The sequence below is a fragment of the Tamandua tetradactyla genome, chromosome 18, assembly GCF_023851605.1.
Source record: "Tamandua tetradactyla isolate mTamTet1 chromosome 18, mTamTet1.pri, whole genome shotgun sequence".
In the NCBI taxonomy this organism is placed as follows: Eukaryota; Metazoa; Chordata; class Mammalia; order Pilosa; family Myrmecophagidae; genus Tamandua; species Tamandua tetradactyla.
In genome coordinates this window covers 61,162,559-61,306,737 of record NC_135344.1, presented here as the reverse complement: position 1 = coordinate 61,306,737, position 144,179 = coordinate 61,162,559, and the positions used below count along the sequence as shown (strand labels likewise).

The 144,179-nt window shown below is 40.7% G+C and overlaps 1 long non-coding RNA gene across 2 annotated transcripts; it reads left to right on the top strand.

Annotated features, from left to right (window-relative positions):
* Nucleotides 1–49,123: 49,123 nt before the first annotated feature.
* On the top strand, nt 49,124–134,035 carry LOC143662674 (uncharacterized). 2 transcript variants are annotated; one of them, XR_013165535.1, is made up of 3 exons: nt 49,124–49,301; nt 127,905–128,464; nt 132,888–134,035. It is a non-coding gene; the product is annotated as an uncharacterized LOC143662674 (long non-coding RNA). The 2 variants fall into 2 exon arrangements; XR_013165534.1 differs by lacking the exon at nt 49,124–49,301 and adding an exon at nt 127,349–127,462.
* Nucleotides 134,036–144,179: the final 10,144 nt, after the last annotated feature.

Here is a 144,179-nt window from a genome sequence, read left to right as displayed (position 1 = left end):
ATCCACTTGATTATTTAAACCTTTCTCTGCTGAAGTCACCCTCTGGTGAGCATTCACATGGGACACAAATATCTTTATGTTCTTTGCACACTCAGAAAGGGTCTACCCACATACTTCTTCCCCAGATGTCTTTGTTGTCAATTTTCCAATCATGCTCCTTCTAGGTCCCTGACCATCCAACCAAACCATTAGCAATAGCCCATGAATCAGTATACAAATGCACCTCTGGCCAGTTCTCATTCTAAGCAAAATGAACAACCAGGTGCACTGCTCGACATTCTGCCCATTAGCTGGATTTCCTCTTACCACTGTCCTTACATCCCAGAAAGGAGTTGTAGTGCTGCAGCTGTCCACTTCCAGGTGGTCCCTACATATCATGCAGTGCCATCTGTAAACCAGGCCTGAGTTTTCTCTTCCTTAGTCAACTTACTGTAAGGAACGTCCCAAGAGGCTATAGCTCTGGTCTGGGAAAAAGAAGGTAATGTGGCAGGAGTGGGGGCCATGTGAATTTGGGCCATTTCCTCATGTAACTTGTGACATGTAACATGTAACATGAAACATGTAATTTGTGTATTCAGAACCTGCTCAAGCCCTATATATTATATACTATTTCCATTTTATGATAGAATGCTGCTATGCACATGCAACTTTGTGGCTTTCTGAGTCAGACAACACTCAGCTTATGATAGGCAACTCAGGTTTCATGGTAACTTGGGGGCCCATGGTTAAACGTTCAGTCTCTACTAAGTCCAGTAGTAGGTTAAAAGTTGTATCTCAAAAGGAGAGTAGTTATCTGCAGCAGATGATAAGGTTTTGTTCCAAAATCCTAAGGGTTTGCATTATGATTCTCCTATAGGAGCCTGCTAAAAGCTCCAGACAGCATTCCTTTTTGCTCCTAACACTTCCAGCAGCATTGGATCTGCTAGATCATATGGTCCAAGTGGCAGAACAGCTTGTACAGCAGCCTGGATATGTTGCAGAGCCTCTTATTGTTCCAGTCCCCATTCAAAACTAGAATCTTATCTGGTCACTCAGTAAATGGACCAAAGTAGCACACCCAAATGAGGATATGTTATCACCCAAAACCAAAGAGGCCAACTGGGCATTGCACCTCTCTTTTGTTTTAGGAGGGGACAGCTGCAGCAGCTTATCCTTCATCTGAGAAGGGATATCTCAGCATGCCTCATACCACTGGACACCTAGAAATTTCACTGAGGTGGAAGGTCCCTGATTCTTAAAAATTTATCTCCCATCCCCTGACACTCAAATGCCTTACCAATAAGTCTACAGTATTTGCTACTTCTTGCTCACTAGGTCCTATCAACATGATATCATCAATATAATGGACCAATGTGATGTCTTGTGGGAGGGAGAAATGATCAAGGTCCCTGCAGACAAGATTGTGACATTGGGCTGAAGAGTTGATATACTCCTGAGGCAAGACAGTGTAAGCATACTGCTAGCCTTGCCAGCTGAATGTAAATTGTTTCTGGTGGTCCTTACTGACAGCTATTGAGAAAAAAGTATTTGCCAGATCAACAGCTGCATACCAGATACGAGGCGATGTGTTGATTTGCTCAAGCACTGATACCACATCTGGAACAGCAGCTGCAATTGGAGTCACCACCTGGTTTGTAATTCAAATTAGATTTCTGTTCACTTGACCTAGAATTCTTCTGCTTATACAGCTCAAACAAGAATTTAGTAGACTACCCATCTATTTTACTTCTAGGTACTCCACGATCTACTAACCAGTGTCACAAGTCTCTGTGAGTCAGATTATTTTGACTGCTGCTTTGAGTCTGCTGTCCATTATGGTGGCCACACCCACCTTGTCTTTGGTGCTTAACTGTCACCACATGGCTTCTGCCAACTTGGGATCTGATCATCCCCATTGAGTTTAAGGATTCCAGCTCAATGATAGCAGTTATCACAGTAATATCTGACCCACAGAGAAGGGCAGCTACAGAGCTTTTCAGGGATGATGGCGTTAGTCTCACGAAATTTATTTTTCAAGGTTCTGGTGAAAGATGTGTCCTCAGACATTCCTGGGGTGTGTGAGCAGGTCTTCCTTGATAAGTCCACTCTAACATTCCAATGTCTCCAAGCCTCTGGATCTCCTCATTCACATTATGTCAGGGCAGTTCTGGCATTCCGACTTCAGGTAATATTGGCCACCTTTTGATCCATGTTTCTGCCAAGCATACAAACAAATTGTTAATGCCCTTTTTAATCCCTTGAGCTACAATATTGAATGCAGAATCTCTGCTTAGTGGGCCCATATCAATAAATTTAGCTTCATCCAATTTTAAGTTCCTTCTACCAATATCTCACTCTCTTAATGTGCATTCCAAAGAATACCTGATAATCCTATCAAAATTATAAGATGATCACCAATTACCACTATTCTATGGCACAGATCTTGTTCATTAACGTTTTATAACAGTTTTGGCTTCATTCCTCGAGAAGCATTGCAAACTCCCCCTAATTTACTGTTTGCTATCACTCCAGAAGTTTGTAGGTGCATGTGTAAGAGGGTGAATACCAACTTCTAATTTCTATTCACTCACTAAATATCTACATTTCTAGTGATATTCCCCATCCCTATACCACTCTACTACTTTCCCAGACAATTTTTAACTTTTTATGTGGAAGTTTTGGGGAGGGTTTCTTTTTTTGATGAATAAAATGAGTTAATTTAGTATCATCTGGAAAATCCATCAGCTTGCAGTTGATAATAGTGATAACTTATGCAGACATATTAGCACTGATGTTTAATTAACATCTCTAACAATGCAATGATACCTTCCCAAAGGTTGATGGAAAAAAAAATAGTTCTTTATACTTAGTCTTCTATTCTGTTTTCTCTCTGCATGACAGGGGTATATCTAAGCCAGTAGGAATAAGTTTTTTTAAGGAAAGAAGTGATTCCTGCTTATGAATCTAATATATTAATGTACTTATAAATATGAAATGTAAGCTTGAGAAAATTATTTGTTTAAAATAACCTTTTAAAAGACTCTGGAGGCAGTCTGGCCTAAGTTTAAATCCCTGCTCTGTCCCTCAGTAGCTGTGTGATCTTGGAAATGTCATGTAACCTCTCCCTCAGCTTCCTTGTCAGTAAAATGGGCTTGTAAATACCACTTTCTGCAGAGTAGTTTCATGAGGTATTTTAGTTTCTTTAGCGTTTTCAGAATGCAATATATTAGAAATGGAAGTTTACAGTTCTAAGGCCAGGAAAATGTCCAAATTAAGGCATCCAGTAAAAGATACCTTGGTTCAAGAAGGCCAATGATGTTTGGGATTTCTCTCTTAGCTGGAAAGACACATGGCAACATCTACTAGCTTTTCTTTCCAGGCTTCTTCAATGGCTTTCCCAGGGCTCTGTTGTTCCATTGGCTTTGCCAGCTCTGGTGGCTGTATAGCTTTTTCCAAAATGGTTCCCCCTTAAAGGGATCCAGTAAGCAACCCTACTTTGAATGGGTGGAGACACATCTCCATGGAAACCATCTAATCAAAAGTTACCACCCATAATTGGGTGGGTCATATATCCATGGAAACAATAAAAAAGATTCCACCCAGCAATATTGAATGAGAATTAAAGAATATGGCTTTGCTGGGGTATGTAGTAGCTTCAAATCGGCACATGAGGTCACCACCTCATTCTGAAAAATGGTAAACAAAAGGAAAAAATCAATATTTATCTTGCTTTTTCTTTGGGGTAGGAAAATGGCTGATGAGGGAAATTATTTTTCATATTACAACTAATAAATATGAAGAATAGAGGCACATTTTAAATGATGCAATGAGGATAGTCAAATATGTAAGTTCTGTAGGAAAGATTGCCCATTTCTTTAGCAAATAAATGGCATTAAAAATAAAGAGGAAGAGGAGAGAACTCCCTTAAGTGATATTGTCAACCATGTACAATATGCAGAATTCTTAGGATCCTTATTCCAACAAATTAGCCATAAAATGACACCTTTGAGCCAACTGGGGAAAATTGAAGACCTATTGGGAATAAGATGATATTAAGGAGTTATTGCTAATTTTGTTAGGTGTGATGATGATATTGAGATAATGGTCTCCTTCTTCTTCCCACACTGCCTGGGAAGTTCAAGAAGGTATCAGACCTTGGATCTGGGAATTTTGAACTGACACTGCAAGGCTGAATAGGAGATGGTTAGAGAGAGCAGCAGGTGAGCGGTATTCCAGGGATGACCATTTTGTCCATATACTTGGCTCAGAATGATTGTCACCCCTTCTTGTGTCTCACCATTGGTTTGCAAAGTCACAGCCTGAAGACAGTTGCCATCCCTTGTGGGTTTAAGCTAGCTTGGTGTGTGTTAGAGGGCATTGCTGGCTTTCGGTTAAGGTCCCTCTCTGCAATGCTGGCAGCTGTTTCCATGTGACAACTGGCCTGCTTCCTCCACAGCCAGTCTTCAGGACTGTGAGGCATCCCTTTCCTTCATACTGTTTCCAAACTGCTCTCACCTTGGCCCTGTCTTCTCTCTCTTCACAGACCTCACCTCCTACTTTGCATGGAGGGGCAAGGCCATCTGCAACTTTTGCTGCTTCCTTTTTCTCCTTCTTAAAGGTCACCTATTTTCTTTGTGTGCATGTCTCTCTTTGTGCTGCACAAGAGGAGCCCTCTTTCCCTGCCAAAGCTGACCACCACCTCCCTCAGCCATCCCCTCCTGATCTTGTGTGTTCAGTCTCTCCTCCTGCAACCCCACTCTCTGCTTACAGACTGGTCATGTCTCCATGCCTCTAAGAAGTGATCCCCTACACCCTGCTATTTTCTTAGGCTCCTTGAAAACACAGGCAAGAATGAATCTACCATCCTAATCACTCTCCACTCTTTCTCACCTCCCAGTCCAAAGTCTGTGCCTCAGTGCCAACTGATAAAGGAGTGAAGCTGCTATATCTCTCATTTTCTCTTTGTCTCTGAACGCTGCTTGCTCATCTTTCCTTCTGGACTCCCTGGACTCAGCCCCCTAGTCCTAATTGCTCTCACTGATGGTGGCACCCCCCTGTGGGCCTCAGGGACTGCTGTGCATACCACAAGTGAACAGAGAATCCTTTCCTTAATTCCCCACACCACACCCAAGACCTGCAGAAACCTTTAAACAATATGAGGCTAAAAAATCTGGGGTGAACAAATTCAAGGAATAACCTTTGTGGTGGTTGGGTTTAGGTGTCAACTTGGCCAGGTGATGTTCCCAGTTGTCTGGTCGGGACCGTTATGCAAGGATATTTTGTGGTTGGTTGATAAACCAGAAGGCTGACTTATTAAATCATCATTTAGTTGATTGCACCTGTGACTGATTACATCTATGACCAATTAAGGGTGTGACTTCCACAAATGAGAGAATCCAATCAGTCGGATTTGTTCCAATCAGTTGAAGAGTTTTAAGGAAGAGGAGAGAATTTTCACTGTTTCTTCAGTCAGCAGCCTTCTCCTGTGGAGAATAGACTCTTTATTAGAGTTGCCAGTTCGCAATCTGCTCTATGGATTGCACCCCCAGGGGTGTGTGAGACACCGTTATCAATCTCATACTTACAGCTATCCCCTGTTGGTTCTGTTTCTCTAGAGAACTCTGACTAATACAACCTGAAACCAGATAATCTGCCCCATGAAGTTGAGCTTTTTCATCTTCAGTTTAGGGATGCCTCCCTGCCTGGAGAGCATCTTTCCTCTCTAAGAGTGTTTTCAAGTCCTTCCTAACCTTTGCTTGAAGTCTAGACTCAAGAAAGTAAGACCCAAAGAGAACTAGGTGTTTCCTCTCCTGCTTGCCTTCTGTGTTCCAATGTGCTCATTGATTATCGAGGCTTGCTGATCCCAGGGCGTCCACAGCATTCGTCGGAGATATGGGTTGGGCCTGACCCGGGCTTAAATAGGCCAAGCCCTTTAGAATATATCACTGTAAACCCAAACTCTGTGAGAGACACATGCATAGTAACCCGGGTGTCATCTTGTTACAGAGTGACTGCTGAAGATTACCGCTGACCTCTCAGTCACTAAATTCACTGGCCTTCTGGTTTAGATCCTGAAGCATCTGACACCACAAATCATCTGCTCCTTCTTAACACTTTCAAGTTCCTGCAATTTTGTTCTCTTCTAGTTTCGCCCTAAACTCTCAGCTTTCACTCTGTTTTTGCTGCCTATACTTTCTCCTTCCAAATATTGTCATTTCCCGAGTTTCTGTTCTTTTCCTTCTTCTCTCCAGTCAGTCTCCTCTGTTGAGTAGGAGTTTGTTCTGAGAACACTCTAAATGATCACTCAGTCTCTTGCTGGTGGGACTCAAACATAGGGTCCTCATTCTGGGGCTCAGAGAAGAGCTGAGAATGGAGATGGAGGGGGAAGCTGACAATGGCCACTTCACGTCTACTGATAGGGTCTTCTGTTACTTGCAGCCCAAAGCATCCAAGCTGATTGATATCCAGATCTAAACTCATCATCTTTTTCTGCACAATAGCTCCTGATATATGGCTCTCATCAGCATCTACCCTTTCTCCCAGTCTAGAAATGGACTCTTTCCCTTCTCTGGGTAGCCATGACTCCTTTCTCCCCAATGCATCCTCCACCTGTGGGAAGCTTTACCCCTCTGACATCTCAAATGCCTCTTTTAAAAAAGCGTTTCCTTTCTCTGTATACGTTTCCCCATCAGATGTGACTTCTTCCTTTGAATCTACAAAACACTTTACACATTTTTTTGAAACAGTTATTATATGGCAGGCACTTGTTGCAAGAACTCATTGTATCTTCACACCACACCCTACCTAGATATTATTTTTACTTTAGAGTAGACACCAGGCTTAAAAGAGGTCCAGGGAACTCCCAGGCTCACACAGTAAGTAAGTGGGGGAACTGGGGCTCTGAATCAAAGATGACTGCTCAGCCTTAATTATGTCTGTCTTGGGGCACCTGTCTTATTCTGCCTTCTGTTATAGTTCCTTTTGTGTTTATTTAATTCCTTTGTCTTCAGACAGTGAGGAATTTTTCTTATTTTTCCTTTCATCTCCTGGCATCAACCTTACAGTTTGTAAGTTTGGAGACAGTCTCCATTTCAAAGATTTTAACCCAGGCCTTTTTTTTTTTTTTTTTTTTTTTCAGATTTGAATGAGAGAGATTGAGAAAGTAAATGATACCAAACTAAATCAATTCCAATATAATCCTTGGTTAAAACAAGGATAAATTTTAAGTGGTCACTAATTACTAACACCTGTGTACATTTTGGAAGAATGCTGCAATTCAGAATAAGAAAGCACAGCTTTCTGCATCATCTCACTTCCAACCTCAGAAGAGGGGGAGAAATCTGACTGTGGTCTAACTTTGTCTGACTGTTCGGAGGCTATTTTTACTTACGATAAAATTATTGCCCCCGTCCAACTTCACCTTTGTTTGTCTCGCCTCTTTAATTTCAAGAAATGCTACTAATTTTTAGAAATCACCCAGCTATGTCCCTTATGGGAAGTGTGCCTTTTTCCAGACATTGCTAGAGATTTAAAATGAGAGGTATGATTTTTTTTTTTCCTCTCAATTGCAACACTCTGATCGCCTTTTCTTTTTGTTCCTTCCCGATAGCATATAGACGCTCCCAATGCTCTCATCAGTGGCATGTTTCCAGATCACCTGCTTGGAGGATGAAGGGTTAATCTCATCAGTGGAACCAGAATTCTTAGTAGCTGGAGACACACCCAGGTGTGCCGGCCTATTTCATTTCCGAATTCAGAGTTCAACTTCTGCTCTTACATTTTCAACACTCGCCAACATGGAGTTGCTTTCTCTGAATGTCTGACTAGAGAAGGTTGCTGCCTTTGAAGGAACCCATCTTTTATTTTTAAGTAGGGGTTTCTTCTTAGACTTCCTCTCTACTTGCCTTTTAAACTTGTGTCATTTTAAATGTCCCCCCTCTGAAAGGAGATCAGACTGGGGGAAAGTTCTCAGATGACCTAACCACTGCAGAAATAGAGAAATTAAATCACACTGCATGCTGTCAGTCAGCAAAGCCGTTTACAGACAGAGCTATTTTGAAGCCATTAAAAAATGCTATTCATCTCGAACTTGCCATCTGCTTTCTGCTTCTGGTCTCGTCCAACCCGTTAGCTGAGAGATTAGTCTCAGTGGCCAACTTCCCTCTGGCTCTCCTGTTGACACTCAGGGAGACTCTTATGGGAAGAAGGTAATTTGTTTTAGCTGAATGACCACATGGCTCGCTATACACGGCAATTATACAAAGCAAATGTATCAACTTCTGCCACGGGAGGCAGGAGTTCCCTTTCTGATCATTAATAATGAACACTCTTCAGTAAGTAGGGAAACATTTACCAAATAAAATGGCCCGTTATGGATGATCCCCCAGGCAGCTGCAAAGCAGCGTGACCGTTGAGGAAGTGCCAAGCCCAGAAGGCGGGTGCTGCCACTCGGCCCTGCTTGGGCTCCGTGATCCTGGAAGCATCTCCAAACCAGCAGAAGATGTGACCTGTTGTTGCCTCTTTGCACAGAAGTGTCTCGTCGGCAAAGAAGTGGCCCGGTCTTTTCTCTATTGAAATTCCATTGCTTCCTTTCCTGGCAGCTGCATAATTGGGAATGCCGCGAAATAAAAACGAGGAGGAAGTAAATTAGAGCCGGGAAGTGTCAAGTTGATCTACTGCAGTGTTTGAGGGCGGGAGTGCCGAGAAAATTCAGATCTCTGCCGGAGCCCCCCTCTCCCCACTTCACCCCACCGTTTAAAATGCTTGCTCCTAGCACTCCTGGAACTCTCCGGAGGCTCCTGTTTGCTCTAGTGCTAAGACAATAACTTGGTCTATAGTCACTTATGCAGAGTGCAATTTTGCAGCCATTTTAATGAGCGAAACCCCTGAAAAGGTGCTGACATTTTAATGATTGATACTTCATATTGAGGCAACAACTTTGTACTGCATTCAAAGCCCCTGGCAATCCCAAGTGCTAGGGAGTCTTAGCCACCTCTGGCACACGTGGGGTGTAATTAGAAGAGACGGGAAACATGTGCGCTCACATGCTGTTCAGATCGAAGGCAGCTGACCATTGCCTAATTAATTTTCAACACCCTGATGAGGTAGGTGTGTATTACTCTTGCTTCCCAGATGGATGACTTCAGGCAGTGGGATGATAAAATCCAAAGCCTCAGGGAAGAGATTGTGCCTTTGGTGAATTCTGCAAAGGGCAGATTGGTGAAATAGGAATGGTAAAATGAAGCCACTAATGATAATGTGATGAAACCTGTGGCTTCTCAGCTGATTTGGCTGATTCAGAATGCAACCGAGCTTATTGTTCTACCAAACTGCATTACAAAGTTGGTTTACTCAATTGTATTTTTGTGAATTGAATGCCTGTATCAACCCTTCTAATAAACCACAAAGGATGCCCTGGCAATCCTGTGTGCACAAGGAGACTTAAGGATGCTCATTGCAGTGTTGCTTCTAAGTGAGAAAATGAGAACGGCCTAAAAGTCCATCCAAAGTTGAATAGTTATTTGCATATATTCATATGCCTAAGTATAGCAGGTAAAAGAAATGATTGAGGCCCATATACCGCAAAACTGAGGTTTCTAAAACAGTGTTGTATAAGAAAGCAAGTTATAAAATAGCACATGGGGGAATAAGACCTTTTCCATGGTAAGATTTCTTTTCTTAAGGTAAATATATATGAACTTAAAGTATCAAAACCAAAGACATAAACCACTTCACACCAAATCTTAACTACGGTCACATCTGGTGAGGAGAAGAGGGGAACATACAAATAATTGTATTCAGCAGGTATCAGTTGGGTCGTTAAAAATTAATAAGACCTTGCGGTTATTTTTTAAAATTAAATTTTATTTTGTTTGTGCAAGTGATTCGTCTTTTAATATGTTGATATTCTTCCTTTTGGCTTTTTTCCTGCACATATTTTAATGTAGTTGTGATAGTATGTGTGATAAATATCTATTTATGCTTACAGATATATGTGTATAATTTTGAATGCAGCAATTTAAAAAATCTTAGCATAAGCATTATTCCAAAGTTTAATTGCTGCAAAGAGATGTAACAATCCCTACCATTTATTGAGCATCTACTATTTGCCAGGTTAGTGTCATATGGATATTACATTTTTCCTAAAGTTGTTATTCCCCTCATTTTACATGGATAAACTGAGGACTATATTGGCTGCACAATTTGCTCAAGGTCACATATTTGGCCAGAGCAGAGAGCTTGGATTTAAACACAGGGCAGGTGCCTTCAAAGCTCATGTGAACATTCCAGAAACATCTTCATCCTGTGTAGAAAGTTTAACACACATTTAAAGCTGGAAAATGTCCACAAAGCAAATTGTGGAAATTCCCATGATTCCCTGCCAATTAGACTGCCCATGGAGATAAACAGCCTGACTGCCTTTCCTCAGAAGGGAAAAGGGGAATGTTAGAGCTAATTTCCCCCGTTTGGGGCCAATGCTTGACAATTATCATTCTTCTCACCTCGGGGGAGGTTTGAAGGAAATAGTGGATTCCTCCTGACCAGAACCACTAACCAAGAGAGAATACGGAATAGCTCCCACTCAGTGATGTTTGATGAAGAGTCTCACCTTACCTCCTAGATCCTTGTCTTAGCCCTGACATCAACAGTGGCGGCTAATACTTACATAGTGCTTATGTGTACCAAGCAGTATGGAAAGCTCTGTTATATATGATTAACTGAGTTTTTAATTCTCCATGACATTGATTTAGAGATAGGACTACTGAAAGCGACAGAAGAAAACAGTAAGATGGTACGTAGTATATGGCATTGCCAAAAGCATGAATTTGACTTCCACATGCTGGCATAATTTTAATAACTGACCACGCTGTCCTGTTAGCACACAGGCTCCTCACAGCCCCACGCAGCTGACAGTTTTCCATAGACTTATAAGGTGGGGGACATGCGGAGAGTGGGAGAAATGTAGAAACCAGTTTCTGTGTAACTGCAGTGACATCATCTTTGCCGGAAAAGGGCTGCACTAAGTGTCAGTCTGTGCAGGCTCTGAAGCTGCCATGATAGTAATATTTATTGCCCCGTCGAACACTGGTAGCCTGGATGGCAATTCTGAACAATCTTTAACTGGGACACAGATAACTCTCTGATCTCGAGGCGGGGGTCAGTCCTTTGGGTACACACAGTGCTTCTACGGGTGCTGTGTTTCACTTCATTAGCGCACCTTTAGCTATTGGGTGGGGGAAAATGGCCAATCTAATACTGCAGGTCTTATCTATTATGTTTATGTTTCATTCCCACACAAGCGCTGACTATTAGCAACATGCTCCTTGCCCTGATGAAGGAATTATGCAGAAGGGAGAGCATGAACTAGCAAAAATACCCTTTTGGTCTCACTCCCTTTGCACAGGAAAGCGTGAATATGACTCCTATCTCTTGGGGTGGGAGGTTGGCAATCTTCTAAGAAACCAAAACTCTATTTCCAAATAGTAGTTGACCTGTGATTAATCCCATATATTCTCTCAGGATAAGTATGTATTTTCCCCACTTAACAAATGAGAAATTCAATGGCTTGCCTTCAGTTACACAATAGAAAAACCAACACTAGGAAGTCTTTGACCGCAGACCAGACCCACTTAACTAAAGTTAAGTGACGTTTGAGCAATGCTCTAGCTTACTTGGGTACTATATGGACAGCCAGTACATGACAACAGAACCAGAATTCCATCAGGACCAGAATTCTATCAGAATTAAAATCTTCAGATATCTCCCCAAGTGCTCTGTAACAGTGAAGCATATCAGAATCTCAGAGAAGGTGAGGAAAGTTTGAAAATGCAGGTCAATTTTAGGATGCAATTTGATATATGAAAAATGAAAAAAAAAAGTGTATCGTTCTCATACATTGAGGCAAATAATCAAAAATCAAAGGGTACTTCTCAGAGAAAATTGAGAAATCCTGGTCTAAAGTCTAAACTCTCAAGTCTAGATTGAGCACTCACAGGGGGGAAACCTCAGGGACTCTGAGTTCAAATCCTGGTGCCTGTGTGACATTGACAACTTGCCTTTGACTTTTTAAGCCTCTATTTCTTCACTTGAAAAGTGAAGCTATAATAACAAGGCCTGCTTTATGAGGGAATTAAAAGGTATAATATATATTAAGTACAAGATATTTCTTGGAGACATAAATAGTGCTTAATAAATGTAACTAATATTATTAAACACCATTCCTTGATTTCCTGTTTCTCCCTTGTGCTAAACCTTTCTAGGAACTTCAAATTCTTGTCACATGTACAATGCTACTCAAAATGTATTTTCTCTAGTTCTAAAGAATATATTAAGATAGCAAAGTTCATCAAATACTGTTCAGGCCATCCAAGCATATCCTTTATGTTTTCCATACATCTATCTATATATGTATAATGAGAATAAACTTTTGAACCAAAAGAATGTCCAGTTCACCTATCATGAGTGGATGCTGTTAGTTGCTTACCCAACATCAATGCTCTAGTCCCTGAATTCTTCCTAATAGAACCCCTCACTCTTCTTTTATAGCCATGGACATTGGAGGAAATAGATCCTTGTCCCAGCTCTTAAGGATGGATTCTGGGTAGTTTAGATCAACCGTGATTACTGGTGTGACAATAGGCATGCAGCATAAAGAGAAATTTTTGAGGATCTTCTACTTTTTTCACTCCTAAGACACAAAGGAAGGGATGTCATTTCTTCTTTCTCATCCTAATCTGTATGTGACACCTGGAAATGCTACAGCCACTGTAAAGCCTGGAGGGTAGCCCATGTGACAGTCGAGCTGACACGCTGAGGGTGGAAAAGTGGAGTGATGTTAAGAATCCAGATCCTTGATGACTGGACAACAGACAGCACCCCTACTTCCAGACTTATTTTTATGTGAAATGATGAATGCTCTATTGTCTTAAGCCAACAAGATAAATAGTTGGGGTTTGCTACTAATTATTGCCAAAAGTGTACCAACTAATACACATCATATCAAATCCACATTAAAATGTCTTACATTAGAAGGAGTTGGGGAAGCATCTTTCCCACGGTCCTAATATCACCTTTCATTTCCCTCAATAAACTCCTCCTTTCACATCAACTCTAAAGTGATCCTGTCAGCTCTACTTCCAAAATATGTCTGAGTCCACACTCACTCCCATCTCTGCAACTGACATGCCAAAACCATCTACCATCACCTCTCTCCTGCACTACCGCAAAAGCCTCAGAGCTGGACCACCTGCATCTAGGCTTGTTCCCCATTCTAGTTTTTATTTTTATTGAGACAAAATCTACATAACATAAATTTCAACATTTAACCATTTTAAAGCATACAGTTCAGTGGTTTTCAGTACATTCCCAATGTTATGCAACCATCGCTGTTATCTAATTCCAGACAATTATCATCACCCTAACGAGAAACTCCATACCATTAGGCAGTCATTCCCCATTGTCCCCTCTCCCCAACCCCTGGCAACCAGTAAAGCAATCTATTCTTAACATAGCAGCTGAGGTGATATTTTTCAAAGATAAACCTCATTTTGCCACTTCTCTGCTTAAAACCCTCCAATGACTTGGAATAATATGCAAACTACTTAGCCTGACCTAGAAGACCATTCATGATTTAGTCTTCATCATTCTCTCCAACTTCACCTTGTGCAAGCCTCTGGCCACACAAGCCTTCTATGTTTTTCCAAACACACCAGCTCATTCTTCCTTGAGGGTCTTTGTGACTTGTTCCCACGCCTCAGTTGCTCTTTCCCTGCTCTGAAGATTGGTACCTTCTCACCATTCACGTCACGCCTCACATATCACTCCTCATTGAGGCTTCCCTGCCCAAGGTAGCCTTTTCTAACCCCAATGCCCTCTACTATCTCTTTGTTTTCCTTATCGCCTTTATCACCATCTGAAACCATCATGCTCACATTCATTTTCTTTAATTAACAAAAGCCCATAGCTTATTCAGATTCTCTTAGTTTTTACTTAATGTTATTACTTACTGTTCTATTCTGGGTTCCATGTAGGAGACCACATTACATTTGATTGTCATGCTTTCTTAGTCTCTTCTTGGCTATAGCAATTTCTCTGACTTGCTTTTGATGACCTTGATAGCTTTGAGGACAACTGCACAGGCATTTTGTAGGACACCTTTTTCCTGGAATGTGGTGTTTTTCTCATGATTAGACTGGGGTTATGGGTTTGGTGAGGAAGACCACAGAAGTAAGCTGCCATTCTAATCACGTTATATCAAAGGTTCACTTTCATTTTATGTGTATTGGTTGATCATCCATCCCTCCCTGTTACAACAATACCATCCAGGAGGGTAGAAACCTCATTTGTTCTGTTCACAGCTTTATTCCCAAAACCTAGAATTGTGCCAGCACATAGTAAGGCTCACTAATTATTAGTTGATTGACTTGATGAATAAACTGGAAAAACTGCAGAGTGTTTTTGCATGTGAAGTGAAATATGGGTCAAGAAGACTCATTGAACATAGGTCAGATGCACTAAAACCCTTTCAACTAATCTGGCATATCTGTGAGATAAATCGAAACCCCTATGCAAATAAATAATTAACCCAAGGTCAATGGCACATTCAAAATCATTAATGAAAATTGATTTTCCTCCTCCATGGGGCTGCTTTTCTGTGCTGCATCACAATACCATTTGCAGAGTCAGCCACGACTTGTACTGTAATTCATTTCCACCTAGCATCTACTGTTTCTTGAATGTTGCTGGCCTCTATGAATTTCTCGTCTTTTAAAAATATTTGGCTTTGTGGGTTTATACCTGAAGAGGGCATGGATGATTCCATGTAGGTATCTTTGGAAGGCAGTGATTCTCCTGAGAAGAGTTAAATCATGATGGAAAGCTTGGCTTCCCTAGGAGAGAGAGCAGGAAAAGGATTACCAAGTGTCTGTGGCTGGAATGGGGTCTCTGCCAACTGACTTCATGGACGAGGGGAGCAGGAGGAGGAGTCTGTGGGCAGCTGGCTAAATGCCTTTCCAGGAACATGGTGGAAACTGATTAAATATATATGCAATCACATGAATGGAAAGAGGGAACCTGGGGGACGTCTCTGGCCATTAGAACACCAAACAGCAGTGGGGGCTCCCAGGTGGTCCTGAAGGCAGTTGGTTTTCTGGCATGAGCTCTCAGCTAGTGAAGCCCCTTCAAGGAAGAACTATTTGTATTCCATTCAGATTTCATTTAACCTTTTGTCTTGGAAGCCCTAGTAAGCAAAGGCACATTTGTCAAGGCTTTAGGATGAATGAGCAAGGCTTTTATGCATTAAACTTGCAGATATTCAGGGCTTACTGGAAAGGCAGCCTGAGCCGGGAGTAGGAAGACATCTTCCTAGTGGCCGGGCTTGGGGGCCTCGGCTCTTATCCCCTTCAATGAACCCGTTTCCTGACTGTGCACAACCCCCTCAATCAATTTATTTAACATGAATTTCCCTAGTAATTAGCTGCCTTGAGTATTTTTCCTAGCATTCTTCAGAGTCTGTGGCATATAGGTCAAGTAGCCTTACCACAAAATTATAGAAGTTTAGCGAACACATTTCATTTAATTAACTAATACCACAATGACCCATTTTGCATCTTCCTAAGTCTAAGAGGCCCTTGAAGGTAGCACTGTGGGTTTAACACACAACAGTGTATGGGTGGGTGGGTGGAGGATGAGAAAATGATCACAATAAATGTAAACATATTTTTTTGAAATGCTAATATGTGGGAAAATCTACAATATGGAAATTTGGCATGTCAAATGCCAAGTGAGCGCTTGTAGACACTGAGAAGGCCCTGCTAGCCCCAAGTCTGCGGATCCTATCTACCAGTCAGGTAGCCCCAATGCTTCCCGGGGTGCTGGTTGCAATGCTGAATGCTCCAGGACCCCTCAGCCTGAGTTGGTCTTAGAGGCTGCCTTGAAAACCCTCTTAGCTCCTTCTGCCCTCCAACCTTCTTTGCTTGCTCAGCTGGACAGTAGCACATTCTGCTGACCCTCTTCACCGCTGCATCCTTCCTGGGCAGAGTCTCCAGAAGCTACGGGATTCACTCCTGCTCCCACTGCTGGCCACTTTTCTGCTTCCCACCTTCCATGCTTCTCATGTTGCCCAGCGTCAGTTCCTGTCCTTCGTGAGTCCTCTATAGTCCCCTCTGCCTCCTCAGTCCTTAATTCCTACCATTTTCTATATCCTATTCAGAACTATACTCTTATACACTTATTTTATTTTTGAGTAAAAATAATGTTATTTTTAGAGCAGTTTTAGGTTTACAGAAAAATTGCACAGAAAATTGCATAGAGCCTTCCCATAATATGCTTAGTTATGGCTCAGCATAGGCAGTCTTCTCTTAAATCCAAAAAGAGTTCAGGTTTTTCTATGTTTGGTGCAGCATTCTAAAACACTGCCATCACCACCCTATCAACAACCAACATATAATGAGCACTCATTATCTGCCAGGCACTGTGCTAAGTGTGTGGATCGCCTTACCAGCTGCTGTAGCACCTCTGAGGCAGGTGCTATCGTGATCATCTCTTCTGAATGAGGAAGCGAAGCTTTGTGCTTAGGTCACTTGCCCACATTGATCCAGCTAGAAAGGTTGTACTTTTTTTGAGGAGTGGGGTGGGGGGTGGTTGTGCATAGACCAAAAATCAAACCTGGGTCTCCCGCATGGCAGCTGAGCATTCAACCACGGAATCACCCATGCACCCTCCAGGTAGAAAAGGAAGAGCCACAACTCACCCGGGCTTGCCTGTCTGTGTGGTACATGCTCTTAAGTATACTCTGCGTTGCCTCTCCTTTGGCTCAAGGCCTGAGGCTGTTGCACAAACTGCTGTGTGTGGGCTCCTTGGCTGAATGTAGGGGTGAAGGGGTGGGAGGACTTGAGAATGATTTCCAGGTTCCAAACTTGGCTGACTGGGTCAATGGCGGTAACTTTCATCTATTTTGGAAATTCAAGAGATGAGGTTTATAAAGACTGCCATCTGTCATATTCACCAGAGTCCTCCTTTACCTGGGCTCCTTTTCAGCCATCCATTGTCAGGGCTCCACTTTCCTCATAACAGTGCCACATATGGACACTGGCATGCCAATGTCTCTCTGTCTGTCTTCTAAGTACCAAGCCTCCAAGTAACTTGCCCCACATGCATTGCTCTGCCTCATCCAGTCTACCAGTCCTTTAACCTCCTTTCTCCTCCCATCTATAACCTCTATCCTGTCTTTACTTCTGTTCTAACCCAGCCTAACCCCACAGTTATGATCCCTGCTCACTTCTGCAAACACCTCTTTTTCCACAACCTTGCCTCTCTTTGCCAACTTGTTCCAGGTGAAACAAACAACTAGATATTTCCCTGACACTAGATGCCACAAACTGAAAAAGCGTAGTGTTTAACAATAGATTTTCAAAAGAAGGAAAACACCATCACATTAGAATGTTTACAGTCATGATAAGAAATCTGTCTAGTTCAGAAATGTCAAAAGTCTGTTTTAGGATGGAGGAGCATGACACTTTCAGTTCTAAGGATTGTACCAGCCTCTGTCGTCCCCAGGACTCTGTCCATGCTGTTCCCTCTGGTTAGAATAGAAACATTTTCTCATTTATCCTTTTAACAACACTAGAAGAAGGCATTGCTATCATTATTTTATGTAAGGGGAACTGAGGTTTAGAAGCTAGAGTTTATTTTCTCTATGAAGGTTGCACAGGTAATGGGAGAGAATCAAATCTTAGATATAGGCTTTCTAACTTCAATTCTTATTTTCCTTTTATTCTGCCATACCACAACCTGATTCATTAATTCCTACTTGTTCACTAAGGCTCAATTAGGGTCCCCATCATGAGAAGGCCACACTGGCTCCAATCCTTTCTACTGGGCTTCCTTAGGATCCCCGACATGCCTCTAACTTGGCTCTTCCACATTGTTTGAAAATGACTAGACATAAAGGTCAAGGCCTTATTCATTTCGCACTCTGGCCGAATTGGGCCTGAGCATAGGAGTCCATTAAACACTATTTGTTCCCTTTCTCCAAAGCTATTTGATGCATCCCATGCCTGACTGGACATTGAAGTGTTCATTTTGTCTGTTTCAGGACCATAAGAACTTCAAGAACCACACAAATGTTATTATTGCCCCTTCAAAATTCCCCAAATCTACGTTCTCAGGAAATCTTAAAACATTCTAATCCATGATACAAATCAAATTTATGCTTTCTTGGCCAAGCTGTGCTACAAATGGAGATTTTTGTACCACACCCTAAAAATCTATTAGCCAGAGAGGAAATGAAGGTCTAAGTTGTTCACTGTTTTGTCCTGACTTTTTAAAAACTTCACCATCACTGGCATGAGCAGTGGGTATCAAACTCAACTTTTTAAAAGGCTTGTTGATAGCAATGTTTCCTGAAATAGAACCAGTGAGTTGGGAGATGGCGTACAAGGACTCTCCCCATTTATTTCTTCCTTAAAAGACTTGACCACGGAACTGGAACTGGTTGCATGACTCACTGATCTCTGCCTTCGGCCCATGCCAGGGTCTGGCCTGCTGGGTTTGCTGAGGTTCTGGTGAAGCATTCAGCACCCCCCGGCAGGAAGCGAGGTCAGGGTTGTTTTGGCCGTTTGGGCAGCATTTATCCCCTTGTAGCAGCTAAAGTTTATCAGTCGGTTTAGCCTTTGCACTTTGAGAAACCAGCTATTATCTTGCCCACAATTGAGAATAATAAAAAGTCCATGGCAGAGAAACGTGCAGTAAATAAAGATAAAGAGGGAATGACAGAGAACCTGGTGTTCCTGCAGACACTGGCTCTCATATCCTCCATCGTACATATGGATTGGAAAGCTATCTTGCCTCCTGCATCCTCCCCCTTTCTTTCTGGTATTAGCTTCAAGTGAAGATAATACTTGGAGGGGGGCTGGGAGCAGAGAAAATATGTTACAGTGTTAGTTAATACTTTAGTTTATGTGCTTCCTGCAGTGATCTGCCATGTGGACAGTTAGGATTAGGGAGACCACATGTTCTTCACCTTGAAGGATATGAGGGGAGCCTGGCAACTGTCTACTAGGGATCCTGCCTAGAGGTCTCCTGCACCAGCTGGGCTCTGAGTCTCCAATTTAGTTCTAAAGTTTGAGATGTCACATTATAGTTACACAGAGAAGCAGCAGTCTCCTGTAATAACTTGGCCGCATTAGAGTTCTCAGACTAAAAACCATAAAAAAATATTTTTTAAAAAAGGCCATTTTAACCCTGCTTGAAATATCCAAAGCATATATTATCATTGAACATCTAAGATTAGTGAAATAGCTGGAAAATGTACACATGGATGAAGCTTTTGAATAACTTGATTCCCAAGGATTCATCGAGAACGTGGGACTTTTTACGCCAATCTAGTGATTCTGGCATGGCTTCTTCCAGTGTTTTCTGTTTTGCTTTATTTTTGTTTAATTTTAAAAATCTGGAATATATCATGGGAATTTAAGTGCATGGTTATAAACCTAAAGGACATATGCATTTATGGCTTTTAGGATCTAAAAACTATAGTGAAAAATGTTTGAATGTATATAATGCTGAAAAACGAGAAAAGAAAAAGCTGCCATAAAATGCATCATCCTGTTATTCGATGCTTTATAAATATGCTCTGAGTGATGGGCTCAAGCTCCACAGCAGGGTCAGGGCACCCCAAAGGGACACTGACTTTTTTCGTTGTGTCTATTCTGCCTGGTCCAGAACTGAGACTCTCTCCTGCTGGGAAGATTCCCTCCAGGTGTGGCCGGTTGATGTTGGCACTTTAAGCAGAACAGAGTTACTTACAGTGGCTGTAGGGATAGTGTATTGTGGTGATTGATTTAGAGCCAGACAAACCAAATTTAAATCTCAGATCTGAGCCTCAAGTTGTGATTTTGGAAGACTTAATTAATCTCTCTAATTCCCAGTTACGTTGTGCAATTTTTGTAAGGATTAAATATATCTATCTATAGATGGTCAAGTCACAAACTCCGTAACTTTCTTATTGTCCGTCAGGCCCCTCTTAGATTGCATTCTTGCTTTACTGGCTTGATTTGTCTGATCCATCTTTACAAATACCCCCCAATCTCCCAAACTCCTTTTTCTATTCTCCCTCCATTATACTGGCCTGGAAAACCCCCAATCAAAAAACAGGCCCATCCATCCATTTCACAAGGTTTAATCCTAATAACTTGGCATGTGGGAGAAGTCACTCACACCGGTAGAATCACACTTCTCCAGCCTCATCTTAATTCATGCTTTCAGCCTTGTTTTCTTCCTACCTCTCTGTCTACTTCCTCCCAGACTCCTTGCTCTGTCTCTGTATTTTGTTGCACCACAGGGACTGTTCTCTGGAATTTGTCTTCTCTTGATTTACCCCCTCTCCCTAGATGGTCTCATCCATTGATAGAGTTTTAAACACCTATATATCATAATGTTACAATTTTGTCTCTGGATCCCCCCACCTTTATGCTCCAGAATTCCATATTCAACACCTCTTCAATGACTCATAGGCATCTAACTGGTCAAAAATTGAAATTGTAACTGAACTTTTCCACGTTCAGTAAAAGGTATTGCTGTCCTCCTAGTTTCTCAAGTCAGAAAGATTGTTTCCCCTGATTCATAACATTACATTTGCTTTTGCTAAACGTAAAATCTATCAGGAGTCCTGTTCTGAGTTCTGTCTTCTTTTCTAGAACTCCATTGCTACCCCCTCTCCCAACTCAGCCAAGCCACTGTTGTCTCTCACTTACACTACTGCCATTGTCTCCTAAATTGTGTCCCTGCCCCACTTTTGCTTTCTACAACCCATTTTCCATATCACAGCCAGAGTGACCTGTAGAAAATGTAAGTAGATTCCTGACACTACTGTGCTACAAAGCTTTAATGGATTCCAATGGCTCTTAGATTAAATCTCACCCCTTCCTGTGTCCTACAGGTTTCCTCCCGACTCCTTCTTTCACCTGTCTTATACTCTTCCACATTTCATTCAGGTCCAGCCACACTGGCCTTTCAGTGCCTTGAATATTCAAACTGTTTTTTCTGTGGAATGCTTTTGTCCACTGTTCTTGTTTGGCTCTTGTCCGTCAACCATAAAACAGAAATATACATATATATATAAATTATTTGATACTCATCTTTCAAAAGGTGGAGCCTAAGTTCCTTCCCCTTGAGTGTGTGCTGGACTTAGTGACTCATTCTTCTCAAATAGAATAAGGCAGAAGAGATGAATGACTTCCAACATGAAGTCATCATAGACATTGTGGGTTCTATTTCCTCCTTGCCTCCCTTCCTCCCTTACTCTCTCTTGGATAACTCTCTCTGAGGACCCAGATGCCATGCTGTAGGGATCCTGAAGCTGCCCTACCTATGGAGAGTTCCTCTGGTGAGAAACCGAGGCCTCCTGTGAACAGCCAATGAGGAATGGAGGTCTTCTGAAAACACCTGTGAGTGAGCCATCTTGGAAGTGGGTGCTCCACTCCTGGTAAAGCCTTCAGATGAATGCAGTCCTGCTTTATATTTGGAGAAGAAACTCAAGAGAGGCCCTGAGACAGAATCACCAAATTGCTCTAAAATTCTTGAACCACAGTACCTGTGAGATAGTAAATATTAGTGGTTTAAAGTTGCCAAGTTTCAAAGTAATTAATTATGCAGCAATAGATAGCTGATGTAAGGTCTTTGTGTGTGTGTGTGTGTGTGTGTATGGGACAGGAATGGAACCTTAGTCTCCCACAAGGCAGGTAAGCATTCTACCACTGAACCAGCTGAAATGTAAAATTTTGCATCTTAAGTAAAATCCTAAAGTGCTTCAAAGAGACTATTAGCAGAAGATTGATGGCCTATGATGGTTTGGAGGCTTTATGGATCCCAGAAAAGTATGTTCTTATAATTAATCCCTTCTTGTGGGATCTTAAATTAAGATGTGACCCATTTCGTTCAGGGTGGGTCTTAATCCTTTTACTGGAATTCTGTATAAGAGAGAGAGAGCCACAGAAGCTGAGAGAGAAAGCCACAGAAGCTGAGCGAGGAAGCCACAGAAGCCAAAGGCTGGAAGTGACGAAACCCAGAAGAGAAGGGAGAGACCAGCAGATACCACCATACGCCTTGTCTTCTGACAGAGGAGTCCAGGGTTGCTGGTAGCCTGTCTTCAGGAAGAAAGTATCACCTTGATGATGCCTAGATTTGGACAGTTCACGGCCTCAGAACTGTAAGCTTGCAAACTAATAAATTCCTATTATTTTCGCATATGGCAGCTCTAGCAAACTAAACATGGCCTTTGAGGAAAATGCCACTGAGGGGTTAAAAGGAAGCAAATAATATGTTATTGGAAATTGGAGGAAAGGGGATTATGTTATGCAGAAGCAGAAAATTTTGCAACATTGTCAATTATGGTAATGTGGAAAGTAGGAAAGGTGGCTAATGAACTGGGGTGATCTAACTAAGGACATTTGCAGGCAGAGTGTTCAAAGTGTCTCCTTACTTCTTCTTACTGCTTATACTAAAATGCAAGAGGAGAGAGATAAGCAAAAAAAAAAAAAAAGGACTATTAGACAAAAAGATCCAGAATTTGCTGGTTTTATTCTTAGCCTCTGTTCTAGTTTGCTAGCTGCTGGAATGCAATATACCAGAAACGGAATGGCTTTTAACAAGGGGAATTTAATCAGTTGCTAGTTTACAGATCTAAGGCTGAGAAAATGTCCCAATTAAAACAAGTCTATAGAAATGTCCAATCAAAGGCATCCGGGGAAAGATACCTTGGTTCAAGAAGGCCGATGAAGTTCAGGGTTTCTCTCTCATCTGGAAAGGCACATGGTGAACACGGTCAGGGCTCCTCTCTCCGCTGGAAGGGCACATGGCAAATACAGCATCATCTGCTAGCTTTCTCTCCTGGCTTCCTATCTCATGAAGCTCCCCGGGAGGCACTTTTCTTCTTCATCTCCAAAGGTTGCTGGCTCGTGGACTCTGCATCGTGGTGCTGCAGCATTCTCTGCTCTCTCTGAGTCTCTCTGAGTCTCTCATTCTCCAAAATGTTTCCTCTTTTATAGGACTTCAGAAACTAATCAAGACCCACTCAGATGGGTGGAGACATGTCATCCCCTAATCCAGTTTAACAACCGTTCTTAACTAAATCTCATCAACCAGGGAGATGATCCCATCACAGTCCCAAATACACAGAATTGAATAGAGACTATTCTACCTTTAAGAAATGGGATCCATATTAAAACATGGCTTTTCTTAGGGGGCATACTTCCCTTCAAACCAGCACAGCCTCTCTTGATGGTAATTAATGCTAAAAACAGGAAATGACTTTCAGGTAAAGATCAAATCCAGTACACTTCCAGGAAAATACGGTCAATAGATGAAGCTGAAGATGTAGGTAGCTGTGGAATTCTTTGCTAAGATCTCAGAAAGAATGAAGGTGGTACCTCAGAGAGCCATTCAGTCAAACCAGCTGGACTTCTAAGAACATTAAAGATGCACCCCCTCTGCAGGGATAGCCGAAGCCCAAAGACCAGAAGGGTTTATCTTGAATAGAAGCCACTAGGTGTAGCTTTTGTCTAGGAATGACAAAATAAGATTCACAGGAGACCTACAGAGGTTTTAGAAGAAAATTATCGGCTGAAATACCACCAGCTTAGACAGAAAGAGATGAAAACAACACAAAAATGAAAAGAGGCTTTGGAACCGTCCCCACCCCACCCCCAAAAAAATCTACTGGCAGGAAGCAGCCTGAGAAAACCATATAACTGCAAGCATGTACTATCTTTTATGGAAAATGAAAGAAGATTCAGACTGTGAAACCATGAGCACAAAAGGTTGAGCCAAGAGCTATGGAGAATAATTCCTGGGGAGGAGTAGGACTGATCCCTAATCAAGGAACTTCCAACATGGAACTGTGTACCAATTACTCCTTTGTACCTCCTATTTTTTTCCTTAATTTAAAAAAAAATCCTAATCTTACCCCCACTATTGTGTGTTGGGTATGTGTGGGCAGATATCATTTGAGTTCACAGATTTTCAGATTGGGAGAAACTGTACTTTAGGAACTACAGCTGAGGAGCTTTATCTATATTGCTTCTGATTTAAGCATCAACATTCCGGATTTTGAGCTAATGGTGTAAAGGAATGAGACTTTTGAGACTTTCAGAGAGTCTTGGGAGGCAATGAGTATATTTTGCATGTGGGACGAATGACAATAATTTGTGGCCAGAGGTTGGGTTGTGGAGGCTTAAAAATTTGTCCACAGATTCTTTAATACTCCTTTCTTTAAAAGTTGGAGCCTAATTCCCTTTCTCTTCAGTGTGGGCCTGGATTTAGTGATTCACTTCTAAAAAATAAAGTGTGGCTGAAGTGACAAGGTGTGACTTCAAGATTTCATCATTAAAAGTACATGACTTCTTCCTTGCTCTCTTTATTTCTCAGGTTACTCACTCTGGGGGCATTTAACTGGCCTCTAGTGAGGTCACACAAGTAGCTCTATAGAACAGTCCATGAGGCAAGAAATTAAAGCCTCCTATTGTTAACAACCAACAAGGAACTGAACAACCTTCTGACAACAGTCATGGGCACGAGCCATCTTGACTTCTTATCTACACCCCCATGAGTGTGCCTATGGCAGAACTAACCTAGCTAAGTCACTCCCAAATTTCTGACCCATGGAAACCGTGAGAAAAAAAATTTGTTTTTTCAGATGTTAAGTTTTGGGATCATTTGTTACACAGCAATAGATAGCTAATATACCTCCTTCCATCAGTCTCATCTGCATTAAATTCCACTGTTTCAAGACCTATGACCACCTCACCTAAGTAGCGCTTTCCCGTTTAACTCTGCTATAGCACCTTGTAGACTTCCTTTGCAATAATTTTCACTATTGGTAATTATTTATTTAATGTTTTGTTTACTTACTTATTGTCTCTTTCTCCTACATGACGATAAGTTCCAGGTACAATAGAGCAAGAAGTGTCAATTTTGGTCACCATTATTTATCCAGAGCCTTATGCTCAAAATATTCATTGCAATGAAGAAAATGTTGGGAAGGTATTTCAAAAAACATTTCTCACTAGGCCATCATATTATTGAAATTCTATCTAAGAAATCCATTCATGTAAGTTAGTTTAAGTACAAATATCCCTGGGAGGGCTGATACAGTAAATGGCACAAGCATTTAACTATAACTTAGTTTGAATTAGTTAAATCACTTTGCTTTCTTTTGCTCATGTATCTTAGCACTGATTAAATAAAATTTTTAAGTATGGGTGAGAATAAAGAGAGACATTGATATGACATGTGGCAAGGGGCAAGCCTATGTGAGGCTCCGTATTAGGAAGTTTTGGTAACAACAAGAAGGTAGATAGGTTGGAAGCCCTGAAACTTCAGGTGAGAAGAGGAAGAGGATCCTAGGATCTAGGAAAGGGAACTATTAAGAAAACCTGGGCGGGGCACCAGAAAAGGACACCGAATATCCATTTCCTCTGATGCATGATTTTTCTCAGTGCTAGCCTGCCAAGTGAGTATAATACTGGACTTTAGTCTTACTTAAACATTAACATTCCGGAGAAGTAAATGGCATATAAGTTCAGCAAAGAGCCTATTTTAACACACCCAGAGTGCTCACAATCTTCTGTTGGGTGTAGCATCAGACAAATTAGCAGATCTAGTCCCGTCAATCCAAGAAGTGTTTTCTTTGTAGGCACCCTTTTCATATTTTATCTGCTTGTTTATGAGGTTGGAAACAGAATTTCGAGCCAGAATGAGATTTAAAAATGCATACTTCTAGAACTATGTATTTAATATTTGTCTTTGTTGAGCTTATGACCTAATAGAGAGACAGTGGTGAAAAAGAATTGTGTGTGCAAAGAAATCCATGAGCCATGATGTGGTTGTACCCTGAAGATCCTTAACTCCCACTAGCCTGTGAATACAAATAAAATCATATGAACATTATACCCAGTTTGTCTTGGGTCCATAGTTCCTGTCGGTATAACAGCAAAATTCAGCCCTTCTCAAAATCTCTCTCCTTGTTTTGGGGACTTCTTGGGTAGGTCTCATATATGCTCAAGGACAAGACCACCCTTGCTTTTAGGCTCTAGGCTTTCCAGTGATGTCTTTTGCTCCTGAAAGTCACAATCCCATCTTGGCCTCCTAAAGAAAGAACTTCCACCAGTCCTCCCACCATGCAGGGGCTTGGGTTTTCCTCTGTTTTCTCCGCATTCCGATCTCACACTGGAGGAGTGGCTCATCTGATTGGAGATATTAGTGAGTTCTTGGCATTCACTTGCTTTCTTCATTGGGTAGGATGAAAGTGCTAAATGCCTCTGCTCTCATGTTGCTCAACATCTTGCATCTTGCATGCTCCTGGATCGCTGTGCTTCTGGTCTCCCCTGGCAAGGCTTCACAATCTGGAGGAGGCCAGCCTGGGTGGATGGGTTGCCCAGGGTGCCATGCCCCTGAGTCTTGGCTGTCTTTCATTTAACATGGGAAGGTGGCAGACTCCGTTCTCTAAAATAAGCACCAACAGAGGATGCTGAACAAACTAGATGCTCGAATCCCTATTTGACCTTGGGGAGCATGTCCTTTCTGCCAGAACTCTGGAGGCAATGAAGAGTAAATGCACCTATACAGGTTTGAAACTGTTGTATACCCCAGAAAAGCCATGTTCTTTAATCCTGATTCAATATTGTAGAGTGGGACCATTTTGATTAAGTTGTTTCCATGGAGATGTGAGGACTTTTGATTAGGTGGTTTCCATGGAGGTGTGTCTTCACCCATTCAAAGTGGTCTTAATTTGCCTACTGGAGTCCTTTATGAGGGAACCATTTTGGAAAAAAACCTTTATAGCCAACAGAGCTGACACAGAGAGCCAACATGAGACTCAGATGTGTGGAGATGTAGAAAGAAAATGCCCCCGGGGGAAGCTGGTTGAAACCAGAAACCAAAGAGCCTGTCAGTCACCATGTCTTCCTAGCTGACAGAGGTGTTTGGATGCCATTGGCCCTTCTACATTCAAGGTATCTTTCTCTGGATGCCTTAGTTTGGACATTTTTACAGCCTTAGAACTGTGAACTTCTAACGTAATGAATTCCCCTTTATAAAAGCTGCTCCATTTCTGGTGTATTGCATTCCAGAAGCTGTAGCAAACCAAAGCAGTACCCAAAGCTTGAATCTAAAGAGTCTCACAATCACCTGTACTTGGGGATTCCCTGGAAGTGCTGTTTCTCTGGCTATGGTGATGTCCCTTTGTCTCCAAAGGCTGGAAAGTATTGAAGTGCTAGGAGGTGTTGTATTTTCTCCATTTTTTGCTGCTCCATGGAGCTACTCTGTGTTCCTTCCAGAAAAGCTTTTACACTTCTAGGGGCCAAACCTCTTTCCTGGAAGCTGTCTCAGGAAACAGGTTTTGTCCTTCCTTTATCTCCTTTCTCTCCTAATCTCTCTTTGATATGTACTCAGAACAATTTTCTTCACCCTCTTCCAAACAAGCTATAATCCTCATGCATCTTAATTCATCTAAGGAGGAGAGCATTACTGATTCTGCTTGATGGCTATCTGTTCATCTTAGCTGGGAGTGACCAGCTACATGGGTGATGTGATGTGAGTGCATGGTACAGATGTATTCAGAAAGAACCCCCAAAGTAATCTGAGCCTCTTTGTAAGTTCACACATGCATATAGGCCAGTGCTTGAAAGAAACCAGAGCAAAGCTTCAGAATTCCTTGAGGAATTGAAACATAGGTCCAATCCACGCTTCCTGTTCTTTTATCATGATTCATACTACAAATTTATCAATTAAATGCTTCATCCTTAAGTTTCTAGGGTGAAAAAAATGCTAGTAATGATTTTGAGGCCCTAGGTATACAGCTTTCACAGTGAACTTTAAGACCGGGCCCTTAAGTTTTTTGATTCATTTGCATAGAACCCTCTCATCCTGTCTTGAAGCTGAAGACCTATAAATTGTCACTACAAATTCTAGAGCCTTAGGACTATGGTCCCTGAGGACCTAAAGAAGCTCAGGGCAGGAGAGGTCAGCAGTCTGTAACTCCTGTGCCCGCTGGAGTTGCCCATCAGCTGACTCCTCTTCATTAGGACGAGAGTTGAGGAAAGAGATGGACTGATTCCACCAATGAATTACAGCCCTTAAAAGAGAGATTTATAAATATCTATTTGGTTTTTTTTTCCAGTGAGGTCTGAGTGGGTGGGGGTTGGGCTGGGAATGTCCAGTCTCCAGGGTGTTGACTGACAAGTAGCAGACGTGATTCATAGGCCGCGCCTTTCCCCAAGAGAAGCTCACTGGGACACTGCTAGCAACTGGCCTTTCAAAAATGCATCTCCTGTCTGTCTGCAAATGACTGTATTCATTGGGACAGTTGCTTTTTTCTCTGCCTCTTTCACAGCTATTTTAACGTTGAGCTCTAGGAAAGGGTAAGGGGGAGTCCATGTCTTTGTCAGTTGCCCTGAAGGAAAATGAACCAGTCCTCAAAGCTGAGTTACTCACAGTGTGAATTCATGGGGGTTAAAAAAGACCAAATGATACTAGGAAGAGTTACTCATATACTGCAATGAACACTCACTGCCTCTGGCCCGCCTGGTCTTCCCTTCATGCCCACATTACTCCTTGGTCTAAATGAGGTTAATGGAAGAGAGACGTCCTCAGAGACGTGAGCTAAATCCCAGTACAGTGACCCTCTCTAGGTAGACAAGGGTGCTTGGGAGAGCACTGAGTAATGGCTGAAAGATAAATTACATATAAGCTAGTCGATAGCTTGCCAATTATGTCCGTTATATTCCTGAAGATGACATTTCTGAGAAAAATGCCAGCATTTAAGCAGTTCTAAATAGACGTATTTTATTGTGCTATTTCCTGGGTCAATTTCTTTCCACAATTGACTTTCATACAAATACATGGTAGAAATTTTTGTTTTAAAACTTACAAATAAAATGCTTCAGAATTACATCTGCAGGAATAACAGCTACCGAATAGAAAAATCTGCCATCCCACAAGCCAATGCATGAGAAAGAAGGTTCCCAAAACGCGTATTATACTCAGCCAAGCTATGCATTTCTGTCCCACTCAATCAGAAGCAGAGCAGCTGAGCAGATCTTCTTGCATCCTTTCTCCCTTATGCATATCTGTGCTATCTCTAGTCCACGCCATTAATTATTTATATAATGCCCATATTGTGATATATAGATCATGCATTATGAGCCCCAGACAGTGCTTCTCTATGGGTTATATCACAGTACTCTATCAACCCACTGTATAAACAGCCTCTCTCATACATGGGACAGCATGATTATCCTGATGAATTGATCTTATTCAGACCCTGTGTACATATTAGAGCAATGTTTTATCACTATGTAGATGTATACACACACTCAATATTCACTGGTGTTAGAATAAATATTGTGACTTTGTGGAGAGAATGGCCTCACAGAATAACAGGCAGCATCAGATGGTCCTTATCAGCCAGCCAGATAGGAGCACGCTGGCTTGTAGCTTGGTTGTCTTGTTGTTTGGGGTGCTTCCTCTTCTCATCTAACCCAAGAAAGGGTTCTGTTCTTCATCAGATCAAACTCCTGTGGAATGATCTGAGTCTGTGTGTACAGGAGAAATCTTAAAACATCCTGCCTATCGAGTTGGTTATCCAGTTTGGCTGAAGCTTTTACCCAGCTCATTAGCATTTATTGACCATTCAGCAGCCTATCTTGAGCAGTATGGAAAATATAAAAGACACGACGATCCTTTACAAATGTAAACGTGAATGGCCTAAGGTATAATTTTTTTAGCAGCTGTATTGAGTTATAATTCACATATCATACAATTCACGCATTTAAAGTGTACACTTCGATGGTTTTTTTATGTATTCAGAGTTGTGCCACCATTACCACAATCAATTATAGAACATTTTATCACTCACATTCATTAGCAATCACTCCCTACTTAACCCCAAATCCCCCAGGCAACTACAAGTCTACTTTCTGTCTCTACAGATTTACCTATTCTAGACATTTCATATAAATGGAATCATACAATATATGCCCTTTATGACTGGCTTCTTTCATTGGCATAATGTTTTCAAGGTTCATCCACATTGAAGCATGTATCAGTACTTGATTTCTTTATATTGCCAGCTAATATCCTATTGTATGGATATACCACATTTTTTTTGTCCCTCCATCAGTTAATGGACATTTGGGTTGTTTCCATTCTTTGGCTACTATGAATACATACTACTATGAACATTCATATGCAAGTTTTCATTTCTCTTGGGTATATGCCTAGATGTGGAACTGCCAGGTCTGGGTTTAAGCGTTGGAGGGAGAGCCAGACTGTTTTACAAATGGCTACACCATTTTCAGTTCTCACCAGCAGTACATTAGGGTTCCAATTCTCCATATTCTTGTCAACACTTGCTATTATCTGTCTTTTTTTTTATAGCCATTCTAGTAGGTATGAAGTATTATCTCTTTGTGTTCTTTTCTTTTTTACATAGGCAGGCACCAGGAATCAAACCTGGGTCTACAGCATGGCAGGCAAGAACTCTGTAAGTGAGCCACCGTGGCTGTCCTCATTGTGGTTTTGATTCACATTTCTCTTAATGGCTAATGATGTTGAACATCTCTTCACATGCTTATTGGTCATTTGTATATCTTCTTTTGAAGGAATCCATGGCCCATTTTTAAATTGGGTCCTTTTCCTGTTCATTGTTGAGCTGTAACAGTTTCCTATATATTTTAGATACAAGTCCCTTGTCAAATATGTGATTCACAAGTATTTCTCCCATTCTGTGGTCTCCATTGAAGAACACAGGTTTTAAATTTTGATGATGCCCAATTTATCTACTGTCCTTTTGTTATTCATACTTTTGGTGTCCTTTGTAAGGAGGTTTTGCCTAACCTCAAGTCATGAAGATTTACTCCTATATCAAAGTCTTCTATTTCCCTAGTGATCTTTTATCTGTTTGTTTTATCCATTATTGAGAGTGGGGTATAGAAGTCTCAATCTGTTATTGTTGAATTCTTTTTTTCTGTAAATTCTGTCAATTTTTGCTTCATGTGTTTTGGGGCTCTGTTGTTATATGCGCATAATTATTTAATCTTCTTGATGATTACAAACTGTCCTTTGTTCTTTTTTTCTGACTCTAGTAGATTATTTTTGCCTTGAAGTCTATTTTATATGATATTAGTACAGCCACTGCAGCTTTGTTATGGTTGCTGTTTGCATGATATGTCTTTTCCCATCCTTTTACTTTCTATCTATTTATATCTTTGAATCTAAAGTCTTTCTCCTGTAGAGAGCATACAAGTGGGTCGTGTTCTTTTATCTAGTCTGATAATCCCTGACTCTTAAATGGTTGGTTTAATCTATTCAACTGTAATGATATTACTGATATGATTGAACTTAACACCTGCCATTTTACTTTTAGTTTTTTATATGTCTCTCTTTCTCTCTTTTTTCATTACTCTGTTCCTCTTTTATTGCTTTCTTTTACATTAGGTTAATATTTTCTACTGTAATATTTTAATTACTTTAATGATGTGTTCTAGTTTGCTAGCTGCTGGAATGCAACACACCAGAGACGGATTGGCTTTTAATAAAAGGGGATTTATTTTGTTGATTCTTCAGAGGAAAGGCAGCTAACTTTCCACTGAGGTTCTTTCTTATGTGGAAGGCACAGGATGGTCTCCGCTGGTCTTCTCTCCAGGCCCCTGGGTTCCAACAACTTTCCCCGGGGTGATTTCTTTCTCCATCTCCAAGAGCCCGGGCTGAGATGAGGAATGCCAAGCTGCTAGGCTGTGCTACGTTGCGATCTGTCATTTAAGCACCAGCCAATTAAGTCAAACGTCACTCATTGCAGCAGACATGCCTCCTAGCCTACTGCAGATGTAATTAGCAACAGATGAGGTTCAGGTACCATTGGCTTATGTCTGCAGCAACAAGACTAGGTATGCTCACCTGGCCAAGTTGACAACTGAATCTAACTAACACATGATGTTTTCACTATTTTTTTTTTTGGCTATTTTTCTTAGTGGTAAATTTAAGGCTTACCATATACATTTTAATTTATTATAATCTGCTTAAGATTTATACTTAATTCTAGTAATGCATAGAAACATCTTCCTTTATAGCTGTATTCTCTCTACCCCTTTTGTGATGCTATTGCAAATGTATTATATCTATATATGTTACAAACCCATAATACAATATTATGATTATCACTTTATATCTTTTAAAGAAACATAGAAGATACAAAGTATACATTTATAAAATTTTGTTATATTAGCCTTCTTATTTATCCTTTCTGATTCTCTTCATTTGTTCCTATGGATTTCAGTTGTCATTTGGCATCATTTCCTTACTCAAAGAGAGCTTCAAATTTCTACCTACCTTCTTTGTATTGTTATTGTCAAATATACTGTATTTCTATATATTTTATCTCCAGCAATACAAGTGCAAACATTTTTTAATACAAATTGTTTTTAATCAGTTAAGAGAAGAAAGGAAAAGAAAAATCTGCCATCCCAGAAGCATTTTCTTCTATATGCATTCATAATACCTTTTAAAATTACACAGTTACTTTTACAGGCAGGAGGCTTCAAATTAAGGGGTCATTTGCTTTCAACCTGGAGAACTTTACTATTTCTTGTAAGGTACGTCTGCAATCAATGAGTTCTCTCAGTTGTTGTTTATTTAGGAATGTCTTTACCTTCAGTTTTGAGATCAGTTTTGCAGGATTTAAAAGTTTTGACTGACCTTTTTATTTTTTACTTCCAGCACTTTGCATATGTCCTTTTACTGTCTTCTGACCTCCATTATTTCTGATAAGAAGACAGCTGTTAATCATACTGGGGTTCCCTTATATGCAAAGGCTCAATTTTCTCTAGCTTCCTTCAAGATTTTCTCTGTCTTTGTCTTTCAGCATTTTTATTATGATGTGTCTGTATGTAGATCTCTTTGTATTTATTTCACGTGGAGTTTGTTGTATGTGTAAATTTATGTTTTTCATCAAATTTGGGTTACATTTTCAGCCAATATTTCTTTGAATATATATTATATATATATATTATATATAAATGCTCCTTCTCCTCTGTTCTCTTTCTGATGCGTCTTCCCATTATACATATGTTGATGTACTCGGTGTTGCTCCACATTTTTCTGAGACTCTGTTCATTTTTCTTCATTTCTATTTCTCTGTTCTTTGGATTGCGTAATTTCTAGCAATCTGTCTTCAAGTTTGCTCTTTCCTGTGCTAATTCATATCTACTGTTGAGCCCAGCTAATGAACTTTTCATTTCAATTATTATTGTTTTGAAATCCTGAATTTTATTTTATTTTTTTATTCTTTCTATTTCTTTTATAGAGATTCTATTCTACTGCTATCACAATATTCTTTTCTTCTTAAAGCATAGTTACCTTTAGCTCTTGGAACATATTTCTAATAGCTGCTTTGGAGTTTTTGCCAACTGAGTCTGACATCTGAGCTCTCTCAAGGGCATTTTTTGTTACCTGCTTTATTTTCATGCATATAGGTCACACATCTCTGTTTTTTTTTTTTTTTAATCATTATATTTTTTGTTGTTGAAAACTGGGCACTTTAGATAACATATTCCAGGGGCTGTCAGTATTGATCCCCTGCTGAAGCTTATCGTTTGTTTGCTTGTTTGACTACTGATGAGGCCAAAGAATTTTAGTGAAGTCTATTTCCCCCAGAGTGTGCAGCCATGCTGCCTCTGGGTGGTAGCTTCTGATCTTCTTGGCTTGTGTCTCCCAGTATGGAAACTCTCCTAGAGTGACCTGGGTTGAGGGTAACTGGAGTCCCAGTATTCACAGTCTGTCACACTGGGGATAGTTTCCACCTTACCAGTGGGGGCTGAGTGAGGAAAGTTATCCACAAATCTATGAGCTATACTTGCCTGGAATAGAGTTTCTGCCACATGGAGCTGAGGAGGATGAGAAATGCTGATGACCCACCCCTCTCAGGGAGATAGATTAGCCCTTGACTGGATAGCCTGGGGTCGTGGTCGCACCCATCCAGAGTGAACATTCTGTCACTCGTAGAAGGTGGGGGAGGTCAAAGAGGAGGTGATTATGTTTCAGGGGCATAGGCTTTTGCTGTCCTTACTGAGATTTAGTAGATTTTCTTGAATAGACGTTTCTTCATTTGCTGTATGCCCTTAGGGCATGTTCCAGAGACTTTAAATGGTTGTTTTAAAAACAATTTCTACCAGTTATGGTTGTTTTACCAGAAAAAAGGTACATGGGACTCTCACACTGTCATTGCAGAAGTCTTCACTAATTAAACTCTATCAGAACAAAGCCTGTATAGGGAAACCTAATTTATAGCAAAGATAACTCAGCAATGCAGCCAAAAAATGATGGCCTTTTTCAACAAATGGTGTTAGGACAATTGAAAATCCATATATAAAATGTGTATCTTTACTCTTTATAATATAAACAAAGTAAATTCCAGATAGATTACAGATCTAAATGTGAAAAGTGAAAGTAAACAGCTCATATGCATTCCCTATGACCTAGCAATTCTACTGCTAAGTATGTATGCAACAGAAATGTGTACATATATTCAGAAAACAACTTTCACTAGAAAGCAGTATTTATAATAGCCTCAAACTGAAATTAGTCCAAATGCCTATTAGCAGCAGACTGAAAAAATAAAATTTTGATATATTCATACAAGGGCATATGTATCCATGATAATGAACTATATACAACTATATGCAATAATGTCTGAATCTTACAAACATAATATTGGATTAAAGAAGGCCAACACAAAAGAGTACATGTGTATGACTCCTTTCACATAAAGTATAGCAGACAAAATTAGTCCATGCTGTAAAAAGTCAAGATAGTGATTTCCCTTGGGTGAATATTTAGTAGAAGGAACAATAAGAGGAGATTTCAAGGTACTGATGGTGGTATTTCTTGATTTGGGTGCTGGTTCTTCAGATTAAATGGGTATGTGTACTCTATAGCATATTATACTTCAATAAAAAGTTTTTTTAAAAGAAATATGTGTGACCTGAATAAAAGTTAGAGTGCTTTGCATTTGACAAAAGTACCAAACAAAATTTTGACCAAGTCTATTTATGAACTTCGGTACTCTATAGTACATTATACTTCAATAAAGTTTTTTGAAGAAAGATATGGCTAGAAAAAAAGTTAGAATGCTTTACACCTGACAAAATTACCACACAAGTTTTTTGACGAAGCTCACTTATGAATACAGATACAAGATCCTTTAAAAAAACACTAGCAAATATAATATAGCATTATATTAAAGAATAATGCTCTAGGAAACCATGAAGTCAATATTATGGTATCTCAAAATATCATTATTACATCAATAGGTTGTTTTGGTTTGAAACTGCTGTGTACCCCAGTAAAGCCATGTCCTTTAATCCTTATTCAATATTGCTGGGTGGGATCTTTTTTATTGTTTCCATGGAGATATGACCCACCCGATTATGGGTGGTAACTTTTGATTAGATAGTTTCCATGGAGATGTGTCTCCACCCATTCAAAATGGGGTTGATTATTGGAGCCCTTTAAGAGGGAATTATTTTGGAAAAAGCTGGAGAACCAACAGAGCCCACACAGCCAGAGACCTTTGGAGATGCAGAAGGAAGAATGCCCCTAGGGAAGCCTTATATAATGAAGAGAGAAAGCTAGCAGCTGTCACCTTGTGCCTTTCCAGCTGACAGAGGTGTTTTGGACCATTGGCTTTTCTTGAATCAAGCTATCTTTCCATAGACACCTTAGTTTGGACATTTTCATGGCCTTAGAATTGTAAACTTGCAACTTAAATTCCTCCTTTTAGAAGCCATTCCGTTTCTGGTATATTGTACCTGGCAGCTTTTACAAATCAAAACATAGGTCAAAAGAGAAAACTTCATGTTCATCTTGATAATGTTAAAAAGGCACTTTTTTTTTTTTTCGCATGGGCAGGCACAGGGAATCGAACCTGGGTCTCTGGCATGGCAGACAAGAACTCTGCCTGCTGAGTCACTGTGGCCCACCCTCAAAAAGGCATTTAACAAATTTCAATATCCACTTCTGAAAAAAATTAAATAAATTAGATATGGAATACTCCTTCAACATTAAAAAGTTTAAGATTAAAAAATTATCTCAAACTGGTAGCTTACATCATGCTTAAGAGCAGTAGCCAATAGAGTAGTATTTTCTAAATGTATTTTGTCAAGGAATATGATTTAAATTGTACTGTATTGAAGAACTATCAGTAGGACCCCATGATATATATATATAAACCATATTAAGATGGGACTTTTTCTGTTGACTCAGAGTTTCAGTTGAGGTCCCCAAATCTGAGAAAAATAGTCATTGAATACTGCCACATCTTGGAACTCAAGAGGTGCTTGTCTGTCAATGTAAGATGGATTAAGAAATTGTGCAACTCTCTGCCAGCAATAATCCTTCACTCCCCTCTAGACTATAAAAGAGAAGAGAATTCATTATGGTTGTAGAGGTCTGTGTTGACTATTGTTTTGGGAATGACTAGTAAGCCATATATTTTCCCCATGGAGATGATATATGGCTCCCTGGGGAGGAGGGTGCTTTGAGTCAAGACGTAAGGCTTCAAGAGCATCATTCAAAAAGCTTGACCTGGGTTCCCTGATTGGATGTATGCAGGAACTGGAATCTGACTCAACCCTTAAAAGTTTAATGGCAGGAAGCTGTGAGTGGCCAAGACTTCAATGTTAGCAAAGCCAGGGGAGAAAGGGCATTAAAAACTTCTCCAGTTGAGCAGGGCAGTGTATTTGTGAGTTCCCCATGGGCCAAATATGGGCCATTGGAATAAGGCTGGATCATGTCATCTGGAGAGGGACTCTGGCCAAGATGACTCTAAAAGAGAGATAAATCTTCGGAAATCATGGAGCTGGTCATTGGCAGCCAGAGGAAAGAGCATCACCTACGTAAAAGGAACTGTTGGTGAAAGATCTTAGCAATAGCCATGGTGGGTTGCAGAGGATGGAGCCCTGAACTCATAGGGGCACACCAAGAAAAATGGATCATCTTTAGGATACTGCTGCACACAGAGGACATCTGCTCTAGGTTATAACTGTAGTAGTCCAGTAAGACATTTATGTCTCTTGGCTGGTTTCTTTCCTCTTCCCCTTCCCCCAACCCCCAGCCCATGCTCTCCCTTTGAGGGGTTAGAACAGCAGCTGGTTAGTCAATGAAGTGGTGGAGTCAGACACTGGAGAAGAAGTCAGTCATAACCTCCACCCCCTCTGCAGACTTTCAAGCCACCGGAGAAAGGGGGAAGTTTTTAATTAGATCAGAGATTAGAGATATGTAATTATTATTCTAGACTGAACTTGTATTATCTGAAAATGACCAGATAAACAATGGACATGCTTGAGATTTAATCCAGGGGTGGGGAAGAACAAGTCGAAAGAATGAATTTGAAGGACCTGTGGAGAGAAAGAAAAAAGTTGCCTTTTCTTTGCACCCTCTGCATCCTAACTCATACATATACATAAACATATTTATACACAGGTAAATACATATTTTTACATGAAATTGCCAAAAAGCTTATTTATATGCAGAACTGAAATCAGCAAAACAATGAAAGAAAACATATTTTAGTTGTAAATTAAGAAAAAAATCAAAATAAAAGAAGACATCTTTCCTTTTACATTGTGTACTATCAAATATGACTCAACTGATTAAGATAAAAGTGCCTTGCTTTTGTGTATTTTTCGCTCACATTCAGTTAGTATTAAGACTATTGTTGCATCAATTCTACTCCTACATTTTGCTTTCATTACAGGGTTACATAAAAATCCCATTTTTACAGGTGCCATTAGGAGCACAAGGAAAAAGACCACTAACAGCAGGATCATTCACCAAAGTCCTCTGAAACTTAGCGGGGTCTAAAGGAGATGTTAGAAAATGTTCTTTCACATATCACACACCCAACTTTCCGAGTATCTCTATTTAGAGTGGACGGAAATCCAGAGGAAAAACAACTTTCCTGGTCACTTCTTGCTACTACCTGATGTTTATTTGTTCAAGTTGGGCATTATTTCTTTTTGGACAGTTTTTATCTGTGCTTTTAGAAACTGAACGTGAGCTAGATAACCTTGTCTTTGAAGTATTCTGACTTTGGGCCCGTTTAATTGAGGTGTTTTGAGACCCAGTTGACTGTTTTCCTTTTATAGCTGCCTTCCTTCTTTGATTCCTGTTGCCCTACATTGTATAAAAAGAATTATAGCTGCTATGTATTAAGCACTAAGTGCCAAACACAGGGCTAAATGCTTTACAAACATAATTTAATGCTTATGGTTACACTTTTTGGCTCATTGTTATTATTGTGATTGGATGAGGAGACAGAGAAGCAGAGAAAGCAATTTGTCCTACCAAATCTTTCTAAATCTAGAAACCAAGCCCCGTCATTACCTTATAAGGTCACTACAAAAAAAAAGTATTTAATGAACAATAGAAGTTAATAATACAGCAGGCAGAGTTCTCGCCTGCCACGCCAGGGAGCCAGGTTCGATTCCCGGTGCCTGCCCATGCCAAAAAAAAAGTTAATAAAAGTTAAGTTAATAATAAAAAAACAATTAATAATAATAAAATGAAATATTTATCATACATCTCAGCAATTGTTAAAAAGACAACAAAGTGATGGGAAAAAGGGCCTATATCATGAAATGTAAAGATTACAGATTTTTGTTTGGGTTATTATTATTTTTTGCATTTGATGACCTCACATGCAAGTTCCTAATGTTCTCAAATATTCAGTTCATTGAAGCAGATCATTACATAATAATAAAAGAACATATTGTGTTTGTATATTTTAATATATATTACTATATAAAAATGTATTTAATATACACTAATACATTAACATGTTTATTATATATTTACATGAAAACACATTTTGGAAGAGAAAATATTGGAAGTATCTATTATTACTTCCCTCCAAAAAGCAATGTTTTTCAGAGAATATGTTTTTGAAATTTAATGTTTAGCAGAGCAAGTTTGGGAAATGATACATTAGAAGCATTAAAGAACGCTTTCAACGTGTTATCAGTCCCTCAGAGAAACCTTCCTAGATCTTCCTGGGGCAAATCTTAGAGTACTTTACACCTCTCCTTTATAGCTCATATCACAGTTCACATTTTAATTCTGTGATATTTGATTACTGTACATACCCTCCACTCAACTGAGGGCAGATATCAAGTCTGCTTTCTTCCCGCGGTATCACCAGATTCTAAGAGAGGGCCTGGCACATAGCAGATTCTTATTAAATATTTGGATAGTGAATGTATATGGCAACCAAAATAAACAAAATACCTGAGAAAACAAAGAAATATGTCCACATAAGGAGAACTACAAAACTTAACAGAAAGCTTAAAGAAATATATAATATTACTGCATAGAGAAATATATATTTGTTTAACTTAATGCCAATAAAATTAGATTGAAATTTCATGAAGTTGGAGCATGGACTTGAAATAGTAATTTTAAAATTGATCTGGAAGAACAAATGTTTAATAATGCTGAATGTTAAAAATAATTAGAAAGCACATTGGTAAAAGAACAGTACAGAGTAGAGTTTAAAAGCATATACACATACATGTATATTTCACTTATAATAAAGATGGCTTTCATAAGTCACTGGGGAAAAATAGTTTATTCAATACATTGTGTTGGGATATGTGGATAACCATTTGGCAAGAAATAAGTTTCATTTCTTCCTCAAATCAAATCAAATAAATTCCAGATGAGCTAGCATTTAAATGTAAAAAAGTGAACCACAAAAAATTCTAGAAGAAAATATAAATGAATGGGGATGTATCAAAGAGAGAAGCTATACTTTTAAAACATACAACACAAAAATGAAAACACCATTAACAAAAACTAAAACCTAAAAACTCAGGGATAACTGCAAGCTTCATAGTAGGGAAAGGGTCAGTATCTTCACTTTATACGAAGAACTTGTATAACTATTACAGTAGACAAACATCTCGATAGTGAATTGTGCAAAGGACAAGAACAAGCATATCACAGAGGAAACATTACAAGTGGCAATGAAAATATTCAATTCCACTAGTAGTTAAACAAATGCAAACGAAAACAACATTAATATGCTTTTTTCCTTTCAATTGTAATTGCCAAGGATTTTCTTTATTTTTAAATCCAGCTTTGTGATGGTGATAGGTGTCCTCATAAACTGCTCTTACGAGCTTAAATGGTACTCTCTTTCCATTAAACAATTTGATTATATGCATTAAAATCCTAAAAATATGTATACCCAGTATTTTCAGTCATTTCCTTTTTAGAAATCTAACACAAAGAAATCATCATGGTTTTATCCAAAGATCAAAGATTTATCCCCTAGAACATTTGTTTTATTTATCCTCATACATGCAGAGCATTGAAAATAACCTAAATATCCCAGGGATTGGCTAAATAAATTATTATAGTAATTATTATTATAATCCTCTATAGAGTAGGATACTATGTAGTTATTAATTAAAAGGACATAGTTAATGACAGGGAATTCATGTATCTTGCACACTGTTCTCAGATGAATCTTCCTAGAAAAACCACGCTGCCTCTGGAAATAGCCCTTGACTATGAGTCAGCTTGTGTACCATCCTTGACAAACTGATGACTAAGGGCAAGCCAGGTACCTCTGCAATTTAAGGTTTTGGAATGAGACTTTTCTTTGTGATCTCCTCCAGGCTTGATATCTATGAGTTCAAGGACATCATAAGGATAGTGCTCCAAAGGTATTTCCAGGCAAACCTGTGGAGAAGGGAAGATCATGCAGCTACTGAAAGTAGGCAGTCACTCCACGGGAGGACGGTGATTATATCGACTGACGTTAAAAGCATACCAAGTACACCAGTTTGAATCTGTGGTGGACCCCAGAAAAGCCATGTCCTTAATAACCCTCATTCAATATTGCTGGGTGGGAGCTTTTTGATTGTTTCCATGGGGATATGACCCACCCAAATTATAGATGGTAACTTTTGATTAGGTGGTTTCCATGGAGGTACGTTTCCACCCATTCAAGTTGGAATTGCTTACTGGAGCCCTTTGAGCAGGAACCATTTTGGAAAAAGCTTTAGAGCCAATGAGAACCACGAGAGCCCACTTAGTCAGAGACCTTTGGAGATGAAGAAAGACAACAGCCCCAGGGGAGCTTCATGAAAGGAGTCTGGAGAGAAGGCTAGCAGACATCATCATGTTTGTCATGTGCCTTTCCAGGTGAGATAGAAACAAACCCTGAACTTCATTGGTCTTTCTTGAGTGAAGGTAACTTCTTGATGGTGCCTAAGTTTGGACATTTTTATAGACTTGCTTTAATTGGGACATTTTCTTGGCCTTAGAACTGTAAACTTGAAACTGAATAAACTCCCCCTTTTAAAAGCCATTCTGTTTCTGGTACATCACATTCCAGCAGCTAGCAAACTAAAATACCAGGTTTAGTCTATTCATATGATTTGTCTTCTTCCCTATCCCTCTATAGAAGCAGTATAGTGAAATGGTTAAGTGCATGGGTCCTGGTTACCTGATTCCATAATCCCAGCTGTATACCTCTGAGCTGTGTGGCTTTACAGAAGCAAGTCAAATACTCTTGGCCTTGAGTTCTTCATTTATAAAATGGACTTAAAAATTGCTGACCTTGTTGTATGGTCGTGAGTCTTAAATGAATTAATATATGAGTATTTAGAAGAGAATTGACCATTAAGAATTAACCATTGCCATCATCCTCACCATTATTAAGGCTAAGGCTATGTGCTACCCTTTTACATATATGTTTTTGAGCTGCTCTTTTTCACCTATTTTCTTCATCAAGGTCACTTTGATATTATTCAAATTAGATATGAATTCTATTTAATTTTTAAAATGTTTATTTTATGGCCATGGGAGACCAAAAAAAGAAAAGGCTTCTCCCCTTGAGGGGGAGCTCATGATGTAGTGGGGGAAATAAACTTGTCTGAAAGGTAATCCTTAGTGGAATGTGCTAGGTGCTAAAAAAAAAAAAAAAAGGAGGTACAGAGAGCTAAAACCAAATGAGCAGAAGAAGGATGGTCTCCCAACCTCGGAGATGAGGAAATGGTAGTTCAGCTAGGACCTGGGGGATAGAAAAATCAACAGGTTGGAGACAGAGGTGGAGACTGCCTTGCAGGCAGCAGAAGCTGCATGAGCAAAGGCAAACATGGTTTGATTGGGACATAACACGTGGCATGAAGAAGCCGAATGTTTGGGTGGTAGAAGATTCTAGAAAGATATGGAGGAAGTTTTCAATGGCGGGTTTTATTACTTTCTTAAGATGACCTAATAGTTTCCAGGGCTTGGCCAAGAGAAAAACAAAAACCAACATACCACAGTATATTGAAAATAACACAGCAGTAAAAAATATGTACCAATATAAAATAGGCAGTATCCCAGGGAATTCCCATCATGGGAAAGGTTTTTTCAATCTTTTTTTTTTTTTTGACTTTGTAAACTTACTACTAAAACATGAAAAATCCCACTAGCTTGAAAGAATGGGTTTGGGCTGAAAGTCAGCAGGTAAATTCTACAACCCCCAAGTTTTATTGGTTCTAACACTGGCATCCCTCATGCCGGGAGGCCTGAATGATTGTTCTCATAGGGGAAGTTCCACAGCTTTCAGTGGATCTGTTCATTTTATGGTAGTGCTGGGAAGCTATCACAGAGCTCAAAAGAATAAATGCCATTCATGAAAGATACTATGCACAAAGTCCTTTCTTTAACAGTTCCTTTTCAAGTAATTATTTCAGAAGACACTTTTATTTTTGCAGTGATCTATAAGAAAACCAGCAATTTCTAAAACTTTTTTTTGAAGGTGAGAAGTATGCAGAGAAGAGAGAGCATATGAGAATGAAGGAAATGAATGAGAATAACTGCAGAGATGTCAGTCCTGAGAAATCTCTCTGCCAGACGCATCATAAGACTCTGCCTAGGCTCTCTGGGTAGATAAACCCTCAAGCTTGATAACCTAGGGTCTGAGATGCAGTCAGTTCTCAAGTCAGGTCTCTGGGTGTGGCCACTGACAATCCTGTGTAGAAATGACCCTAACCAGTTTCCTTTCTAGTAGCAGATCTTTGCTGCTTTTCTGTAAGATGCTTTATAGTAACTTCGGTTAATTTACCTCTAAGGTTTCCATGTCACTACAAGATGCATCTCATCCAACCCTCCTAAAAGGACTATTCTAAACTGTCTTCAAATTGGGATGGGCCTCATTACTTAATAGCAGTTATTCATGTTCACACTTTTGTTCTCATCTTGGAAATTAAATTCAACCTTGCAGAGAGACATTCTCTCTTTTTGGTAAGGATTCATGTTATATGAACACCGACTTATTTTTATTGATAGTTCAAAGGCAAATTGGTCCTAAATTTAGAAATGAGTTCTGGCCTAACAAGTTATTAAGGATGTGTGAATGACATTAAGCTACTTACCTGACCTCTATTTCCAAGGTTTATAATGGAATCCCAACAAGGGCCCTGCCTCTGCAGATACCACATGCAATTTTGAAAGATTGCTAGAAGAGCAATTTCCAAAGGATATATATTAATTTTTTTATACAGAATTCCCATATACCACCCCATTATTAGCACTTTGCATTGGTGTGGTACGTTTGTTACAATTGATGAGAGCACATTTTTATAACTTTACTATTAACTATAGTCTATGGTTTAACTTAGGATTTACTGCTTGTACTGTATAGTTCTATGGATTTAAAAAAATTTATTCTAGTACATACATACAACCTAACATTTCCCCTTCTAACCACATTCAAATATATAATACAGCACTGATAATTACATTCACAATGCTGTGCTACCATCACCACCATCCATTAAAAAAACATTTCCATTATCCTAAATAGAAGCTCTATACATTTTAAGCCTTAACTCCTTATTCCCTATCCCTACTTCATTCCCTGGTAACCTATATTCTAGGTTCTGACTTTATGAGTTTGCTTATTCTAATTATTTCATGTCAGTGAGATCATATAATATTTGTCCGTTCATGTCTGGCTTATTTCACTTAACATCCATTTTAGCCTTCAAGGTTCATCTATGGTGTTATATGGATCAAAGCTTCATCACTTTTTATGGTTGAATAATATTCTGTTGTATGAATGTATCACATTTGCTTTATTCATTCCTCAGTTGATGGACATTTGGGTTGCTTCTATATTTTGGCAATTGTGAATAATGCTGCTATGAAGATAGGTGTTCAAATACGTATTTGTCCTTACTTTCAATTTGTTTGAGTCTATACCTAGAAGTGGGACTGCTAGGTCATATGGTAATTCTATGCTTAACTTTCTGAGGAACTGCCTAACTGTCTTCCACAGTGGCTGCACTATTTTACATTCTATCAGCAATAAATGTTGTGTTCCTATTTCTCCACATCCTCTCCAATGCTTATCATTTTCCTTTTTTAAGAATAATAACCATTCAAGTGGGTTTGCCAAAGGACATCCTTGCAGAAGTATTATTTTCCCTTCTGTAACATCTTGAAGATTAAAAACAAATCTTGCTCCTCTGTGGTTTATCATCACTTGGTAAGAAATTTGGGGGGGGGGGGTTCTCATTTATTTCCTAATCAGAAAATGCTCCAAGTACAGGGGTGTTCTTTCCCTGGAAAGTTCTCAAGCCCTCAGACCATGCTTGATGAATTGGTTGAACATTTTTTGCAACTTTGGCAATCTGGTATCAATTTACCTTCATCTCAAACCCTGCCAAATTATTTTTATGAATATCACAAAGCAACACATATTCCGAAGAAGACCTGGCAGGCAGTCCTTTCAACCAGAAGACTGTGGTGCCCCCCTCTGTTTCTCCCAGAGGGACAACATATATCAGGTTTTCTTGCAGGGATACATCAGGGTCAAAGGAATGATGTTCGTGCGCTTTACTTGTGTTCCTTTAAAAAAAATTTCTGATACTCAAAGTTACCCCTGACCCTGTAGACTAGGCCTGGGAGTCTGTGGTCTTTCACTATTGCTAGTTTGTGATGGGTAAATGGCAAGGGTTTACCCTAACGTCTTGTGCAACACCTGGTTGATTGGATCACTCATGGCAACAAGGTGAGAACAAATGTCAAGACTGGGCTGTAAGGTGAAATCGAGACACAGAGGATTGTGAAGCTGTGAGTGATTTTCAGGGCAAACAGATTTATGATGAGTTCCATCATGGTAACTGTTGACAAAATGAAGGTGGCCTCCAAATACTAGGCAGGAGGGAGAACCAAGGATGATGATTATGCAAGACATTCTTTTTTGAGACTCCCATTGAAGACATCCACAAACTCATTCTGCTGACGCTTGTTTCAGGAAGAAGAAATAAGATCACCAGCAGTTCCTAATGGTGCTGGTGACATCAAGAGGAGTAGTGAAGAAGGCATTCTTTTGGTTGACGACCGCAGAAGGGCTCTGGGACTGGAAGACTTCAGATGAAAAATGTGTCTTAAGGTGAAGGCAAGAGGGCAAAAGGTGTGCTGTAGAAAAGGCTTTGAATTTAGGATCAGGAGATCTTGGTTGCATGTCCCAGTGTGCCCCTAATTTCACATCCTTAGCGCCAGGCACAAGCTGGAGGACTGATGTCAAGGTGTCCTTCAGGAATGGTAATGCTATGATGTCATTAGAAATGGACAGAAGCTCTTAGTGCAAGGTCATGGCATTGACGGAGCTACTAAAGAGGTTCTGATTGCTTGTCGAGTCTGCAAGGGTGTTGTCGTCTTCAGCTGTAGAAATTGAAGTATTGTTCTTGCGCCTGTTAAGTCAGTGACCCTTAATCTCTTTGGGGTTGCTAACCCTTAGAGATGTTGCTGAAAATCATAGACTCTTTCTCCAGAAAAATGTCCATCACAGAAATCTGTGGGCTCCTTAAAGTTAAAACACTTTAAATACTCCCAATTAAGAAAAACCATTTCGAACCTAATTAAGCCATTGTGGTCTCTTGAAACCAAATGGATATTGCTTATCTTTTTCCAAAATACTATATTTCTAGTTTATATATTCAAATACCTTAAAATTTCTTCCTAAACGCTGGTGAATATGTAAGCTAATTTTTAGCAGCTATCAGTCTTATAACCTTTTGCCTTGACTGACAGAGCATTTCCACCTTAATTCACCTATTATGAAGGTTTACTTTGCTCCTTCTTTGCTGTGTTCTCCTCTTCTTACTGACCTTCTCTTAATCTATACTTTAGAACACAATTTCATTCATTTTCATAAATGTAAACACAATCTAAACATGTAGATACTCCCCAATCCTTATCTCAACTCCAGATTTCCGTTTTGAGCTCCAGATCCAAATATCCAACAAACTTATTTGTGACCTCCCAAAGTTATGTCAAAGTTAGCATGTTAGAAAATGCAACCTGAACCTCCACTTCAACCTCCACCTCATATCTGGCTTTTCTGTTCTCACCATCTCAGTAAATGGGACCACAATTCAAACAGTTGCTCAAGTCAAATACTTTGGAAATATCTTTGGTACCTCCCTTTCTCTCATCATGATTCTCAGTCATATATTGAACACCCTAGACAAAGCTGCCATTATCTCGGTCTTGACTCTTATAACAGCCTCCCAGTTGATCTCCCAGATTTCCAGTCTTTCCCTCAATCAAGAAAGTTATCTTCTGAAAATGCAAATCTGAGAAACATTTCAAATGTCCATCAAGAGGAGAATGGATATACAAATCATGGCTTATTCATACAACAGAGTGCTACAAAAAAAAAAACAAAAATAAACAAAAAAGAACAACAAAAAGAAGTGATCTACTGCTATATGTAACAATAGGAATAAATCTCAAAAAAACATTAAAATGAGAAAAAGAAGCTTGACACTGTTAGACATCGTATGAGTCCATTTATATGAATTTAAAGAGCAGAAAAAGTAATCTATAGTGGAAGAGAGTACCTGGAAAGATGCACAAGAGAACTTTCTGGAAATTTCCTGGAAATGTTCCATGTCTTGTTTCAGGTGGTAATTATATAAGTACATATAATTGTCAGGACTCATCCAAATGAACACATAAGATATGTGCATTGTTTCATGAGTAAATTATATCTCAAAAATGAAAATTTGATGTGGTCATTCTTCTACTCAAACCCATTAATTGAGTCCTATTGCTCTCAGGGTAAAGTTTGAGATTCTCAGTTTGGTTTGATTTCCTGTACAATCTGAACACTGTTTATCTCACCAGATTCAACTCTTGCCTCTATCTATTACTGCCCAGATCCTCCAGGCGTATCAACCTTTCAGTATATAAACACTTGACTTTCTTTCCACAATATATGCCAAACTCTTTCCCCCAGTGGGGCTTTACCTGGAATGCTGTCTCCCCACATCTGAGACTGTTCACTTATCATTCATATCATGGCTTAAATGTCCTTCTTCAGATTAGGTTACGCGCCCCACTGAACGTTCCCAGAGTACCCAGCACTCTGCTTCATAGCATTTACCACAATTATAATTTTATCCTTATTTGTGTAATTATTTAAAATTCTCTTTCCCACTAGACTAGAGCTCCCATAAGGACAGCAGCCATTTTCTGTCTTATTCAACACAATTCACTCAACCAATACCTGGGACAATCCTATATTAAGAGTGCAATACACATTTGCTATAAGTTGAACAAGTAGGAGAAATATAGTTGCCGTATCTGCCTATAGATATAAATCTAAGGTTTATTTGTCCTTTTCCAAAAGAAACAACCACTGTGGTAAGATATTTGGATTATTAACAGCATTAAGTGCTTAAGTTTGCATAGCAGTTCCATTCCATGGTGTATTCTGCAACAATAGCTCCTAGTTATGTTTTCTAGAAGACCAATATTTTTTTAAGTTAGGGGATTAAGTCTGATGGACTATAAACTACTCCCCATATTTAGTTAGAAGTTTGTGAAATTCCTTTATTAACAGCATTGAAGCCATTCACAGAATGCTGCTCCCTTGGGACAGCCAGCAATAGATTACTCTTTTGATGTGGAGTAATCTAATGAGAAATTACAGGGACAGTAAGCATAAAAAAGCACAACTATTGGAAATGTTTGTTTTATGAGTTTTTAGGCTATAGTGTTTTAAAATATTGCCTATATGCAGATTTGGCATTTGTGGGTTGTTATTTTCCCTCCATTAATAAACAGCTGGGAAGACAGCAAATGTAATCTTTTGATTAATAAAGCAACTTGTCTCAAAAATGCCCAAGGCTTAGGGTGACCAACTGCCAGGTTTGCCCAGAACTGAGCAGTTTTCCAGAAAGCTGGTCTTTTTTGCTAAAACCATGAGAGACTGGGTCAAACCAGAATGGATGGTCACAGAGTGCTGACAGGTAGTGCCCTCGCTTGGGTTCTAGTTCCAGCCCAGCCTGGGCTAGTTAGTCCCTGGTACTTTATGAAATCTTTCTTTATCCTCAAAATGATGGCTAGTGCTCACTTTGGCTCTGCTATGTGTGGCATTCGATATTCCGTAAAATAAAGAGAACAACTGAGCAGCAGTGATGGTGGGCAAACGGGGAGATGACAATTCCAGCACTAATACTGTAAACCTTGGTGGAATTAGGGTTCACATTAGAGCACGAAGGAGTGAAGAGACAGAAGTAACTCTGTCTCTGCGCACAGCCGGCTGACCTTGACCAGGCAGGGCGCGGAGTGGTCCGGGTGCATCCGCTCATTTAATGCATTTAAATCCTCAGAGCCACACCCTGGATTAGGTAGTATTTTCCTAACTCCCATTTTATCGATGAGGAAATGAAGCAAAAAGAGGGTAAGTAAAAAACTTGCTTGGGAGGTCGCCAGCTGGTGAGCAGGGAGCCGGTGGTCAGGCCTGGGTCTGCCAGCTCTCCGCCCGCCTTGAGGAGGCTGAAGCCAAAAGCCAGGCCCGCCTCGGGGCAGGCTCCGGAGAGCAGAAGCCAAATCGGCTGCAGGCCCCCTTAGTGTTGGTTAATCCTGGTCGCAGACCCTACAAGGCAGCCGGGAGCTGCCAAGGGAGGAGCCGTCCCGCACCAGGCACCGCGTGGGAAGGGCCCCCGGGCCAGCCCCCGCCCGCTCAGGGTGTGCTCAGCGCTGCGCCCTGCGTAAAAGAATTAAAAACAAAACAAAACAAAAACGACCCGCTCCTTCCCACAGAGAAGGGACCCTTGGGATGCGGATGAGACTTCACCCTGGCCGCTGCCCGGCCCTCCCTGGCCGGGAGGCCAGGGCACCCAGCAATCTCAGGGCGGAAAAGCCCGCCCGAGGGAGACGCAGAGTGGGAGAGGGAAGCAGAATCAAGGGATCGCGCAAAGGTTAGTCCCGCTGGCACCGAGACGATAAAGGTGGGGGTGGAGTAGGGGAAAGGTAATGTCAGCCAAAGGCAATAAACAGGCCTCCACAAGTGCCCAGGAGAAACACAGGGGAGTAGAAAGAAATAGGCCCATTAATAAACGAGAAGGAAAGGAAATGACTGCTTCAAGAATGTCTGGGGCCCCAGACTATTTTAAAAATATCTTTAGCAAGAAAAGGAGAGAGGCCCCACAGAAGTAACAGGGATCAGTGTCAACCTGCTGGCGCTAAAAGAGCTCAAGCTAAGTGAGGAAAGCTTGGGAAGCCAGAGTAGCCAGGAGTCTGCTCAGCCCACAGAGGAGACCCCAAGGTGCCCCCTTCAGAACAGCTCCATCAGGCTGGGTGCTTTCCCCAGGGCGCAGCATCCGGACCCGTCTGAATCCTTTTTACTAGCTCTGTGAGCTCTAGCAATTTTCCTCAACTTTCCATACCAAAGTTTCTTCGTTTGCTGAAGGAAGCTTAGGACAGAACCTTCCTGGAGGCTTCTTATTGGGATTGAACAAGAGGCCGGGAAGTGCTCACCAAAGGGCGGCTATTTGCATTTACAGTCTCTTATCTGTCAATTCTAAAAGCCAAAAACCTCTGTAAACCAAAAGGTTTTGGGTAACTCATTTGGCAACACAGACTGCTTCTATCTAAGGCAGGAGCTGAGCTGAACTGCTGCCAGGCTATTTATCTCTTATACTTAGGCCACTTAGAAGGACCATTCATTTACTTAGCTGCAGAAATATCCATGTGTCTGATGAGGGGGTACTGCTCCAGAGCCACTGGGGGGATGTTATGCCATATTCAGTATTTGGGCATTTCTTCTCTAAAATCTAAAACATTCCAGAACACTTTGGTTCCCAGATCCAGAGAAGAAGCTGTGAACCTATATCATGGAGAATCTCAGGCCCTTTACTGGGAGTAGCACAGCCTTCAAATGGAATTTTGACCTTACAGCCCAAGAAGAGGCTTAACCTCAGAAATAAGTTCTGTCAAAATTCTGTGGGCCTTGGATCCACCAGCTCTGCTCAGGAAGATGGCAAGGGGGCGCCTAGTTTATTAACTGCTAATGTGATTGTGCAACAATCACATTAGCAAAATCGCAGTTGGAAGAGGTGAAACTGTAGTGATCACAATTACTAGAAGTGTCAAAGTTCAGAAAATATATAAGATTGATGGAAAGATGTTTCCAGAAGTCAGAATGACACTAGAGTTCATGAAGTTTTCTTTCAAAGGGGGTGCTGCTTTTATACAGTGCTAAGTTCTTTTTTTCTATTGTCGTTTAAGTCCTGTCTTAAGCAAAGATATTTGCTACGGATGCAACACTGAGGTTTTGAACATCTAGGTATCATAATTAAATAGCAAACTTCTGTGTCAGCAGCTTTCACAGGACAAGGAGAAGTGGAAAGTTCTGGAAATCTAGATGTACGGGTACTAAGAATAGGCTCTAACTGGGTAGCCAGGATTGGGGGGGGGAGGGGCTGTGAGGCAGGTGGGTTGGCAAGGGGGAAGGTAACAACGTGTTAACCATGGAATTAGACAGCGGTTAAAATTGTTAAGAAGGGAAAAAGATGAATGTAAAGAGAAGAAGGAGCATTGCTTCCAGCTTACCTGGGACTTCTCCTGGCCAGGTGAGTGAATTTGTGTGGACAAGTGTCTGGGTGTGCCACACACACTCGTTATTGGGCCACCTTCCATTTCTTGATGGAATGTCTCTCTCTGTCTCCCAGGGAATTGCCCATATTCCCAGCCACCATGGCCATGTTAAAGCAGGAAAGACACTCTCACAACTCTGATGCATCTTGGCCTAGGGCCTGAGGAGCCATTATCCAAGCTCACTGGCCAGTGCCGAGTCCTGTTTCAGAGTTGCCGAGGTCACAGCCTGCAGGAGGGAGGACAGCACAGTGGTTGAGAGCGTGGCCTCCTGGGGTTCTGGTGCTGGATGGAGTATGAACGCGAATTAACTATGACCTTGGTCAAGTTAGTTAATATCCTCAGATTCTGTTTCCACATCTGTAAAATGGTGGATGATGAGAAGCATACCTTACTCATGGGATTTTTTATGAGGATTAATGTCCTTTAAAGGTGAGCAGGGACAGGGTCCCTGGCCCAACTCGGTCTTTAAACCTGTTCTCCAAAGACTGGTCAGAGACACAGCTAGGGAATTACTTAGCATGGCCTTTGTCCCCCCCTGGGGAACATGGGACACTGATTCCCAATTTTGAAAACAGAACTGAAATTCCTTCAGTAAAATAAACCTTAAGGATAAGAGAAAATAAGATCTAAGAATTAAGAGCCATGAGTGAGACATAGCATATATTAACCAAAAATCTGAGAGTTCTTCACTTTGACCCTTACTAGAATGCCATCTAGGCTAATTACATTTGTTAAGTACCACCTTGTGCCAGTCACAGCAGGAAGCATTTTATGACATCATTGCTATTATGAATCCTAAAGGTAGATATTACGGGTATTATGACCTGCCTCGTACGGAAAACAGACTGAGAGAAGTTAAGCAGGTCAGGAAATGGCAAAGCCGGGATTCCAATCTAAGTACGTATGACTCTAAAGCCAGTAACTTGCTACGTGCTTTTCTCAGTCATTGTACTTTTTTTTAGGCTTATCTTAGTCATAACACAACATCAGTTGTGAATGTGGAAATATAACCAGATTTTCTTTCTTCTTTTAAAATTATACCATGTCCTGTTTGCTGATGTTTCCCTTTTGCAATTCTTATTCATTTATTCACGTATCCATTCACTCACTTGCTCCCTCATTTGGTGCTCCTGGCTGTCTCTCTTTTTATGCACACACTCACAAGAATAACTAATATAGTTGCTGTCCTTGAGGAATTTACAGTGGAATCTGTTTCAAGTTTGCTAGGGTGAAATTTGCCACAAAGTGTAGACTGATGCATTTTCTCGGAAGATAAAAACAAAAAGAAATATGGAAGCAAAAAAAGGAAGAGAAGACAACTTCCTAGAGTAAAAGCTCGTTGAATGAAAGACTATTTGATGATTGTCACTTGAGATTGTCCTGCTGTTGGTGAATTTCCCCATGTACAGGATAGAGGCGAGGTAACTTTCCATTTCTGATAACAAGGGAGTCAGTCTGGCCAGTGCCAGCAAAGACTTTTTTAAACAGCATCAATACCATTAATGCACATTTTCTGAGAGGGCAAGACTGGGTTACCCGGCTGCCTGACCGAGGGCTGTGAAAACTGTCTACAAATATTTAAAGGGTGTAAGTGAAGACTGGATTGCTTTAAAACATCTTGGTGCTATGTTGGTTTATTAAAGATGCAGCAGGGTCTGCGAAGGCATGTCAGAGCCTCATACTCCCAGAAGCTTTTTATTTGGGGTCTGGGAGCATGTGGCATAAACCAGCCAGTGAGTGGGAAGTAAATACTGAGCGGAAAGGACTTCTAAGGACAGCATCAGAGAGGAGGAGATGAAGGCCTGAAGACGCTGGTCTAAGTGGATGGCCTCCACAAGACTGCCTGATGGACGATCACAATTTAATGGCATTCCAGAGCAGCAGGAAGTATTCAGTAGCACTACAGTGCGGAGAGAGGAGAAACAGAAAACTTCAAGTATTAGCAAGAACATGGAGGGAAGTGACTCAAACTCAGTGAAGTGAAGGAGTGATTATCTGGCTTGTAGATAACCAGAGACCTCATTGCATTTGGGTGTCCTGGGAGATCACCTTTACTTCATGTTCTCTGGAACCTCCTGGAAAGGGTGGAGTGAGAAAAGAGCATGGACTTTCAAAGTAAAGTTGTTTTGCTTTTTGGCAACTCCAGTGAAAAGGTCTCAATTATTATGAAGTTATTAAGGTTAAAGTTTCTTGGAACACTTATGGATATTTATTTATCCAGGGAGTAGTTAATATGGATAATTGGATTTTGGAGATGCATACTCTAATTTGGGGACGAGTGGGAGTTGTTGTGTAACAAAATGGAAACACGTGGAAAGAAATTGTGCTAAACGTGATCATCCAAGATGAAGGGCTGACAGACTAGAACTTAGATTTTTAACGATCCGTAAATACCCTCAGAGAGATAGTGAATTGATGAGGCCATCAAAAAGGGATAAATCGTGGAAGTAACTAGGAGATTATTTGTAACAGACCCCACCAACAATGGGGCAATCAGAGCAGACCAAAAAATCCCTCTGCAGCAGATGGCATGGAGATGAAGAGAACTTCTCTGTGCCTTATGTAAAAGAGGTGACTGATGACTTCTTTACAAATACTGTAGAGTGTAAGCCTTAAGCAATAGGCAAAGTGCCTTAGTTAGGTCCAATTGCTATAAATGAATTTAAACGGGAACATACGTTATTTTACATTTCTATAGGACTGTACATTTGCCAAAAGATTTATAATCACTTGTTACTTAATATTCATAGCATCCCTCTAAAGCAGAATTTCCCATACTGGGACTGCAAAGCCCTGGGGGTGCTGGAAGAATTCCAAGCAGGTCATGGGGATTGGAGTTATAGTATTTCAAGCAGCTGTCTGATGGCGATGGAAAATTGAGGGCTAAAGGAGTGAGGCATGGAGCCCCGGTGCCCTGTGTTCCCTGGGCAAGTCTGGGGCCCTTTCTCAGGACCAGTTATGCTTTACAGGAGTCCTAGGGTTCTGCCCATGTCACTGTCTTTGCAGTAGCTGGGCACAGGCTCTGGAGACCTGTCTCTGAATTCTGGCTTTGGTCCTGGTTAGCTGCATGACCTCGGCAAGTTCCTTAGCTTTCTTAGCCTTATCTACAAAAAAGATCAGTAATCATATTTGCTGTGCAGAGCAGTTAGAAGGAGTGGATGAGATATACTCAATCGTAGGCCCTGAATGATCAGTGATATGTTCCCATTGTTTCTCCAGGTGCTTTGATGCTTCAGAAAACAAGTACAAGGATACTTACACTTGGAAAATCTCTGTGATGAAAACAAATAGGGGATACTTGTATGCATATTTGTAAATATATATATATATAATTTCATAAATATTTAAATATGTACGGGTGCTTGCAGATCACTGCGGTCTTTTGTTTTTTGAGCATCACTATTCTTAAGGGAAGTGTTTTGTGATCACAGTTGAAGACAACTGAGAGGTATGATGACTCAGCTATTCAGTAGTGATTAAAAAGTTCATTGGTTAGTCTGTTGGCAAAGGAAGGAGAGGAGAGAGATGGCCTTGTGTGCGGCCCTGTAGCTGCCAATCTCTGTCAGTTAAGGAGAAGAAAAGCTGAAGGTTTTCCCTCACCTGTATAATCCAAAGTTTAAGGAGATCCACACAGATTTCTTGCAAATAGCTGATCCAGAAAGCTCTCACCTAATTTAAAGATCAATAATCAGAAAGGAGCACCGCAGTCTCTATACCTGAAAAAAAGGATGAAAGAATCAAGAAAAACAAATTAGAAAAATATTTCCACAAGACAGATGAAATTTATGACCCAATTTACTGCTATGAATTAAAAATGAAAAACAACTGAATGAAACAGTCACCTCTGAAAAAACAAGAGCTCAAAAAACAGATATACAATAGTTCAGAAACTCTTTAGCAAGACAGCAGGAGGTGAAACAGAAACTGGCAGAACTTAGCAAACAAGATCACTTAGAAATGAAGACCATACTGGAAGCAACAGAAAGAAAATGGAATTTGTTGGAAAGAAGCCAAGTGCTCAAAGGATGGGAAAGAGAAAAATGGGTGAAATGAAAAGGAAATAAACAGAGTTCTATGAAGGTGAGAGGTAAGATGATAGATATTAAGGGCAGATAAGGGCATAAATTATACCAGTGTTTTTGTAGTCTTGAAAAAGAAAACTAACCAACAATATGAAGAGCAATGATAGATCCATAAATAAATGTGTAAAACTTTCCATAAATAAAAGACTTAATATGCAATTGAAAGAGTGACCCTGTTGCAGGAAAAAATAACACAGAATTATCACTGTTGAGATATACCTTGAAAGGTTCTTGGCTTTAAAAACTTCTGAATTTCTGGCAAGACGACTTTGAAAAATATCAGACTGGCTTTAAACTTCACCACAGCAACACTTAGCACTAGAAGAGATTTGAGCAACGTCCACAAAATATGAGCAAACACTTTATACCCAGTCAAACCATTATCAAGTAAAAAAGTAGAAGATAAACATTTTGGACCATACAAAACCAGAGGAAACTTTAAGATGCATGTATGAGACTTTAATTCCTGTTTGTTTTGCAAATGAATATAAAATGATGTAATTAATGAGGTCAATTGAATTGATTTTTATAAAAATCTATGTCTTGGAAACAGAATACATTTTTCCAGCTACCCTTGAAACAGTCATAAAAATTGACCATATACAGGGTCACGAAGAAAAATTTAATAAATTCCAAAAATTAAAATGAGTACAGAAAAGTTTCTCTGATCAGAAAGCAATTAATCTAGAAACTAATCATAAAACTAGTGAAGAAATTAAAAATCTACCATCTGGAAATGCTAAAATACTCTTTCTTGAGCAGCTTTACCATCAGGGATTTATTTGAATAATAACTGGAAAGTGAAAATAATTAAATAATATCAGAACTTATGGGACAGTGCCAAAGCAAAGTTCTGAATAAAATTTAAAAGTTTAATATTAATTAAATAGAAAGCAGTAAAACACCTAAGTATAAATTTGATTAAAAAGTGAAAATTTAGCGAACATGTAAGTGATGTAGAAGATGGCGACTTTGAACTGCAATTGAAAAACTAAAAAAGATTTGAAGTAATGGAAAGGTATACCTTATTCTTGAACAGGAAGACTTAAAGCAAAAAAAAGAAAAAAAAATCAAATTATCCCTAAAGAAATCTATTACTAATGTAAAGCCAATAAAGATACAAGATTTTTTTTTAAAAACTGGGTAAGCCATTTCTGAAGTTTAAAAGAAAAAATCAGCAGGCATTATTCCATTTCTGATAAGAATGGACTAGATTATGTAGAACCAACTTTCTACTGAAAACTAAAATTTGGATAAAATATTAAGAAAGATTATTCTTAAAAGCACTTAAAAAATTGACAAGATTATAAGGAACTAATACAAGATTCATTTTTGCCGTGAACACATTTATTTTTTTATTTTTTTATTTTTTATTTTTTTATTAACGGAAAGAAAAAAAAAGAAATTAACACAACATTTAGAAATCATACCATTCTACATATGCACTCAGTAATTCTTAACATCATCACATAGATGCATGATCATTGTTTCTTAGTACATTTGCATCGGTTTAGAGGAACTAGCAACACAACAGAAAAAGATATAAAATGTTAATATAAAGAAAAGAAATAAAAGTAGTAGTAATAGTAAAAAACAACAACAACAAACAAACCAACAAGCAAACAAAAACAAAAAAAACCCTATAGCTCAGATGCAGCTTCATTCAGTATTTTAACATGATTACTTTACAATTAGGTATTATTGTGCTGTCCATTTTTGAGTTTTTGTATCTAGTCCTGTTGCACAGTCTGTATCCCTTCAGCTTCAATTACCCATTGTCTTACCCTGTTTCTAACTCCTGCTGAACTCTGTTACCAATGACATATTTCAAGTTTATTCTCGAATGTCCGTTCACATCAGTGGGACCATACAGTATTTGTCCTTTAGTTTTTGGCTAGTTTCACTCAGCATAATATTCTCTAGGTCCATCCATGTTATTACATGGTTCATAAGTTTATCTTGTCTTAAAGCTGCATAATATTCCATCGTATGTATATACCACAGTTTGTTTAGCCACTCTTCTGTTGATGGAGATTTTGGCTGTTTCCATCTCTTTGCAATTGTAAATAACGCTGCTATAAACATTGGTGTGCAAATGTCCGTTTGTGTCTTTGCCCTTAAGTCCTTTGAGTAGATACCTAGCAATGGTATTGCTGGGTCGTATGGCAATTCTATATTCAGCTTTTTGAGGAACCGCCAAACTGCCTTCCACAGTGGTTGCACCCTTTGACATTCCCACCAACAGTGGATAAGTGTGCCTCTTTCTCCGCATCCTCTCCAGCACTTGTCATTTTCTGTTTTGTTGATAATGGCCATTCTGGTGGGTGTGAGATGATATCTCATTGTGGTTTTGATTTGCATTTCTCTAATGGCCAGGGACATTGAGCATCTCTTCATGTGCCTCTTGGCCATCCGTATTTCTTCTTCTGGTAGGTGTCTGTTTAAGTCTTTTTCCCATTTTGTAATTGGGTTGGCTGTCTTTTTGTTGTTGAGTTGAATAATCTCTTTATAAATTCTGGATACTAGACCTTTATCTGATATGTCGTTTCCAAATATTGTCTCCCATTGTATAGGCTGTCTTTCTACTTTCTTGATGAAGTTCTCTGATGCACAAAAGTGTTTAATTTTGAGGAGCTCCCATTTATTTATTTCCTTCTTCAGTGTTTTTGCTTTAGGTTTAAGGTCCATAAAACCGCCTCCAGTTGTAAGATCCATAAGATATCTACCAACATTTTCCTCTAACTGTTTTATGGTCTTAGACCTAATGTTTAGATCTTTGATCCATTTTGAGTTAACTTTTGTATAGGGTGTGAGAGATGGGTCTTCTTTCATTCTTTTGCATATGGATATCCAGTTCTCTAGGCACCATTTATTGAAGAGACTGTTCTGTCCCAGGAGAGTTGGCTTGACTGCCTTATCAAAGATCAAATGTCCATAGATGAGAGGGTCTATATCTGAGCACTCTATTCGATTCCATTGGTCGATATATCTATCTTTATGCCAATACCATGCTGTTTTGACCACTGTGGCTTCATAATATGCCTTAAAGTCAGGCAGCGCGAGACCTCCAGCTTCGTTTTTTTTCCTCAAGATGTTTTTAGCAATTCGGGGTACCCTGCCCTTCCAGATAAATTTGCTTATTGGTTTTTCTATTTCTGAAAAATAAGTTGTTGGGATTTTGATTGGTATTGCATTGAATCTGTAAATCAATTTAGGTAGGATTGACATCTTAACTATATTTAGTCTTCCAATCCATGAACACAGTATGCCCTTCCATCTATTTAGGTCTTCTGTGATTTCTTTTAACAGTTTTTTGTAGTTTTCTTTATATAGGTTTTTTGTCTCTTTGGTTAAATTTATTCCTAGGTATTTTATTCTTTTAGTTGAGATTGTAAATGGGATTCGTTTCTTGATTTCCGCCTCAGCTTGTTCATTACTAGTGTATGGAAAAGCTACAGATTTTTGAATGTTGATCTTGTAGCCTGCTACTTTGCTGTACTCATTTATTAGCTCTAGTAATTTTGTTGTGGATTTTTCTGGGTTTTCTACATATAGTATCATATCGTCTGCAAACAGTGATAGTTTTACTTCTTCCTTTCCAATTTTGATGCCTTGTATTTCTTTTTCTTGCCTAATTGCTCTGGCTAGAACTTCCAACACAATGTTGAATAATAGTGGTGATAGTGGACATCCTTGTCTTGTTCCTGATCTTAGGGGGAAAGTTTTCAATTTTTCCCCATTGAGGATGATATTAGCTGTGGGTTTTTCATACGTGAACACATTTATTGATCTAGGGAAAACTGAGCTGTAAAACCAAGCTATGGTTTTGATAGAATTGCAGGATGAAGTAGACAGACATTAGAGGCCAGGGCTCACCCTAGGTAGGGGGGGCTGTCACAGAAGACCCTCCCTCAACATTAAGCTGTGATTCCCAGGGCCCTCAGGGTAAGGGTGAACCAGAGGTAAATCTGCTCACCTTCTCCTTATACCAGGGAAAGGTGGGGAGAATTACCTTGATTGTAAGCAAAGCAGGGGGAAGAAAGGAAAACTTGTCCCAAATAGAATGTTGCCATTGAGCCATTGGACAGTATTTGCACATATTTGCAGCCCAAGTGCATGTCATTGGGATGGGTCAAGAAACTTCAAGTATGAGTTTAGTTTAAAATGGTACCAATGCAGTGTTTCCAAGAACCTGGTACAAATGATTCTCAAGGGAAGAAAGCAGAAAGCAGTGTAGTTAAAGACCACCAATCACTTTTTAATCAGTAGTGATTAGAAAGTTCATTAGTTAGTCTGTTGGCAAGTTAGTCATTAGTTAGTCTGTTTGCTTAGGAAAGCAAGGCACCATTGCCTAGTGCCAGCAAAAATTGTTAGCAGAGGAGATTCACACAACTTTAAGTATTTGATTTGTCATACTCAGACCATGAACAGCTATGCTCACTTGGTATAAATGAAGATAAGCTTTAATGATCTGTAAGGCATAGGAAGGGATTAAAAGTGAGATGGCAGGTTTGAAAAAGACCTTATAGAACATCTAGAAATGAAGAATATAGTGTCTTAGTTTGCCAGACTGCTATCACGAATGCCACACAATGGATTGGCTTCAACAGCAAGCATTTATTGCCTCTTGGTTTTGAAGGCTAAGAAGTTGAAAATCAAGGCAATAATAGGGCATATTTCATCCTCAAAGTCAGTAGTGTTTTGCTGCTGGCTTGTCACAGTCCTTGGGGTGCCTTGACTTGCATTTCTGTCTCCTGGCACATGGCGATCTCTTTGTGTCTGCTTTTTTGGTTTTCTGCTGACTTCCAACATCTGGCTTCCCCTTGTGACTTTCTATGACTTCTGGTTTCCAGTTTCGTCTCTTTATAAGGTCTCTGGTAATAAGGATTAAGACCCATCCTGATTCAATGACCACAGCTTAACTAGAACTAACATCTTCAAAAGTTTCTAGTTACAAATAAACTCACAACCACAAGGATGTGGATTAATATTAAGAACATGTCTTTTGAGGAAGGTACATAATTCAGTCTACCATATACAGAAATGAAACATTTGATGGATGGATTTGGCAGTAGATTAGACACAGTGGAAGAAAGAATTAGAAGACTGAAGACAGTGCAAATAAATCATGCAGAATTGCAGTACATAGGCAAAGAAATAGAAAATATGAGAGTGGTTAAGAGATATGGAGGATAGAGAGATAAGGTCTACCAAAAGTGTAGATGATATTTCAGAGGGAGAGAAGAGAATAGGATGGGGCAATGGATTGATTATTTTATGTATTTAAGATAATAATATATCTTAAAGCCAGATAAATGAATGCAAATTCACAAGACATTGTAAGGAAAATGCAGAATGTTACAAAGATAAACAGCCACAGTTGGAGTGGGAGATGATTAATGAGTAAGGGCAATCCTACCAGATATCTAATACACTGTAAAGGAAAAGCAACTAATTACTTCATGGTATTGGTACATGAATAAATAGATCTATGTATCAGGATACAAACTCCAGAAATAAATCAAAGATATATGGAAATTTAGTATATGACAAAAGCAGACAGCTCAAATCACTAAAGAAAAGATGGCTTATTCAATAAATGATATGGAAATATATAGATGTCTGAGAAATATTGTATATGTGGATTCCAACCTCACACATTATTTCAATTAAATTGAAATATATAGAAAGGGAAAAACCATGGAAAAGTCCTGGAAGATATAATAGATTATATTTTTGAAAATGAACTCAAAGTAGCAAAGATATTTCAATAGACAACAAAAAACTGAGAACCCATAAAATAATATATTGGTAACGTTTTCTCCCTTAAAAAAATGTAAAAAGTGTGTATTGCACAATAATATCAACAGTGGATAAAAAAATGAACCAGAACAAGCATATGTAGCTCACATCACTGATGAGAAACAAATTTCTGTAAGGTGTGAAGAACTTGTACAAATCAATGTGAAGATGATATTCAGATATAACATGGGTAAAAGCTCTAAAACACTTCGCCCCCCCAAATTAAATTAAAATAAAAATGGCTTTCGTATTAGGCTCTCAGGAGAACCAGAACCAACAGAATATATAATATGTACATATGTCCTATATATATATATGTATATATAAAGAGATTTGTTATAGGAATTGGCTCACATGACCATGAGGATTGGCAAATCTGAATTCCATAGGGCAGGCTGCAAGCTAGCAACTCTGATGAAATTGAAGTTACATTTCCTAGGAAAAGTTGGTTGAAGTAAAGGCAGAAATGTTTCTGACTTCTGAAATCTCCAGTTCTCGCTTTAAGATCTCCAAATGATTGGATCAAGAGACTCTCCCCATGCTGAGGGTGATCTCCTAGTTAATTGTAAATGCAATAGGTGTAGATGCAATCAACTGACTAGTTGTATAAATCCATCTATGAAATACCCTCACAGTAACAGTCCAGTGCTTGCTTGACCAAATACTAGTCACCATGACCTAGCCAAACTGACATGTGAAATTAACCATCATAACTTTTAAGCATCTGAAAAGATGATTAACTCCATTCATAAAATAAAAAACACAAATTTAAACTAAAATGTAATATTACTTTTCAACTATCAGATTGGCGATGATAAAAACAGTTGACAGTACCTTGTGTTAGCAAGTATATAAGGAAACAGGTTCTCTCGTACATGGCTGGTACATGGTATACAGCATATCATGATATAATCTTCTAGAAGAGTATTTGGTTCTATGCATTAAATATTTAAATCACAGCCTCTTTGTTTTGGTTTGGTAAAGCTGCTGGAATACAATATACCAAAAATGGATTGGCTTTTACAAAGGGGATTTATTAGGTTACAAATTTACAATTCTAAAGCCATGAAAATGTCCAAATTAAGGCATCAACAAGAGGAAACCTTCACTCAAGAAAGGCGGATCAAATCTGGGGTTTCTCTCTTGCACAGGAAGACACATGGCGACGTCTGCTGTCCTTCTCTCTGGGCTTCTGATTTCAGACAGCTCTCTCAGCATTTCCAAGGTCCATGTCTGATTTTCATCTCTTCACTCTCTGTATCAGCTCTGAGTTCTCTCTCATAAAGGGCTCCAGGAGAGAATTAAGATCCACCTTGAATAGGGTCACATCTCCATGGAAACAGCCTAACCAAAAGGCCCCTCCCACAATTGGGTAGGTCACATTTCCATGGAAACAACCTAATGAAGAGACCCCACCCAACAATAGGTCTGCCTCCACAAGATTGGATTTTAAAAACATGGCTTCTCTGGGGTACATAATAGCTTCAAATCAGCACACCCTTTGATCTAGAAACTTTGCTTCTATGAACATATCTTGCAGATATACTTGCAAATACATGAAATTGAGTACTCAAGGTTATTCACTACCACATTATAAAGGCAAAACCTTGGAAATAACCAAATTTTTATGTATGGGGACTTATTAAATACATTGTTATATTTTTGCAATAGACTACTTTGAAGCTGTTAAAACAGTGAGGCAGATCTAACAGCATGGAGTAAGCACCAAGATTTATTTCTGGTTGATTAAATCAAGGTGCATAAAGGTGTGAATACTCCACTACCATTTGTGGGTAACATATTTCTTATATTTGCATAGAACTATTTGTGGAAGCATAAAACAAAAATTTGATATACAGTAGGTACCCCTGGCCTCAGGATATGTGTGGGAGAATTACTTTTACTCCATACCCACACGTACTTTTGGAACATTTTAGCATGCACTGTATCAACTCTTCCATCACAGAATGTTGGCTGTGGCCCATTATCTATTCACCCACTCATACCTCCAACGTTCACTTAAAAAAAAATTTTTTTTTAAACATAGCAACATACAAACATTCTTGCCGTATGACTATTCCATTCTTGGTATATAATCAGTAACTTACAATATAATCTCATAGTTGTATATTCATCACCATGATCATTTCTTAGAACATTTGCATCAATTCAGAAAAAGAAAAAAAAAGAGAAAAGGATAAACCTCATACATACTAAACCCTTTACCCCTCCTTCTCATTGACTGCTAATATTTCCATCTACCCAATATATTTTAGCCTTTGTTTTCCCTATTTTTTCTATACCCCTTACCACTCCCTTTCATTGATCACTAGCATTTCAATCTACTGAATTTATTTTAACATTTGTCCCCCCTATTATTTATTTATTTTTAATCCATATGTTTTACTCATCTGTCCATACCATAGATAAAAGGAGCATCAGACACAGGCTTTTCACAATCACACAGTCACATTGTGAAAGCTGTATCATTATACAATCATCTTTAAGAAACGTGGCTACTGGAACATAGTTTTACATTTTCAGGCACTTCCCTCCAGCCTCTTCAATATACCTTAACTAAAAAGCTGATATCTATATGATGCGTAAGAGTAACCTCCAAGATAACCTCTCGACTCTGTTTGACATCTCTTAGCCATTGATACTTTATTTTTTTTCATTTCTCTCTTCCCCCTTTTGGTCTAGAAAGTTTTCTCAATACCTTGATGCTGAGACCCAGCTCATTCTAAGATTTCAGTCTCATGTTGCCAGGAAGGTTTACACCCCTGGGAGTCATGTCCTACGTAGAGAGGGAAAGGGCAGTGAGTTTGCTTGTCATGTTGGCTGAAAGAGAGATGCCCCATCTGAGCAACAAAAGAGGTTCTCTGGGGGTGACTCTGAGACTTAATTTTAAGGAGGTTTAGCCTATCCTTTGTGGGGATAAGTTTCATATGAACAAACCCCAAGATTGAGGGCTCGGTGTATTGCTTCCAACCTTCACTTTTACTAAAAACTAAAATCAAAGGCAGAAATACGTGTTGCTGAAGATGGAAGATGAGAAGTGAGGCGGGGACAGACACATGAATGTAGTCTCTCTAAAATCAAAACCCAATAATAACCCATCTGGAAAAAGGCTCTGAAAAAGCTAAACTTTCTTGAGAGTTATCACAGAGCAGGATTTTGATCTAATTTCTACAGTAATCCCACACCTTTAGAAAATGTAGCTATGATGTATGGGGAAAAGGCTTCAAAGTGCCAGAAGAGACTTCTTGATTTGCTTTAGGACTCCCTGAACTAGAATTTGCTCCATTCTGTAAAGAGAGTTACTCACCAACTGTCTCCGTGGACAGCAGGGGTTTCAACGCAATTGTTATTTGTGGCTACACAGCACTAGTATGCATATTTAACAATCCCAGAAATGTTTTATTTGCTTGTTTTAACTTCAGACATAAAGGTAACAAAATTTGATAATTGAGAAAATTCGAACTTATAAGTGGATTATTTATTGACAAGTTAATTTAAGAATCTGCCTACATAAATTATATTGTGGAAAAATATTTATCTGTGTTTCTATTTGTTACTGCAGGGATCTTTGCAAATGCTTGCTTTTCAGGAAGTGTGACTTCCCCTAAGTGGTGGCAAAAGTCCTACTGCATCTATCTGTTGGAAAAGTTCTTCTCATATTTGAAGGGGAAAGATCAGTTTCCAATTTTGACACTGCCTGAGAAGAATCAAAGTTATTTGACTTGCTTTGTTTTTGTTTATAATCTTAGCTTCTTTTGAAACATGGCTTTTCTGGAGTACGTAACATCTTCAAACCAGCACAGTCATATAGGACCTTCCATTTGCAAATTTACACCTTTACAGCTCTTCTCTCTTAAGTGCTTGCCTATACCAGCACTGCCTTCTCTCATACAGCTCTCTCCTTAGTTTTTGGAGCCTCCACCTCTTGGGTTCCTTACCCTTAGGATGTTCTTTCTTTGTTTTGCTGAGAAGGCATTCTGGGGGCCACCAGGGCTCTGCCCTTGGTTTTCATTCTTCCTCCTTTGGGCTTCCTCCTGGCACTTTCACCTGTGGCCTCACTTGACATTTGTAATGCTCCCAAATCTATAAACCCAGATCAAACTTCTCCCTCTAAGCCATGCATCTCAAAGGGGAAGATATTGTTCCCAAGGGAGAAAGCTGGTTCTTCTATATACAGTCCATAGCAGAGACACAGTATATCTGTGGTATTAAAATTTCATGGGGGCGGGGGGCTGTGATTAGGGAAAAACGTCAAAGCCAAAGAGGCCTCTTAGATGGTGGTAATGAGGAAAAGTTGAGAAACGCCACTTGTTCTAGTTTGCTAGCTGCTGGAATGCAATATACCAGAAACAGAATGGCTTTTAAAAAGGGAAATTTAGTAAGTTGCTAGTTTACAGTTCTAAGGCCGAAGAAATGTCCCAGTTAAAGCAAGTCTATAGAAATGTCCAATCAAAGGCATCCATCCAGGGAAAGATACCTTGGTTCAAGAAGGCCGATGAAGTTCAGGGTTTCTCTCTCAAGTGAGAAGGCACACGGCGAACACAGTCAGGACTTCTCTCTCAGATGGAAGGGCACGTGGTGAACATGGTGTCATCCGCTAGCTTTTCTCTTCTGGCTTCTAGTTTCATGAAGCTCCCTGGGAGGCGTTTTCCTTCTTCATCTCCAAAGCGCTGGCTGGTGGACTCTCTGCTTCGCGGTGCTGTGGCATTCTCTGCTCTCTCTTAATCTCCTTTCTCCAAAATGTTTCTTCTTTTATAGAACTCCAGAAACTTATCAAGACCCACCCAAATGGGTGGAGACATGTCGTCACCTAATCCAGTTTAACAACCACTCTTGACTAAATCACATCATCCAGGGAGATGATCTGATTACAATTTCAAACATACAGTATTGAATGGGGATTATTCTGCCTTTATGAAATGGGATTTTGATTAAAACATGCTTTTCTAGGGTCCATACATCCTTTGAAACCAGCACACCACTCTTGACATTTCCACCACAATGAGAAAGAGGCTCTCTTCCCACTTCTTGCTCCTGATTCCCGTATTTCCTTCTCCCCTGATCGTTGTCACAGTTGATGTCACTGTCAGCTACCCAGCCCCCATGCTGGAAACCTCAGCCATACGTGGCACATTCCTCGCCCTCTCTCCCATTTCTACTCGAACACCATTCCCCCTGATTCACTCCCACCGTCTCGCTGTGGCTGTCCCTTTCCTCCCTGCCAGCAGCTCTGCCTGAGTGAAGGGCCTTCTTGTTGCTTGCCTGCACTGCTGAAATAGCCTCTTAAATAGTCTACATACCCTCCCCCCTTCAATCTCTCTTACCCGCTGTCACCAGAGAGAACTTTCTAAAACACAAGACTGATTAATTTTCACGTATTCAACATTTGACTACTTTTTGCTTAACATATAAAGTACCCAGAAGAATATGCAAGCTCTCCACCATCTTCCAGACTCATTTCCTACATTACCCTACACTCCTGTTCTATTCTAACACAGCTGATCATGTGCTTTCCCCTGAACTAGTTCTGTACTTTGATACATCTCTGTCTTTTATATATTCATATATATATATTTGTATATGAATTTCTTTCTTCCATCTTTTCACCTGAACTTCTATTCAGACCTCAAGGACCAGCTCAATTGTTACCATTTCTGTTGAGTCTTCCCTCATGTCATCTCATGGCAGCATAATCTGTTCTTGTTTTCTTTTTGTCTTTGTCTGTAATGTTGTTTATTTCAGCTGGCGCCCTTACTATATTGCAAAATTTGAGGGCAGGGATGCTTATCAAATCAACACAGTTATTGAGAAAAATATTCTTATGAGCAGCAGCAGTGAATGAACTTGAACTTGCCTCCATGAAGTTGAAAACTTGGTGGGGAAGGCAGATATTCAGCAAATCAATTGAATGAATAATTATTTAAATGCAGGTGTGATATGAACTTCCAAGGAAAAATACAGCCTGCTGTGAGAGTAAGAGCAGGGGAATCTACCTGCTCCTGAAGGGATCGAGATAACTTCCCTGGAGAAAAGACCTTTACACCAAGAAGTAAGGATCAGTCTGGTGAAGAATGTGGGGCAAAGGGGAGGACGATGTAACAGAGGGAATATCACACCAGGAAGCCCTGTGGTAAGAAAGAGCTCTGCAGAGTTGGAGACTAGAAATAACAAAAACAAATCAACCAACATACAAACAAAGCAGTGTGTCTTGATCATGGTGGGGCGAGAGGAGATTGGTGTGAAGTGATGCCCCAAATACCCAATAAGTGGCAGTTGAGTGGCTTTATGAATGAAGGATTTACTTGCTTAGCATGGAGGGACTCTCCCTATCATATCTCTGTGTACTTTTAAGTGTCCCACCAGTGGAGCTGACCTGCATCTGTACGGCAGAACTTTTGTCCTTGTCATATTGCCTGAAATAGAGACAGAGGAATTTTTTCTATCACCAAAAAAAAAAAAAAATTCTCATAGAAATAAATTATTCATGCACAACACTTTCTAGAAAGATTCCAATTTCATTATGTGTGATTTTGAGAGTTCAGCAACTTGTTCAAATGACTAACAGCCCTGCAAGGTGTGATTTTTTAGGACATGACCTCAATGAATGGTGCCTGGATGAAACAGCCCCAAACTGAGTAAGAGCATTTTACTATACCTGAAACTCTGGGATCAAGTGTCACTCTTCTGGATGTGAGATGGAGCAAAGGAAATATTGAAACAATATGCTCAGCTCTAGTCTGGGTAACTCATTCACTCACTGACAGTTTTTAGATGGGCTTCTTGGGGGTGGTTTTCATTTTGTATCGCATGAGTTTGAAGAGACTTTTGCAGAAGGCCCATAGCTTTATCTGCACTAGAGTTTTTTGAGAGTTGCAAGTAGAAATGGAATCAAGTGAGTTGGTTCGTTCAGACAAGCCAGGCCCATGTTCAAGAAGCCACGTGCCCATGGTGCTGTTGACAAAAATGAGTCACTGAGGAGGTATGTGGATGGAGGTGAACAGAGAGAGGAGAAGCCTAAAAATAACAGTTCCACTGAAGGGTGGAGCCAGAGATGGAGGTTGTGTCACATTTGGCTGCTGTTTCTGAAAATTCCCCAGTTAAAGTGGAAACTAGAATGGTCACTGCCAATACCTGGTTTTGTGTGAAAGGTGCAAACCTAGAGCTGGGTTTGGCTGGGTTCAGCGTTCAGGACAGGTGAAGTAGGGTGTTCACCTAGGTAGGTGGGGATTTCCAAATCCAGGAAGGGTTTCTGAGCCCTTATTCCCTATATAGGCTACACCTGAAATTCCATGCTTAGCGCCCACTCCTTTAGCTAAAGACTTTGATCCTCAATAAATCAGGACAACACATTCAGCTATTATTACAATTCAAAGGTCCTTGGAGCTCCAAGGGTGTTTAGACTTTGTTTTCTTTTTTCTCTCTTTTATCTCCCACTGTTCTACAAGTTCCACAGGAGCAGGGACTTTGTTTGTCCTGTTTTCTGTTCCATCCTTAAGTGTCTAGCACCGTGTAGGGACTAAATAAATATTCGTTTGAGGAAAAATGGAAGGAATGTCTCTAACCCAGCCCTCTTAATTTGCAGACAAGGAAACTGAGCAGGGAGCAGAAACTTGCCCAAGGTCTTAGAACCAGTAAGCAGAAATGGGATTGAAATAAGATTTCCCAATTCTTCACCCAGTACTCTCTTCTCTCCAATAAGCTACTAATGTGACTCAGTAGGACTAGAAGGGAAAACCCATTTTGATGAGGGGCACGGAGACCAATCATGAGGACACGGCCACTAGACTGGGAGTGCTATAGGGGGACGGCCTTTGGGGAACAAATGACAGTGAACATAGATGAGGAGGAAGAGGTGAATACCACATTTGCCTTCTTCCCAGGCCCCCCGAGGGCTGCCAAACAAACCCTTCAGAGCACAGAGGTGTGTCTTTTTTAGTTTGCTTGTGTTTGCCTAAATTTGCTTTGAATAAAGCCTTGGAGAAAAGCCCTTTCCTGGAGCTGCACAGGACCTCAGTGACTGCTTGGGACCACAGAACTTCACAACATGCAGACAGTTCCCTGGTTGTTAACACAGATGGCATATGTGCGCTTAGGTGTTTTGTTTTGCTTTATTCTTATAATAATCAGACAATAGTTTACATCTGCACGTTGGCAAGGAGCCAAAGATGAGCATCCAAACAGAGGAAAAAAGCCAGACTGGAATAGTGGGCTGGCTGGAAAAGAAAATCCAGATACTTTGCCTTCAGTCCCTATGGATGAAAGGATTTAAAGTTCACTGTGGGGGAAGGAGAGGGGAGGGGCCTTTAATCAATCATCTGTGGATACAAAATGAAGAAACGAACATTTTCAAAGCAGTGTGCATTTTGTCTCACATTTTGTTATCTCAAAAATCTCTGAAGTGAAGGGTGCCTGAGAGATGGGGGCAGCAGAGGGAAGGCTTGGGGCTGAGGGATGGAGTGGACGATGAGGCACTGAGGGCAGCACATCCGGGCCTCCCAGCCCACACTCCGTGAAGGACTGGAGAGGGAGCCGAGCTGTACGTACCTGGCTTGCTGTCAGAGACCCAGAATGGATGGATTATATTTCTGTTCCCAGCCAAAGGGAGGGCAGGTTTTGGAGTTTGAGTCATTCGAGTCTATCCCCAAATGAAGACACGAGCTCAGCAGTCTGATGCAGGACTGGACTTACGGAAGCTGGGTTTACACATTCGGGGTGGGAACAGCACCAGAGGTTTACCTACAGATTCACATTGAGTCAGTAAGCACAGAGTGTGTACTTGGCCTTAGAACTAACTGCTATTTGAAACCGTCTGCTTCTTTGAGCAAGTTGCTATACGGAAAACCAGCTCAAAGTGATCGATTTACCTACTTATGACAGCCAGAGCAGGTTTTGGAAACTGGTGTTCAAGTGGCTTCTAGTGTTTCACCTGAAATATCATGAAGCTTCATCAGGGTTGAGGCTGCTTAAGGAATGTAATTAAAATGGAAGCACTTTGGATTGCTACTGCGTTTTTACAAATTCACATTTAAGACATACTTTTAAAAAATTAATTTCATTACTTTAATTGATGTTGAGGACAATACTGGAAGGAGTTTGTGAGGCATATTTATTTTGAATCCTAGTTGTAAAGCACAGACATTCAAACCAACAGAATCATACAAGCTTCTGGGATGCAGAGTTAAAAGGAAAAAAAAAAACAGCTCAAAACAAGAACATGTTCTAAACATATAATGATTAAGGCCATACTTGAAAGCACTGGTAATGATAAATGATGATGATGACGGAGAAAGTAAAAAATAAAGGAAGCAGAAAAAAATAAAGACAATACTGATGGCAAAATTAGTCAGTCTTCTTATCAGACATTTATACGTTAAAACTGCTTGACATAACCCAGCAGGAAATTGAACAAGTGATTCTATGTCCAGACTTGGAAACAAAAATAACTGTTCAGAGCCTACACACATTAGTTTGTTCAAACTTAACGCTGATAAAAGTCTCTTTGGCTAGAGCATTTATAAGACCAGAGGGTGAGGCTGAAGGATGATTGACACTAAAACAACTGCAAATGTAGAATACAGGAAAACGTGTTTGTGGAAGTTTTAGCTGCTACATGGTAGCCATGGAAATGATGCCTAGTAGGAGATACTGCTAAGATCTCTTTTAGCATCTTTCATGTTAAAGCAAAAAGAAAACTAGCTCCACAACCTCTGCAAAACAAGCCTCTTAATTAGACTACTACCATTCTAAACACAACACACACACACACACACACAAACACTCTCTCTCTCATGTTCACATACAGATACTTCAAATTCTTTTTTTTTCCTCTTCAAATGCATTTTATTGGCACAACAATCCAAAAAGTGTTTTTTTCTCACTTTGCAATTGAGGAAACTATGGCTCAGAGAGGTTAAGTAACTTGCCTAAACTTGCATAGCTAGTATATCAGTTAGATTCTTCTGATGCAAGATACTTCAAATTCTTGCTTTTACATTTCTACCCATTCCAGGGTTTCTTAGTGTTTCCCGAAGAATGAGAACGGATTTGATGTTTCTGACTTGAGCCTCAAGGAAAAGCAGATCAGACTCTCTGCCTGTTGAACCCCCAAGCCAAGATCCCATCCCTCCAAGCAGCCTCAGACGCCTTTCAAAACAGTGCTTCTCTGGTCTCCAAGAGTTCCCTTGCATACCGCACGCACATTCTATTTCTCTTTGTCTCATATTCTATGTCTCTTTGTCCTGGACAAGATTTGGCCCCATTGTGTGGGAGCAACACCAGAAAAGAAAAACAAAATCCATCCACTGAGAGAAAATGGATATTGTGAGAGTTTGGCGAAATTTACATACTTCACTCTTTCCATTTTCTGGTGATGTTAGAATCAAAGAATATGCCTTTCAAAAATCACACGCACATTAAAAAAAAAAATGCTTGAGCTCATCAGCTCTGTCCATCAAGTGGGCTGTCAGTAAAAGGAGAAATGTAAACACTTCCTTGCCTGTCCCTCTGCCCCTTCCATTTCCCTCATCAGCCCCCTAAAGAACCTAACAAATTAGTCCAGACTCCATTTGGATGGAATTAAGGGCCTGTCTGAAAAAGGGCGAGGGGTATTAATGGAGATGGGGCAGGGGGAGGGCATCGAAGGGGAGCTGGGAATGCCGCGCTTGAGTCTGGGAGCCTGGCTCCAGCGTTTTATGGAGGCAGGGAGAAGGGGCGGCTGACACTTTACAGATTGGGTGTAACTTCAGGGAATTTGGCATTTCTGCCACAGGGTTCCCCCTGCCCTGTTAAGCACTTTCTTTCCCCCTGCTGGTAAAAGTGCAGGAGAAAAGGGTTAAATAAATGTTTGTGATATGATAAGGTGCTTGTTTATTCAAGGAATGACAGATTATTGGCTCCGAAGGCAGCCCTGAAAAATAGTACAAAGGAACTCGCGGATGATGTGATTTCCTCCTAAGATTCGAACCCCTTGCTAGGAACAGTCTGCTCTGGGAATCGAGAAGGACGCTTCCCTTGCAGTCCCGGACGGAAAGCATAGGCGCGGAGGGTCAGAGCCAGGAAACACCGGGAACTGGAACAACTTGTGTTGGTTCTCCCCTTACCCTCGTGCCGGCCCCAGGCCGAACATCCCAGCAGCACTGCTCAGGTCCCAGGTCCCGGGGAGGCTGCGGGGCAGGCGGCCTCCCGCAGCCTCTCGAGCTTGGGAAAAGGATTTTCTCGCTCAGGAGAGGGGAGCATTCTTCCCCAGGAAATCCCATGTGGCAGATTTCCTCCAGGCACAGAGCACCGTGTCCATCCCATAGACATTCTCACCGCCCTCGAACGCGCGTCCGCAGGGTCACACGCACACATCTGCAGGTTTATATTCAAACACGCACTCAACCCCACGAGCCCCCTCCTGTCGGCCCTTCTGGGCTGGGGGAAGTTGGGCTCCAGCTGCCCCAGCAGCGCGGCAGTGACCCAGAGCCTGTGCGCTTGTGCTGGGAGAGGAAGCGCCAGTGAGCGCCAACCCTCCAAATCACCCCGAGGCTTCCCGGGTGGGCCTGGAGTCAGACAGGGAAGCCGTGGAGCTGGGCAAAGCTCCCGCCTGCGGCGAAAGGGGTCGGGCCTCGCGTGCTTTCCCCGAGAACCGGCCCTTCCCCTTTTCCTCACCCCTTCTCCTGGCATGCCACAGAAGGATTGTTCGCATACTTGCCGAGTAGAAGTGTTCATACAAGATGTTTGGCATAGTTTTCATCTGAAAAGAGCTCAGTGCCAAGAGCAAACATCAAGGAAAAAAAAATTGGGATTTCACTGCCGTTTTTTTCCAGGATCCTGGGAACTACTGTGTGACTTTCCCACTGCCCTGCCGCCTTATCAGCTAATGTGCTCATCTGCAAGACAGAAAGCGCCAGCCTGTGAACCCAGTAACCTTCAGACATGACGAGGAAGGTTTGAGTTAACAACGGGGACATTATCAAATATCCACGTTTGGACTATTTTTATTATTGCGTTCAGTACTAATAGGGCTTGTTTGAATATACACAGTCATGTGCTCATTCTTGAACTGCATGAGATAAGATTCCCCGTCCCTAGGAGTTTACTGCCTGACTTTTGCAAAAACCAGATGGCAGAAAATGGTTTCCCTCTGCCCATCAGCATTGATTGAGGGGAGGGAGATGAGAAGGGGTGCAGTCAATTCATAACTCTCCCAGGGTGGACCCTCTGCTTTGGCATTTACCCTATGGGACATTTTAATCGTGGGCTGTCTTTTCCCCATCATCTTTTGCTCCGTAAGCTGCATATCTAGGGCGCTCTGAGAATTCAAACTAACTTAAATATCAGCTTAATTAAAGCACCATTAGGTATATAAATATGCTTCCTGCCACACATTATGCTCATTCACATACATAAAGATATCATGGATTCCCAAACTGGTAGTGAATGGTTTGGGGACTGTCAGTGGGGACAGCAGGGGCTGTAGATTTGCCCCATCATTGATGGTCATATCTGAATTATATACAGTGATTGTGGATTAGGAAGGACAGTGGGACAATCTGTCACTGTCTGACACTCTGTCAGACACATGTCTGCCTCGATTTGCTCCCTGCTGTGAAATATCCAGCAAAGGAGGGGGAACAGGCCATCTGGACCCCCACAGCCACACCTCGATCCCCAGAAAAACTTCCCTGCAGGTATGCATGACAGCGACCTTGAGTATCAAGAGATTCCTCTAACTCTTCAAGCCATTGGACGACCATTTTACCAAAGACAGGCAGACGGATTAAACTCCAGGTATGAGTTAGAGTGAAGTGAAGTGGGAGCTTCACTCCACAGGTGCTTGTCTTCACTGGGTTCCCTCAAAGCCCACCCTGAGACTGGGATTGGTGGGATAGGAGTTTATTTGGGAGGTGATCCCAGGAAGCACCAGCTGAGGGGTGGGGAAGGAAGTCAGTGCAGGGTATAATAATGAGGGGCTTACTATTATGGGCAGCTGGGGCTCAGTCCCATTGGGTCCACCTGGAAGATGGTATAGGACACATCAGAGCCCTCTCTGTCAAAGGGCAAGGAAGCTGGTATATTGATCCTCAAAGTCCTCTTTGCCAGTGGCTCAGGGTTGTACCAAGGGCATCAACTCCTAGGTACCTCCAGCTTTGCCCTGTGTGCAGGCCCAGCATACTCCCTTAGCCAGAAAAGGCATCAAGGCAGAGAGTTGCAGGTACTTGCACTAAGGGTCACCAGTGTGCAAGGGGACTATGAGAGCCAATTAATGCATAGGTAAGACCCACAATGTCTGCCATTGGTTCCTTCCTTCCTTCCTTCCTTCCTTCCTTCCTTCCTTCCTTCCTTCCTTCCTTCCTCCCTCCCTCCCTCCCTCCCTCCTTCTTCCTTCCTTCCTTCCTATAGAGTCCATTTAAGGAAGTTCGAGGTCTGTACAGATTTGCCTAAGGAGGAGGACCAATATTGAGAAGTCCAAAAGAAAATAAAAATAAGAAGAGGCAAGAGAAACAAAGAGTCCAGTCTGACTCCACCTTCATTTCCCCCAGGAAGTCTCCCAACCCCTCCTCCCATTCCCTGCCCCTGGGTCTGAGTGAAGTGGTCATTCTGTGCTTCCAGTACACAGTGGGGGAAATGAAGGTGGAGTCATCCCATCCTAGCACTCATCACCTGAATTGTGATTGTCTATTCATTTGTCACCCTCCCAAACTAAGAAATTTTTTCATTTGTTTGTTTTAATTTCCGCATTCCCTTGCTTGAAGTTACTAAGTTGCTGCAACTTAGTAACTTCAAGTTCTATTTCCTAGAACTTAATTCATGTTTAGGAAATTAATGAAAGGGACCTTTGGATTATTCCGCACTTCTCTCTACCAAAGTTTTAAAAGCTCTTAACCAGAAAATAGCAACAAACAAACAAATAAATAGATAAAAAGCTCCCCACCAAGTTCCCTTGGATCTTTGTTGATTGACGTTCAGAAATCTTTGTGTCCCTGCCCTAAACTAGATGCTACCTCCTGCAGTGATTTTCTAACATTAGGATTCTTCCTATGTAGGAAAAAAGACTCATCCTGTAGAGGATGGGCCCAAATGAAGTGAAAAGCTCGGATAGTCAGTCTTGAAAACTCAATCCCTGAAGGTCAGAGTACCTAGCATAACATAGTAGTTCATTAAGCATTAGTTCCTCTTTTGCAAAAAGAAAAACAGAGAACTTCATTATTCCTCAAAAAAGGATAAAATTAAAGGACAAAACCTCACTACCACCTCCCCCAAGGCATTCATCTCCCAGTAGCCATGACTTCAGGCCCAGGGATCCTTTTCTCTACACCCAGGTCTCTTCTCTGGTGCAGAGGACTTGATGATACTATGGTGACTTTTCATCCACCTGTCCTTCAGGGGACTCCACTTTTCTGGTACCCAGAACCCACCCTTTCCTAGGATGGTACCCATCCTGGGTTTCCTACTGGGTGGCCATAGGTTGTAGTTGTACAAGGCTGTGCCTCCCTGGGCTGGGACATGTTCAGAACACCCTGGAGACCCTTCTGAGAGGCTTTTTTTTTTTTTTAAATTTTTTTATTAATCAAAAAAAAGGAAAGAAATTAACACAACATTTAGAAATCATTCCATTCTACACATGCACTCAGTAATTCTTAGTATCATCACAGATGTATGATCATCATTTCTTAGTACATTTGCATCGATTTAGGAAAAGAACTAGCAAAACAGCAGAAAAAGATATAGAATGTTAATATAGAGAAGAGAATTAAAATAATAATACTAATAATATATATATATATAAAAAGGAAAAAGAAAAAAAACAAAAACAAAAGATACAAACACACAAACAAACAAACAAAAAACCATATTTCAGGTGCAGCTTCATTCAGTGTTCCAACCTAGTTACATTACACTTAGGTATTATTGTGCTGTCCATTTTTGAGTTTTGTATCTAGTCCTGTTGCACAGTCTGTATCCCTTCAGCTCCAATTACCCATTATCTTACCCTGTTTCTAACTCCTGCTGGTCTCTGTTACCAATGATATATTCCAAGCTGATTCTCGAATGTCGGTTCACATCAGTGGGACCATACAGTATTTGTCCTTTAGTTTTGGGCTAGACTCACTCAGCATAATGTTCTCTAGGTCCATCCATGTTATTACATGCTTCATAAGTTTAGTCTGTCTTAAAGCTGCATAATAATCCATCGTAGGTATACGCCACAGTTTGTTTAGCCACTCTTCTGTTGATGGACATTTTGGCTGTTTCCATCTCTTTGCAGTTGTAGATAATGCTGCTATAAACACTGGTGTGCAAATGTCCGTCTGTGTCTTTGCCCTTAAGTCCTTCGAGTAGATACCTAGCAGTGGTATTGCTGGGTCATAATCCATTCTGCCATTCTATGTCTTTTGATTGGGAAATTCAGTCCATTAACTTTTAGTGTTATTACTGTTTGGATAATATTTTCCTCTACCATTTTGGCTTTTGTATTATATATATCATATCTGATTTTCCTTCTTTCTACACTTTACTCCATACCTCTCTCTTCTGTCTTTTCGTATCTGACTCTAGTGCTCCCTTTAGTATTTCTTGCAGAACTGGTCTCTTGGTCACAAATTCTCTCAGTGACTTTTTGTCTATAAATGTTTTAATTTCTCCTTCATTTTTGAAGGACAATTTTGCTGGATATAGGAGTCTTGGTTGGCAGTTTTTCTCTTTTAGTAATTTAGATATATCATCCCACTGTCTTCTAGCTTCCATGGTTTCTGCTGAGAAATCTACACATAGTCTTATTGGGTTTCCCTTGTATGTGACAGATTGTTTTTCTCTTGCTGCTTTCAAGATCCTCTCTTTCTCTTTGACCTCTGACATTCTAACTAGTAAATGTCTTGGAGAACGCCTATTTGGGTCTATTTTCTTTGGGGTGCGCTGCACTTCTTGGATCTGTATATTTAGGCCTTTCATAAGAGTTGGGAAATTTTCAGTGATAATTTCTTCCATTAGTTTTTCTCCTCCTTTTCCCTTCTCTTCTCCTTCTGGGACACCCACAACACGTATATTTGTGCACTTCATATTGTCATTCAGTTCCCTGATCCCCTGCTCAAGTTTTTCCATTTCTTTTCCCTATAGTTTCTGTTTCTTTTTGGAATTCAGATGTTCCATCCTCCAGTTCACTAATTGTAGCTTCTGTCTCTTTAGATCTACCATTGTAGGTATCCATTGTTTTTTCCATTTTTTCTTCTTTGTCCTTCACTCCCATAAGTTCTGTGATTTGTTTTTTCAGATTTTCTATTTCTTCTTTTTGTTCAGCCCATGTCTTCTTCATGTCCTCCCTCAATTTATTGATTTGGTTTTTGAAGAGTTTTTCCATTTCTGTTCATATATTCAGCATTAGTTGTCTCAGCTCCTGTATCTCATTTGAACTATTGGTTTGTTCCTTTGACTGGGCCATATCTTCAATTTTCCGAGCATCATCCATTATTTTCTGCTGGTGTCTGGGCATTTGATCAGATTTCCCTGGGTGTGGGACCCAGCTGGTTGAAAGGTTTTTCTGTGGAATCTCTGGGCTCTGTTTTTCTTTTCCTGCCCAGTAGGTGGCGCTTGTGGCGGTCGTCTGTTGGCCCGGGAAACCGCGCGTGGAGGCGGGGGTCGCTGGCTGCCGCGGCTTGGGGGAGTGCCGGTCCAAATTGCCCAGCTGGCCTTAGACGCCAAGCGTGACGGGAGGGCCCCGCTATCCAACGTTCCCAGTCAGACCGGGGAGCCACGTGCGTGGAGGGGACCCCAGTCGCCAGCCGCCCCGGCCGGGAAAACGTGCGCCCCTTGGGTATCTCACCGCAGCGGATTCTCCCTGCCCGTTCAGCCGTTCCAGAATGGGGTACGCTGTCTTTTTGGTCTCTGTCGTGACTCCGGGAGCTGTTTCGTATTGTTTCTGTTTCTTTAGTTGCTTTTCTGGAGGAGGAACTAAGACCCGCGCGTCTTACTAAGCCGCCATCTCCTCCGGAAGTGCTTCTGAGAGGCTTTTAAAGTCTTCCCTGTCATGGGCAAAGAAGAGAACTCATCCCTCTAGACAGGGTTTGTCAGTATGTGCACTAGTGACATTTTGGACCAGAAAATTCTTTGTTGAGGAGGGCTGTTAATACCTTCACCACCACTATATGTACTGAGTACTTGTTATATGTCAGGCACTGTTTTATCCATTTGAGATAGAGCTATCATGTGGAGTAAATTGTCCCCTTCATCATTTGAAGAAATTGGGACTCAGAAAGTTACCCATCCAGTTCTCCAATACCCCATGCCTAGTAAATGGTGGCACTGAGATTCAAACGTAGGTCTTTTTTACTCCAAATCCTATTCTCTTTCTATTATCCCTCTCACCTTCCCTGCTCTCAGTATACACAGACTATTTCACTCTGAGGCTCTGGCTGAATAGTTCAGTGGATCCCTTAAGCTTTCGGAAACAGTCTTCTTTGTAACCCCTGAACTTCTGGGGTACATGTAAAATAGTTTCTGGAACATACACATTTGTGTTTCATTCACCAAAATTCCTCAAGAGCATTTTCTCTCCAGTTCTGTGTTATGGCCCTGGGGAAACAGAGATGAGCCCAAATCATTACACTCTAGGAGCTCACAGACCAATGGAGAAGGCAGATCTAAGAAGCTTCACTTAGAATACATTATGAAAGTGCTCTACTTAGAAGGGGCCTAGAATGGCATTGTAGTATGAATTTGTTTGTTCTCATAGAAAAAAGATGGGCAAATCATGACCCATGGGCCAAATCTGGCCTGCGGCCTATTTTTGTAAGGCTTATGAACTAAGAATTGTTTTTACATTTGTAAAGGGTTGTTAAATAAAACCAACATAACAGAGAAGAATATGCCACAGCGTCTGTATGTGGTTTACAAAGCCTAAAATATTTATTACCTTGCCCTTAAAAAACATTTGTGAACTCCAGTCCTAGAATGAAAACAAGCATCTCTGAAGCCAAGAGTGTGTGTATGTCTAGCAAATAAGTTTTTCTTCTAGATTCAGACAATAAAAGTATCAGTGAAGAGGTTTTACCAATCTTTTTCACTTGAAGGAACTGACCCAACATAAGGATCACTTTACAAAAGAGATCAAATTAAACTATGCGTACTATGTGTCCTTTACTGCCCAGAGCCTGGAAAATGTGTGGCCTATTGTAAAAGTTAAGGTAACACTAAGTGCTGTTAACAAATCTTAAATTCTTGAGGCTTAACACAAGAAAAGTTTATTTCTTGCCCAGACACAATTGGCTATAGGAGTAGGACTGATTCACTCCATTCAGTCCTTCAGGGACCCAGGCTGATGGGAGCTGTATTGTGTTTAATATGTCATCCTGGATGTTGACAGATGGCTGGAAGATGGAGGAAGAGAAATTACAGTGAGTCATCCATGGAAGGAGGTGATGCTCCTCACTTCTCCCCCCATTCCATTGGCCTTAAGAACTCGGTCACATGGCCATGACTAAATGCAAGACAGCCTGGGAAATGTAGGCTAACTGTGGGCCTATGAAGAAGAATGGATGGGTCCTAGAGAGCACAAAGCAGAGGAGAACTTGAATAAAACTGGAAATTAGTCCCTCAGTGGGAACAATGAGACTTGGTGCTGTTAAGAGGAGAGCTGATTTTTAAAAATATATATTTTTAATTTTTAAAAAAAATTGTGAAATATAATATATACAAAAAAAGCAGTGAATTCCCAAGAACATTTTAACAAGTACTTATAGAACAGATTTTAAAGTTTGGTATGGGTTACAGTTCCACAATTTCTCATTTTTTCTTCTAGATGCTCCAAGACACTGGAGACCAATACAAATGTCAATATAGTGATTCAGCAAGTCAAACTCACTTGTTAAATCCTATCTTTTCTTTGAACAACATAAATACACAAAAGCAATAAGTTTTAAAGTACCTCATAACAATTAGTTGTAGAACAGATTCCAGAGTTTGGTATGGGTTAAACTTCCACAATTTTAGGTTTTTATTTCTAGCTGCTTTAAGGAACTAGAAGTTAAAAGAAGTATTAGTATAATGATTCAGCACTCATACTTGTTAAATCCAATCTTCTCTGTATAACTCCACCATCATCTTTGATCTTTCTCTCACTCTTTAGGGATATTTGGGCTATGCCAATTGTAACTTTTTCATGTTGGAAGGTGTTGTTGATAATATAAGGAATAGGGGGATGGAACTAGTTGATGTTCTTGGAACGGCTGGCGAACCCCTGCATTTCAGGACTTATCCAGTCCAGGGACCCATCTGGAGGTTGTAGGTTTTGGAAAGTTACTCAGTGCACGGAAGCTTTGTAGAATCTTATATAATGCCCTAAGTATTCTTTAGGATTGGCAGGAATGGTTTTGGTTGGGGTTTATCAAGTTATGCTAGGTAGCAATGTCTTACTGAAGCATGTGTAATAGCCTCTCAAGTCTATTTGAACTCTCTCAGCCACTGATACCTTACTTGTTATGCTTCTTTTCCTCCTTTTGGTCAGGATGGATGATTGTTGATCCCACAGTGCCAGGGCCAGTTTCATCCCTGGGAGTCATCTCCCTTGCCACCAGGGAGACATTCATCCCTGGATGTCATGTCCCACGTGGTGGGGAGGGCAATGGTTTCACTTGAAGAATTGGGCTTTGAGAGAGAGGGGCCACATCTGAGCAACAAAAGAGGTCCTTCAGAAGTAACTCTTAGGTATGCCTATAGAGAGGCTAAGCTTCTCCACTATGTATATTTAAGCTTCACAAGAGCAAGCCTCGCCATCAAGGGCTTGGCCTATTGATTTGGGTGTCCCTAATGTTTGGCACAGTATCCAGGGTTTCCCTGGTGGTAAAGTTTAATAATGTCATAATTTTTCTCCCATCCCTCAAGGGACTTTGCCAATACGTTTTGATTATCTTCTTAATATACTCTGGGATGTATCCAGGCATTATATTAAGCTATACAGGATTCAAGACTCTCATTCTTATTCTGGGCCACCTATGTTTGGATTGTTTAAATGATCTATCCAGATGGGTTGAGTCAGATTATGTGTTACAGAAAATTTAGGTTCTGGGTATAATAAAACTTTCTTCCTTTGATATCAAAGAGTAGGTGAAGTTCTAAAATACAGGTAATGTCTTCTTTACCCCTGTATTCTGAATTACCTTAATCCCGACATGATTGGCTTCATTCTTTTCTCTAAATACCAGGTTATACGTATATAAAACAGCCCCTTAAAATCCAGAAATAACAATTGCCACTCCAGACTAAATATGATTGCTAGAAGAGCTTACAATCTATGCCCCAGTTTTTTTACAAGTATTTTCTAAATATTTTCATGCAATATTTGCTCTTTTATTTCTGGCCTATTTTTTTTTAAGTCATTAATAACTACTGAAAGTTTGGAAAAAAATCACCTCTATCTTATTTATTTTGATGGAATTTATTTTCACAAATGTTTTTCCACTTTTTCCAGAGTGTGCCTGTTTTTTATACTTGGAATCATATTGGTCCTCAATTTTATAGCATGCTTTTACTCTTGATTATATGTTGGAATTTGTCAAGTCTTGATGGATATCTTTTTAAAGTGGATTTTTTTTTTTTGCATGGGCAGGCACTGGTAATCAAACCGTCTTGGGCACGGCAGGCAAGAATTCTGCCACTGAGCCACCATCGCACCGCCCGATGGATATCTTTTTAATTGAGTAAATGTTTCCTAAATTAATTAGCCAGATCCCAGTCAGAGAGTAGTTTGGTTGCGTTCCGTTTTCTCTCGCTTATAAACAATCCTTCAATGGCTGTTGTAATAACATAGGATATATTCCTCTTTGGTAGTATTTCCTTAGGATACATTTTAAGAAATTGGAATAAAATGACAACTTGAATATTTTTGTAGTGTCTGATACTGAATTGTGGCCCAACTTTCCTATTTTTATTTAATATTTTCACCAAATATTAATTATATTTGCAAATATTATATTTGCTTTACCAAATGTCCCACAGGTTCATTCACATCATTGCATGCCTCTCAACTTCATATCTTTCTGTAGCAGCACCATGTTTGATCATATGTTTACACCGTCGTTCACCAATCTACTACTCAGTCAGTGCATCTTTTTCAGCCACCTCCATCTACTGGGCCTCATATATAATATCCAAAGTCAACAGTCCATCAACACTCTCAATTTTAGATAATTTCATTGTTCCCAAGTTAAAGAAAGCCTATAAACACACCCTCACCAAATAGAAAATCCAAAACTCCCCCTGACGTTGTACCTCACCCCATTATGTACCCCTGGTACTGCTATGTACTGTTGATGTTTTCCTGTTAAACAGAGCCCATAATATGCAATAACATTTTTTCTCCTACACCCCCAAATTATACACTGTTTGTATAAGATCCATACCTTTGCAGTAGTTCATGCAAGAACTTATTTATATTTGTAGTATTAACTGGTGGGACACATGAGTCTATACAATCCCTTTCAATCATGTTCACCTTCAATATGTGTAATATTACTTATAGACCTACCAACGAACCACCTTCATTTCTATCTATTCCCTTACAATTAAATTCAACCTCATTAGCAAATTGTTCACTCATCTCAAGCTTCTGTGTATCTCTAGGTCCCCTATATACTGTATGATAAACTTCTGATTTTACCCTTACCATGGTCATAAAAGTGGAATCACATGATATCTATCCTTTTATGTCTGGATTATTTCACTCACATTATGACCTCAAGGCTCATCCATCTTGTCTTATGGTTCAGAACTTCATTTCATCTTATTGCTGCATAATATTCCATCATATGTATATACCACATTTTGTTAATCCACTCATCTGTTGATGGGCACTTGGATTGTTTCCATCTTTTGGTGATTATGAATAATGCTGTACGAACATCAGTATGCAAATCTCTTTTTGTGTCACTGCTTTCAGCTCTTCTGGGTATAAACTGAGTAGTGAACTTGTTGGGTCATAGGGCAACTCGATATTTAGTTTTCTGAGGAAATGCCAGACTGACTTCCATAGTGACTGTACCATTATACATTCCCATCAGCAGTGCACAAGTGTCCCAATTTCTCCACATCCTCTTCAACATTTGTAGTTTCCTGTTTGTTTAATAGCAGCCATTCTTATAGGTATGAGGTGGTATCTCATTGTAGTCTTCATCAGCATTTCCCTAATGAGAATGAGCATCTCTTATGCTTTTTAGCCACCTGTGTTTGCTCCTCAGAAAAGGTGTCTGTTCATATCTTTAGTCCACTTTATAATTGGGTTGCTTGTTCTTTTGTTGTTGAGTTGTATGGTTTCCTTATGTACACAGAATATCAAACCTTTATGCAATGTGTGATTTCCAAATATTTTCTCCCATTGAGTTGACTGCCTCTTCACCTTTTTAACAAAGTCTTTTGAGGCACGAATGCATTGGATTTGAGGAGGTCCCATTTATCTATTTTTTGTTTTGTTGCTTGCACTTTGAGTATAAAGTTTATGAAGATATTTCCTATTACAAGGTCTTGAAAATATTTCCCTACATTTTCTTCTAGGAGCTTTATGGTACTGGTTCTTATATTTAGGTGCTTGATCCAATTTGAGCTATTTTTTGTATAAGGTGTAAGGTAACAGTTCTCTTTCATTCTTTTGTCTATTGATATCCAGTTTTCCCATGCCCACTCATTGAAAAGACTATTTTGTCCCACTTCAGTGAATTTGGGGACCTTATTGAAGATCGGTTTACCATAAATCTGGTGGTCAATTTCTGCATTCTCAATTTGATTCCAGTGGTTGATACTTCTATCTTTGAGCCAGTACCAAGCTGTTTTGACCACTGTGGCTTTATGATAAGTTTTAACATTGGAATGTTACTCCTCCCACTTCATTCTTCGTTTTCAATGCTTTTAGCTATTCAGGGTCTCTTTCCCTTCTAGATGAATTTGTTAACTAGCTTTTCCAAGTCTTCAAAGTAGGTTGATGGAATTTTAATTAGTACTGTGTTGAATCTGTAGATCAGTTTGGGTAGAATTGACATCTTAACCACATTTACCCTTCCTATCCATGAGCATGGAACGTCTTTCTACATATTTAAATTTCCTTTGATTTCTTTTAATAATGTTATGTAGTATTCTGTGTACAGGTCCTTTACACCCCTAGTTCATTCCTAGGTACTTGATTCTTTAGTTGCTATTTTGAATGGATTTTTTTTCCCTTAATTGGCTCCTTGGTTAGATCATTGTGTGTAGAAACATTACTGATTTTTGCACACTAATTTTATAACCTGCCACCTTGTTCAAGTTGTGTATTAGCTCAAGTAGCTTTGTTGTAGATTTCTCAGAATTTTCCAAGTATTATATCATGTCATCTGCAAATAATGAAAGTTTTACTTCTTCCTTTCCAATTTGGATGCCTTTTATTTATTTTTTACTGTGTGAGTACTGTCGCTAGAACTTCCAGCCCAATGTTCAATAATAGTGGTGACAGTGGACATCCTTGTCTTGTCCTGATCTTAGGGGGAAAGCTTTCAGTCTCTCACCATTGAGTATGATGCTGGTTATGAGTTTTTTCATATATGTATTTTATCATGTTGAGGAAGTTACCTTTGATTCTTACCTTTTGAAGTGTTTTTCTTTTTTATCAGTAAAGGATGTTGAATTTTGTCAAATGCTTTTTCAGCATCAATCGAGATGATCATATGATTTTTCCTTTCTGATTTGTTAATGTGTTGTATTACATTAACTGATTTTCTCATATTGAACCATCCTTGCATTCCTGGTATAAACCCAAATTGGTAGTGGTGTATAATTCTTTTAATGTGTTGTTGGATTCGATTTGCTAATATTTTGTTGAGAATTTTTATATCAGTGTTCATTTGGGAGATTGGTCTGTAGTTTTCCTTTCTTATAGCATCTTTACCTGGTTTTGGTATTAAAATGATGTTAGCTTCATAAAATGAATTAGGTAGTGTTCGTTTTTCATCAATATTTTTGAAAAGTTTGAGAAGGACTGGTGTTAGTTCTTTTTAGAATGTTTGATAAAATTCCTCTGTGAAGCCATCTGTTCTTGAGATTTTCTTTGTAGGAAGATTTTCGATGACTGAATCTCTTATGGTTGGTTTGTTGAGATCTTCTATTTCTTCTTGAGTTAGTGTAGCTTGTTTGTGTGTTTCCAGGAATTTGTCAATTTCGTCTAAGTTGTCTAGTTTGTTGGTGTATCGTTGTTCATAGTATCCTCTTATGATTTTTTTATTTCTTCAGGGTCTGTGGTAATGACCCCCTCTCATTTCTGATTTTGTTTATTTGCATCCTCTCTCTTTTTTCCTTTGTCAGCCTTGTTAGTGGGCCATTGATTTTATTGATTTTCTCAAAAAATCAACTTTTGGTTTTATTGATTCTTTCTATTGTTCTCACATTCACTTAACTCTGCTTTAATCTTTGCTATTTCTCTTCTTCTATTTGTTTGGGGGTGAGTTTGCTGTTCTTTCTCAAGTTCCTCTAGGTGAGCAGTTAAGTCTTCAATTTTTGCTCTATCTTCTTTTTTAATATAGGCATTTATGGGAATAAATTTCCATCTCAGCAAGCCTTTGCCACATCCCATAAGTTCTGATATGCTGTATTCTCATTTTCATTCATCTCTGGATAGCTACTGATTTCTATAGCAATTTCTTCTTTGACCTACTCATTGTTTAAGAGTATGTTATTTAATCTCCATATATTTGTGAAAATTCTTGTTCTTTGGTGCTTATTAATTTCCAGTTTCACTTCATTGCTATCAGAGATAGTGTTTTGAATAATGTCAATATTTTAAAATTTATGAAGATCTATTTTGTACCCCATTATATGAACTATCCTGGAGAATGTTCCATGAGCACTAGAGAAGAATACATGTCCTGATATTTTGGGGTATAATGACTGTCATGGTTAGGGACAGGTGTCAACTTGGCCAAGTTGTGGTACCTGTTCATCTGATTGGGCAAGCGCTGGCCTGTCTGTTGCAATGAGGACATTTCATAGGATTAGGTCATGATCACGTCAGCTACATCCACAGCTGATTCCATTTGTAATCAGCCAAAGGGGAGTGTCTTCTGCAATTAGTGATGCTAAATCCAATCATGGGAAGCCTTTTAAGGAGGACTCAGAGGAGACAGGTTGCATTCCTGCTTTGGCTGGTGAGCCTCTCCTGTGGAGTTCATCCAGGCCATCCATTGGAGTCATCGGCTTCGCAGCCTGCCCTGTGGATTTTGGACTCTGCATTCCTATGGTCACGTGAGATACTTTCATAAATTTTACATTTGGAAGTGTTCCCTGTTGATTCTGTTTCTCTAGAGAACCCTAACTAATACATCTTGGTACCAGGAGTGGTTCTTAAGGAACAGAATCTTAAAAATGGGTTTTTATGAATGGTTTTCTACTCTGACTGGGCTCAGAGACACTAAGGACTCTGATTCCCATAATCAGAATGACACTCCCAATCCATGGACTGAGTTGGCAAAGGAGATCGTCAAAATATCATCATTCGATTCTCCTAATGCTTCACTTGTACGAAGCCAGACTCTGGGGGATAATGTTTTTGACACCTTTACAGAGTTTTGTAGAAATAAGAGTTATAGAGATGTTGGTTGGCTGTTGTTAGATACACTGTCTACATTAAAGGGTGAAAGGGATGGGCTTAAGGCTTCAAACAAGAAGCTTAAGTGCCGTCTGAAAGATGTAGAGGTTTCTATGAGTATCCTGAAGGAAAATTTTATTTCCTGTAGCCGTAGACTTGAGATCTCTGAAAATCAGACTCAGAATCTTATTGTTAGAGTAGCAACTTTACAACGTAAACTGAAATCTCAGTCTTGCATGGTGTCTGCCGTTAAAGTGAGGGCATTGATTGGAAAGGAGTGGGACCCTGAAAAATGGGATGGTGACATATGGATTGATAATGATGTTGGGGGTGAGGTTGAAACCCTAGACCATGCTGAGCCTTCTTTAGATAACCCTGTAATAGTCTGCCCTGAGGACATAGCCGCCCCACCTCCAGCCTGCCTTGAGGAATTGGCCACCCAACCTCCTCCTGAAGGGATTAGCCCTAGAGTTATTAATCCTGTTTCACCAGATGAAACTGCAAATGAAAGCCCTGAAGCAAATGGCTTGGAAGATATTTCTAATTCTTTTCATGGCCCACCCCCACCACCCCTCATTTCTTCTAGACCTATAACTAGACTAAAGTCCCAACAGGCCCCTAAAGGTGAGGTACAAAGTATCACACATGAGGAGGTACGTTATACTCCAAAAGAACTGTGTGAGTTTTCCAATTTATATAGACAGAAATCAGGGGAATATGTGTGGCAATGGATTTTAAGAGTGTGGGATAATGGTGGGAGGAATATAAGGCTGGATCAGGCTGAATTTATTGATATGGGCCCACTAAGCAGAGATTCTGCATTCAATGTTATAGCTAGAGCAGTTAGAAAAGGTGTTAACAGCTTGTTTGGGTGGTTGGTTGAAACATGGATCAAAAGGTGGCCAACATTACCTGAGGTTGAAATGCCAGAACTGCCCTGGTATAATGTAGATGAGGGGATCCAGAGGCTTAGAGAGATTGGGATGTTAGAGTGGATTTATCATGCAAAGCCTACTCTTACACCCCAGGAATGTCCAGAGGATGCACCTTTTACCAGAACAGTGAGAAATAAATTTGTGAGACTAGCACCATCATCCCTCAAGAGCTCTGTGGTTGCACTTCTCTGTAGGTCAGATATTACTGTAGGAACTGCTGTCACTGAGCTGGAATCCTTAAACACAATGGGGATGACAGGATCCCGAGTTGGCAGAAACCAGGTGGCAGCACTTAATCACCAAAGACAGGGTAGACGTGGGTATTATAATAGACAACAAACTCAAAGGAGGCATCAAAATTGTATGATACGCAGAGATTTGTGGCATTGGCTAGTAAATCATGGGGTGCCTAGAAATACAATAGAAGGGCAGTCTACTAAATTCTTGTTGGAGCTGTATAAACAAAAGAGTTCTAGGTCAAGTGAACGGAAGTCTAACCTGAATTACAAAAACACAGAGTCACGGCCCCTTAACCAATTTCCAGACTTGAAACAGTTTACAGACCCTGAGCCCCTTGAATGAAGGGGAGGCCAGGTCCCTATGGGGGAGAAACCTGTTACACTGCCACAAATTTATACTGTTAACCTTCCTCTAAGTCTTCCCCAAGGAGACCGGCAGCCTTTTACCAGGGTAACTGTGCATTGGGGAAAAGGAAATGATCAGATATTTTGGGGATTATTAGACACTGGTTCAGAAGTGACATTAATTCCAGGGGACCCAAAACATCACTCTGGACCACCAGTTAGAGTGGGGGCTTATGGAGGCCAGGTGATCAATGGAGTTTCAGCTCAGGTCCATCTCACAGTGGGTCCAGTGGGCCCCCGGACCCATCCTGTAGTTATTTCCCCAGTTCCGGAATGTATAATTGGCATAGACATACTGAGCAACTGGCAGAATCCCCACGTTGGTTCTCTAACTCGTGCAGTGAGGGCTATTATGGTGGGAAAGGCCAAGTGGAAGCCACTAGAACTGCCCCTACCAAGCAAAATAGTAAATCAAAAGCAATACCGTATTCCTGGAGGGATTGCAGAGATTACTGCCACTCTTAAGGACTTGAAAGATGCAGGGGTGGTGATTCCCACCACATCCCCGTTCAACTCTCCTATTTGGCCTGTGCAGAAAACAGATGGGTCTTGGAGAATGACAGTGGATTATCATAAACTCAACCAGGTGGTAACTCTAATTGCAGCTGCTGTTCCAGATGTAGTATCATTGCTTGAGCAAATCAATACATCCTCTGGTACCTGTTATGCAGCTATTGATCTGGCAAATGCTTTTTTCTCAATAGCTATTAGTAAGGACCACCAGAAACAGTTTGCTTTCAGCTGGCAAGGTCAGCAATATACTTTCACTGTCCTACCTCAGGGGTATATCAACTCTCCAGCCCTATGTCATAATCTTGTTCGCAGAGACCTTGATCGTTTCTCCCTCCCACAAGACATCACACTGGTCCATTATATTGATGATATCATGTTGATTGGACCTAGTGAGCAAGAAGTAGCAACTACTCTAGATTTACTGGTAAGGCATTTGCGTGTCAGAGGATGGGAGATAAATCCAACAAAAATACAGGGGCCTTCCACCTCAGTAAAATTTTTAGGTGTCCAGTGGTGTGGAGCATGTCGAGATATCCCTTCTAAGGTGAAGGATAAATTGCTGCATCTGGCCCCTCCCACATCCAAAAAAGAGGCACAACGCCTAGTTGGTCTTTTTGGATTTTGGCGACAACATATTCCTCATTTGGGTGTGCTACTCCGGCCAATTTATTGAGTGACCAGAAAAGCTGCTAATTTTGAGTGGGGACCTGAACAAGAGGAGGCTCTGCGACAGGTCCAGGCTGCTGTGCAAGCTGCTCTGCCACTTGGGCCATATGATCCAGCAGATCCAATGGTGCTGGAAGTGTCAGTGGCAAATAGAGATGCTGTCTGGAGCCTTTGGCAGGCCCCTATAGGAGAATCACAATGCAGACCCTTAGGATTTTGGAGCAAAGCCTTACCATCTGCTGCAGATAACTACTCTCCTTTTGAGAAACAGCTTTTGGCCTGCTACTGGGCCTTAGTAGAAACTGAACGCTTAACCATGGGCCACCAAGTTGCCATGAGACCTGAGTTGCCTATCATGAGTTGGGTGTTGTCTGACCCCCCAAGCCATAAAGTTGGGCGTGCACAGCAGCACTCTATTGTAAAGTGGAAATGGTATATACAAGATAGAGCCAGAGCAGGTCCTGAAGGCACAAGTAAGTTACATGAAGAAGTGGCCCAAATGCCCAAGGTTTCCACTCCTGCTGCCACATTACCTTCTCTTTCCCAGACCAGAGCTATGGCCTCTTGGGGTGTTCCTTACAGTGAATTGACTGAGGAAGAGAAAACTCGGGCCTGGTTTACAGATGGTTCAGCATGATATGCAGGTACCACCCGAAAGTGGACAGCTGCAACATTACAACCCCTTTCTGGGGTGTCCTTGAAGGACAGTGGTGAGGGGAAATCCTCCCAGTGGGCAGAACTTCGAGCAGTGCACCTGGTTGTTCATTTTGCTTGGAAGGAAAACTGGCCAGAGGTGCGTTTGTATACTGACTCATGGGCTGTTGCTAATGGCTTGGCTGGATGGTCAGGGACTTGGAAAGACCATAATTGGAAAATTGGTGACAAAGAGGTCTGGGGAAGAAGTATGTGGATAGACCTTTCTGAGTGGGCTAAAAACATGAAGATATTTGTGTCCCATGTGAATGCACACCAGAGGGTGACTTCAGCAGAGGAAGATTTTAATAATCAAGTGGATAAGATGACCTGTTCTATGGATACCAGTCAGCCTGTTTCCCCAGCAACTCCTGTTATTGCCCAATGGGCTCATGAACAAAGTGGTCATGGTGGTAGGGATGGAGGTTATGCATGGGCTCAGCAACATGGACTTCCACTCACCAAGGCTGACCTGGCTACAGTCACTGCTGAGTGCCCAATCTGCCAGCAGCAGAGACCCACACTCAGCCCCCGATATGGCACCATTCCCCAAGGTGACCAGCCAGCTACATGGTGGCAGGTTGATTACATTGGACCACTCCCTTCATGGAAGGGGCAGCGATTTGTTCTAACTGGAATAGACACATACTCTGGATATGGGTTTGCTTTCCCTGCATGCAATGCTTCTGCCAAAACTACTATCCGTGGGCTTACAGAATGCCTTATCCATCATCATGGTATTCCACATAGCATTGCTTCGGATCAAGGAACACACTTCACAGCAAATGAAGTCCGGGAATGGGCACATGCTCATGGAATTCTCTGGTCTTACCATGTTCCCCATCATCCAGAAGCTGCTGGATTGATAAAACGGTGGAATGGCCTTTTGAAAACGCAATTACAGTGCCAACTAGGTGGCAAAAACTTGAAAGGCTGGGGTAATGTTCTCCAGGAAGCTGTGTATGCTCTGAATCAGCGTCCACTGTATGGTGCTGTTTCTCCCATAGCCAGGATCCATGGGTCCAGGAACCAAGGGGTGGAAATGGGTGTGGTGCCACTCACTATTACTCCTAGTGATCCACTAGGAAAATTTTTGCTTCCTGTCCCTGCTACCCTGAGTTGTGCTGGTCTACAGGTTTTAGTTCCAAAACGGGGTGTGCTTTCTCCAGGAGAAACAACAGTGATACCACTGAACTGGAAGTTAAGATTGCCACCTGGCCACTTTGGGCTACTTATGCCTCTGGATCAACACACCAAGAAGGGGATTACATTATTGTCTGGGGTAATTGACCCTGACTATCAGAAGGAAGTAGGACTGCAACTACATAATGGAGGTAAAGAAGAGTTTTCTTGGAATATAGGAGATCCCCTGGGGCGTCTATTAGTACTACCATGCCCTGTGATTAAAATCAATGGAAAACTGCAACAACACAATCCAGGCAGGACCACTAATGGCTCTGAGACTTCAGGAATGAAGGTTTGGGTCACCCCACCAGGCAAAGAACCACGGCCAGCTGAAGTGCTTGCTGAGGGGAAAGGGAACATGGAATGGGTAGTGGAAGAAGGTAGTGATAAATATGAACTTCGACCACGTGATCAGTTACAGAAACGAGGACTGTAATGCTGTTTTGTTTGTGTTATACTATTTAAGTTATAAGATATCAAGTTTGAGAATGAATGTTGCCCAAGGATTTGCATGCTATTCTGGAGAGATTTAATGTGTTTCCAGTTATATGCAGGACAGTTGAGTATTGTCAGGTAAAAGAAAAAATGTGTGCTTATTTGTTTTCATTTGGAAATTAAGTATGGTCTAAGGTGATATATATATATATGTGCCAAGTTGACAAGGGGTGGACTGTCATGGTTAGGGACAGGTGTCAACTTGGCCAAGTTGTGGTGCCTGTTCATCTGATTGGGCAAGCGCTGGCCTGTCTGTTGCAATGAGGACATTTCATAGGATTAGGTCATGATCACGTCAGCTACATCCACAGCTGATTCCATTTGTAATCAGCCAAAGGGGAGTGTCTTCTGCAATTAGTGCTGCTAAATCCAATCATGGGAAGCCTTTTAAGGAGGACTCAGAGGAGACAGGTTGCATTCCTGCTTTGGCTGGTGAGCCTCTCCTGTGAAGTTCATCCAGGCCATCCATTGGAGTCATCGGCTTCGCAGCCTGCCCTGTGGATTTTGGACTCTGCATTCCTACGGTCACGTGAGATACTTTCATAAATTTTACATTTGCAAGTGTTCCCTGTTGATTCTGTTTCTCTAGAGAACCCTAACTAATACAATGACTTATATATGTCTGTTAGGTTGAAAAAAATTATTAAATTGTTTAAGTTGTCTACTTCTTTGTTGATCCACTGTCTGGTTGTTTTGTTTAGAGGAGAGTGGTGTATTGAAGTCTCCTACTATTATTGTTGAAATGTTTATTGCTCCCTTCAGTTTTGCCAATGTCTGTCTCATGTACTTTGGAGCTCTTTGATTTGAAACATAGACATTTATGATTGTTGTTTCTTCTTGGTTAATTGTTCCTTTTTCTAATATACAGTGCCCTTCTTTGTCTTTTATGATATCTTTACATTTAAAGTCTATTTTGCCTGATATTAGTATAGCTGTTCATGATTTCTTTTGGTTACAACTTGTGTGGAAGAACTTTTTCCATTCTTTTACTTTCAATCTATTTGTATCCTTGTGTCTAAGATGAGTCTCTTGTAAGCAGCATTAGCTGGATTATGTTTCTTAATCCATTCTGCCAATCTGTATTTTAATTAGTAAGTTTAGTCGGTTAACATTCAAAGTTATTACTGAAAAGGCAGTTCTTGAATCCACCATCTTATCCTTTGGATTTTATTTTCCAGATCTCTATGTTCTTTCCCTTATTTTTCTTTTTATCCTTTAGGTTATCCTTACTGGTACTCTTCAATTCTGTGCTCTCTCCTCCAGACCTCTCTCTCCTGTCTTTTTTTTTTTTTCAGCTGGTATAACTTCCTTTAGTATTTCTTATAGAGCTGGTCTCTTGTTGACACATTCTCTCAGCCTTTGTTTGTCTTTGAAAATTTTAATGTCTCCCTTAGTTTTCAATGACAATTTGGCTGGGTACAGAATTCTTGGCTAGAAGTCTTTCTCTTTCAGGATCTTAAATATATCATACCACTACCATCTCACCTCCATAGTGCCAGTTGAGTAGTCTGAACTCTGTCTTATGTCGTTTCTCTTGTGTATAGTAGATTGTTTTTCTCTTGCTGCTTTCAGGATTTTCTGCTTCTCTTCAACATTTGACAGACTGATTAGTATGTGTCTTGGGGTAGGCCTATTTGGATTTATTCTATTTGGTATTCTATTTGGGCTTCTTTGATTTGCATATTTGTGTCTTTTATAAAGGTTGGGAAGGTTCCCCCCATTATATCCTTCACTAACCTTTCTAGCCCTTTACTCTTCTCTTGTCCTTCTCAAGTCAACATGATTCTTATATTTGTGTGCTTTGTTTTGTCCATTATTCCCTTGAGATCAAATTCAAAAATTTCCATCTTTTTTGTGTTCAAAATCAATTGTTCTGTCCTTTAGTTTACTTATTCTTTCTTTTATGTCTTCAAATCTACTATTGTTTGCTCTAGTATATTTTTATTTGGTCTATAGCATCTTTAATCTCTGTTATATCTGCTATTTTTCTATTTATTCTTTCAAATTCCTCTTTATGCTCTGCTAGTGTCTTCTTAATCTCCTTTATGTCATTATCCATCCCATTGATTTTATTTAGTAAAGTTGTTTAATTGTTCCAAAGTCTGTATCTCCTCCACTGTTTTAATTTGGTTATTAGACTGGGCTGTATCTGTCTGCATCTTCATATGGTTAATGATCTTCTCTTGTCTTCACAGCATGTAAATATCTTGATAGGGTTTCTTTGGATGTTGATTTCCTTCAGTAGTCTAAAATTTTGTATTTGTGGGACAAGTGTAGAGCAGGATGCAGGGCATGGGGAGGGGCAAAACAGCGAGGTGGTGGGTTGCAGTGCAGGTATATGCAGGGGTCGGAGACTCTACACTTGTGCTTGTGAATGTGGAGTGCAGGTCATGGTGTTCTGGTCATGCAGTACAGGGCCTTGGTGCAAAGTGCAGCTCAGGCAGCCTTGGAGCTCAGGAGCAGGGTGCAGCAGGGGAGACATAGGGAGGGTGTGGCTGGAGGTGGATGGGTGGATCGGATACATGGGGGCTAATATGTGGGCAGGATGTGGGTGGGAGCATGAAATGTGTGTATTATGAGTGTCAGGGTGTGGGGTACAGGGCACAGAAATTGGGGCACAGGGAGGTTGGGACATGGGTTTGTCCTTGCCCAGGGTGAGGGAACCAGGGGGGCCAGGGTGCAGATGCATGAGCATGGAGGGACAGGGCACAGGTCACAGAGGTTGCAGAACTTGTGATAGGTGAGTGATGATGGGTGGGTGGGGCCCTGGTAAGCGTCGACAAGTACAGAGGTGGGGGGGAGGAGTGCCCCCAGTGCAGGGCAGAAGCTATGTGGTAAAAATGTACCCAAGAGCACCTGCCAGGTGTGGGAGAAGGGCACTTGTGTGATGGGGTGGGCAAGGGTGTGCACATGTGTGGGGCAGAGGCGATGGGGTGCAGGGGTCAAGAGGTCCATGAATGGAAACATAAATGCTCAGCAGGGAGGTTGTGGCTGTGCGGGTGTGTGGATCTGGTGGGCAGGGCCCTGGTGTGCACGTGCACAGAGCTCAGGGGCAGTGGAGTAGGATTGTGTCTGCATGCACTGGGGGCTGGTGGGGCTTGGATGCCCAAGTCAGCACTTGCTCAAAGCTGAGGGAGCGTGGCATGAGCGGGTGCGTGCACGGGTCTGGGGGGCCAGATGCTGATGTGTGCATGCACTGAGCTCAGAAGGGGCTGGGTGGGGTTGAGCAACTGTATGGGCTGGGTGCAGGTGTGGCCTGGGTATGAAAGTGAGCACCTGAAGCCTGAATGTGCAGTGACTGCAGGGATCAGGGAAGGGGAGGTGCTGGTAGAGGGGACATACTGGTACTCGTGTCTCAGGAGGGGCAGGGCAAGACTATGTGCTGGCACGGGAGAGGTGGGTCAGACTGGGGCAGGCTTGTGCACATGCGGTGGGAGGGGGGCAGGGTGCAGAGTGAGGATGCATGGGTGGGGAGTCAGGGCAGGGGGGCTTGGAGCATGGGGGTGGGTGGGGTTCAGGTGTGTGGGATGTGGGAGGAGTCTCAGTCCCTGGGCAAGGGCAGTGCACTGGCAGTGCATGGGTGAGGATAGCGCATTCAGGGAACAATGCCTTGTTCCCATGTTTTAAAATATGAATTACCATATATATTCAACACCCTGCAATATTGACATTCCTTTGTTCTTCCTTATACAAAAACATTTTTTAATTTGTATATTTAGTCACTGTCATTATACACTCTGAGATTATACCATCTCAGTCTTTATTGTCTATCTTTCCTTCTGATTTCATGTGTACCCACAAGCTTCCTCTCTATTTTAAACAGGTGAGATTACAAGGTATATGGTACTGCTTAATAAACAGCGCAACTTCCAGCAAGCATTCAAGTGCACAAAATAGTATAAAGTATTTCCTGAAGCATTTGCCATGCATACAATCCTCCAAATAATCTAGAGCTCCCCACCCCACCCCAGTCAAGAGAGCATTGGAGGGTGCAGAAATGGTCTGTGTTTCTTCTTGTGTTTTGTAATGTATTTTTGTTTTATGTTCTCAGCTTGCATTAGAAGGTACCGTTTTTATATGAAATTTGCTGTAAGGACATCTCCTTTAAGAGGCTTCAAAGAAACATTCTTCTTATCTTGTTCTAAGAAATGTTTTGGGGCATGATTTTTTTTTTTTAATCTATGGACAATGCAAACTAGGTGACAGTGAATTTTCTTCTTTTTCTTGGCCACTAAGATCTTAGAACTGAGGTCACAGATTTCTTTTAACCACCATGTATGACTTTATAGTACACATATTTGCGTTCTAAATTTTTATCTGGTCTGTGTTTATCCTTAGTCCTACGCACACACACATATACACACATATTATCTATTTTTCTACAGTTATCTGCCTCTTATGGCATAGTAATTTTTAATAACATTTTGAAATGAGTACATTTTAAGAATATTTTTGAAATGAGAAGAATAACAGTTTTGGAATGAGAAACATTGCTGTGGAGATGATTTGGGCAAGGCCAGTCTGGAGACCAGTTAGAGAACTGTGGCAACAGTGACAGGTGTTACCAGTTTGAACTGGGGTCATGGAAAAGACCATGGAAAGAAGATAGAACGGAGGAATATTTCTAAGGCAGAAACATCTCAACTCAATGACTGATTGGTTGGGTTGGAAAAAGGATTGACCTCTATGTTTCTGGCTTTTTAAAAAATCATATTGCCAATTGGGGTAGACAATAGTTTGGGAGTAAATGAGAAACATTCATTTTTGGGCATGTGGTTTGGAGGAAACTGTCTAGGGCAGCCAAATGGAGACATCCAAGCTTTGTCTACCACTGTGTTACTTTATCTTCATTTGCTCCCATTATTTTCTCTTCTTGGAATACAGCTACCTTAGCTTCTAATATTGACTACATTTGGACCATCTTTCTGAACCCAGTTTAGTTCCTACACTTCCAATATACCTTTTGCCCACTTATTCATTTTGACTCCCAATAGCACTTTTTGTCAACATAATATTCACAGCAGAGACTTGATATACTTTACATTGAATTCACTTGTTTTATCTCACAGTTGAAATCATCCATTTATTCCTTCAGTGAAGATTTAGTGTGAACCATGCGAAGATGCTCTGCTAGCTGATGGGCACAAGATGACTCTGACATGGTCCAGGCCCTCAGAGTTGACTGTCCCTTGAAAAGGAGCCCATACAACAGGAATAAGTTTCTTTATGCCCCTTGAAGTCATCCAAAGTCTATTCTTTTTTTTTTTTTTTTTTTTTAATTTTTTTCTCATATGGTGGCTTGCTCAAGCTACACAAAAGGCCAGGTCAAAAGAAATGCAAATCAATGGGCAGATTGTTGATTCAAGCTTGCAGAAGAGAAGTTCCGTAGCAAATCTTGGTAGGTAAAATTTGATCTTTCTTCTGAAAGTGAGTTTGTGCAATGTGAGTTGATAGTAAATAATGTAGGCTCTGTCCCTAGAATGTGGCTTTCATCTGCTTAGGCCTGATCCTACTATGCTCACACTGTCCCCCAAAATACAAAATCTTATCTGAAACTCTGATTCAGTGGTGGCAATTTGCTCTTTAAGTGTGGGCTTGATTTTTTTTTTTTTTTTTTTTTTTGACATGGGCAGTCACTGCCAATGAACCTGGGTCTCCAGCATGGCAGGCAAGAATTCTGCCACTGAGCCACCGTGGCCCGGCCTGGGCTTGACTTTTGATAAGCCAGAAAGAATTCAGGTTGTGTTGGGTAAAGATCCCTTTCACTCAGGTCCAGGAGGCATGAGAGGTAACTTGGTAGCGTGGCAGAAAGGACTGCACTGTGAGTAGGAGGGTTATCATAAGGTTTTGGATCTGACCTTTACTAACTGCTTGAACTTGGGTAAGCCAGCCAGCAAACTGCTCCCTGCCTCAGTGCCCTAATCTGTAAAAGAAGGTGATGAGAAAGGCAGTGTGTCAGAATACTTTGTATTCTTCTCTTTCTGTTTTCTTTCATATGACTTTCTTTTTAAGTGTCTTTAGTTCAAGGTTTCCAGAATGATGGTTACTCAGAGTGAGTCCTCTCTGCTCCAAGTATGTCAATGAGATGTAAAAAAAAAAGACCAGCTTTAGAAGTTAGGCGACGTTTGGGCATGATATTGAAGGGAGTTGTCTTATATAAACAGTTCCTGCTGCATGAGAATGATTTATTAAGAAAAGCCTGATGTACCTGGGTTGACGTTCTGTCCTGAAGTCATGACACATGCACGTCTGAGCCCTGGAACACGAGGGCATGGAGTTGAGTCAGACAATATGCAGAGTGGAGAAGACACTATCAGGGTGTAGAAGGCATTACCCCAAGTCCTGATTCCATGCTTACTACAGATTCGGCTTGGGGCAACTTTCGTTACCTAAGTTTCTTTACTTAGAAAATAAACATTTGAGACCAAACTGTCTTAAATTTCCCATCTATCTGTAGCATTCTATGACCTCTTGTAAATCAGATTATGCTGGCAAGTTTTTGTATATGGGTGATTCACAGGGAATGCTTTGCTTACAACTGCAAGCTCTTTTAGCTTTTACAATAATGAAAATTCCTAACATTCTCTTGGCTTGTTTAGTGCACCATGAAGTTGTGAAAAGCACAAAGGCTTGGGGAGCAGGATTGGGTCCAAGTTCCACCCTGGCCACGTTTTAACTGTTTTCATCAAGTCACTTTTAATTTCCAAACTTCATTTCCCCCATCTTGAAATTGGGAATTCTTCTGTCTCTGATTTTTGGGTTTTGTTGAGATAAGTGACTGGCACACGAGTTGGCACATGGTACATGCTTAGTAAATGGTAGTGACTGTATTATTGTATCTGCAGGATGAATAAAAACATTTGAGTGTACTAACAGGTGAACATTGCTATTAGTTTTGGGGTCTTCATGTGGGAGAAAAAACCAAAAGCACAAACTCTGTGATATTCCATTTCTTCATATATTAAATGACAGAGTGGGCCACCAGATGGTTTTTTAAGTCTCTTTATGACTTTGCAATTTTTTTTGTCTGGCTCATCAATTGGATCTGGGTATAATTCCAAAGTAATTCAGAGGAAAATACCAAGCTGGGGTTTTAAGTAACAGCAGCATCATTGCAAGAAATTTTTTAAGTGACTACTTTTGAGGACAATAATATTTGGAAGTATAGCTCAAGTCAGGTTAGTCTCATAATACAAATTGAATGCCTACTTTGCTACATTCCAGTGTGTTTGTTAAATTTTGTTGCCACACCTTAGACATGTGGGAAGAGCAGGAAATGCGGAGAGAGTAGAGATGGAAGGTCAGGATAAAACCAAGGTGATCAGGCAAGGTCAGTTTTGTCTTCTCCCAGGCCTGACAAAAACTTTCTTGTTTAAGTGCACTTTATTTTAAGCAGTGAATATATCCCTGAATACAGCTTAGAAATATTTGTAAACTGAATCCTATTTTAAATATAACATGGGTGTGATCCATCTAAAATACATGGATGGTAAAACTGTAAAAGGAGAGGCTATTCTCTAATTCTAAATCTATATTGGATTTGCTTTTTTTAAAAAAAATGCACTTCTAGTTCTTTTCCTGGAGAGGAAAAGTGATGCCAAACCTCCCTGATAAGGGAAATGACTCTTCTGGTTTGTAGGCTCTCTGGGGAAAGTCGACAGAGATGAGGAATAGCCTTCTATTCCAAAATTGGACTTTGAATGGAACTTTGGCCAAACTTGGCCCATTTTCTCAACTGAGAAAAAGTATTGGCTGGAGCTGAACACTAATTCAAAGCCAACTCGCTGAGGACATTTTGTCTTTGCCAGGTGAGCTCAGTGCCCTCTTGCTCAGACACTTGTCGGGCCAGAGGAAGAAAATTCTGGGAGAGGAAGCTTTGCTCTATCCCCCTTCTACTGCATAGATCCAGCTTTTATATGGGTCTCACAATTGGGGATGTGGTGCCGGTGGTGGGGAAAGGGGAGGAGAAGGCTGGCAAGGGGGAGAGACAATGGGGCCACCCATGAAGATACAGAGCTTAGGGAAAGCCAGGAAAGGCCCAGAGGGAGTCATCAGGGAAGAAGGAAACAATCTGAATAAACTGGGGGACTAAGGGAAAGAAAAGGAAAGGGTTCAGGGAGGCCTGATGAGCAGGGTGGAGAAGAAAGAGGAAGAAGAACATTCCTGGGTGAGAAGTGAGCTGGAAAGAGACATACTGGAGTTTGGACCAGGCTGAGAGCTTCTGGTGCTGCCCCAGATCCCAAATCCAAGCCTGCTTGATTTAGAAAATTATGCTATAATGAACTCTTCTGTGTGAAACCCAATGTGTAGGGATTTCCTTTAACTGTTTCTTCTTTATGCATTCCTGGAATCACAAGAAATTGGGACATGATAGCTCACTTTCCAGAAAGGTTCATGAAAAAATTTCCTACTTTGCAGAGACAGCATTTGCAGGAGTGGTTTTAACAAACATGAATATCATGCCAAAATGCTATGGGGAAGAAGAGAGTGTTGGAGAGGGGGAGGTGCTAATATCCAAACAAGTTTTGTTCAATTTTTTTTAATGGTCATAGCAAATTTATTCATAATAGCCCAAATCTGTAAACAACCCAAATATCCAGCAAGAGGACAATGGGAATAGACAGTGGTGGTATGTTCATTCAATGGAATATTACACAGCAATGGAAAAGATTAAATGGCTAACACACCACAACACGGATGAATTTCACAGACAATATCGAGTGAAAGAAGTTGGCTCAAAAGAGCATGTGCTTGATCACCAACTTATGAATGGATCAACAAAATGTGGCAGATCGATGGGATGGGATGGGATGCTAATGAGTGATAAAAAGGAATGAAGTACTGATACCTGCTGTGACATGAATGAACCCTGAAAGCATTACGCTTTGTGAAAGAAGCCAGACACAAAAGGCTGCACATTCTATGATTCCATTTATATGAAGGGCCCAGAGGAGGAAAATTGTTTACAAAGACAGAGGGTAGATCAGTGGTTTCCTAGGGCTGAGGGAAAGAGTGAGATGGGATGGTGATGGCTAAGGAGTGTGGGTTTCTTTTTGGGGTGATGAAAATATTCCAAATTTGATTGTGGCAATGGTTGCCACATGGTTTAGTATATTCTGAGAATATACTAAAGTCCATCAAATTGAACAGATAAAATGGGTGAATTGTTTGGTATGTGAATTATTTCTCAACCAAGCTGTTTTAAAAAAGGGAACATTCTGCCTGATTTCACTGAGCTGAAGCTCAAGAATGAGCTAAACTAATCTTGGGGGGATAGAATCCAGAAGGATGGGCACCCTTGGTGAGGGTATTAGGTCGGGGGGGGTCTCTGGGGGCTGGCCATGGGTGATGAATATTGGATTAGGCAGGGTTCTGCAGGAAAACAACCGAAGGGAAATACATACCTATACATATATATGTAAATATTATGATGTTAATTGTAGGAATTGGCTCGTGCGACTATGGGGATTGGCAAATCTGAATTCCATAGGGCAGGCCACAAGTGGGGAACTCTAAAGAAGGTTTGGATGAATCCCCAGGAGAGGCTGGCTGGCTCAGGTAGAAATGGAAATTCGCTCTTCTGACTGCTGAAATCATTGTTCTTCCTTTAAGGCCTTCATCTGATTGGATGTGACTTCTTTCACTGCTGAAGGTCATCTCCTTTGTTGAGTGTAGATGCAGTCAGCCATGAATGGAATCAATTGGCTAATGATTTAAACCCAGGAAAAACCCTCACAGTAACAATCAGGTCAGTGCTTGCTTGACCAAACAACTGGACACCATATCCTAGTCAAGCTGACACATAAACTTGGTCATCGTATGCATGTTAAATGTTATTGCACTGTACACTTAAGAGGGTGCTCTTTACTGTATTTAAGCTATACCTCAATTTAAAAAAAAATTATTTTATTTATTTTTCGCATGGGCAGGCACCGGTAAATGAACCTGGGTCTCTGGCATGACAGGTGAGAACTTTGTCTGCTGAGCCATCGTGGCCCACTCTATACCTCAATTTTTTTTTTATTAATTAAAAAAAATTAACTAACACAACATTTAAGTTTTGTTCAATTTTAAAGTCACTTATTTTGTTTCAGTATAAACCTGGAACTATGTGACATCAGGATTCTAATATCCAGCACTCCCTGTCCTGGTGTTTTAGTTTTCTGGGATTCTCAAGCAGATACCATGAAATGGGTCAGATTAAGCATAGGAATTTATTTGCTCATGGTTTTGGAGATTAGGGGAAAAGTCCAAATCAAGGTATTATAAAGCAATGCTTTCTCCCCGAAGGCTGTGGCATTCTGGGACTGGCTGTTGGCGATTCTTGAGGCTTATCTTGTCACATGGCAAGACATACGATGGTGTCTCTTGATCTTTCCCTTCTCTTCTGGGTTCTGTTGATGTTCAGCTCTGGCTACTGTTTCTAGCTTTCTCTCCCTATGTCTGAATTTCATTCTGCTTATAAAGGACTCCAGTAATAGGATTAAGACCCATCCTGACTGAGCTGAACTTACACCTTAACCGAAGTAACCTCATCAAAAGGTCCTACTTACAATGGATTCTCACCCACAGGAATGGATTAGGTTTAAGAACTTGTTTTTCTGGGACACATAGAATTTCAAATCACCATACCTGGGGGAGCACGTGGAACTCAAAGATGATTCAAATGTCCACTTCACACTACTCTTTCTGTCAAAGGATTTATATAAAAGAGGAAGGTGGTCTATAAGAATTTTAGTTATTTTGTAGTACCTGCTTCCCTGGAAAAGCAGAGACCATCAGGCAGAAGAAACAGAAGACTCAAGTAGCTTACGTAATCCACACATTTTGTGAACAATCTTTGGTAGATAACCAAGGGTAAAATTCAACATATTTAACTAAGTCACAGGATTGACCAATCAGAGTGAACGCTGAGTGAGTATGAACAGCCCCTATCAGGAAGATAATGCTCCTGTAGCAGCTGATTCTTCTTAGAAGTTTGCTCTCTTGCAATTATGTTCTTAATCATGTAATAGCGTTTGTTCAATATCTTTCTTTCCCTCCCGATTGTAAGGCTATGGAAGAGTTTCCTTAGCATATTGTAGGAACGCAAAAAATCTGACTGCGAATACCATGCCTGTGAACAATATAGAAAATACCTCATCCCAATGTGTTATGACTGATTTAAAAGAAGTACCACAAAGAAATGGAAAAGAAATTGATATTAGGACAACAGTTCAGTTGATGTCCCAGCTCTGTTATTGACTTTCTACATAGCCTTGGACAAGTTGTGTCCCCTTTCATTACCTCTAACCCCTTTGGTGTGAAATGCCAGGTTTGGATTCAGTAATCTCTGAGACCAATTCCAGCTCTGATGGTTTGTGATTCAGTATGCCTATAAAGTAGACAGGGAAGGTTTATTTGCGACCAGAACAAATCATCAGGAACTTCTGAAAATTGCCAAGTACTGCTTAGAGGAAAAGTGGGAACAAGATTTTGTATTAAATGATGCAATGGAAATGTTTCTTTCATGGGAGAGGAAGGCCATAAGTAAGATGACATCATCTGCCACTGAGCCTCCTGGGCAGCTCTGGCCAACTGAAGATACCTATCACTTTTGCTCAAGGTCCATTTCCTACTGATTTGTCATACAGTTGGATTATTGTTGAGTTAAGTCCAAAAGGAGACATATTTTGCTGTCTAGATTTGGACCCCGGAGCTATACAATCATGATGAGCACTGCACATTTTCTCAGAAATGTCCACTGCACCAGGGCCATCTGGGAAGCCCTAATATTTCTGTGCATATTTTGTAAGCTTATGTTTCCAGTGTGCTGCCATGGGCATGTTTCTAAATGAAAGCTTGAACCCGCGTTTCATTTTGCTTCTTCTTTCATCACATATGAAATGACCTTCAAACAAGACTTCATTTCAATAGCTCAGCTTAAAAAACATTTTTGGAGGAACATTGTATTTGTCTTCACAAAAGAGTAATCTGTGAACTCAGCCAGAGGATGCTATGCCCATAGTTTCCTGAATCTTAACACAGATGCTGTTTTTACTGTTGTGAACTTTTATGCTTTTTTTTTTAACATGGATAAGCACCGGGAAACGAACCCGGGTCTCTGATGTGATAGGTGAGAACTCTGCCACTGAGCCACCATTGCCCGCCCTGTTGTTGTTAACTTTTAATAAGCATTCACTGTCCTCAGAGAATTTATGGTAATGATGATAAAAGAAATTACAACATGATGTGTTCAAAAGGTCTTTGAGCAAGTATTGAAAACCCCCAGCGTTTCTATCTGTTGGGTGTATGATTCTGTGCAAGCTACTGCCATCTGAGCCTCAGTTTACATCCCCATAAAATATTCACCTGGATCCCAAGAAACTTTGGGTTCTGGTGGAGCTCGTAAAGTCAAAATGGGAGACAGGTGAGAAGATGAGGAGGGCAGAGAAACAAAGGGGGCTCTGGTTTCCCATAGCCAAACTCTGGTTTTGTCTCTTATATGTGCTGAGTCTACATAAAATTTCATTGAAGAAAGGATTCTGCTGCTTATAAAAAGTGTGGAAACCACAGGACTAGATGACTACTAAGACACTCTCAGTTCTAAAGAAAAAGTCTTGGAGCTCATGTTCACAAATCTGTGAGCTTAGGTACACACACACACACACACACACACACACACACACTGCAAGAGTTAAGAAAGCAAAACTGGTTAATGTCTCATGGATCATGTTGATTGAAAAAGAATCCTGGCATCATTCTGCAGCTATTTTCACCATCTCCAAAATGCACTTCCCAGCGCTGCAGGAAGTTGACGAAGCCCTGCATTTGATTGCGCCTTCAGCAGAAACCCAAATAAGTTAGAGCTGAAGGGAAGTTTACAGTGCATCTACCTAGCCCTTTAGCTTTATACATGAGGAATCTAAGGCCTAGAAAGGTAAGTAAACTACCTGAGGTCCCAGAGCTGGGTTGGTGGCAGAGCCACCATTAGAGGCCAGATTGCCTAAATCTCAGCTCAGTGCCCTTTCCACCACACCATGCTCTTGGCAAATGATCAAACTACAAAAGTGACGTCTGCATGTTCTGTATTGATCAATCCAAATATTTAAAAAATTTTCATCTATCTCTGTAGTGTAGATTGATCAAGACACCACCCTCCCACCCCTTGCCAAAAAATAGTGCATGCATACACACACACAAGCCACATACAGGCAATTTGCCAAAGGAATAAGGGTAATGAAAAAACCTTGGCAAGTGGATGCTTCAAAGCTTTAGAGGGTTTATCTGAAGGAGATTTTGAATAGAGTGCAGTGTTTTATGGGTTCTCCTAAGCCCCAGCAAATGTGCCTTGCTGAATAAGCAGAAATATTTTTAAGGACTACTAATGAGTCATAGACACAGATCTATGATGGTGCATTGAAGCTGAGCTTTCCAGGACCTTCAGTTTCCTGTATTTCAAACCTGGAGGTAGACTCTGTGTCAATGCCATCAGTTAGGTGCTAATGAACTGGGGGAGCCCAAGGTTCTTTTCTCTGAAGATCGGTAGCTAGTTACTCTTTTACTCGGTCTTGGCAACAGTTACTTCTAGCACCATTAACTCTTCCAACTCTATTTTCACCACGAAGAAGTTCTTGTTAGCTCATTTTAGCTTTACAATATCCTTGTAAAATGTAGACATGAGTCAAGAATCCTTTTTCCAAGTGAGTGGTGGATGGTGGGCCATCAGCTGAGATCGGTTCAGTATAGTTTGCTAAGTTCAAACAAGAGGTAGAGCCCATGTCTGTGGAAGTTTAGGGGAACCATGTCATGGTGTGGAAGACTAGAAATCTAGAGAAGACAAAGGATGCAAGTTCCCGGGGGTTCAGGAGACTGAGACCAAGAGAAACCCCAGAAAGCAAGACCTTTAAGAGATTTAAGAGCAACCAATACTGGAAGCTTGATGTTGCCTCAGCAGTGACCAGAGCCCCAGTGGGAGAATGTCCCAGCAGGAAGATTTCCCAGCCTTGCTCCATTGCTATCCTGCCTTTTCTGCTTCTGGCGCCTTTGAGGAGTTCCATTTCAGGTAGAAGCTTGGAATTTTATGAATTTGTCCCATAATGTGGAGCTTACACTTCTAAGTGGAATGAGAAAAATGATGCATTTTCAAGGCATGGCAAGTCTTCGGTTTCTAGGTTGCAAACTTGAGAGCTGTGGATTTGGGGGGTATCTATCACATTGGGTCCCATAAACTAATCCTCTCATTTGCAGCAGCTCCATGTGGAGTACATGTCATGTCCCCAGTCTCATCCTTCTTTTGATAATTAAAACTCCTTTTCAGGAAACAGGAGATTCATTGTTAATTGACCACCCTGGAGATGTGCCTGAGCACACCAAGGCAAGTCTGGCATAGTTTAACAAAACCTAACTAGAGAAAGGTGCAAAAAAGATACCAAACATAGAGAGTCAGGTAAAGTGAAACTGAATTGCTGTTCCCCTTACCTTCTCCATTTAAGGAAACAAAGCAGGAATTGGGAAGGCCCAAGCTTAGGGTCAAGCACTCTCATGGCTGAACCTGTAGAAAAGATCTAGATGGTGGAATTAAAATTCAGGAAGGAGAGAGCCACATTTTTATAAAAACATAATATATTCTGAAAGCTACTCCAGCAACATAATTGACCTTTTAACGTGGAAATTTTAAAAATAAGCCAGAAAACTGCCAACAGTCTTTTACCTGGAGTTAAAATGACTTGTGCCTTTCAGACTTCTTCCTTCCTCAAGACTTGAAGATCTTTAGCTAATTTTAGCTTCAAAATATCCTAAAATGGGGTGGGAGAAAAATGGCTGAGACTCATATTCTTTACTGAAAGATTGAAGGTTTCCAAGTCAAGAAGAGGCTGAATGAAAGGGAGAGAATGACTTTGATAGGGAGAGGAGAGACTGGGACTATTGTGGGGAAGAGAGAAGAGAGGGTCTTGTGAAGAAGAGCAGGGGAGCTACATATAACACTTTATCAACCAAGGAGCATTCACATGAAGACTCCCTTTAAAGCAGTGAGGCCCCACACTTGCATACAGTGCAAGAGGAATAATGAGTGAGACTGAGAGACTATTTCCAACTTCCCATCCTTCACTCACAACTCTCTAAAATTTAACATTGAGAACTTCCTGGAAGTTCTGTGCATGTGTTCCTTTGGCCCAACCACCTATATTCTGATGACTAGGTCAAACCTAAGATATTCACTTGTGTATCTCAGGGAGGCCCTAGAAAAGGTAGCCCTTTGGTTAACAGAGTTTTGGCAGAAGTGCTGTCGTGAAGCAAGTCCATTGAGCATCTGCTCCAAGGTTACTTACTTGTTCTGCAGTCATGTCATTCTATTTTGAGTTTGGAAGGTCAAAACACTGGTATCATGTCAACTTATTACATGCATGTTGCTTTGTAACTAATTACTCCAAAACTTAGAAGTCTAAAACAACAGGTATTGATTATATTACTGTTTCTGTGGATCAGGAATCCAAGTGCAGCTTAGCTGGAAGGTTCTGGCTTGGGGTCTTTCATGTAATTGCAGTCAGGATGTCAGCAGGAGCTGCATCAACTGAAAACTTGCTGTTTCCAAGATGGCTCATTCATACGGCTATTGACAGGAGGCCTTGGTTCTCTGTGACAGGAGCCTCTCCACAAACCCGGAGATGTCATTACAATATGGCAGCTAACATTCCCCAGAGCAAGCAATCGAAGAGAGAGTAAGCATGGGAAAAAATGGCTTTTTATGACCTGGTCTTGGAAGTAGCATGCCATTGCTTCGCCTTATTCTGTTCATAAGAAGCAAGTGATTAAGTCTAGCACAAATTCAAGAGGAGGGGAATAAACTCCACTGCTTGAATGGAAGAGTATGAAAGAATTTGTGGACACATTTTAAAACCATCAGACTTGTGCAAAGTTGGAGACATATGCAGCCAGGCTTGAGAAACACTCATTTAAAGTATATGGCCTTTGGCTCTATCAATTTTTAAAGCATGTGATAAGAAGTATCCACACACATCTCAGTTTATATATCGTTTTGTCTCTGACACACGATATAATTTTCCATGAATGCATAAATGGGGGGGTATGTTGCATATATCCATAAATTAATTTATTCAATTTGCATTGTTTATTAGGTATCAGGGCCAGTGATAGATGCTTGGTTACAAAAATAACTCGGACACAATCTTTAACCACAATTAAACAGGGCATCAGAATTATAAGTGGGGTAAAAGTTGCATGAATATATGAGATAAGGGGGAACCCAAAGAAAGAGTCTGCTTGGTGGAGGTGCCAGAAACAGGAGTCAAAAAAGGCCTCAGAAAGGAAGGAGGGATTACATTTGATTCAATTCTTGAAAGATCAGGTGTGATCTAGTTGTCCTGAGACAACTGGAGGGAACACACACTGCTGTGCACGTATCCTAAGTAGTCCTTCCTACCTTGGAAGCACTTTTCAGAGATTCTGTGCCTGTTGACCTCCATCTGGATCAAGCTCCCAAAGCTGGTAAGGTCAGGACAGAATTTCCGGTAAATGGACATTCAAGTTATTTGTCAAAATCATGACTGTTCCACACAGAGTTTTAACTCTTATCCTCTGATTTCCCATTTTTCTAATTTAGAAGCTTCCATCGAGTCTGTCAGTCAGGTTGATTGGTATATGTGTTCCAGTGTTTCTTCCTTTTTGTTTTTAGAGAGTAGGGGTTTATTACGTAACTAGTCCATCTGCAAAGAAGTGCAAACATCCAAAGGGGGCTTTGCGTTGGGAAGACATTCCATAGATGAACTGATTTCAGGACATTGGCTCATTTGATGGGAGTAAACTGTACAAACAGCGAATTTTGTACAAATAGTATCTGTAGAAAGAAAAAGATGATATCAATGGGTACTCATTCATTCCCCAGGGCAAAAAAAAAAAAAAAAAAAGACAAAACCAAAAATCCTACATTTTTTACCCATAGACTCACACAAATAAGGACATATATTTTACAAGGATCCTTTTCCCCATACTGTGTCTAAGGAGAAAGGGGGCCCATGGTTCACCTCGGCAGACACAGTCACTCTTGTGAAGCACACTCATGCTGTGTTTACACATCACAGCTTTCCCGGCTACTTCACCAAACGCCTCCTGGCCTTTGCTCCCTGAGCCAATCAGGCTCCCAGAAAACCCTTCATTCTTCCCCAACCGCGTCTCCTAGGACAAATGGTCTCCATCAGGAGCACCACTCGCCTTGAGAACTTGGCTAGCAACATCTCCCGAGCGGTCTAGCTTTTAGGAGATGTATCGTTGTGGAGTTTTGTGCTACAATCTCCCCACAAAAGCAGAAGACAGGCTCTGAGGAGAGGGGTTTTAGGTGGACCATCCCCTTCCCTCAGGCTGAGCAGCCAGCATACAGCTGGGCCTGGGAAAATGTTTCCTGCCCCAGGCATCTCCAGGAGTGGATTCCACAGCACCTTGGGTAACCATCTCATTCCCAACCCCCTCTGCTTGGAGGAAATTCTTCTTCTTAGGGAAGGGCTTCTGTGTAAACCAAGGTCCTCTTTGCCATGTGCAGGGTTGCTTCCAGTCCAGGCCTCACCATCTCTGTGCAGAGAGCAGCGTTTCCTGCATCCACAGGGACCTTCTTGTGAATTTGGCCATTTGGAAGATATGGAAGGAAAGTTCTCAGTCTGGGGAAGGAGTATAAATGGCAGTCACAGATTTTCCATGATGGGGCAGGCCTTGGGGGCCACAGGGTGGTCACTAAACACACATGATCTTGGGGCCCAGGTAGAGCAGAAGCAAGTCAGAGAGGAGTGGAGGCGGAACTGGCTTGGGGCAGGCAGGGTGACATTGTCTGGCACACAGTACTTATTTGTTGACTAGAACAGCAATCAAATGGTGGCAGAAAGGCATGGTTAATAGATAGAGAGGGCCTAGATAGACCACCAAATCTGTTTAAAATGAATGTTGTGATGCTTTGGGTCATTTAGTACAAGGAAAAATATTCTAAATTGCAAATGGTCAACTGTGCTAGAAGCTTTACAACTCAGTTGATCCTGCCAGGTATCCTGTGAAGGATGAGTAACATTGCATTACAGACACAAATGGATGTTCTGAGAAGTGAGGTGGTTTGCCCAAGGTCCTTCAGCTAGTGAGATGCAAGGCTCTCATTCTAAGTCAGGTCTGTCTCGGAGGCCTGCACACTCACATCATATTTTACTGTCGTTTCGGAATCTACTTCCTAGCTGTGACTTCAGACAGTCTAATTCTCTCCACTGGCTTGATTCGGCCCCCATCCTGTCCCTCCCATGGTGTTGGCCAGACACCCTACTGGCTTCTCTGTATCTATTCTCTGCCAACCATTCCATGCATCATTTTTCAGCACCTGTGTAATCTGTATAACAATTAATGTAGATTTCCAGGCGGTGCCCAATGGAGTGACCAACGGCTCGCAGAGCAAATTGCCCAAGCTTTATTGTGACTACTGCGATACATACCTCACCCATGACTCTCCATTTGTGAGAAAGACACACTGCAGTGGTAGGAAACACAAAGAGAATGTGAAAGACCCCTATCAGAAATGGATGGAAGAGCAGGTTCAGAGCCTGATGGACAACATGACAGCTGCATCTCAGTAAGGAAAGATACCTCTTAGTGCATTTTCTGCTCCTTCTCCTGCAGGGGTGACAATCCCACTGCCCCTCAATCTCTTGGGCTCTCCTTGCCTTGGCATGATGCCAGCACCCCACTGGGGGATCCCCCATGATGCCAATGATGGGCCTTCCTCCTGGGATGATGCCAGTGGGACCTCCTGGAATGAGGTCACCCCTGGGAGCTACATGCCAATGATACCTGGACCCCCAGTGACGAGGCCTCCTGCCCACTCAGCCAGGAATGACCCAACCATACAGATAAAGATAGAGGGGGGCCTCTTTGAATCAGTTTTATATTACTTGTTCTACTTCACCAGGAGATAGGGCGCTGTGACTGTGGGTGTTTTCTAACAGCATGATAGGGAAGACTTGTTCCCCCTTCCTATAAAAGAGAGCATAGTTTTGGATGGGAGTAGTGGGACAAAAAAAAAGTATTTTTCATTTATATTATAAAATGTGAACACAAAGTTGTCAACTCTTACAATTTAAAATTAAAAAAAATCAATGTAGATCATGCCATGACCCTTGTCAGAAATCTCAACGTCCTTTCTTTAGCATGGCACCCAGGGCCCATCCCCATCTGGCCCCAGCTTGACTTTCCAGACTCGTTTCTGCTACTTTCCACCCTACTGCTCGCGCCCTCACCCGTTCAACATCCTCTATGTGTGCTCTGTGCTGTGAATCCTGCTATTCCAAGGTGGTGAAGCTCTTCCTCCTCCCCTCAACCTGAGAAATGCCACCCCCCACCCCGACCCCCCAGCAGGCTGCCCCCATCCACCACCACCAAGGCCCAGTTCAAATGTCACCCTCCTGGTCTCATGAAGAGTAATCTCTTCATGAGACCACAGTGCTTAGCACGCTTTCAGACATATTTACTCAAGTTTTCCACAGCGCTTAGCATGCTTATCAGACATATTTACTCAAGTTGGATAGGTATATGTTTTTCCTTACTAAAGATTAAATTTTTATACATTAGGGATTTTGTTTTATTTATCCCCAATTCCTAGCATAGGGCCAAATGCATAGTGGGCAATTATGACCAATAATTGTCAATGACCAATAGATAATAAAAAATAATCAATGTTCATAAGCTGAGTAATCAGGTTAAACTGTGCTTAGAAATTCTGCTCGAGAAAGCAAAGCAGAGTCCTTTATTTATTTTCAAATGATTTATGCTCACTAACATTTATATTTTAAAAAGTGTTTGTGCTTACAGGGGAAACTTCAATCGCATGGAAATATATTCCTATGGAACACTTCAGTCCCTTTCAGTGGCAGTTCACTGAAGATATAATTTTAAACAATAATGTTTGTTGAAGTTTTATGCCATGCCATCGTCCGCAGCGTCAGTTCACAGGTAATCTCTTAATAACCAGAAATCTACAGTAACAAAATTAAATATATACAATCTATATGTAAACACACACACATATCAAGTGACACAGCACTACCTACCCCATGTGTGGCGTATCTGCGGACTGGTCCTTCCCACAAGGACCCTGGATTAATCAGGATGTCAGGGTGGCCACGACCGAGTCAGGCTGGCCAAGGGACATGCATGACAGTGTGTCACCAGGCATTGCGGCTTAGGGCTCAATTCCCTTGAGCTGTGAAAAGGACACAGCATTATTTGTCAAAGGGGATGGTTTTAAAAAAAAAAGTAATGGACCCCCATTATATTTGAATATGGACAGGATCTAGGGTGAAATTCACCTTTGTAGACTTCATTAAAGAAAGGGTTTAGGAAGCAAAGACCAACATAAACTAGATTGCTGGAGAAGAGGAGGTGTGTGTGTGTGTGTGTGTGTGTGTGTGTGTGTAAGTGTAAAAGTATCTAAACAAATGAACAGTTTTGAAACTGCCTCAAATGTTAGAAAGCATTTGTTAGCACATAGATGAATGATAGGACTGTCTCTGCCTCGAACAATTTCCTACTTTCTCCTTTTTCTTAACTAACTTTTACTTATCCTTTAAGTCATGCTTTAATTGCTAGTCCCTATGGGAAGCCTGCAATGACCCCGAGACTAAGTGACTCATTCCTATGATATACTTTATACTACTCCCTATCTCTTCCATTATTTTAATTATTTGTTTATTATCTGTCTTCCTTGCCAGGCAGCAAATTCCATAGGAACAATAGTGCTGATGTTCACAGCACTTAGCAAGCCCCTGGAGCATTGCTGAAAACCATTTGAACAGTGAATGGATGAATGAATGGATGAAATGCTTATTACAAATCACAGGTTCCTCTAAGAAACCTTTTCCAAACCAGTAACTAATAGGATTGAACAGTCCTCCCTTTAACCCTCCCTCTCTCTCTCTCTTCTTTCTTTCATCTAACAACTATTTATTAAATGCTAACTTTGTGCCAGTCTCTGGGTTAGACAAATTTCTCTGTCTAAGCAACCCACTGCATCCTAGTGATATATCTACAGAATCCTATAATGCTTGGTGGCACTCATCTATTTTCCTCTTTGTCTCCCCAACTAGGTCATAAGCTCCTTGAACTCAGGGTCAAGGTCTTGTTCATCTTATATCACCAGACCTGCCCCAGTGAATTGCACAGGGTAAGCACTTCATAAATGTACATGGAGTGGTGAATAAAATTATTTAATTCATACAACTCTTTGGAAATCAACTAGGCAAAATGAATGAAGTACCTTTAGAGTACTCGGTGCCCCTTGACCCAGTAATCCCAATATTGCATAATAAATCATTTAAAATTTCAACAAAAATACCTGTGTAGAGATATTCATTGCATCATTATCTTATTATAGCCAAAACTGGGAACCAGCTAACTGTCCATCTGTCGAGTGAAGAGTTGAGTAATCTATGGTACACATATCTATATTTTGGGATATTGTCTGTGTTTTATAAATGCTGCTAAGAGCACAGGAAAATGCTTGTGAAACAATGTTACATAAAAAGATATTAAAATTGCATTTGAATTAAATTTGTTTTAAAAACTAAAGCAAGCTAAACATAGGAAACTCAATAGCTGGGAGAAATATACCAAAATTTAATGTCTGACAAATGAGCAGTGGATATTTTGATTTGCTTCCTTATGCTTAAGTAATTTCCACTTTTTTAAGTAAGGATTTTCTCATTTTATAGTAAAAATAATATCACTAAGGACTACCACTTCCAGACATTATGCAATAACAGGAACCAAATTTACTCTCTCATCTTAAACACCTAGAAAACTGGATGAAATATAAGAGTGAAAGTTTTAGATAGGGAACAACAGATAGCAAGGAGAAATGATCCCTGAGCAAAGGGAAACAAATGAGGTGTGCCCTACAACTGCCCAGCTCACTGCCTGAAGAGAATTTCAAGGTGACGTCATGGGGGTAGGGGATCCCAAACAGAGCCTGGAGTTCTCCCTGAGTTTAGACAGAGTTCAGAAGGCTACAATATTTAGGGCACTGCTCCAAAGAGGGGGTGCTGCATAGAGAGAAAGAGTCTTAGAGAAGAGCAGAGGATTTACCTTGGGTTTTCCACTGAGTATTGATCTATGCACTTGTGTGAGGAAACTACTAAGATTGAGGAAAGAGCCGCTGGAAAGGAACAGATGGAAAACCTGCCAAAGTTCATACAAGACCTGGAATAGTTTTCCCCTCAGTTGGAGAGGAAAGAGTCGTTAAGTGGAAAGATATATTAAGTAGAGTCCTCAGAAGTGTCTTGCCTCAGGAGTGGGACCAAATGATTCCTAGACTAAAAAGCTGTTCTGGAGATATGCATAGGCAAACTTTAAAGCAAGACTTGAAGGGTTCAAACTGGTCTCAAGATAATTAGCTGCATTCCAAAACAAAGAGCAACAAATTTTAAAGGCTGAAGGAGAAAATCTGGCAACCATGATATGAAGTTTACAAGGTGTGGCTTCCAATAAAAAATATTTCTGCAAATAAGCAGAAGAATACTACCCATAACCAGGAAGAAAATCAATAGGAACAGCCCCAGAAGTGACACAAATGATTGAATTGATACATAAAGAAGTTAGAACAGCTTTATACTCAGTAGAAACTTCCTCTAAAAAATTAGGAGTAATAAGCATGATGAGGAAAGAAGTGAAAGGTGTAAGAAAGACACAGATCAAGCTTCTAGATATAAAAATTTAAATATATAAGCTGAAAAATATATTTGATGGGATGAAGACATGGTTGGACACTGCAGAAGGTACCATCAGGGCCCTCAGAGTCAGCAGTAGAATCTATTCGAAATGAAATTTGGAAGAAAAACAACTGAAGGAAACAAGCAAGTAAACAAACTGTGCCCCTTCTGTGAGCTGTGGAAGACATAGAGCAGCCTAATATACATATAATTTCCAGTCAGAGAACGTGAGGGGAGCACAGAAAAACAATACTGCTAAAATTATTCCCCAAATTCATCACCTCTTTGAGTCTTATGGAAAGCAGGATCAGCAAAAACCCTTATCATGACATATGTCTGGACAATCATTAAGACCATAAGGAATACAGAAGCCTTCTCCTTGTGGAATTTCATTTCCTCCCTCTCCCTCCTACATGTTTAAAAAACATTTTCAAACTTATAGAAAAATTGCAAGAAAAATACAATTAACATGCATTTACCTTACACCCAGATCACCCATTATTATCATTTTACCATGGTTGCTTTTGATAGCTAGAAAGAGAGAGAAAGAGAGAGAGGGATAAAGATGCTGAACTGTTTAAGAGTAGTGAATTATGGACACCATAACCCTTCATCCCTGGATACAGCCACCTGTATCTCTTAAGAATAAATTCTTTTGTGTATATAACCAGTCAAGAAATATAATATTGATATAATATTATTATTTAATAGACATTCAAATTTTCCAGTTATTCCAATAATGTCCTTGGTAGCTTCCAAGCAAGAAATACACATTGCACCTAATTGTCCTGTTTCTTTAGTCTTCTTTAATCCACAACAGTTTCTCAGCCTTTCTTTACCTTTCATGACTGATATTTTTGAAGAGTCCAGAATAGTTGTTTTGTAGAATGTCCTTCTCCTTGGATTTGTCTGTTTGCTTCTTCATGATAGATTCAGGTTAAATATTTTTGGCCACAGTAGGGCATCATATCATGAGGCACATATGTAAGTCTGTCCCATTGTTGGTGATTCCAATTACTTTAATATGGTGACGTTTGCCAAATTTCTCCTCTAAGACAAAAATTCCCTTTGTAGTTAGTAAATAATCTATATCATGATGCTTTGAGATTGTGTGGATCTCTTGTTCTCCAATGTGTCAGAGATCACAGACCCACTCCCAGTATTGATGATTTGCTAGAAGGACTCAGCAAAAATATACAAGGCATAGTAAACAAAGAGAAAAGGCATATGTGACAAAGTCCAGGGGAAAACATGCACAAGTTTCCAAGAGTCCTCTAGCAATGGAATCATATAGGACATGCTTAATTCCTCCAGCAGTAAGTTTTGGCAACACATGGGTTATATTGTCCACCAGGGAAGTTCATTGGAGATTCAGTGCCCAAGGTTTTTACTGGGGGTTAATCATATGAGCACCCTCTGGCTCGTATGTACCAAAGTCCCAGGCTCCAAGAAAGAGAGTAGGTGCTCAGCAAACACCAGATTGTTTTTACAGCTTAGGCATGGTAAGCCACTCCTATCAGTTCTGGGAACATTCTTGGAATCCAAGTTCCCAGTTGTCAGTCAAAGGCTGACTTTACAAACAGAACTTTCAACGAATGACAATCTCAGTATTGCTATGTTAACTTTTTCTGCACACCCAACAAATTTTAAACCACTGGCTCTAGCTTTCATTGATGATTCTTGTCTAAATTAATTATTACAATAGTAGTTGCAAAATGATGATTTCCTAATTGTCATTTCTTCTACATTTATTAACTAGTATTCTTATATAAAGAAAAGCTTTTTCCTCACCAAATAATTCTTTTATTTTATCTTTGAATTCATGCATATAACAATAATCTATCGCTGTACCATTCTTTCTTTTTTTCTTTAAGTTTTAGGAATTTTAAATTCTAATTATATGAATAAAATTTTACCTATACCAATATAGCCAATAAAAAGATGGAAAATCTCTTTTAATTATTGTAATATTTTTAAATACTCTTTTTTTTTTGCACCATTCTTTCGTGATGCTCAAATTGTCACTTGATCAGTGGGAACTCCTGCAAGTTGGCTCCTATATCCCTTTTGACATATCTCAATGAGTCTATGATTTCTTTCTAACTTTCTGGAACTATAAGATGCTGCATGTGAGCACAGAAACTTTCATATTTTTAATAACATAACATATAATACATATAACTATTAAGATATAATCAACATACCATAAAATTCACTATTTAAAATTATACAATTCAGTAGGCTTTATTTTTTCAGAATTGTGCAATTGTCTTAGTTTGCCAGTGCTGCTATAACAAATACCACAAACTGATTGGCTTGAGTAACAGGCATTCATTGTCTCAAAGTTTTAGAGGCTAGAAGTCTAAAATCAAGTGGTCATCAGGATCATGCTTTCTCTGAAGTCTAGCATTTTGATGATAGATTATCAACAATCCATAACTTAATCTTTCCCCCATCACAGGACAATCTATCTCCTTCTGCTTCTTACTCCTGACTGTGTCCAAAGTTCCTCTTATAAAGACTCTAGTCATATTGAATTAAGGTCCATCCTGCTTCACTTTGACTTCGTCTTAGCCAATAACATCTCCAAAGATCCTGTTTACAAGTAGGCTCATATCCACAGGATCAGAAATTAGAGCTTGAACTTGTTTTTCTGGGGGACATGCTTCAGTCCATAGCAGTGACCCTCACCTAACTAATTTAAAACATTTTCAACATCCCCCAAAGAAATCCATACTTATTTGCAGTCACTCCTCATTGCCTCCCTACCCCCAGCCCTTGGAATCCACTAATAAACCTTCTGTCTCTATGGATTACCTATGCTGTACATTTCACAGAAATGAAATCATACAACATATGGTTTTCTGTGATGTACTTCTTTCTTTTCGATCTGGATAACTTTATTTCTTTTTCTTGCCTAATTGCCTTGGCGATTATACCATGTTGTGTAGAAGTGATGAGTGCAGATATGGAGAGAAAGCAGGCAGTCATCACCATTATGTACGATATTAGTATAGAGCTCAACGTCATCCAGAAATGAGCACTTGGGCCTCCTCAGATCTTTCCTGGGCATGTGCACAACCTTGCACATGTGCTCGGCTTTCTCCAGAGACATTTCTGTAAGGAATATGTCAGTTTTTCAAAACCCTCTTTGGGCATCTCATTTCCCAGGTCTTGCCCTTACGTTTTTATTGGCAGCCTCTTTTTTTTTTTTTCATTGCCTCAACTGGTATCTGCTCAGGTAGGTGCACTGTTTAACAATTGCCACTGATTATTTTCAACCTATGCCCTGGGGATAGAACTCTTTAGACTGCCCAAGCTCTGAGACAGGTGGAACAATTAAAAAAAAAAAAAAAGAAAGAAAAAGCCTGTGAATAGGACTTCCCCAGAAAGCCTCCATAAAGGTCAAATACTGACGTTTCTCTAAGGTTAGTGCTTTGGAGGCGCTCCAAGCCGACTCTGTCCCCTCCAGTGGCTACTAGTCTGCTGGTTATAAAGTTGCTGATTTTCACAGCTGATGGAGAGCTAAGGAGAGGTTCAGGGGAAATAGGGCAGCCTAACATGCCACAAATCTTACTGTTCTTACCAAGATTTAGCCATTTTTTTTTTAAATAAACAGATTGTTGCAAGTCTTTGGCTAATTTCCAGAGTTCTTAAAAAGTTAATTTTAACAATTTTTCCAGCATTCTTTTGCTTTTATGAAGGAATGATTTTCAGAGGTCCTTTCTCTGCTAGTTCCTGAAGCCCTGCCCCTTATATATTCTCATTCCCCCTTCTTTCTCACCCAAAAAGGTGGCATAACATGAATACTATTTTTGGTAACTTGATATTTTAAAAATTTACCAATATATGTCCAATTTACAAATATATTTCTTTCTTTCTTTTGGCATGGGCAGGCTCCAGGAATTGAACTCGAGTCTGTGGCATGGCAAGCAAGAATTCTGCCACTGAGCACCACCCACAAATATGTTTCATTTAAATTCATAGTACACAGTATTCTGCTGTGTGAATGTACCATTATTCAAGCTGTCTTCTATCTATGGTCTTTTAGGTTGCTTTATTTCTTCAAAGTATTTATACACGCTTTGTGCTAGATGTGGTAAGTAATTTTCATGTATCATGTAATTTTATTCTCAAATAATAATCATTGAATGATCATTTGAAGCAGGTATAGGTATTATCCTATTTTATGGATGAAGCCTATTGAGATGAAGAACATTGCCCAAGGTCACACATCCAAAAGGTGATGAAGCCAGATAAGATCTCTAACATCAAAGATTTTGCTGTTAACTACTGTCATATATTGTAGGGAGTCCCTGATATCCAAAGCAGCCAATGTCCAAAGCCCCAGTTTGGCACTGGAACAATGCAAGTTGACTAGCTTCAGAGAAAAATAATCCAGCCAGAAGGGCATGACAGAGGCATCTTCATGGGGTCTCCCAAGTTTCAGAATATTTGCCAGCAGACATAGCCTCAAGAAGCAGAAACCAAAACAGGAGAAATTAGAGGATGCCACACAGTAGCTAAGACAGCTGTATTTGCATGCACATGGGATATATTTGCGGTCCTCCCATGGAAGATTTTAAGGAGAGATTAAAGATTTTGCAATAACTGGTGAGAGGAGAACCAGAAAACAATTATTTACTGCTACTGTAGGTTTGACAGATGTAGCAAATAAAAACACATGATGCCCAGTTCAGAATTTCAGATAAATAACGAATTATTTTTAGCATAACTTTGTCTCAAATATTGCATGTAAATTCAAATTTAACTGCGTTTTATCTGGCAATCTTAACTAATACATCTCCATTTCACCTCCCTGAAATGGCATCATCATCGGAATGCCATTCCAGCGTCTTGCAGCATACATCCAATACTATGTGACCTTGAGGGTGTTTTCTCTCAATTCTTGAGTTTCTCATATTACAAAATAAATTCTCACTGGAGATAAGGAGAGCCAGTAGTATACATAAGGTCCCTTTACATAATATCATGAGCTCACTGATTCTCAAAATAAATTACACTGTGTTTGAAGGGTTTCTATACACTTCCTTGACAGATTTAGAGTCAAACCTGTCCTTTCTTCTCTATTCCATTTTGTCTTATTTAAGGATAGGAAATTAAAAGATGAGCAGCAGTCTTGGAGAACTGAAATGCAATCCGGATATATTCCATAATTGATACATTCAGTGTTCAAGAGGAAAATCTCTCCTTGTTCTTCAAACATGGTTGAAATTTCTCAACAAGTTGACCAATATTTTCCTTCCTCCCCTAAAAGAGGTCATAATACCCATCATCCTCCACATAGACCCACATCTATACCTCTTAACTCTCATCTGGATTAATTAACTAAATACAGCCTGTGAACCACATAACATAGGCTAACAGGTAGACCAGGAAGCCACATTGAAGCAAATTGTTCTGGATGTTAAATTCTATGAAAAAATGTCAGTTCTGTGTGAAAATTGATCTCCACAGGTTAAAACCAGAAAAGGCCCTGTGTCTATTTTGTAAAATCCATTGATTTATTTGTTAGCACCATTAAACATCCATGAATGCTCTACAACCCTTTCCATTAAACGCACATATTCACGGATTCATAAATATCTGTACCAAATTCTGTTTGATCCTTTTGGCGAGCAAAACTTAAGTGCTACAGAAGTGAGGAATTTCTGATTTTCTTATAGAATCTTTAAATGACAGCAGGTCTGAATATCCTCCATTTTAATAAACTATTTCTTTTTAAATCTCAAGAACTTCAGAGCTGACTCTTTTGTCCAGAAAAGGTCTGGAAGTGTATTTTCTCAGCACTTTCTAAAATCCTTTCTTCAAAGCCCTTACCATGGAAAAACTTCCAAGGAAAAGTAATTCCTGAATAGATTTTTATTTGAACCATTCATGTAGCATCTAAATATAATGGTGAGATATTTGCAGGATCTTAGACCACCTTGAAAAAATCCTGGTAACGATTTTAATAAAAGCTCAGTCAATTTTAATAAAAGGAGCCAAAGCAAAAAGTTATCATATGAACTTAGAATTCATAAAGTTGAGATTTTATAGATGAACATCTAGTCATATAAAAAATAAGCCTTTTGTTTCATTTAATTACTTCAAAAGCTTTGTCAAGTTGGTCAGACTTTTTACACTACTTTAGAGTCTTATATTTTTCAAAGGAAAAATTTTCTTAATTTCTTCTGATTATAAACCATAATTTAAAATATGAGTAAAGTGCAAATTTCCCAAATAATTAACTCTAGCTTAAAATTTGAAATTGTTTGGAATTTTAATTGCCATAGCACCTGCTGGAGACATTTCATGAAGCATAATGTACACTCTTTCATAAAAATTGTTTCCTACTATACATATGTTAGCTGTAGAATCATTAAAATAAAAAGATATTATTCTTTTCATTTTACAATGAAATGCTGAAGGATTAAGTGTCATTCCCAAGGACATATGGATAACATTTTAACCAAGGTCTTCTCCTTCTGATACAACCACATACTACATTTAAATGAAACATTATTTGTAACTAATATTGGTTTAATGAGATTAGATGGTTTAAAATAATGTCAGCAAGATGAACAATTTTGCATTGCTATCTTTGGTTAATTTTAACATTAAATAAGGAGAATGCTGATTTTGAAGGAACTCTGAGACTTTGGACAGCAGTAAAAGCTTTGGCATGCACTGAGGTCTCCATTCCCAAGAACACAATTACAAGAGGCATGGCAGTTGGTTTCACATCCCCAGGGGTGCCTGAATGAAGGTCCATTTCTCAGCCTTGGAAGGCTGTGACACCACTGATTGTGGTTCTCTCTGCCGGGATGTTATAGCCTTTAGGGTCAGGAGTCCAGCTGGAAGTAGTTCCTCAATTACCTGTTTACATGAGGCTTTCAGTGCGGCACCTTAACATGTCCAGATCTCTCATTACCTTCCCTTTGATCTATAACAGTATTTGTGCTTTCTCAAAACATAGGGAGTCACTGGGGGATCTCTTCAAGCTATGATAAAAAGTCAAGCTAATTAGTCATTCACCGCTTCATAAAAATCACCCTTGATGGTAATTTGGTCTTCATTTAGCTGAATAAAATTAAGAGGAATTCTGGTATGACTAGGAATCCACATTGAACAACTAAATTAAGTACTTACCATCCATTTGTCTCTTTACTCCTACTTTGAAAATATGCTTTAGAGGTTGGGTGTTTTTCAGATCATTGTGTACAAAAGAACCATTAGCTATTCTTCACTATAGATTCTGCCCCCTGTGAGACCAAAGTTGTGTGGTAGAATCCAGAGAAGCAATAGGTTCCTCATGTAGGTTTTGCCTAGACAATTCCACCTACACCTTCAGGATTCTGGTCCAAGTTTTACCTCATCACTTAGTCACTCTGGGTTTCATTTTCTTTCCCTGTGAAAATGAAGGAATTAAATGAAGCAATAGAACTCCAGATCACTTCCCACTTCAAAATTCTGTGACTTTCAAATGATTGCTGGCAAAATAGCTTCCCACTTTTACTGACAGTCTCCTTTTGTGGAGGTTGTGTTTGAAGATTGAGGGAAGGGGCCAGGAAGATGAGTATAAACCTCAAGGTCAATCAAAGCCCAAGCTGGGACTTCCTGTCTGTCGTGAAAATGGGGCTTTCCCAATCTTCAGAGCTGGTCAAAGTCTTACTTTTTGTTACTTCACTACAAATAACAATAAAAATAATTAATAATGGTGTGCACTATACAATTAAAAAAAATTATTCGAAAAAGAACTGTGGGCTCCCTTTAGTCTGTGGTTAGGTACAGATGAAAAATAAAAATTTCAAATAAAATTATCCTGAAACGCTCCAATATTTTAGAAAAAAGGAAAAGTGAAAATAGCTACAGACAATACAATGCATTTGAAGACTTTAACTAATAGCTATTAGTGTTTTCAGGATGTTTACTGACCTCTGCAAGATGGTTGTTTATAGAACTTCCTCATTCCAGAAAGTTCTGTGACCACCTAAGCAGTTTGATTGTCTTAGGTGGTCATAGTACTTTCTGCAAAAAAAAAAAAAAAAAAAAATTGTTTTTTGAGTACACAAAGGAGAAGGGCCAACAATGTTTCCCATGAGGTACTGTGTAGGAGGCAAACTCAGTCTTCGCCAAATCGATGTCCCACAGTGAAGAGCCTCACATGACCTGGTGAAGGATGAGTCAAGTCACATCAAATCCATGGGAACAGCTTGTATTTGTAGCTGAAGTCAGAGGATTGAGAAGACATGAACTGGATCAGGAGCCAGGGTAGTGTTTATTAATGCTGAATGCCTACTATGCGCCAGGAGTATCCTAGGCCTCAGGGAATCCATGGAGGAACAAGGCCAGCAGGGTCTTAACCCTTAACAGAGTTTAGGATTTAGCAAAGGATTAGGCTAGTGTTTTTATTTCCTGGCTTTGTTGGCATGAGAATTTCCCAAGCTACATAGCCAAGTGGTCTTAGAATTGTGAGAGATGGCATGAAGGAAAAATGCAAGGTACAGAGGAAGACAGGTTAATCAGTTTTCAGTGGCATGAGACTGTGGTACAACATCCATCCCCAGAACCTCGGAGGAATTAATAAGAGCCTTCAGGGTTAATAATAGAAATGGGTGTTGCAGTTTTCTGGGTCTCAGTAATATACCAGTGACCAGGTACTTCCCATATATTATCTTATTGAAAAACAGGGGACTAACACTTGACACCCCACCCCCACCCCCTTTGTAAAGTTGGTGACCCATAATTTAGAATATGAGGGAGAAACCTCTCTACTTAAGGTTTGGATACTGACAAGCTCTCATTTGCAAGAAAAGATTCAGGCATAGGACTTCCAGTTTGCTAACACCTTATTAAATTGTGATGATATGCTATCATTCATATGCAAAGATGTGGTGACTGATCAGGCCTCAGTACCATATGGTTGAGGAGTTGTTTGACCAATAATGAGAATATGTTTGGGCCCTTACAGCGTCTGCTATCAAGGGATGGCTGGGAGTCAAGACAAAGCATGGTGTCCTGGAGCACAGCCATGAATTGGGGGTCCTCATGCCCTATCCCACTGCCACCACCACCCACCCACCTGCAAGTGTAATTGATTTGCCTTAATATGTAGTTCAGGAATTTGGACTCATTCTCACTGCTCTCTCCCAATAGAGTTTCTCAGGTCAGGCTAGACATTGTACCACTGGGGTTTGAGTCTGAGATCTCTGTGTGATTCTACTAATGTCAAGAGAGTTTTATAATCTACTGTGTAAAATGTTAAGCACAAGTATTAAAATCCCTATTATATATGGACTTTTCTGGTTAACTAACAAAGTAGCTCAATAGACTAAGCAAAGATTTAGTTTTAAGACTCTGAAAACAGGGGACTAAATGCCACTGGGAACTTTGTCCAGTAATAACAATGATTAAAACAAACAAAAGAGAAATTCATTTGAGATGTATTCATCAGTATACATGCAGTGCTATTCACCAGCAAAATATCCAAGTTTCTCATTTTTCTTTCTTCAAAATATTTTAATTATCAGTAAAATATAAATTAAAAAACATATGAAAATATTTCTGGCACATCCACATTCAACATTAATTTCCTCCCCAAATTTGACCATAACAAAAGAGAATTGTGAAACCATGTGAATATTCCAACGGTATGAATGGGTAAGGCAGAATGTGAGTGGCAGATAGAAAAAGTGTATGATTTTTGAAAAAAAGTGTATGATTCATGTTGTTGAGGAAAATAGTTGCCTTTTAAACCAAAAGTTTTCAATAATGCCTAAAATAAGTCATTCTCTAGCAACTTTAACACAAATCTTTCCTATGTCTCTTAAATTGCCATGATTAGTTTGGACATGTTTTGGAGTGGATTGTTAAAAATAATGATTTAAAAAGGTTTCATTGAATTTCCTTCCATACAGCACTTATGTTTTTGACATGTGGTCATTTAAGGGTATTTTGGATCTTCCTAAATATTGGCAATGGAGGGGTGAGTAGAAGGAAGAATAAAGAGGTGGGGAGTGGTTTTCATATATTCGGCCCCTTAAATCTATAGGCAGGTCCCAGTGAGTGCCTGAGAATGCTGAGGCCCAGTCTGTGGACCTGTTTTCTCCACTCTCCTTTCCATCCTGGCACTCCTTCAATCAGTGGGCTTCTCCTCCCACTTAAAGGAAATGGGGGAGAGAACACTAATATTTCATGAGTGCTGAACTAGGTCGTGTTTATGTAGATAGAAGCAGAGGAAGGAGGAGAGTACATTTCAGGGGGGAAATAAGGTAAGAAACTACGGGGATGGCGGGCCACAGTGGCTCAGCAGGCAGAGTTCTCACCTGCCATGCCAGAGACCTGAGTTCGATTCCCGGTGCCTGACCATGCAAAAAAAAAAAAAGAGAGAGAGAGAAAGAAACTATGGGGATGGGAGTCATGAAGAAAAAGCAGACATGACAGTAGCCCAGATCAGCTAGTACAAAGAATATGAGAAGGAAGAAAAGGTTGGTCAATGCAAATTGCTATGACTGCTACCCATTTAAATGATGTGACCTCAGGTAAGTTTATAGGAATCAGCTGATTCATCTAAAAAATAAAAAAAAAAACATGTGAAGCTGGAATCCATCTCCATTCCTTTTTTTCCAATTCTTAAGTTTTCAAACGCCACACTCTGGCAAGTGGATACTGTTGCAGTGAAAAACCTTAAATCTTGAGATAGAGATTCAAGAGTAATTTACACAGAGGCGATAATTAAAGCAGTGGTTTATGACTTTACCAAAGGATAATGTGTAGAGAGAGAAGACAGGAGAACCACGTGTAAACTTTAGAATAGCAGCCACAGTCAAAAGGAGTGAAGAGGAGGAAGCATCAAGGAAAGGGAAGCCTTGTAAGGAGAGGAAGGAGAGCTGGAATAGGGTCATCCCAATAGGGGATGAAGGAAGATGAAAAAGAAAATTGGAATTGGCACTTATAGTATCAGTAACAATCTTTAAGAGAGCACAATTAGTGATAAGCATGCATCTGGAAAACCAGTGCCCAGATTTGGGTCCCACGGAGAAAGCTGAGGTAAGCTGTACACTTGGCACCCCTGGCTATCAGGGATAGCATTCCAGGTGGTATGCCTGAGGTCTTGTGGTAGGTAAGCTTGGCTAGCTAGAGAAGTCCACGAAATGCCACTGAACCAGGGCTCCTCTGAAGAGCTGAATCAGCCCGTTCACTGTGTGGACTCACTTTGTGCCACTAGAGTTGGCTGGCTCAAGGCGGACTTAGACCACACCCATCCCTGCTCCAGGTCTTGTCTCCGGAGAAGAACAGAGTTCACAGTGGTGACACTTGATTTGAGGAGAAGCTTGGATGTGCTTCCCCGGCCTCCCTGGTCTAGACTTTTCTTCAAAAGTGGGAAAACAGAAAAATAAATTAAGAAGAAATGGAGGTGCCAGGTAGTGCAGGAGCTTTCCCTAGCTCCTGCCTGGGGTCTTCCTCGCAGCGAGACGGGGGAACTCGGTAGCCGACCGGTCCCGGGGGCTCGAAGGTCTGGAGGGCGCACGAGACGAAAGAACGACTCGCGGGAACTGATGGGGCTGGCAAGGCGTCGCGCACCAGAACGTTTATTACAGGAAGTACAGAGCTTTATATAGTGGCGAGGCGGAAATAGGGAGGGGCCAGGGGAGGCGCGCTGCGTGATTGGTGAGGAGGCTAAGGGGTGGCAGCGAGGGATTGGGTGAGCTGAGAGCAGAAAGGTCCAATTGAATAGCTTGAATATGTTGCTAGGCAGAGAGCTAGAGGAACGGGGCTGAAATTACATCCGGCAATTCCTCTCTTTTGTTTAATAGGAGAGGAAGAGGGAGTAGAAAAGAAAAAGGGGAGAGGCGAGGCCGGCTGCAGGTGCAGGTGGCCCGCGGGCACCCGTGGGGCTCATGCGGATGAGCCAGCATGTGCATGAGCCATGCTCCCAAAGGGTGATCAGTCCTTAGGGTGGGCAACACTCGCTAACCATACCTGTGCCTGTTGGCGATGGCCTGCGTCTGCGAAGGGGTTTTGAAGTTCGAGAGCTGCTAGAGCAAGAAGTTTAGTTTGTTGTCTATGGTGGGAGAGTTGTCTATATATGCATTTGAACATAATAAGAATGACAATTAGGGCAAGTAATAGTATTCCATAGAAGATGAGGTTAGAGGGTTTGAAGAAAGAAGAGAACTTTTTCGTTAGGTCAGAGAGAATGGAGGCAGAGACTTTAGGGATAATTGTTTTTTCTAGAGCAAGTATGTGAGCTTGGAGTTGGTGGGTATGATTCCAGAAAGATTCATTATAAGCCATAAAGATCCAGTCACGCAAAGTGAGGCGGGGTTGGGAGTGATTAACAGGGACAGGGGTAACACAGAGGCTGGAAAAGGGGTACCGTCCATCACACGTGGAAGAAGCTATGTCGTAGAGGGCTTCGATGTCTTGGGCAATTAAGTCCATCTGCTGCTGTAGATTGAAGATGGAGTGGTGCATTAGAAGGTTTAGGTCCTCTTGACTGCCAAGTGCACCGGCAGCGGTACGAGTGAGGTTGTTGATGACTTCCGTGGTGGTGGAGGTTCGGGTGAGGGCGACAGCAGCTGTAGTAGTGGCGGCTAGAGATGCGACGACAGCGGCAGCCATCGCGGCAGAAATTCCGAAGTCTCGCTTGCGGCGGAAGAATGAGGACAGCTTTTCGGTTCTGAAAGGATAGGGGAGTTGCGGGGCTACCCAGGTGGAGGCGTTCAGGGGGATCCATATCAGACGGGGCTGTCGAGCGTGGCGAACGGGGCTGGAGAGAAGACAAGCGGCGGGGAGGTCCCTGTTCGGGCGCCAATTGCAGGAGCTTTCCCTAGCTCCCGCCTGGGGTCTTCCTCGCAGCGAGAAGGGGGAACTCGGTAGCCGACCGGTCCCGGGGGCTCGAAGGTCTGGAGGGCGCACGAGACGAAAGAACGTTTATTACAGGAAGTACAGAGCTTTATATAGTGGTGAGGCGGAAATAGGGAGGGGCCAGGGGAGGCGCGCTGCGTGATTGGTGAGGAGGCTAAGGGGTGGCAGCGAAGGATTGGGTGAGCTGAGAGCAGAAAGGTCCAATGGAATAGCTTGAATATGTTGCTAGGCAGAGAGCTAGAGGAACGGGGCTGAAATTACATCCGGCAAGGTAGGAAGAAGGATGGTTGTTGAGGAAGAAAGAGGAGGAGAGAGGCTGGCCCTTTGCAGTGGCCCTGAATCCTTGGGTGACCACCTTCCCCACAGAAAGGAAGTGATGTGCTGTCATGGGGTACAGACGCCTCCTTGAAGGGACTGGGGCTTTCCTCACCAAGTCGTTCATTCCCAACAATAAATATATACCAGAGACAAAAACACTGAAGGCTGTGGGCTGTTGGATGAGGATTGAGGCCTTTGGGAAGCCCCATGAAAACCATTTTATTCCTTAGCACCTGTGACAGGCTCCCCATCCTCTTAAAGTCACAGGCATCTGTTTTTCTGTTTGTTCCTTGGAGACAGAAGCAAGGTTACAATTTTTATAATCTTTTTTTTTTCTCATTTCCTGCCATGTGCTGCTTTAAGTTGCAATGATGACTCTTCTATTCCTCCTTCAGATGGTGAATCCATGTGTGGCCCAGACCCTACCCTGGTGTTAATAACCGAGGACAAGAGTTTACAAGAAAGCGTTGACTAAGGCGGAATGTTCAGGAAATGGAGTGTTCAGTCGCCAGTGTTATTCCAACTGCTATTGTTGAAAAAATACTTCTAGAGATTTCTAACCCACTTTGCTGATCCAATAGAATGATCAAATAGAAGCTCTCTTTGAAGATCTGGAATCTTGTTTTGGCCTCAGAGTCGTCATTTAGATCATCATTTGGTCATCGGTGACCTCAGGACCCCCAGGACAAGCACAGAGGACTAGAGCCAGATGACCTGGCTTTGAGGATTTGCTCTGCAAAATTTAAAAATAAATAAGCTCCTTTTCCTTCTTTGTAGAGTGAGAAGCAGAAGCAAATCTACCTACTTCACAGGATTATATGAAGATTAAAAAAATCTTCCGTGAATGCATTTCCACTAACTTAAAACACTCTGCAACTGTAAGGATGTTACAGAACTAAAGATGCAGCTCTAGGGGGTGTATGGGATAGGGCTAAATCTACACTGGCATGGCACGGTGAGTTCTAAAAGTTAGATTATAGAATAATCCCCTAAATTGTATTTGATGTCTTATTTGTCTCTTTGTCCGTAAGGTGGGTGCTGGGAAAAAAATACGTTGCAAATTTCCACTCATGTTGCTTTTCAATTAGTCATCAGTATCCCCATAAAATAGACAGGGAAACCAAGGCTTGGAAAGTTGTGTTGTTTGTAAAGTGACTTACTAGTAAATGTCAGCATCAGGATTCAAACCTGTAGTCAAGGTTGGCAAAGATAGGCTGCTGGAGGGTTATTTTCATAAGGACCTAAAGAGTGTCCACAGAAAGCACTGGAGGGAATGTCAGAATCAAGGCCTCATAGCAGGACCTGGGCCTGATGCTGAAGGCCACCCAAGAGCTCCTGGCAGGGCAGCCAGCAGAAGAGGAGCTCGTTTTGATGGGACAACCATGAGTGGGGACATGGATGGGGAGAGAATCTGGTTAATGGCACATTAGGGGGGTGTACTCTGATTACTTCCAACTTAGCCCTTTTGGTAGCTCAGGCCAAGTTCCTAGGAAGCTGGGGACTGTAGTAATTGACCTTACGAGTCAACAAAGAGATAACATGGAGCCTCTGTGAGAAACGGATAGGGCAAAGCTTTGTGAAAGAATGTATCCCCACCAGGGAGAAGGGTCCTTTTGCCGCTCAGCACTGGGACTGACTGAGACAAGCCCTTAAGGCCATGCTGCTTGTTAGAGCTGTGCTGGTGATGCCTGGAAGGTGACAGCACAGGAACGGTCCCTGGAAGGATGTCCCTGGGAGGGAAACCTGCTGGGCCCCCCCACAAGTGACAGTAGCTTGTCGCTTCTACTGCCACTCTTGCCCCTACACCCTCGAGATCAAAGGAGAGAAATGCATTACTCGAGGTATTGTTGCACGTGGCATTTTCCCTCTCTTCTTGATCTCGTTTCTTTGCTCTCAACAATGCCTGATGTCTGATAGGAAGGTTTAGAATCTAAATTTCAGTTTGTTTCATTATTCACCCTGATAAAAGAGTCCAGTGTTTTCCTTCTAGCTACAACCCCACCTGCCCCAAGAGGAAACAACGTGATGCTTTGGGTGAGAGCAGAGGCTGGGCTGTGAGACAGAGGCTGGTTTTCACTCCTGGTTCTGACTTTCCCACTCGTGTGACTTCAGAAAGTCATTCAACACAGGCTTCCTTATTGTCAGATGAGAAGGATGAGGATGTGACATGTTAGAGTTGCTGAAAAGACTGCATGCAATAGGTATACAAATCCTTAATGCACTCCCTGGCACTTTGTAAGCATCCAATACATGTCTGCCTTTCTCCCTCCTTCCATTCCTCTCCCTCCCACTCTTTCTCACTCTCTATCAAAGCATCCAAGATTTCTGCCTCACCAATAATAAAGGCCTCTATTAGTTTCTCCGAAAATCCTTTCTCTTTACATTTGAATTTCACATCATTGTTTATTATCCTATCCCTTTCTAACATCTGCAAAGCTTCCTTAAAATTTCCCTAGCTTTGCAGTTTACTGTTTTTTGTTTTTTTTGTTTGTTTGTTTTTAAGGGAAATTCACATTTTCTTGTCAGGAATTCATGAACTTTGCCAGACACATATGGACAATTGGATTTCCATTCATGTTCTGCTTTTCAGGGATGTTGTGAGCATTAGCTAAATGAAGTCTGCAAGACACAGCCCACTCTTGGAGAAATGCGATATATTAATATCACATTTAACAAAATATTGTTTTACCATAAGGCAATTAACAGCAGCAAGCCACCTGTTTCCATCGGCCTAATCCCTACTGCAGGTGACAACTGTCATGAACTCAGTCACTGCAGTGGCTTCGCTAGTCTCTCAGCACACACATTTCCACTGAACAGTTGTCAAGCTTCCTAATTAGCAATATTGCTAATTCAACATTCTTTCCTCCAAATTTGAATACAACAGGGGGTTAAGAAACTTTCTCAAATTTCCCTTTCTGACTGTCCCTCCCCTCCCTGCCCGTGTTCTTCTCCCTCATTCTGTGTCAGGGGACATTTTATTTTTCTCCAGGCGAACAGATTGGTTCCATGCTGCAAATTTATGCACCCTTGAATTTCTTCCCAGCTTTTGCAGCATTTTCGTACGGTGATCACCAATTTCTGCTTTTATGGGATTTTAAAAAACCAAATGACCTTAGTTCCAAACCTATTCCATTAAAATGGAATTTTACTGTAAAAAGAAACTGGGTCAGCTAGCGTCATTGGCTGCTCTTTCTACCTGTGAAAGCTAAAAAAATAAATTCATTATCTGGTTGGGATTGGTCTTCTGCCATTCCATTAATGAGACACGTTCATAGAAAACGACAGAGCATTTATCATGGTTGATGATTATACCGTGTGCGGCTTTTTTGTTATTGTTAATGTCTATTTTTCTTGTGTGCTGTGGTACAGGCCTAAGATTAAGATCCAATTTTACATGCCGCTTTGACATCTGGTAAAATCAAGAGAGCCTCAAAGTGGTGTAACTACAAGTTCCCTGCTCCCCCCCCCCCCACGCCCCACTCCTCTGGAAAAGGTCGCCAGCCAAACAATCATCCTTATCAAATGAGCCTGGTCCAGCTCCGGCTCAGTCCTGAGTGGAAGGTTTTAGCTCCTGCCAGCCCACAGAATTATTCAAACAGGCTACTTGCATCCTCCTGCAGAAACCAGAGGCCACCTCATCTTCTTATTACTACAAAGCCGCCTTCCACAGCCCCTGCTGGGCCACCCTGTTTCTGTTCCCAGGTGCAGACCCCGTGGGATTATGCATGGCATGCACTGTCATTGCTCCCTGGGCTGTGAGTATATGTGTCTACTAAACTGCTGCAACCTCATTTGTCTGGTGTCAGGGGCTGTGTGCTCAGCTGTCCCCAGAACCCTAGGGCAGGAATCCCTTGTCACCAACAGGTGAAGACAAGACAATTAGAACTGCGCCGAGATGGCACACCTTCCAGAAACTGGTAGTGCTCAGAACAGGGAGAGCTTGTCAACATAGAAGCTGAAAACCATTTTTGTTTTTTTGTTTTTTTTGCATGGGCAGGCACCGGAAAATGAACCCGGGTTGCCAGCATGACAGGTGAGAACTCTATCTGCTGAGCCATTGTGGCCCACCTGAAAACCATCTTCTTGGTAGAAAGCTGACCATTTATTTCAAAACTTAAATTAAAACAAAAAAGTGTAATTAGTCCAATCAACACTATTGGAAGGGAAGCATCCTCAATTCTGCTGTCAACCCCATAACTGGGCAGTTATGGAATGGGGCCAGAGCCCTGCCTCGGAAAGATGAACCTTTAGTTTTGGCATCTGCGTGCTATGTTAGTTAATTTCTTTCCTCCTTTTTTCCTGCTCCTTTACTCTCTTTCCTATATGGTTAGTGATACCAATATCTTTTTTTTTTTCGCAATGTCAATTTTGTTCCTTTGATGGAAACGATGAGAAGGGTGGGAGGGGAGACACAGATGATGTCCTCATTTGGTGCATTCTCATGGGTCACCATTCATGCAAGTTTAGGAAGTGGGACAGTCTCAGAATTGTCCTAAGGAGCTTTGCTTTGTTTTGTTCCCCCCATAAGCCTCCTTGACTTATTTTACTAATGGGAAATTTGAACACTTGCTGTTATGGACACAAGAAAATTTTCCTTCTTTTGTTCATTTTATTTTGTTTGTTTTTATTCTGAGTCTGCTGTATAATCTCTTAGCAGGCCATTGTGTCTCATAAGGAAGAAAACACCAAACCTTTGTCTAGCCATCCTTCTCTTTGCTCTTGCATACGAAAGAGGGGTTTCCTGGTACCACCAGGAGATGTTGCTGCTCTAGTGTCAAGTCACTATGGCAAGTGGATGCTGACAGCAGAAAGGCTGTGAGTGGCACAGTTTGTGGAGGGTAGCTATTTGGGCAAGCCCTCAAGGAAGACCTCCAGTAGGATCCTTTATCTTCAAAAGGTTTGAAGGTGTGGATTTTGTTTCATTCAAACATGAAAATTCCGGCCAAGCTTTTCTTAATAGAGCCATCAGAACAGGGACAAGTAATGCTTTTCTTTCAATGCAATTTCGGAACAGGATTCTCAATACTGTGGGGTGAAAGGAGGCACTTTTTCAAACACATGGCTCCACCCACCTAGAATCACACATGCCCGTGATGAAGTGTGCTATATGAACGATGGTGAGGAAGTAAAAACATGAAGGAACCACAGGAATCTTCAATGTGTGTGTGTGTGTGTGTGTGTATGTGTGTGTGTGTGTGTGTGTGTGTGGCCCATGAGAAAAAGTGTTCCCAGCTCTCAGACTTTCCCAAAGTTGAACACCATGAAGAGATCCAACTTTTGACTTAGATTTGAGATTTTAAATTTAATGTGACATGTTAATGAAAGCAATGTGTGATATTTATTCAAATCTTGTCCGGCTTTGTTTTTTTTTTCAGAGTAGAGCAAGATTCGTTCATGGATAAATCAGGAGGGTGTCCAGGACTTTGGAAGAAAAGGAGACCACAAATCTAAACTGGGGAGAAGCAAAAGGACACTATTCACAAAGAGTTACCTGAAGTTTTTGAGACAGATGATACTATTTGGGGAAGTATTAAAGCCCCTGAAAGTCACAAACTCTGTGACAGCAAAAGGGCTACATGAGCTCTTCTCACTTCTACGACACTGGAGGAAAACTTGAGTGTGTGCTCAGGGGTTCCTGGAACCCCTTGTGCAGCTAGGGGCTGGGGGGTGTGTCGCACTGGACCCCTGTGCTCAGGACTGAGCTGCTTCTCTCCTGGAGTCTGGATGCGCAAACACTCCACAGCATAGCACACCTGATGTGCACTGAGATGTAGCCAAATTGTATTTTTCATGAGTATTAATCCAAGCGAATTGAGAAACTTGACAAACATTCACATTTAAGTGAGAATCAAGAATGCTGGTTTGATTTTAGAAGGACATACATTTTATAATTTAAGGAAATTCATGAGGTCCCTAAAGGGTCAAATACATTTTTTTATATAAAGATGAGAAAATTGAGGTGTAAAAGTGAAATTTTCCTTGAAATCTAGACATGTGCAATTATGAAGATTATACAAATCCTTTTTGGGGTTTCAGCAGCCCTGAGGGTTACCATAATTAGGTGCTTGCTAAGTAATAGACCAAGTGCTTTACAAATATTGTTGAATGAATGAGTGAACAAATGAATGAATAATCCTCTGTAGTATTTAACTAATATTTCCAACTTACCACTTAAGAAGCTTGTGAGAAGTCCCCCATTTTATAAATACCAGGAATAGAATTCAAACTCAAATCTTTCTGACTCTGATTTATGTAATATAAGAGAGAGTCAAAGCAGAGTGCTGGGAACAATTATAAATAATAAAAACCCTTCTGCCTTAGGCCAGCTGATCAAGATAGCTTTTATTTTTCTCTTTGGAGTCTCTAACTTCCCCCAGTGAGTGCCAATCTTCTCAGTCATTTTCTCACGTTACTCATCTCTTTTATCCACAAAATTCTGGTGGAAATTAGTGGGATCTTCATGCTTAAGAGCTTCTAATGACATAAAGAACTGGGAATACTAACCCAGTGTTCTGATCTTTTTTAAAAGCCCAGACAGAAAAGAATATTGGCCCCAGCAGTCAAAACCCAGACAACTCCAGTTTTGATGGGACAGCTCCCAAAAAGTTCAGATGCTTCCCTGAACTTATTCAAACCTTGGGCGGTCTCCTGCTTTTCCGGAGGGAACATGCCTGGTGGATGATGCACCAAGTTTGAAACACATGGAGAATGCCCTCCGTAGGGACTCATGGGTCTTATGTGAGGTTAAGTCTCAATTGGACATCAGGCTGCTGTGGTATTTCTCCTCTGGAGAAATACAGGCAGACTTTGTCCTGTTGAAAATGAACTCTCAACCACACAGAAAGCACTGGAATTTATATTAGGTGAAGTCATCAAACTTCTGTTTATGGTCTTCATTTTATAAAGCACCTACATGTATCAGATATTATCCTAAATGCTTTGCTTATGCTATTTCACTTTACCTTAGCAACTAATAGTAAAAGGTAGTTGCTATCTTCATTTAACAGATGAGGAAACTGAGGATGAGACTGATGAAGTAACATGTCCAAAGAATGATTTGTAGGTGGGATTTGAACCAACTGTATCTGCCTCCAAAATTTGTGCATCTAATCATTCCACAATGTCTTCTGAGCAGCCAGGGCAAAGATAACGTTTATGGGTAGCTGGATTTGTATCCTAGCTTTACTTCCATTTGACCACAACCTCCCTTGATCTGTTCCTGAAGCAGGGTTGAATGCAGTGGAGTTGTCAGTCACCTCTGGTTCTTATGTGGCAAACATGGCAGCAGGGCTAGATTCCAGGGACAGAGGTCACTGCCTTTAAGCCAAGTGATGGAATTAATGAGCTCCCAGAAAAAGCAAACCATCAACTGGCTGCAACCTCTGAGAAGGCCATCAGTGAAAGTTTGAGAAGACAGACTGGGATTGAAAATCATGGACGATTTTAGAAATCAGAAATAAATTAAGAAGAAAAAAATTGATGCTTGAGCCAATTCCATAAGTACTAGAACCCCATAGAATCATTAAAAGTCCCCATAACTTGGGGCCTGACTGAAACTGTCGTCCCTTCAGTGTAGTTATTTAAACTCAACTATTTACTTTGGCTTCTGTCTTCTCAATGACTTGTTCTAATCGAAATGCTTTGATGAGATGCATAAAAAGGAATAAAACTATGATTGAATACCAAGAGGTTAATATCTTGGTTTAAGACAACTGTGAACACAAACTTTAATCTTTGGCTATGTTATAAGGGCTATCTTAAATGAGTAGGGAAAAAACTTCTAAGATTTTATTTGGAAAAGCAGTTTTTACTTTAGTGGGTTTGATACCACACTTACAGGACATACTTCTACCAAAATGCCTCTTCTTTTGCCTATAATGAGTATCTGACAGCTGAAGCTCCAGATGGAAACTTCTATAACAATCCATGGTTTATAAGAAACTAAGGTCAACTCCATACCAAGTTCAAACAATATTTATGGGACTTGGGCTCCTACCTTACCTATAACTGAGTCAATACGCTTCACTCCTGTGTTACATCAATTATCTGCATAGACCCACATGCATTTAACCATCTTGATAGAGTGTTTACCTGAATTGAATATTATCTTCTTGAAACCAACAGCAATAATAAATTAAAATTGTTCATATTTCTTAAAAATTGCCATATGTCAGATATTGTCTAGCATAACTGGGTTCAAAGTCTGACCAAGCTTCTTGACCACCTGTGAGACCGTGGGCAGATTAGTTATCTATAAATTAGTAATAACTCATTGGCTTGTGCAGAAAATTCCATGCAATTCACTTTCAATAAATGCTGGCTCCCTTCTCTTTCCTACTTCTAAGATTTGGTGTAAAGGAGATGGCGAACATGGAATTTGGACTCTTTGAGATAATATTTCAGGTTCCTTGTCAAAGATACTAAAATGCAGAATAATCCCATTAAGATGGGATGCTTATTGTTGCTCACATGAAAGCCATTATTTATTTATTTATATGCTGTACTGTGGGGGTCACATTTCATTCTTTTTCCATGCAAGTATCCTGTTATTGCAGCACCATCTGTTAAATTTTTGCTTGGCTGGGTTTTTGTTTGTTTGTTTTGGGGAAGTGTATAGGCCAAATCAAACCCAGGTCTCCCACATGGCAGGCAGGAATTCTACCACTGAACTACCCTTGCACCCCAAGCCATTATTTTTTAAATGAAGGCAAACTAGCCTACATTTTATATCTGAAAGTACACAGCAAGGGACAAAGAAGAGATTTTTTACACCAGGGCTATCAGGCCCCATTGATTTTAGTTTTGGTCAAAGGCACACAAGAGACAGAGAGAGTGGCAAATTGCAAAAATGATGGCAATGATGGTGATGTGACAAGAATGACAATAGCAGCGAAGATTTATTAACGTTTGACTTACCCATATAAAACCTTTCAAATGCATTCTCTCGTTTGATCTATCACTACAAATCTATAAATGGCTACCTGTGTGTGGCCTTTAAAATAAGCTATTTTTTTTAGAAGGAGAACAAATTGAGACTCATTACATGCAAGAAAGGATACAAATCGATATTGATTTCATGAGAGGAATCACCAGCCTCCAATAGCATTCTTTTTCTAACTGTGGTACTGCTGACATTTAAGGACAAATAAATGATGCCTGGGTAGACTGGAGAACACTGACATCTGCTTTTGGAATTGGAACACTTTCTAGAGCATAGAGTTTCTTGACAGGAATCCTTGACCTGGAGAGCTCTGAGAGACCCTGCTTGCAAAGTCCTTCTCTGTCTATTACACAACTCTATACAGAGTGAAGATGACATGTGGAATGAATGACGCACCTTTCCCCCAGCCTTCATGGTACTGTCTCCTTCAGGGTCTGCATGGATAACAAGGCACAGATGGACTCATTGATCAAGCAGACTCTGCCTGTGCCCCTTTTACAGACAGTACAAGACACCCCAAGAACTCACTGCTGAAGAATGAGCAAGACAAAAAAAACACTTGGACCCTTTGTAATTTACTCTCGAGTGCTTGGGCATTTTGAGCCAAACTCTTAGACATGTGAACACATCTGTAAAACAATTGTTGGGAAAGCAGAAAGATCAAATGTTGAAATTTTTCAACTTTTTGCTTAATGGCTCTTTTACATACTTTTCCCGGGAGAGACAGATGTGACTGCCACCATCGATGAAAACATACATTTTGACATGTTGCCAATCATAGGAACATCTAGACCATGGTGATGTGTCTTGGACGCTGCTTTGGCTATTTTTCTCTGAAGAGGCAGGCTGCTTGCTCTCATCCAGCTCCACGTGTACCCCTGCCCCTCTACTCCCCGCCTCCCCAGCATCAAGGGTCAAGTAGGCGTTGCTTTTGGTAACTCCTCAAGGCTTGAGCAAAGGCTTGGGGTAGAGAGGTACATGCAGGGGAGTACACAGAGAACAGCTTCCTGACAGCTCAGTCCCTGGACATGCTCAGGCCTGCGGGCAGGGCCTTAAGTTTCTGGCTGGCTGACAGGTCCATTGAGCAGCAGCCTTGGCTGGGTCACACGCGGCATTTTTTCTGTCTGAAGGATGACCTGGTTAGCAAAGGACAAATACTAGAGCTCCCAAAAAATAATTAAATCTTTGGATCCTTTTCCACAAACACAAATCTGTGTGAGGTTTTCTGGAGCAAACTCTGTAGACTGCATTCCAAAGGCCAAGAGGCAAAACACCACGCCGGTCAGTCACCCATGCTCTCTCCATAAATAGCACCGTGCATTTCTGAACCAATGAAACAGAGTGTTAGGTAATCTCACTGTGGTACCAGCTGGACGGGGGTTCTAAAGGTCATGAAGGTGACAAAGACAACAACAAGGATGGTCAGAGGGCAAAATCAGCCAAACCACAGTGTGTTAGACAAGCCAATGAACTACTTCTGGACCTCAGTTTCTCAGCTCTGGAATTACTAGTAACTCTGCCTCAGCAGGTTACCCATTTAGCCAGAATACATTTATTAAGAACTTACCATGTGCCTGGTACAGTGATAAAGGATGGCAGTGGGTATTAGAATAAATTTGTAGGTGAAGGCCCAGTATAGCAGCTGCCTCATAAAAGGCTCTCCATCAACTTGGCTTACCTATAAGCAGATGGGGAAAGGAGGATGTCTCAGGCCTGGGTTCTTTTAAAACGTGGGTCTTTATTTGAATTCCTCAATTATTTAGTTGAAAATATAATGAATTGTTTTCTTTCATAAAACTAATTAAGCACCAGAGACAGATAACCAAGACTCTCGGAATAGAGAATAAAGACAGGAATGGCCAGCTCTGTTCTGGCCTGGGATACCTTGACTGAGCTTTGATAGATGTGAATAAACCCCCAGGAGAACCCATGGTTTTGAATCTAGGTTTAAGCAGGTAAAGAGTGCAGGAGAAAGACACCAGTGGGTCAGGAGACAGGCGTTGAAAGGAGCAAATCCATATATTGATTATGAAACTATAGGAAAATTTCTGGGAATACACTAGCAGACATGTTTATACTGTTAGAAGCCTTCATGATTTGTGTGGCTGGCTGGAAACAATGTGCTACTCAGGGAGGGGGGAAATGAGCTAGACTTAACCAGGCTCTTGGATTCAACTTCAGCTTCCAACAAAATAGAAGATAACTGGTCATGCCATTCCTGGTCAACATAACCCCTGAGACCAAGGGCTGGTTGGAATGATCCAACAGGATTTCTGATCAGGCCTGAAACATGCGCATTTAAGCTTATTCTGGAAGGCATGTTACATACAGACATGGATTTCTCTTGGCCTAATTTTGAGAGAATCTGAGCTTAGTAAGAGTAACTGGACACTTAAAATGACAACTTATTTTTTTTCTCAAGAAGAACATTTTTTGTGGCAGAGACTGGCTGATGGCATTAACCACACCTATTTGGTGTCCAAGTTTGGACAAGAAGCTTTTATTTTTTTCCTTTAATAGAAAAGCAGAGGTCTTTTTGAACTACAGTTTAATCTCCAGCTGCCTCTTATTTGTGTCATGTGATTTCTTTTGGCATTAGAGCGCTCTCTAAAGTACTAATAAAGCTCGTGGGTAGTCAGGGCTTCCAAAATCTAGTCCGATTCCACACCCCATGGGTCTAGGCCTACAAGTGACAGGTCAAAACCAACCTAATTTTTCAGCTGCCTGGTATGCTTCTTAGGAAATAGACACACTCAAGCTAAAAGAAGCAATCGACCCATATGCAGGGAAATCTTGTATGCATCTCCTCTTTTAATGATGTTTGTAGGTGAAAGTGAAGGGAGGGGGCTAGGAGAGAGTAGGAGACCAGGTAAAGAGCAGGTGAGATGGCACACAAGGAAGTAAGGTGCGGGCCAACAGGAGCATCGGATGAAACCAGTTCATTAGGAGCAGATCCTCTAAACTCTGGATTGTCCTCCATGCCAAACACTGATAGTTTAGGATGGGTCAAATTTTAACCCAGAAGAAATAAATCAACTGTAGGGCAAAAGGTTTAATGGGGAAAAAGTATCATTCCAAGTATGCAGTGCAGTCCACATCCAACATTTCTAGGTCAAATCAAATGAGGAACTAATGTGGGAGAAAGAAAGCAGCAGCCTGAGGCTCATGGTGACCCATGTCAGGTCCCAGCCACATGTCCTCATGCCTATTGATGTCCTGTTTGAGCCAGCAGGATACAGGAGAGAGGCTCAAGCTTACACTTCACTATGTTTGTGGCATTTGGGGTTGGGAGCTCCTGAATTGTATACATCTTAATTAAAAGGAGTATGTCCTTACTTATAATGATAATAACAAGCAAGCATCTCAAAAGAGAATGGGGACTTCCAGAGGCTCAAATATTATCTAAAATCTGTGGACAGCAACAGGGATTAGAACAATAAAATCTTGTTCACTCATGCAGCTCTGAGTAATTTAAAGTGGGGGAGGGGCAGAACATAATTGATTAGATGCCAATTCACATAGCTCTCTTTGTCTGGTTTTGATTATCAGTATTTCTTTAAAAGGCTAATAGATCCTACTCTTGACAAGCGTGAAGCCAGGAGGTGGGCTTTTATCCAGTGTTTTCATTTTTTTAGCCCTCAAGATGCAATGATTAGATCTTAATATTAAATGCACAAACCACACTCACTGTGTGAGCTTTCTGAGAGGGCTCCCCACCTAAGGATAAAAAAGGTAAAGAAGTTTTATTGCATGATTGTAAAAGGAAGTAGGGGAAGAACACTTTGGGTCTCTTTGGGCCAGCTAATTGGGGATGAGTTGGTTTTCTTATGAACATTCTAAATCTGCTCTCCCCAGGGGAAGGGAAATCTGAGAAGACTGAATTTCAGTGATTTAATTTCAGTTGTAAGGATAGCCAAAGCTGGGGAGAAGAGCAAGCAAAAGTGAACTATGGAAAGAATATTTGCAAATTGAGCAAAGTCTTGTGAATTTAAGTAATAGTTGGGAACAGAGTTTCTTTCTTCTACATCCCATAAACTATAAATGAACTCAAAAAACACACAAATCAATGGACAGTCTCCACAGATTCCATGATCTAAAACTGGGATACAAGGAGTCAAATATGCTTAAAATGTGCTTCCAGTGTAAGGTCGTGGTGATGCTTCTCAGAGGTATCTTCTGGTCCACCAAGTTCTAGCCATGTTTCATTCACTAAAACAAAGCCAAGATGAAGTTGCCACAACTTCCTATCCCTTCAGGCACCGTGTGTGTGCACCATATAATCACCCTCACCAGTACACTGAACTCATAGAGCTCTCATCCCCTTAATACTTGGATTGATTAGTTTCTGGGTGTGTCCTCAGGCACTCAAAAAGGGAAAGGTCCTTTCTTCAAGTGAAAAAAAAGATGCAAGTTCATGCATAGCCTGAAATATATTCTTTGGGGTTGTTCCTGAGACATTCCAGTCCCTCCTGATTGCAGATTCTCACAATGAGGTGCTCAGAGGGTCTAGCTGAGATGGAGCTCCTTTTCTACATTTGGTTGGCTAGAAGAAATACCTTTCAATGTTTACAGAATAGTGTTTGGAACATAGTCTTCAGTATAACTAACGTGTAGAAATGGTTACATATGAAACCTCTCTTAGTTTACCAGGCTGACAAATACCACACAATGGGTTGACTCAAACATCACGAATGTATTGGCTTATGGTTTCAAAGGCTAGAAGTTCAAACACCAAGGCTGTACTTTCTCCTCAAAGTTTATAGCATTCCAGTGCTGACTTACCACTATCTTCAGGGTTCCTTGACTGGCGTGTTTGCCCTCCATCATATGGCCATGGCCATGATCTTCTCCAGTTTCTGCTGATTTGTTGTTTCTGGCTCCTCATCCCTCACACTTCCTCTGGTCTTCTCTGACTTCTAGCTCCCAGTTTCTACTCTTTATAAGGCCTCCAGTAATATGGATTAAGACCCACACCTTAACTAATGAAAACATCTTCAAAAGATCTTATTTACAAATCAATTAATACCCACAAGAATGTGGATTAAGATTAAGAGCATGTAGATTGGCCATTATTAAAAAAAAAAAAGCATAAAATGACAAGTGGGGATGTGGAGAAAGAGGCACACTTATCCACTGTGGTGGAGACTTAAAATAGTGCGTCTGCTCTGGAAGGCAGTTTGGTGGTTCCTCAGGAAGCTAAGTATAGAATTGCCATATGACCCAGCAATACCATTACTGAGTACATATTCAGAGGAACTGAAGGTAAAGCCACAAATGGACATTTGCACACTGATGTTCATAACAGCACTATTTACGATTGCCAAGAAATGGAAATAGCCTAAATGTCCATCAATGGATGAGTGGCTAAACAAGCTAGGGTTTATAGTCAACAGTAACATTGTAATATGCTTCCACTGACTGTAACAAAGGCATTATGACAAAACTAAATGTCAACAAACATGAGATATGGAGAGGGGTATGGATTCTTTCTGGAAGAAAAGGAAATGTCTTCATATAGATTATGGTGATGAAGGCTTGGCTATTTACTTAGGTTGGATTGTATGATGTACGAATAAAATTGTTTAAAAAGGAACAGAGGAAAAAAGAACAAGAGAAAATATGGAGAAAGAAATGTACCTCTACACTGTTGGTTGGGAAGCTGAGAGGTGCAGCCCTTCAGGAGAGCAGTGTGGTTTCACAGGGGGTATGGGTGGGGTTGCCATAAGATCCTGCAACCGTAGTAGACCTGAGAATGGGGACACGAACAAACATTTGCAAATAGGTGTTTATAGTGGCAGTGTTCAGATTCCAAATGGATGGAGGTGGCCTAAGGGTACAAAGACTGAGGGAAGGAAAAGGAAACTGTGGACTCCCAAGAAGCTATAAGAAGGAATGAAGTCACAAGGCATGCAAATAGGTGAATGAAACTTGAGGACTGTTCTAGTTTGCTAACTGCCATGTGATATACCAGAAACAAAGGCTTTTAAAAAGGGAAATTTATTAAATTGCAAGTTTACAGTTCTAAAGCCATGAAAATGTCCAAATTAAAGCAAAAATATAGAAATGTCCAATCTAAGGCATCCAGGGAAAGATACCTTTGTTCAAGAAGGCCGATGAAGTTCAGGGTTTCTCTCTCAACTGGAAGGGCACATGGCAAACATGGCGACGTCTGCTAACTTTCTCTCCAGGCTTCTTATTTCATGAAGCTTCCCCTGGAACATTTTCCTTCATCTCCAAAGGTCTCTGGGTGCATGGGCTCTTGTGGTTCTCATGGCTCTTAAGACCCATTCCAAAACGTTTCCTCTTTTAAAGGATTTCAGTAAACTAAACAAGACCCACCTAGAATGGGCATGCCACATCTCTGTGGAGATAATCTAATCAAGTTCCCAATCTTCAGTGCTGAAAAGGAATTAAAGAAACAGCTGCCTCCACAAGATGGATGAGGATTAAAACATGGCTTATCTAGGGTACATAATCCTTTCAAATTGGCACAAGGACTGTATGTTGAATAAAATGGAAGAAACAAAAAGACAAACACTGTCGTGCCTCACTCATATGGACCCACTATAATGTACAAGCTCAGTGAATGGAAGTTGAGAGCATGGGTTATCAGCTTGGGGCTTATTGTAAAGGGCAAGCTTTTACAGCAGTCACATATATTCAGGAGTTGTAACAGTTAATTTTAATTCTGAGATAATGAGTTGTATCTGTATATAACCTGGTCTTTCCCAGAAACTTTGGGTATTTATGTCTCATGTGAGACTGAGAGTTAGAGCACTGAAGCTATGAAAGTCAGCATTATCCCATAGAGCAACTGTTTAAAAAGTTGAAAAAGTGATCAGACTTCAACTAGAGATATGAATGAAGTTGATCTGGATAGGACTAAGATAAATCAGAATATAGGGTAAAGGATGATATGGTTCCTATTTTAAAGCTTCAACTTCTGTGTGAGACCAAAAGAAGAGATGTTTATTTGGTGCAAAATTTATATTTTAGTAACGCATTCCCCAGTTTAACTTATATGGTCAGTTTAGTTGAATACCATAAGTACATGGAATCTTGACTAGGTTAGTGTGATGCCCCAATATATCCAAGAATAATTTTGGCAGTGAATAAAAAAGTATTTACAAAGTCCCCTTGGGGGACTTGGAAAAAAGGATAAATATTCAACTTCCCCATTTGGGGAATTCCTGATAATCTCTCAAGCAGTGGGAACAGCCAATTCAATAGGCTGAGTCTTCAATCTTGGGGTTCTCCCCTGTGAAACTTATTCCTACAATGGAGAAGCTAAGCCTACTTACATTTATGCCTATGAGTCACCCCCAGAGAACCTCATTTGTTGCTCAAATGTAGCCTCTCTTCTCTAAGTGAAGAGGCAGGTGAACTCGCTGCCCTCCCTACTATGTGGAACATGACTCCCAGGGGTGTAAATCTCCCTGGAAACATGGGACAGGACTCCAAGGATGAGCTGGGATCCAGCATCATGAGATTGAGAAAGCCGTCTTAACCAAAAGGGGAAGAGAGAAATAAGAAAAAATAAAGTTTCAGTGGCTGAGAGATTTTAAACAGAGTAAAGAGATTACCCTAGAGGCTATTCTTATGCATTATATTGATATCCCTTTTTAGTTTATGGTGTTTTGAAGTGGCTGGAGGGAAGCACCTAAAACTGTTGAGCTATGTCCCAGTAGCTTTAATACTTAAAAATGATTGTATAGTAACATAGCTT